At 42.8% G+C, this 107,658-nt stretch overlaps 1 protein-coding gene across 2 annotated transcripts; it reads left to right on the top strand.

Annotated features, from left to right (window-relative positions):
• The first annotated feature begins 3,937 nt into the window (after positions 1 to 3,937).
• Positions 3,938 to 88,556, top strand: nsd3 (nuclear receptor binding SET domain protein 3). 2 transcript variants are annotated; one of them, XM_068023097.1, is made up of 23 exons: positions 3,938 to 4,347; positions 13,742 to 14,466; positions 40,305 to 40,461; positions 44,398 to 44,552; positions 47,331 to 47,786; positions 50,567 to 50,705; positions 51,495 to 51,586; positions 53,591 to 53,684; positions 53,883 to 54,010; positions 57,867 to 57,995; positions 58,561 to 58,687; positions 59,156 to 59,356; positions 60,322 to 60,498; positions 60,700 to 60,852; positions 64,388 to 64,544; positions 72,546 to 72,754; positions 73,311 to 73,423; positions 74,515 to 74,784; positions 75,030 to 75,146; positions 76,457 to 76,598; positions 77,331 to 77,437; positions 79,175 to 79,379; positions 80,544 to 88,556. In XM_068023097.1, the coding sequence occupies exons 2-23, from the start codon at positions 13,786 to 13,788 to the stop codon at positions 80,789 to 80,791; spliced, it is 4,257 nt and encodes a 1,418-aa protein (XP_067879198.1). In that variant the 5' UTR covers positions 3,938 to 4,347; positions 13,742 to 13,785; the 3' UTR covers positions 80,792 to 88,556. The 2 variants fall into 2 exon arrangements, with proteins under 2 accessions (XP_067879198.1, XP_067879197.1); XM_068023096.1 differs by having other exon boundaries at positions 47,331 to 47,867.
• Positions 88,557 to 107,658: the final 19,102 nt, after the last annotated feature.

Raw genomic sequence — 107,658 nt, 5'->3', positions numbered from 1 at the left:
GCTGTTCACAATCTATCTAAATGATTTGGATGTGGGAACAATTGTAATATTTCCAAGTTTGTGGAGGACTCAAAACTAAGTGGGAATGTAAGTTGTGAGGAAGGTGCAAGGAGGCTTCAAGGGGACTTGGACAGGCTAAGTGAATGGGCAAAAACATGGCAGATGGAATAAATGTGAAGTTATCCACTTTGGTAGTAAAGACAGAATATTTCTTAAATGGTGAGAGGTTGGGAAGTGTTGATGTCCAAAGGGACCTGGGTGTCCTTGTTCATGAGTCACTCAAAGATAAAAGGCAACAATCAATTTGGAAGGCAAATGGTATGTTGGCCTTCATTGCAAGGGGATTTGAGTACAGGAGTAAGGTGTATTGTTGCAATTGTATAAAGCCTTGGCGAGACCGCACCTGGAGTATTGTGTAGAGTTTTGGTCTCCTTATTGAAGGAAGGATATACTTGCAATCGAGGGAGTGCAATGGAGGTTTGCCAGACTACTCCCTGGGATGGTGGGATTGTCTTATGAGGCGAGATTGCAGAAACTGGGCCTGTATTCTCTAGAATTTCAAAGAATAAGGGGTGATGGCATTGAAACTTAGAAAATTCTTACAGTGGGTGACAGGGTAGATGCAGATAGGATGTTTCCACTGGCTGGTGAATCTAGAACAGGGGACATGGTCTTAGAATAAGGGGTAGACCATTTTGAGACTGAGATGAGGCGGAATTTTCTCTACCCCAGAGGGTGGTGGAAGCTCAATCATTGAGCATGTTCAAGACAGAAATTGATCGATATCCAGGTAAAGAGATACAGACCCTTAGAAAATAGGCGTCATGTTTAGATGGAGGATCTGGATCAGCGCAGGCTTGGAGGGCCGAAGGGCCTGTTCCTGTGCTGTAATTTTCTTTGTTCTTTGTTCAAATGGCTTCAAGGGATATGGAGATAGTGCAGAAAAGTGGCATTGAGGTAGATGATCAGCCATGATCTCATTGAATGGCGGAGCAGGCTTGATGGACTGAATGGTCTCCCCCTGTTCCTATGTTCCTAGAAAAGGGAATCCCAAAGTCTTCAATCGCCATATAAATAGGAATAGGGTGGGAAAGACCCCTTTCCTATCCTGAGTGGTATGAAACAAGGCTGTGTTCTCGCACCTACACTGTTTGGGATCTTCTTCTCACTGCTACTCTCACATGCGTTGAAGTCTTCAGAAGAAGGAATTTTCCTCCACACAAGATCAGGGGGCAGGTTGTTCAACCTTGCCAGTCTTAGAGCGAAGACCAAAGTACGGAAAGTCTTCGTCAGGGAACTCCTCTTTGCTGATGCTGCATTAACATCTCACACAGAAGACTGTCTGCAGAGACTCATCGACAGGATTGCGGCTGCCTGCAATGAATTTGGCCGAACCATCAGCCTCAAGAAAGCGAACATCATGGGACAGGACGTCAGAAATGCTCCATCCAGCAATATCGGCGACCACACTCTGGAAGTGGTTCAAGAGTTCACCTACCTAGGCTCAACTATCACCAGTAACCTGTCTCTCGATGTAGAAATCAAAAAGGGAAAGGCGTCCGCTGCTCTGTCCAGACTGGCCAAGAGGGTGTGGGAAAATGGCGCACTGACACGGAACACAAAAGTCCGAGTGTTTCAAGCCTGTGTCCTCAGTACCTTGCTCTACAGCAGCGAGGCCTGGACAACGTATGTCAGCCAAGACCGACATCTCAACTCATTCCATCTTCACTGCCTCCGGAGAATCCTTGGCATCAGGCGGCAGGACCATATCTCCAATGCGGAAGTTCTTGAGGCGGCCAACATCCCCAGCATATGCGCCCTACTGAGCCAGCGGCGCTTGACATGGCTTGGCCACGTGAGCCGCATGGAAGATGGCAGGATCCCCAAGGACGCATTGTACAGTGAGCTTGCCACTGGTATCTGACCCACCGGCCGTCCATGTCTCTTCTTTCAAGACGTCTGTAAACGCAGACCACACATTGACCACAAGTCGTGGGAGTCAGTTGTCAGTGATCGCCAGAGCTGGCAGACTAAAGAAAGGCGGGGTTAAAGAGTGGCGAGTCGAAGAGACCTCGCTGTTGGCAGGAAAAAAGACAGAAGCGCAAGGGGAGAGCCAACTGTTACAGCCCCGACAACCAATTTTATCTTCAGCACCTGTTGAAGAGTCTATCACCCTAGAATTGGCCTTTATAGCCACTCCAGGCGCTGCTTCACAAACCACTGACCACCTCTAGGCACTTACCCATTGTCTCTTGACACAAGGAGGCCAAAGAAGAGGGTGGTGCAAGGAGGAGTGTGGCCAATTAGGTACCAAAAATTGCAAATGGTGCACACTTGTTCAAAAAGGGTGTTTCCATAAACCCAGAAACAACAAACCAGTCAGTTTAACTTCGGTGGTGGGGAAACTTCTGGAAATAATAATTAAGGACAAAATTAATAGCCATTGGACAAATGGGGATTAATTAAGGAAAGCCAGCACAGAATTGTCAAGGGAAAAGTGTGTTTAACTAATTTCCTGGAGTTTTTTGAAGAGGTAACAGAGAGGGTTGATGACGGTTGTGGTGCACTGGGACTTCCAAAAGGCATTTGATACAGTGCTACACAACAGACTTGTGAGCAAAATTATAGCTCAGGGAATAAAAGGGACAGTAGCAACATGGATACAAAATTGGCTAAGTGACAGGACACAGGGAATCATGGTTAATGGATGTTTTTTGGACTAGAGGAAGGTTTGTAGTGGATCTCTGTAGGGGTTTGTGTTGGGTTCTTGCTTTTCCTGATATATGTTAATAACCTTGACCTTGGTGTACAGGGCACAATTTCAAAATTTGCGGATGATACAAAACCTGGAAGCATTGTGAATTGTGAGGAGGATAGTATCGAACTTCAGAAGGACACAGAAATGTTGGGCAGACAAATAGTGGATGAAGTTCAATACGGAGAAGTGTGAAGTGATTCATTTTGGTAAGAATAACATGGAGAGAAAATCTAAAATAAAGGGTACATTCGAAAGGAGGTGGAGGAGCAGAGGGTGTATATGTGCATAAATCATTGAAGGTGGCAGGACAAGTCGAGAGCGCAGTTAATACAGCATAGAGGATCCTGGGCTTTATTAATGGGGCATGGAGTACAAGAGCAAGGAGGTTATATTTAAATTTGTATAAAACATTGGCTCGGTCTCAGCTGGAGTAATACGTAAAATTCTGGGAGCCAGTCTTTTAGAAAGATGAGAAGGCATTGGAGAGAGTGTAGAAGAGATTGACGAGAATCTGTCCAGGGATGAGGAATTTCAGTTATGAAGATAGAATGGAGAAGTTAGGACTGTTTTCCTTGAAGAGAAGGTCTCGAGGTGATTTGATGGAGGTATACAAAATCATGAGGGGTCTGGATAGGATAGATAGAGAGAAACTGTTCCCACTTGTGAAAGGATCATGAATGAAAGGGCACAGATTTAAAGTAATTGGCAAAGAAGCAATGGCGACAGGAGGAAAAACATTTTCACAAGGTCTGAAATGCTCTTCCTGACAGTGTGGTGGAGGCAGGTTCAATGGAGCTATTCAGAAGGGAATCAGACTGTTGCCTGCAAAGCGAGAATCGTGCAGGGTTACGAGGAGAAGGAAGGGAAACGGCATTGGGTGAATTGTTTATTCATAGAGCTGTCACACATGCGATGGGCCAAATGGCCTCATTTTGCTCTGTTGCAAGGCCCAGATTCTCTGAGGAGCACTACAAGTCCCGTCATGCTGCGCGGCCAGTGCAGAGCCCGCAAGCCAATGGGAACGCTGGTTTTGGGAGGAGGTGGTGGTGGACTACAGGTCCCGTCGTGCTGCGCGGCCGGTGCAGAGCCCGCCAGCCAATGGGAGCGCTGGTTTTGAGAGGCGGTGGAGGTGGACTGCAAGTCCCGTGATGCTGCGCGGCCTGTGCAGAGCCTGCCAGCCAATGGGAGCGCGGCCATTTGGGCGCTGAGCGCGCGGCCGGGGCCTTTGTGCGGTTGGGGAGGCACAATTGCCAAAAGCAGGCCGGGGAGCGCCAGCCCGAGGCTTCCTCCCTCCATTGCCCACTCTGAGTGCGCACTGTCCATCTTGCCAAAGCCGTCTGACAATGGAACACCAGGCAGCTGGAAAAGCGAGGAGCTGAGGGGTAAAGATCCAACCTCCCCCCCCCGCCCCTTCACCTTCCCCATTAAAGCTGCGAGCGGCCTGGATATCCTCTCCATCACCCACACCCCCCTCCCTCCCTCCCCCACCCCCCTTCCCCGCCTCCCTTCCTCCTCCTGGACTAATTCAGTGTGTGATTCCCCATCAAGCTGAGCCTCTCTTGCCCTGACTATAATGGAACAACCTGCAGGTAGTGTTGACACTTTTCCTCTATTTTTCAGGAGATTTTTTTCCCCCTCAGACTGTCAGCTTTCATTTCATATTTTGATGTAATCATGATCATCTTCGTTGTGGGGGTTGACTTTGATTTTTATTTTCCTTTGCTTCAGGAGGAGGTGTGGGTGGGTAGTGTGTGAGGATGGAGAAGGGGAAAAGGTACAATGCTGGATTTAAAGGGGCATTGGCAGCCATATTGCTGCTGCTACTTGTCTCTCTCCTGCTCAGTGACTGAGGACGCAAAATGAAGTTTTATTTCAAAATCCGAGCATCTGACCTGTCTTTCAGTGTACTTTTATTACTGGCTGTTCAGCAGATTTTCCTGTTCCTTTCCCCTCATTTCTCCTGCCCTCTTCCTCCTCCTCCTCTGTTTCGACATTAAGATTTGAGTCTTGATTAAGTGCACTTTTTGTCGAGTTGGTGAGGGGTGGTGATGGGCACTGGGGGAGGGAGAGGGCTGTCATGCCTAAGACATTATTCAAATAAGTGCTTTTGGCAGGTGATGTTCCTACCTCATTCACTTTTGTTGTTTGTGTTTATCAGCATGGATTTTGAAGATAACAATTAAAATGTTACAGCACGGTTGCCATTTGGGAAAAACAGGTGGTAAGGAGAGGAATGTTTATGATCAGAAATTGCTGATACAGTTCGTGGAGTTAAAAATTATATTTTTGGACTTGTATGTGGCTGAAGACTTTTCCTTTAAAAATCTGTGTATTTTATTTTACAGACTTATTCTTTTTTGATTGATTGCACAGAAAGAGGCCATTTGGCCATTTGTACTTGTGTGGGCTCTTGAAGAGATATATCCCATTCGTCTCACTCCCCTCTGCTTTTTCCATTGCCCTGTAAATGTGTCCTTTCCAAGCATATGTACAATTCCCTTTTGAAAGTTATTATTTAATCTTTTATCTCTCTTTCAGGCAGTTCATTTGTGGTCATAACCCACTGTGTAAAAAACAAACACTCATCTTTTCTCTGGTCAATTTGGCAAGTAGCTTAAATCTGTGTCTTCTGATGACTGACTCTCCTGCCAGTGAAAATACTTTCTCTCTATTTGTTTACTTTATTAAAACCTCTCATAGTTTTGAACAGTTGTATGAAATCTCCCCTACGCATTTGCTGCTCTACGAATAATTTCTCTTGTCACTCCATATAACTGAGTCCCTCATTCCTTTTTAGCATTCTTGTAAATCTCTTCTACATCCACTCCAAGGCATTGACATCCTGTCCAAAGAATAATGTCCAGAATTGGATACAGTACTCCAGCTGAGGCTGGAGAAGTGATTTATAAAGATGTGGTATCACTTCATTGCATTTGTCTTCTATGCCTCTATTTATCAAGCCAAGAATCCTGAATGATTTAACACCTTTCCCAACTTGTCTAGTTACCTTGAAAGATTTGTGTTTGCAAGCCCCCGGGTGTGTCTCTTCCTGCACTCCCATGAACATGGTACCATTCGTTCAGAATGCATCTCCTCATTCTTCCTTCCAAAATGTATCTCTTCACACTTCTGTGCTGTCTTATCTGTAGCTTTCTTGGGTTTGCTGCTATCTTCCTCACTGTTAACTAGAATTCACTTTCATATCATCTGCAAACTTTGAAATTATGCATGAGTTCCTCAAGTCTAGTTCATTGACATATTCACAAAGAACAGTAGTCCTGATACTGACCCCTGGGTATGTCCGCTGTCTTTCCCTACAATGTGAAAATCAACTCCTTTGATTTTCTGCTTTCTGTCACTTAGCCAATTTTGTACCGATGCTGCCATTACAACTATAATCCTGTTTTGCTAACTTTTTTTGCTAATATGTGATACTTTATCAAACACCCTTTTTGAAAGTCCATATACACAACACGAACATTCTATATTACTTCATCAAAGAACAAGATTTGGTTTGTCAGACGCAATTTGTTTTTAACAAATCCATACTAGCTGACACTTATTCATCAATGTTTTTCCAGGTCAGAATTTTTTTCCTAGTTTCTTGTCTCAAAGTTTTCCGCCTCTGTTTGATTTCCTGGCAGGCATTTGCTGTTTTTTTAAAAATGGGTTTAACGTTTGCAACTCCCAGACCTTTTGCACCACTCTCATCCAAGAGAATTGCAAGTTTGTGGCTAGAACATCCGCCATCTTTAATTTCCTCTGCAACCTAGGATGTATCCCATCTGGACATTTCCACTTTGCCACCTTTCAATTCCCTCCCTTTTATCTATTTTTATCCTATCCAATTTCTCTACTACCTCCTCCTTTGCTGTGACATTGGCAACATCCTATTCTGTGAGGACAGTGTAGTACTCATTCAGTATCACAGCCTTGTCCTCTGCCTTTGCAAAAAGATCTCCTTTTTGGTCCCTAATCAGCACCCCACCAGCTCTTTCCTTTCCCAACCACCCTTTCTTTTGACTATCCGTTTACTATTCTATTAACGATATGTAAAAGTTTTTCTGATGAATACTGGGCTCCAAATTCACCCATTAATGTTTTGTGTCTTTGCATTAACAATTTGAGTAATTCACATGAGAATGTCGGGATGTATTTGATGTACAAAGTTCTGTGACTTTAGTGAGCTTGCTATTTATATGAAGAAAATTTCTCAGCTGGAGGATAATTCTGAATGTGAGATATCAAATACATCGCTTGGTGATTTCCCCTTCAGGTGTTGTTTACTCAGATAGAAGCTCAGCGTGTGCCATATTGGCCTAGTTCTCACCAAAACAGTACAACCACTGGCTCTCTGGTGTGCTTTACAAATACTCCTGAGTACGTTGTTATTTAGTACACAAATGACGTCTTGCAAATGTCTTTTGAAGCTGACACTTGTTATCCAGGTTTATGCATGAGCAAGGGCTATTTCAATGAGATGCTGGGGGACTGCTGTAGACCCATACCCCAGCATGAAATGGCTGGCCCATGAGAAAATGTTTAGGGAGGAAATAAAGCCACTTGCAGCGTAGCCCTTAACCAAATACTGCATTGTTTAAAACCCTTAGTCAGCTTACAGTGCTCACTGAAGCTTTGAAAGCCATGCAGTTCAGGACTTTGCATGCAACAAAGTGACAGCGTCCGATTGGATGTGTTCTGAGAAAGTAAAAAGATAGCTTGTTACATAATATGAGATTTTCTGGAGAAGCATTACTGAATGGGATTATTGCAGTATTATTAAACTTCATTCAAGAGTGGATACAAAGTGATAGCTGAAATTGATAGCCTTTTAATTCCCAGTTTGCTCAAAAAGATATTATCCATACCATTTTCACCTCTAATTCAGGCTGTCAGACTATTTGTTTCATGGCAAAGCAATAAATCACAAATGCTCTTTGTCCAAAGAGTTGGAGGGGAAAAATAATTAGTTCATGTTTTTGACAGAGTTTAATTTCTCAGGTAGTCTGCTTATATTAAATATCATAATGCCACTATGAGGAGCGTGATGACTGTTTTCCAGTCCCCAGAAGCAGACTGGCTTTTCTGACAGTGCTGGTGCTATATTTTCAAATGGCTCCGATGACATTTTAGAGGAGGCTCAAGGTTTGCTTTGTTTATTTCAGAAGGGAATTTTTTTTCCTCCTCAGGGGAGGGCTGCAGTCAGGGTTCATTCTCTATCTGATCTACCTTTTTGATATTTAAAAATGGTTTGGCTGAAAAGGGCAGATGATGCAGAGAGAAAGGATGTGGGTACATGGCTCAGAAATCACGCAAGTCCCTGTTCTTGTTCCCTCCCTATGGGGAGGGATGGAGGGAACGTGAGCAGCTGAGTCATTCTGTGCACCAACAAGCTGCTTGGCAGCTTCGTACACATCTGTGAGCAGGTTTCTTTTCAACCCTTTTTGTGGAAGAAAATTGCAGACTAGTCGCGAGGGGAAAGGGAGAAATTTCAACAGCAACATTTTCTATTTTGAGTGGACAAACATTGATGATGAAGCACTTTCTTATTCGATATAAAAGACTGTTCACTATTTGACTTGATGACGTGCAGTGCTTCCAGCCCCTTTTTTTTTTAGTTCTGTTTTGCAGTTATTACCACAAATATGCAAGCATTGCTCACTGAAGCAACCCATCAATTTGCAATATTATATGGTGCTGCAGCTTTTCGCTGTTTGTTGAGATTTTCCATTCCCCCTTTTAACCTCTCCCTGCAGCCCTCAACCCAGTTTTCTCTCTTCCTCTTGAAGCCAAATGCAGAAGCATTTACCTGATGTCTGCACATAAACATTTTTAAAGGACCTGTCGGAATCACCAGAACAAGACCTGACTGATTTAATTTCTTTCACTTTCTACCCCCCATCCACATTGTAACCCCTGAAGTCACTGCTGCCACTTTGGGCAAATTAACTATCTCCATTTAGACCACAGTCTACTTCTGATGATTCCAAATTGTTTCAAAAAGATTGAATCAGCCAATAATTTGAATTGGTTCAAAAAAAAGAATTATTGTATAGTTTGAATAAGGCAACTTTGTATTGAGCAGACTGTTGAGTACAACCCAACCCGTGGACCTTCCTGGTACCTGGGGGCTGACTGGTAGATTAACCCATGAAGTGTGTTTAGATGTTTTTGTTCATTCGAATAAGATCAGTTGGGAATTCTGTACAAATATCACAATAGAAATGCAGTCATGTGGTGGAAATCTCATTCTTCATTTGAAGGTAATTTGCTGTAGGTTGATGCATATCCTTTTCTCTTCTGAAGAGATAAAATAATGGGCACTTTGTGAGTTGAATTAAAATAACTCCAGCAATGCAGTATTTTCCCTGATTGTTCAGAAGTCAATATGATGGGAGCTTTGCATTATTGAGAACTGACTGAAGGAACGACAGCATACTGTGTTATTTCAAACTTATGGAAGAAATATTGGCAGAGTTTAGTTCACTCTGAAATGGCTCCAGTCTGGTTTTTGAATTCTGATTTATAACATGTGTTGTAAATGCATATGGGCCAGTATCCATGGATCTGCAGCACGAGTCAAACCTCAAAACTTGACATTTTTTTATTTTTGCGACAGCATTTCAAAATTCCAAGCTTGAAGTTTGCAAAGGTAATTTTCTTACAAGTCCATGTTCTCAATAACAGCAACTTGTATTTATATAGTGCCTTTAATGTAATAAAATGTCCTAGGGCACTTCACAGGAATGTTCGAAAGCAAAATTTGACGCAGCTAAATTAGGCAATATTAGGGCAGATGACCAAAAGCTTGGTTTTAAGCAATGCCTTTATTGAGAAAAGAGAGACGGCAAGTTTTCGGGAGGAAATTCCAGACTTTGGGATTCATTGATGATCAATTAAGGTGGATAAGGTCGATAAATATTAGTGTTTTTTTTAAATGTATGACTTTGTCAAACATGGATATTGACACTTAATTGTCCTCCTGGATTAGTCAGTTGAATTCCCTTGTAACACATTCGTTGAGTGTAATGAGAGCTCTCCACCCAGAGAATGTTTACCTTTTAATTTCTCACTTACTGATGGATATTCTCTGTATTTTCAAACAAAAAGCAAAAAATTTCTGCAATGTCTCGAATCTAATTTTCAGGTCAAGTGTGCTAGTGAAAAGTGATGGAAGCAGATACATGTCTTGTGAAATAAACAATTAACTTGCCTCCCTTCCATGTCTGGTTTGATATATTTGTGAGGTTCAGCATCTGTACAGCGGTGTTAGAGCCTCTGCTTTTTTCTCTTTGTTTTCTGACATTTGAGTTTTGGTGGTTGTTCCTTTTTGCTGTTTGATTTCGGATCTGCTGTTGCATATGATAAGTATGCTGGTGAAATCACGTCTCTTTTCCTGATACGAGTTACACAGACTGCAGCTAATTTTGTGCTGGCAATTGGATTACTGGCTGCATCTTTGTTATGTAAGTGCTGCCGTAAAGTGTTTTGTTGCCGTGCTGTTTTTAGATGTCATTTTTAAAAATAGAAATGCTTCTAAGTACTCGACTCTTCTTGCATCTTATTCACGCAGATTGTGGAGGAGGACCCTCAGAGGAAGTACGCTGATTTCAACATAGGGTTGTTTATGAACGTTTTGAGCAGGCGTCCACTCCTGACTTTTATTGGCAGGGATTTGCAGGAAATGTTCAACCGTGATTGCACCTAGAATCGCATAAGCTTAAACAGAAAGTACCTTGGATAAATCCTGGGAGCTGTGTTTAATGTTTTGCTTTTCTTTTTGATTATCAGATACATGGGAGTCTGAAGCTGGTAATGGTGCATGTTTTTTTATCTCCACCTTTCCTTTGAATATTATTCACAGATAGTTCTGGGTTGATATCACTTAGAATATTCTTACTCCTTTACTTCCCAGACTCTTTTCCCCCCCCCCCCCAACTCCACTTCACTTCACATAAGCCAAAAACATGAGGCTTATGCTGCATCTGTGGACCTATTGACTTGTCATGTCAGTGACTCGGAAAAAGAACAATCCATTTTAAATCGGGTTCACAAGCCGCTTCCATCTGTCAGTCACAGGGTTCTTTGTGAGGCACTGTTGTTTTTGGAGGTGTTTCTTCTGTGTTTGTTCCTAATGTACATGCGATCATGAGGGTCAGTGTTCCAGTTCCACCAAAGTACAAGTGGTTCAGTAGAATATAAATCAACTTCACTAATGGTTTGCTACTTTCAGGAATATCCTTCTCCAAGATGCTCGGTGAGCACCCAAATAGAGCAATTAAATTTTCATAATATTTCCAAAAACAACTTCTGCAGTGTAACAGTGCGAGCAAACCAGTACAAGCAATCAACTTGATAACTAACTCATTCTCACCAGCCAACGTTGCATGTCTTTAGTCCTTTTGCTGACTTTGTGTGTTTTGGTGTGGAAATGTTTAGCAGTGTTTCTGGCATTTTGGTTTGTATGCATACCCTTAAACTGTAAATGTAGCACACAATGAAAACAATAGCTGTAAAACTTCCATAGTTTTCAGGAGAAAAACAGCCATTGGGCAAAATGCAAACAGAATTTCACTGCAGGAATAATGAAGTGCATTCCCACTTGTTATCCTGAGCAGGTTAGAGGCTGGGTGTATTCTGGCAGTAACTCACCACCTGGAAGCCTCTCCATCAGCAGCATAGCACAGATGGGGCCTCAATTATTCACATTATTCATTAACCACTTAGATGATGGCATAGTAAGTCATATATCCAAATTTGCTGATGATACAAATTAGGTGGCATTGTCGACAGTCTAGGTGATAGCATAAAATTGCAGAGATATTGACAGACTAGGTGAGTGGACAAAACTGTGGCAGATGGATTTCAATGTGGGCAGTGTGAGGTTATCCATTTTGGACCAAAAAAGGATAGAGCAGGGTACTTTCTAAATGGGAAGAGGTTAAGTACAGTGGATGTCCAAAGAGACTTGAGGGTTCAGGTGCATAGATCTTTAAAATGCCAGGAGCAAGTGCAGAAAATAATCAAAAAGGCAAATGGAATGCTAGCCTTTATATCCAGAGGATTGGAGTATAAAGACACAGAGGTTATTTTGCAGCTGTACAAAACCCTGGTTCGACCCCCCTTGGAGTAGAATTTAGAAGGTTAAGGGGCGATCTGATGGAAGTCTTCAAGATATTAACAGGAAAAGACAGGCTAGATAAAGATAAACTATTTCCACTGGTTGGAGATTCTCAAACTAGGGGGCATAGTCTAAAAATTAGGACCAGACCGTTCAGGAGAGATGTTGGGAAGCACTTCTTCACGCAAAGGGTGGTAGAGGTTTGGAACTCGCTCCCACAAAGAGCAGTTGAAGCGAGAACAGTTGTTGATTTTAAATCTGAGATGGATAGATTTTTGTTCAGCAAAGATATTAAGGGATATGGGCCAAAGGCAGGTGTAGGGAGTTAGGCCGCAGATCAGCCATGATCTCTTTGAATGGTGGGACAGGCTCGAGGGGCTGAATGGCCTATTTCTGTTCCTATCTTCCTAGGTTCCTCGATTGCATGATTAAATGTTCGTCACTCCCCTGGATCACTTGTGAACCTGCACACCAAAGTCTCCCTGCTATTCTACATTTAAAATCTGGCCATTTAAGGGGTTTGCTTGTCCTCCCCCCAACTTCAAAGCTATATCTTGAGACTATTTGAATACTGGACATAAAGTTCACACTCTCTGTTGCAGCACCGATGTGCTGTTTTCAAGTAATTTTGTGTGATCCCATGAAAGGCTCAGCTTCACTCTTTGTCTATGCTGTGAGTTCCTGATCTCAGATCCTCTCCTGTTGACAGCAATCTGGTACAAGCCAATTGCTGTGAGGAGACAAATGGCATGGGGTGGTCAAGAGAGCTGTCCCCATGCAGCAACTACTTGTATATTGATATTATTGATGGAGATGTGGACCAGAGCAAACACTTAACTTGAGTTTCCATTGGGTGTTTCTTTTTATTCCCATTGAACTACTTTGGGAGCATTGCAGAGAGTCTTGAGTTCCTCATGAGAGAAGGATCATGTAAGAAATAACAATCTGAGATTTGCAAGAATGATATCATGATGAGGGAATGCAGTTATGATGAAAATGATAATCAATACTCATATTTATTGGAGCAGGGTAAGTTGGGAATGGGCTGAATAGAATGTTGAGGATTTTGCAAGGGTTTGAGAAAATATAGCTGGATGATTACTGTTGGTCAGCAAATCAGAAACAAAAAAACACATAAACTGAGGAGGAGGGTAGAGGGAATCATTTTCAAGGAATTCATACCAGAAGATGCGAGTGAAGCCAAGTCAATCACACGATTTAGAAATGAACACGAGAACCAGAGAAATGCACAAAAGTGTGTGGAAAGAGCCAGGAATGGGAGTAAATGACAACCTGCAAATTTATAGCACCTTTAACATTGGAAAAAGTCCCATGGTGATTAGATTAAATCAAGTATCTCTGTTTGGAGCCAGCAGTGGCATTGGCATGATAAACTTGATGGCTTTCTCCTGTGCCACATTTGTCAATATTTTGACTCTTCTCAACAGTTAACACGTTTTAAAATTTTGACGTCACAGTGGAAAGCAACTTTCACATTTGTATTTTAATGTGTTTCTGGTGATTCACCGAATTGTCAGACCATGTCATGTTAGATTGTGGGGTGGTTGTGGGGTGGTGATGAAGGGCATGGCGTGATTTCCTGATCTTAGCAACATTGTTTTTAATGTTGTTGGAGCTTAATTATTTTTTGAAAGGAATTGACTAACTTATGGTTCTGAAGACTTGGTAAACTTAGTGCAAAATCTTGAGCACTCATGCCCCAACAATTCAAGTGTAGCAGTGTCGTCAGTCAGGATAATCTTGACTAAGTTAACGTGTATTGATGTGCATTTAGCTCAAATTCTGTTGCAAGTTGCTGTGGTGATGAAGAATAACATTTTTTTTTTATCATCGTTCCATAGGCTCAACAGGAGAGAGGGAAAGTTGAGGATGCGGGGGCAACACGATGGATCTCTCCTACACATTCATGCAAGGTATCATGGGAAACACGATTCAACTGCCACAACAACTTATTGATTCAGCCAATATGAGGCAGGTTCCAGACGTTCTGAATGCCAGCACTGGCATGAGGGAAGACAGAGGGCAATCCTATGAGGCTTCCCTCCAGCAAGGGTTTATCTTTCCTGCTTCTGGTGCTGATGCTGTCCCACAAGTCACCAATGGTTACTCCAGCGTTAACATGTTTGAATCACCAAACAAATACCCAGCATACTCCCAGCTCCCGAATGGATCTGCCAATGGTTATGGAACATATAGGAATTTTGGTTCCGCTGACAGTTATCCAGGGGGAAACTACTTAGTGAAACAGCCTGAGATTCAGGAGAAAGCACCCTCTCCACCTGTCCCCGAACCCATCATCCCGAAGAAGACGGGCTCTCCGGAGATTAAGCTGCGCATCACTAAAACATACCATAATGGGAAGGCACTATTTGAGTCCTCACTGTGTGGGGATCTCCTGAACGAACAGCAAGCTCAGGCTGCTGAGTCTACAGTGGCTCGCAAACAAAAAAGGGAGAAAAAGAAAAGACATAAGCATGATTCTGCCAGTGCTGACAGCCAGGAACATAAAACTGTCAAGGTGGAACCTGAAGAATGCAAAATGAATTGTGGAAACCCTGTGCTACAGGTATGGTTTCATATTGGTCAGTTCTTCGAAAAATGTGTAACTTTTTTATTTCTAAAAACCAGTGCTTCATTCAATGAACATTCAAAAGATTCTGTATTCCAACCAAGTCAAGTGTCTTCTTTATTGGCAGTGCTTTTTGTAAGTTGTATTTTTTAATTCTTTTTGTCCATTTGGCCATCTCAGCATCCTTTGACAAAATTGGTCGAACCATCCTCTCCTCTGTTGCCCAGAGTGGCACTGCCTTTATCTGGTTTCTCACGACAGTGTCATTGACAAAGAATCTGTTCTCTTCCCAGCTGTACCTCCCTACGACCATCACCTATCTTGACCCCTCTGCTGCTTCTGTGTTGTCAGACTGCTTGACAGTTATCCAATCTTGGTTGACGTGCAATTGTCCACCAATCGAACATTGGCAAGACCAAAGCCATCGTCACCAATTCCAGACTGTTTGCAACCTCGGTCTCCTATCTGACTTGAAGCCGAGCTTCCAACCCCGTGTCCCATCCCTCACAAAGTCCACCTACTTTTACCTGTCTTTGCTCTTGCCTCAGCTTATCTGCTGCTGAAACTCCCATCCAAGCTTTTGTTCCCACAGTCTTGATTTTTCCAGTGCTCTCTTGGCAGTCTCCCATCTTCCATCCTCCATCAACTCGAGCTCATCCAAAACTCTGTTGCTTGTATTCTACCTGCACTGAGTCTCACTCGCCCATCCATCCCTCTACTCGCTGACATCCAAGGAGTTGACCAAGGTGACTTTGAGTTTAGCATCTGTCTTCAATTCAGATTATTGGCTACTCAAACACTAAAGCATGCTGTATGGAAGAAATTGTGGCGGGATGGTCACATCTTTGTCTGCTGCAAGCCAGCGTGGCATCGGACTAAAGTTGTTCAACTTCACACAGTTACGGTGAAAGTGCATTTTGCTTCCACTGATCTGACAGTGGAGCAAGATTCTCTGCAGGCAGCAGTCTTGCTTCATTTTGCTTTGAGTCAGTCTGAGCTTACACAGCTGATTTATGTTCTAGCTTTGGGGTGGTGTGAATGCATTGTTCAATTCTGTTAATCCTGATCTGGGGTACATGTGCAGAGATGTCTAACAAGATAATTGATGAGACTGTCTTTCAATATTCAGATTAGAGGAAACTGGAAAGAAACAAAGTAGATATTGATGGAACTTGGAATGAAGTCTACACCAGCTTTCATTTCCTGGGTCCTTTTTTCAAATTGTGCTAACTGTGACTAAATTTTGGAATATGTTCTGTTTATTTTAACTTCTATTGCTGTGGCTATATCATCAACTGTAATAAACTATGCTTTTCCTGTGGGGAGTTTTGTTTTGTTGTAGCCCTTAGTTGTGCATGAGAAGAAATGCAAAAACATGTGGAGTGTCAAAGTCTTGCTGCCGAGCCTGTTGTGATGACTTTACGGAGCTTGTGGCAACACATCCCAGAGCAATATGTACTGATGTAAAATGATTACTCGGACAAGTTTTTTTTTCTTTTTGTAAACATCTGTTCTCTTGTAGCTTTTGCTTGTTGGTTGAGGAGGAGCTGGATGTTTTAAATGTATATCTGGCATGGACCGATGTGGAGGAGACCAGTCCAAGTGAAATGTGCAGGCTATTGTTGAAGCTTTGGGAAACTTCATGTGGAGTCCAGTGTAGGATTCTCTGTGACTTCAGTTTGAGGATTGTGGAATCTGACATTGATGCACTGTTAATGGAGCTGGAGGTGTTGTTTGCTAATGTTCCTGTTTTGGGTCAGAGGAGCAGATAATCTATCCATCTCAGAATTTATAATGCTTTAAATGCTTTAAACACTTTGCTTGTAGTCTGGTCCTGGTGTACAGAGTGGCATGTCGGCTATATCCGAAGAGAATATTATTTTGCTGGAGTGCGGTTGGATAAAAGCTTGCTTTTATGGAATGTGATTGGGGAGGGAAACATTTGAAAAATAATGAATAACAAATAGCGAAAACAACCAATGAAAATTGAGGAGGTGGACACTTGACCACTGAACAAAATTGTCACACTCTTTCAATATTCATGATCGAAATGGCAAACAAATTTTTGAAATAAATTTCAAACACTGCCAAATCTTGGGTTGGTGAGGCCACTGTGGCATTTGGCCCAAATCAGAAAACTTGACACACACCAGGAATCATCTGAATTTAGTCTGTATGACTCTTTGCTACACCATGAAGGGCATTTACCTATGAAGTCATCTGGGGAGCACGGATGGAAGTATTTCAAGTCTGTTAATGTGAGGGGCTTTTGGTGCTCTTGTTGGCCACCATCAATCAAAGTCCTTCATTGCTCTCCTAATCCTTCCAAAATCATAACTTCTATTTGCTGTATTGCTTCTTGGAAAGGAACAAACAGCAAAACAGTCACAAAGTAGGACACAGTCACACTCTCAACCATGTCATCAGCAACAGTTGTTGATCCAAAATAATATTGAAATTTGAGAAACTGACCAGATACGAGATGACTCACTGCTTTTTTTGAGTACTATGGGCGTGAACCAATTGAGTGGAATCCAACATAGTTAGGGGATGTAAGACTTCAACAGGGATATTCTGTTTGTAAGTGGGCATGGTGATCCTGTTGAAATAAAACAGGCCTATGTGTGTGTTTGCAGACGATGGTGGAACATGAACTTTGTTGGTACTTTAAAGCGTGCGCTGAAAGCCATGTGCTATGGGTTACTGCTGCTGCTTGTACTATGAAGTATTTTGCACTTTCCGATGTTCAAATAACGACACTGAGTAATGGTTAGGAAATATTCCACTGTGATATTAGGGGAAAAGAGAGGTTTTGGTTGTGGAGAAGTCCACAGTTGAATTATTGTCGGTGACCTGGACAATTGTGCATTCTGTATAAACTATTCTGTATATTTCCCAGGAGCCTGTTGTCAGGGAATCAAAAAACATAGCTGCTCATGTTATTATTCTGTGGTGATAGATGTTGTTCAAAGCTTTAGAAAATGCATGGGATTTTACCTGATAGTTGTAAAATAAAATACTTTTCAGGCTGTTTTGAAGGGAAGTGAAGAAGACTCTGCTACCATTGCTACATTCCTGCAACTTTGCTCTTGCAGCTTTGCTTTTTGTGGTTTTTGATGTCACTGAATTAATGGTTTATAGCTGCTTGACAACCTTTTGCCATCCTGTATTGAGTCACCAAGACTACAGAGGGTGAGGTAATCTCTCTGTAAAAAAAATAATTTAAGTGGGTGACAAAAAAACTTTCTTGGGAACATGTGTGAAGAAATCTTGCATGTTTGATTCCTTCATCGGAGACTTTTTCTCATGCTTAAAAAAAAAAAGACTGTAGACTGGCAAATAGTGGTCAACTCTTGCACTGTCAGGAACAAGTATGATTAGATTAGAGATACAGCACTGAAACAGGCCCTTCGGCCCACCGAGTCTGTGCCGACCATCAACCACCCATTTATACTAATCCTACACTAATCCCATATTCCTACCGAACATCCCCACCTGTCCCTATATTTCCCTACCACCTACCTATACTAGTGACAATTTATAATGGTCAATTTACCTATCACCCTGCAAGTCTTTTGGCTTGTGGGAGGAAACCGGAGCACCCGGAGAAAACCCACGCAGACACAGGGAGAACTTGCAAACTCCACACAGGCAGTACCCAGAATCGAACCCGGGTCCCTGGAGCTGTGAGGCTGCAGTGCTAACCACTGCGCCACTGTGCCGCCCGTATGCTAACAGCACACCTTGCCCCATGGCTAAATTCCTTCAGGACCTTGTTGCTGATTGCAGCCTTGTGAAAATTTCCTAATGATGGACAATGTAGCTTTAAGTTGCCAACTCACATAGTCACAAGTGTTTAGTTTCATGAGACATTCACCCTTGTGCACTCTGTTGGGACACTGCATCCATGTCTGATTCTCAATCTTGCCACCACTGGGATTGACTGAGCAATTCTTGTCGTTTTTTCCTGGGATCATGGGTATAGATGAAGAGAACAAAGGTTAAAGGGGAGAAATTCCAATCTGCTTGAAAAACATCTCATGATTAATGGAAAGCGGAAACATTACAGGGACTGTTAGGATGCTGTTTTGACTGCGCTGGTGCTGATTTTAAAGCTAGGTTTCTGTGGAAGATGTCTGAAAAGTGTGTTGTTTTTACTCCTTGAAGACTTTTTATTTTCCAAGCTTTCTGATTGAATTTTGGATCAAGGTCCTGCCTGTTGAAGCATACACAGACTGCAAGCTCCCAAGTTTTATTCCTGGCCTGTGCTGTATTTGCTGATCTCAGCTGGGACAGCTGTTAAGTAATGGGAATTAACAGTACTATAGCAGGGAGGGAAAAGAATTAATCATGATGTTGAAAGTGTATGTAAATATACTTTGTGTGTAAATAATAAGATTGTTTAGCTAACAGGAAACAAAGTAGGCATAAATGGGTTATTTTCTGGTAGGCAAGATGTAACGAGTGGTGTGTCACAGAGATCAGTGCTGGGGCCTCAACATTTGACAATTTATATAAGTGACTTAGATGAAGGGACCAAAGGTATGGTTGCTAAATTTGCTGATGACACAAAGATAGGTAGGAAAGTAACTTGTGAAGAGGGCGGCACAGTGGCTCAGTAGTTAGCACCGCAGCCTCACGGCTCCAGCGACCCGGGTTCAATACTGGGTACTGCCTGTGCGGAGTTTGCAAGTTCTCACTGTGACCGCGTGGGTTTTCGCCGGGTGCTCCGGTTTCCTCCCACCGCCAAAGACTTGCAGGTGATAGGTAAATTGGCCATTGTAAAATTGCCCCGAGTGTAGGTAGGTGGTAGGGAATATGGGATTACTGCAGGGTTAGGATAAATGGGTGGTTGTTGGTCGGCACAGACTCGGTGGGCCGAAGGGCCTGTTTCAGTGCTGTATCTCTAAATAAATTGTTAAAAAATAATAATGAAGAGGCTACAACGGGATATAGATAGGTTAAGTGAGTGGGCAAAGACCTGGCAAATGGAATATAATGTGTGAGTGTGTGAAATTGTACACTTCGGCAGGAAGAATAAACAAGAAGCATATTATCTAAATGGTGAGAGATTGCAGAGCTCTGAGATGCAGAGGGATCTGGGTGTCTTAGTGCACAATTCGCAAAAGGTTAGTATGCAGGTACAACACGTAATTTGGAAATCTAATGGAATGTTATCGTTTATTGCGAGGGGAATTGAATACACAAGTTGGGAGGTTATGCTTCAGCTATACAGGGCATTGGCAAGACTACATCTGGAGTACTGTGTATAATATTGGTCTCCTTATTTAAGGCATGCATCCGCTGGAATTTCGAAGAGTAACAGGCGACTTGATTGAAACATATTCTGAGGGGTCTTGACAAGGTGGATGTGGAAAGGATGTTTCCCCTTGTGGGAGAATTGTGAACTAAGGGTCACTATTTAAAAATGAGGGGTTGCCTTTTTAAGACAGAGATGAGGAGAAATTATTTCTCTCACTGGGTTGAGAGTCTTTGGAATTCTCTTCCTCAAAAGGCAGTGGGAGCGAGTCTTTAAATATGTTTAAGGCAGAGGTCGCTACATTCTTGATGAAGCAAGGGGGTGGAAGGTTATCGGGGGTGGTGGGAATGTGGTGTAATCAGTTCAGCCATGATCTTATTGAATGGCAGAGCAAGCTCGAGGGGTCAAGTGGCCTACTCTTGCATCTAATTTGTACGTTCGTATATATGTCATGTTTGGATGTGTATGGATATATATCAAAAATACATCAGTTTCAGTTTTTATGTTCTTCATGGTCCAGAAGACTGCTGACACTCACTGTCTGATCTTGCACCAATAGGCCTGAATCAGCGAGTTTCTAAAGAAGCACGGCACATGCATGAGATGTGCGCCGCGGAGCCACAGTAATATTTCATGCGGTGGCTCATTAACATTAAGGGGGCGGAATGCCCACCCCCGATGATGTAGAGGGGATGGCGGCTCCGTCCCTGGCAACGCCGTCTGGTGCCACCACGCCGGCGCCATTTTTGAAGGGCTTCAAGCCCTTCGGCAAGTATCATTTTGGGAATCATTGTTGCATTAAGTGTTCGCTGATCACGTTTAGCAATTTGACGGAGCGTGAAGCTCTACCTAATGTGTACAAGAATACAGTCGAGGCCATTTTTGGACTACAGCAAGGCACCATTTTCCATTTCCCACAACAGCCATCCTTGTAGCTTCTCTGATAAGCAGTTTATTGCCAAATTTGGAGTAAATTTGTACTTTGGGCTCTCGCTGAAGAACTGGATTGTGATTTCCAAACTAATTTTTGAAGTACAACCCTTAAATCCAGCAGAGAAATGAGACTGCAGTTGTATTGGTTTGGAACGCACTCAGACCTGTGTCGGAGAGGTGAAAGGACCATGTCCTGCTTCAGGATGTTACCCAGTTCCTTTTTAAGGTTTTAGTTGGAGGACAGTTACGCAACTGGCAGCAACAAATGGCGTGTTTTTATGTGGTAAAATTGGTGTTTCCTACCAATGTCCTCGTCCATGAAGAAGTTCTGCATCCCTTAACTCATGTTTTTTTGTATTGTCTGAAGAGAAAAAGAAGAGCTAAGGCCAGACCAAGCTAACAGACAAGGGTAACATCAGAAACAAATATAGTTAGAAAACAGAAGTATAAAAGGGCACTTAAAAATCAAGTGAAAGGAAGCAACAAATAAAGACAATATGAAACAGTATCCGAAATCAAACGGAGGAACTTCAGGCAATAATCAATCACGAGGAACCAGATACAGTCGGAATAACTAAAACATGGCTACATAAAGAATAGGACTGCCAACTATAATCAGCCAGGATAGGGAAGGAAGTGGTTGGTGGAGTAGTTGTACTACTTTTAGATAACAATAGCAGTGGAAGAAAGGGGCATAGATGCATTTAATAGGAAGTGAGATCAACGTGAAGGAGAGGAGCATAAGAAGGATATGCTGATGAGGTTACATGAAGAAGAGGGGAGCACTTGTGTGGAGATTTAACATTGGCATGAACCTGTTGGGTGAATGGCCTGTTTGTGCAGTAAACCTTTGTAATTAGGGAAGGCAGTGGCATAGTGGTATTATCACTGGGCGAGTAACCCAGAGTATTTCTCTGGGGACATGGGTTCGAATTCTACCACAGCAGAAGGTGGAATTTGAATTCAATTAATCTGGAATTAAAAGCGAGTCTAATGATGGCCATGAAACCATTGTCAATTGTTGTAAAAATCCATCTGGTTCACTAATGTCTTTTCGGGAAAGAAATCTGCTGTCCTTACCTGGTCTGGCCTACATGTGATTCCAGACCCACAGCAATGTGTTTGACTCTTACATGCCCTCTGAAATGGCCTAGCCAGCCACTCAGTTGTACCGAACCGTTACAAAGTCAATAAAAAGGAATGAAACCAGACGGACCACCCGGCATCGACCGAGGCACCGGAAACGACAACGGCAAGCCCAGCCCTGTCGACACTTCGAAATCCTCCTCACTAACATCTGGGGGCTTGTGCCAAAGTTGGGAGAGTTGTCCCACAGACTAGTCAAGCAACAGCCTGACGTAGTCATACTCACGGAATCATACCTTACAGACAATGTCCCAGACGCTGCCATCACCATCCCCGGGTATCACCTGTCCCACCGGCAGGACAGACCCACCAGAGGTGACAGCACAGTGGTACACAGTAGGGATGGAGTTTCCCGGGGAGTCCTCAACATCGTCTCTGGACCCCATGAAGTCTCATGGCATCAGGTCAAACATGGACAAGGAAACCACCTGCTGATTACCACCTACCGCCCTCCCTCTGCTGATGACTCCGTACTCCTCCATGTTGAACACCACTTGGAGGAAGCACTGAGGGTGACAAGGGCACAAAATGTACTCTGGGCGGGGGACTTCAATGTCTATCACCAAGAGTGGCTCGGTAGCACCATGACCGACCGAGCTGGCATAGTCCTAAAGGACATAGCTGCCAGACTGGGTCTGCGGCAGGTGGTGGGGGAACCAACACGAGGGAAATACATACTTGACCTCGTCCTCACCAATCTGCCTGCTGCAGATGCTTCTGTCCATGACTGTATTGATAGGAGTGACCACTGCACAGTCCTTGTGGAGACGAAGTCCCGCCTTCACATTGAGGATACCATCCATCGTGTTGTGTGGCACTATCACCTTGCTCAATGGGATAGATGTCGAACAGATCTAGCAATGCAAAACTGGGCATCCATGAGGCGCTGTGGGCCATCAGCAGCAGCAGAATTGTACTCAACCACAATCTGTAACCTCATGGCCCGGCACATCCCTCACTCTACCATTAACATCAAGCCAGGAGACCAACCCTGGTTGAATGAAGAGTGCAGGAGGGCATGCCAGGAGCAGCACCAGGCAGACCTCAAAATGAGCTGTCAACCTGGTGAAGCTACAGCACAGGACTACATGCGTGCCAAACTCTGTAAGCAGTATGCTATAGACAGAGCTAAGGGATCCCATAACCAACGGATCAGATTTAAGCTCTGCAGTCCTGCCACATGCAGCCGTGAATGGCGGTGGACAATTAAACAACAAACTGGAGGAGGTGGCTCCACAAATATCCCCATCCTCAATGAAGGGGGAGCCCAGCACATCAGTGCGAAAGGTAAGGCAGAAGCATTTGCAACCATATTCAGCCAAAAGTGCCGAGTTGATGATCCACCTCGGCCTCCTCCTGAAGTCCCAAGCATCACAGATGCCAGACTTCAGCCAATTCGATTCACTCCGCGTGATATCAAGAAACGACTCAAGGCACTGGATGCTGCAAAAGGTATGGGCCCTGACAATATTCCGGCAATAGTACTGAAGAGCTGTGCTCCAGAACTTGCCGCGCCCCTTGCCAAGCTGTTCCACCCAGCGATGTGGAAAATTGCCCAGGTATGTCCTGTGCACAAAAAGCAGGACAAGTCCAACCCGGCCAATTACCACCCCATCAGTCTACTCTCAATCATCAGTAAAGTGACGGAAGGTGTCATCAACAGTGCCATCAGGCGGCACTTACTTAGCAATAACCTGCTCAGTGACGCTCCATTTGGGTTCTGCCAGGTCCACTCAGCTCCTGACCTCATTACAGCCTTGGTTCAAACATGGACAAAAGAGTTGAACTCAAGAGGTGAGAGTGACTGCCCTTGACATCAAGGCAGCATTTGACCGAGTATAGCATCAAGGAGCCCGAGCAAAACTGAGGTCAATGGGAATCGGGGAAAACTCTCCGCTGGCTGGATTCATACCTAGCACAAAGGAAGATGGTTGTGGTTGTTGGAGGTCAATCATCTGAGCTCCAGGACATCACTGCAGGAGTTCCTCAGGGTAGTGTCCTAGGCCCAACCATTTTCAGCTGCTTCATCAATGACCTTCCTTCAATCAGAAGGTCAGAAGTGCGGATGTTCGCTGATGATTGCACAATGTTCAGCACCATTCGTGACTCCTCAGATACTGAAGCAGTCCGTGTAGAAATGCAGCAAGACCTGGACAATATCCAGTCTTGGGCTGATAAGTGGCAAGTAACATTCGTGCCACACAAGTGCCAGGCAATGACCATCTCCAACAAGAGAGAATCTGACCATCTCCCCTTGACATTCAATGGCATTACCATCGCTGAATCCCCCATTATCAACATCCTAGGGGCTACCATTGACAAGAAACTGAACTGGCGTAGCCATATAAATACCGTGGCTACAAGAGATGCTAGGAATCCTGAGACGAGTAACTCATCTCCTAACTCCCCAAAGCCTGTCCACCATCTACAAGACACAAGTCAGGAGTGTGATGGAATACTCTCCACTTGTCTGGATGGGTGCAGCTCCAACAACACTCAAGAAGCTTGACACCATCCAGGACAACGCAGCCCGCTTGGTTGACACCCTATCTACAAACATTCACTCCCTCCACCACCGATGCATAGTGGCAGCAGTGTGTACCATCTACAAGATGCACTGCAGCAACGCACCAAGGCTCCTTAGACAGCACCTTGCAAACCCGCGACCTCTACCAACTAGAAGGGCAAGGGCAGCAGCTGCATGGGAACACCACCACCTGCAAGTTCCCCTCCAAGTCACACACCATCCTGACTTGGAACGTTATCGCTGTTCCTGCACTGTTGCTGGGTCAAAATCCTGGAACTCCCTTCCTCACAGCACTGTGGGTGTACCTACCTCAAATGGACTGCAGCGGTTCAAGAAGGCAGCTCACCGCCACCTTCTCAAGGGCAATTAGGGATGGGCAATAAATGCTGGCCTGGCCAGCGTCGCCCACATCCCATGAATGAATTATTCAACAAAAAATTATTTACATGTAGTCTCCTGGTGCAGTATCAAAGTTCTTTTGTTTTTGTGTGTAAAGTGAAATGCCATGTGAATGTTTCCATTATTTGTAGAGGTGATGGAACAAGTTATTTTTGCCTGTTAGGATCCAACCCCAACTGTTGAGTAAGATGTTCCATACGTGGCCGACACTGGAACTGGCATTTGGAGCCAACCGTAAATCTGAAGGTTTAGATGGTTTTCCTCCATTGCTGTGATGGAAGACCCACAGAGTGTCCAATCAGAAAACAGATGGACAGTCTGATGTTGGCATACAAATACTCAACATTCACAGTCTTTGATAGTTAGTGGCACCTTCTTGTATCTCTGCCAGTTGTTGTGGGGAAGCAAGAACAGCTGTCCCAGGTTTTTGGCCAGTGCACGGTGGCAGGTGGTATCTAGTTACATTTGGACGACTATAATAAATGATTATGTAGCTATAGTGTTTTCCTCAAAGGATTCCTGACTAGCAATATCATTAAGCTCGGTGGAGTTGGTCAGCTGATAGTAATAACTATAAGGCAGCGCAATAACCCGTGAATACCCAGGACCTTTAGCATATCAAGCAAGAGAAAATTGCTTACCCACTCTTTTGACTGGGAAATTCTGCTAAATTACAGGAAAGTTTATGTAAAAGAGCATGGAACAGCAGAACTCCTTTATATTAAAAAAAGGTAAGGAATCAAGCCAAAGTCCATCTGTCAATTGGTCTTTTGCAGCCGCAAGTTAAATAACGATGATTAAATATCCTTTCTAATTCGTGATCTCTTAAAGGATACTTTTATTTATATATATATATATATATATATATATATATATATATATATTAAAGTAACTAGACTAGCACTTCAGAAGCATTGACATGTCCGGCAGAGAGATTTCTGCTTTGTTTTATAAAAGTCTTTTGCATAGCTCTATAAATTGTAGACATTAGTTTGAATAAGGGTTGTTTTAATGTGGCATGCTGGGGAACTATTTCTCACCCATTCTTGGTCGGGCATGTTGTCAGGTCACGGGGAAGATGTTTTTACGACTGCAGTTTTCATTGCTATCGTGCCTTTAACTTAATAAAACATATATATACGTAAGAGATAGGATTAATTAATGACTTCATAGTTCAGGCACCCTAAGGTAGCAATATTCATAATATGATTGAATTTTACGTTTAGTGTGAGGGAGAGAAGAGTGGGTCCAAGACCAGTATTTTAAACTTAAATAAGGACAATTATGAGGGCATGAAAACAGAGCTAGCTAAAGTAAACTGGCAAATTAGGTTAAGGGATAGGTCAATAGAGATGCAGTGGCACACAGTTAAGGGGATATTTCAGAATACATGTTCCGATGAGAAAGCAAAATTCCAAGGCGGGGAACCCGCCATCCATGTTTAACTAAAACAGTTAAAGAGAGGAACAAACTTAAGGAATAAGCATATAATTGCGCAAAGGTGGGTGGCAGGTCAGAATATAAAAAATAGCCAAGATTGACTAAAAGATTGATTAGGAAGGTAAAATTAGAGTACGAGAGAAAGCTGGCGAGAAATATCAAGACAGATAGGAACAGTTTCTATGGAGGTTTAAAAAAAGAGTTAACAAAGTGCGCGTTGGTCCTATAGAAAGCGAGTCTGGGGAATTAATCATGAATAATAATGAGATGGCTGATGAATTGAACAAGTATTTTGCATCGGTCTTCACTATAGAGTATTACAAGTAACATCCCAGCATAATCTGTAAGTCAGGAAGTGGAAGGGAGGGAGGAACTCAAAATTGGTACTGAACAAATTGTTGGAGCTGCGGGCTGACTTCATCCTAGAGTCTTGAAAGAAGTGGCCAGTGAGATAGTTGATGCGTTACTTTTAATTTTCCAAAATTCCCTAGTTTCAGGGAAGGTTCCGCTGGACAGGAAAATAGCAAATGTAACTCGTTTATTCAAAAAGGGAGGGAAACAGTCCAGTTAGCTTAACATCTGTCTTTGGGAAAATGTTCAAAGCTTTTATTAAAGACAGTATCGCAGGGTGCTTCGAAAAATTGGAGATACTGAGGCAGAGTCAACATGGTTCTGTGAAAGGGAAATCATGTTTAACCAAGGGAGTTTTGAGGGAGTTATATGTGCTGTGGATGAAGGGGAACCGATGGATGTATTGGACTTGGATTTCTAGAAGGCATTAGATAAGGTGCCACATCAGAGGTTATTGTAAAAAATAAAAGCTCATGGTGTAGGGGTAACATATTGGCATGGATAGAAGATTGTCCAGCTAACCGGAAACAGAGAGTAGGCATGAATGGGTCATTTCTGGATGGCAAGATGTAACAAGTGGTGTGCCACAGGGATCTGTGCTGGGGCCTCAACTTTTTACCATTTATATAATTGACTTAGATGAAGGGACCAAAGGTATGTTTGCTAAATTTGCTGATGACACAAAGATAGGTAGGAAAGTAAGCTGTGAAGAGGACATAAGGAGGCTACAAAGGGATATCGATAGGTTAAGTGAGTGGGCAAAAATCTGGCAGAGGGAGTATCATGTGGGAAAGTGGGAAATTGTCCACTTTGGCAGGAAAAATATCAAGAAGCGTATTATCTAAATGGTGGGAGATTGCGGAGCTCTGAGATGCAGAGGGATCTGGGTGTCCTAGTGTACGAATCGGAAAAGGTTAGTATGCAGGTACAGCACGTAATTAGGAAAGCTAATAGAATGTTATCGTTTATCACAAGGGTACAAAAGTAAGGAAGTTATGCTTCAGCTCGACAGGGCATTGGTGAGACCACATCTGGAGTACTGTGTACAGTACAGGTCTACTTATTTAAGGAAAGATGTAAATGCGTTGAAGGCAGTGTAGAGAAGGTTTACTAGACTAAGTAATGAGCAGGCTGTCTTATGAGGGAAGTTTGGACAGGCTAGGCTTGTATCAGCTGGAATTTCAAAGAGTAGGAGGGGACTTGATTGAAACATGTCAGATCCTGAAGGGTCTTGACAGGTTGGATGTGGAAAGGATGTTTCCTCTTGTGGGAGAATCTCGAACCAGGGTCACTGCTTAAAAATAAGGGGTCATCCATTAAAGACCGAGATGAGGAGAAATTTTTTCTATCACTGGGTCGTGAGTCTTTGGAATTCTCTTCTTCAAAAGGCTGCAGAAGCAGAGTCTTTGAATATGTTCAAGGCAGAGGTAGATAGATTCTTGAGCAAGGGGGCGAAAGGTTATCGGGGCTAGGTGGTAATGTGGAGAAATCCGTTCAGCCATGAACTTATTGAATGGCACAGCAGGTTCGAGGGACCAAGTGGCCTACTCCTGCTCCTAATTTGTATGTTCATGTCCAGTCATCTGGTAGTACAGAACTTGAGTACTGCTGAAAACAGAGACATTTTGTCGAAGATTATCATCTTGCACTCAGCAGGACAAGTCACAAGAATACCAATGTAATGTAAAGCAACAGATTTGTACTTTGAGAAGCTAAAGCTGGTTGGTTGGCAAGTGGACTCTGGTAGAGGTGTTGCTATGGAGAATGCACCAGTTTACGGTGACTGACAGTTAACTGCCCAGCTTTGTTTGAAATTTAAACCAGGCAGCTTGACTCCATCAAGGCATAGCCATGAAGAAGGAACCAGTGAATGACTCAGTTATTTTGTTCAGATGAAATGGGTGCAATGTGTGTATGTTCTTTGTGTCTGCAAAGAACAGGCCCTGTGTATAGGTATATGTAGTTTCCAGTATGTGCACATGCGCCACACTGCGAGCTTGACTGACAATCTTCAATTGGTTGTCAGTGTAGTTCTTGGCACACTGAGGATTATTTAGCAAATGTTGTCCAATCGCAGAATCACATCTAATGTTGGACACTGTTTTGAGTTTTGCAAGCATGGCTGGGTACGGCCTGTACCTTGCCCATTGCAAACAGCGGAAGGGACATGCTGTTTGATACGATCTGCCAGTCTTTGAGACGTATGGCCTTTTACTTTAGCATCACACTGGCATTGAAATTCATATGCCACATTACTCATTTGTGTGATTGGCAGAGCGCCTTTTTGACTTGGTGGCAGCATCCTGTTAGTGGCCAACACCACACATGCATTGCAGCAGCGTGAAACAGCTAATAAAACATCCCAGGAGTGTTAGCAAACAAAATTTGACAGCAAGTCACATGAGATATTAGGGCAGATGACCAAAAATTTGGTCGAAGAGGTAGGTTTTAAGGAGTGTCTTAAAGGAGGCAGGAGAGGTGGAGAGGGAACTTGAGCTTCGGGCTTTGGCAGCTGAAGGTATGGCTGCCAGTGTGGAATGTTTGAAGTTGGGAATGCTCAGGAGGCCATAATTGTTGGAGCTCAGAGACCTCCTGGGGGAAGGGCAGAGGGAAGTTATAAGGCTGGAGGAGATCACAGAGATGGGAAAGGGTGAGACTATGGAGGGATTTGAAAACAAGAAAGCATTGAGTTTAGACTGCAGTCTCTTGTGTTGTTAGCCCTGTTGTTCAGATCACCTATCTGAGCTTGTATTGTGTATACTGTGAGTAGGATAGAAGATGCGAAATTGATTTTCCTATTCACAGTCATACATGCTGAATGTAAATCCATGTGCTGAAGTGACTATTACTTGTGGAAAGATATAAAATAAGGAATCTTGCATACATTTGTTCAGCTGATTTTGTTAACTTGTGGAGGAGGTGTGGAAACACCTGAGGCTGCGTGTCCTGCTGCTTTCAAAGTTAAAATATGTGCACTTCAAACCCCTCCTTTTTAGATGCGAGGAGGAAAATATAATAGCCTTAAAGTTTAGAGCTGAGATCAGGCAGAGTTGACAAATGTGAATATAGAATCAGAGTCATGTACGGCACAGAATGAGGCCATTTTGCCCATCTCGTCCATGCCGGCTCTGTCGAGCAATCTGGTCAGTCCCATTCCCCCACTCTATCTCTGCAGTTCTGGAAGTTTATTTCCCTCGACTGCTCATCCAATTTCCTTTTTGAAATCATTCGTCATCTCCACTTCCTCCACCCTTGTGGGCAGTGAGTTCCAGGTTATTAACACTTGCTGTGTAGAAAAAGAAACACAAGTTCTTTCCCACATTCCCCCTGCATCCATTGCCCAAAACCTGAAATCTGTGTCCTCTCGTCCTCGTACAGTCAGCTAATGGGAACAACTTTCCTTTGTCTACCCTATCTAAACCTATCATAATCTTGCACTCTATTGATTCTCCCCTCGATCTCCTTTGCTCCAAGGAGAACATCCGAACCTTGTATTAATGGGCATGCTAAAAATAGCCTCACTGCGTTGGGGTTCACAGGTTGAAATTAGACAGGTTTCCATTCCAGATGGTTATCCAATGATCTCTGCTACAAAGTCCAACTTACTACATGGATATTCATTGAGGATAGCATTGGACTCTGCTTGTCTGAGATAACTTCCCTTTCAGTTGGAATATTCTGCTTAAAACCACTGCCCAGACTTAGAGTGATGAATGCTCACTTGGGTGCAATGTCTGAGAGAAGACTGCACCCATGGAAGCGCACTCCAGAACAAGTCGCTATTTTCAGGAGAAGGCGGCAGAAAGGAGCGCAAGTCTAGGACTAGGCCCAACCATCTTCAGCTGCTTCATCAATGACCTTTTTTCTATCATAAGGTCAGAAGTGGGGATGTTCGCTGATGATTGCACAATGTTCAGCACCATTCGCGACTCCTCAGATACTGAAGCAGTCCATGTAGAAATGCAGCAAGACCTGGACAATATCCAGGCTTGGGCTGATAAGTGGCAAGTAACATTCGCGCCACAAAAGTGCCAGGCAATGACCATCTCCAACAAGAGACAATCTCACCATCTCCCCATGACATTCAACGGCATTACCATCGCTGAATCCCCCACTATCAACATCCTAGGGGCTGCCATTGACCAGAAACAGAACTGGAGTAGCCATATAAATACCGTGACTACAAGAGCAGGTCAGAGGCTAGCAATCCTGAGGCGAGTAACTCACCTCCTGTCTCCCCAAAGCCTGTCCACCATCTACAAGGCACAAGTCAGGAGTGTGATGGAATACTCTCCACTTGCCTGGATGGGTGCAGCTCCAACAACACTCAATAAGCTCGACACCATCCAGGACAAAGCAGCCCGCTTGATTGGCACCCCATCTACAAACATTCACTCCCTCCACCACCGACGCACCGTGGCAGCAGTGTGTACCATCTACAAGATGCACTGCAGCAACGCACCAAGGCTCCTTAGACAGCACCTTCCAAACCCGCGACCTCTACCAACAGAAAGGACAAGGGCAGCAAACGCATGGGAACATCACCAGCTGCAAGTTCCCGTCCAAGTCACACACCATCCTGACTTGGAACGTTATCGCCGTTCCTTCACTGTCGCTGAGTCAAAATCCTGGAACTCCCTTCCTAACAGCACTGTGGGTGCACCTGTCCCACATGGACTGCAGCGGTTCAAGAAGGCAGCTCACCACCTTCTCAAGGGCAATAAGGGATGGGCATTAAATGCTGGCCTAGCCAGCGATGTCCATATCCCATGAATGAATTTTTAAAAAAACTTGACTCATCATGTGATTAATATAAATAGGTTGAGCACCAGCAGTAGGCAACTTGACTTGTCGTTATGTTGGTTTGGTTTTGTCCAGTGAAGAAATCTTAACCACCTTGTGACAAAATGTAACGGTGCAGAGATAAGCAGAAAAACACAAATATTATAAATTCATGATGGAAAAGTCCCAGATGCTAGAAATGAGCAGTAGTTTGATTGCTACCTATAGAACAGCTCATGTTTCCAGTATGACCCATCACCATCATCATCAGAACTACTGTCAATTATTATCTCTCTATCGTTCGCAGTTCTGCTGTGGGGTCACATTTAAAACCTTGATCTTTCTCTTGCAGATCCAGATTGATCTGCTGTGGATTTCCAGCATTTTCTATTTTTAGAGGTGCTAAGTTTTTTTTCACTGTAATTTTAGAAATACACTTTGTGCCCTGTTGGACCGCATGCCATCTTATTGATGATTGTACTGTTGGTGATGCTTTTTAACCATATGCTAGGTCACTGCAGTCAAAATCACTGTTTCATGTTCAATTTGTTTCTGGCAGCTGTTGACCAGAATGACTTAGTTTGCTTGTGTGACAAATGTGTTATGAGTTTTCATGCAAGACTGTTGGAAGCTCTAATAAAAGCAAGCTGGAGTTCACGAATAGCTGTTAGGTTCACAAACCAATAAACCACTGTATTCCTCTGCATAAATCAACTCACACTGGGAGTGTGTAATGTAATGCTGCATTTTGTTTCTGTATTGTGTTTTCTTGAAGTTTTTCGGCTGCTGTGATATTACTTTGAGTTATTGCTGTCATGAGTCCAGAATTGTGCTGACTCTGATTTTTGAATCAGCTGTGTGCTATAATCTTTTCAGGACTGAACTTTTGTTGAGCCATTTCTAGTGAGCAGGTTGGCCAGTACTACATGCATATGGAAAAAGATCAACTATCTCTAACGGTGATATTGCAACTGAGCATTATGCACTGTTTCCCACCACCGCCTCATCTTGTTCTCCTACAGTAGCAAAAAAACAGATTTTCAAAAATCAAGGCCAATTTGGGGCAAAATGGGAAATTCCCTCCAATGCTTTTATGTCTTTCAAAGGGGTTCTGAAAATTACAGTGCTCCAAAGTACATATCCCAACATCCCGCCTGACCTTTTCCACACGATACTCACCACAGCAAGGAACTGATGCAGCTCCTTTTTCAACAGTTGCAACAAATTTGTATTCACCACATCAACTTGTTCCAAGTGTCGATAACTCTGCATATGCTGACATCTGGTATTACTACTGTCGTCAACCTGCCATTCACGGTCACTGATCATCTTGATAACTTTCATCACTTATGATTGAAACACAGCCTGGTATACAATGCAGTTTATAAGAGTTGGTCACTCTGTTAGCCAAGTTTTATTCTCACAGTTGTGGTGTCGTCTCTGCTCAGCTCCAGACGCACACTGTAAATTAAAGCAAAATTTCAAACCTTTATTTTCAAATGGCTGTCATAATTCTTAAGACTTTTGTTCTATCTGAATATTTTATACAGTGCTATTCTCAGAAGCACTAATTGTTGAGGAACCAATAAGAAAACGAGAACTTTTCTTTACATTAAGCTTTGTCCATTTCTTCGATATCCTATGCTTCACAACCAATGGATTATTTTTGAACTGAAACCACTTTCATGATGTAGGCAAACATGGGAACCAATTCCTCAACAGTAAGGGCCAATGAACAAAAAAAAAACAGGAAAAACCTGTTGGTCTGTTTTTGGTGGTAGTTGAAGGAAAGATGTTTTTTTTCGATACCCACTCTCATAAGAAATTACTTTAGCATCTGGTTTGAAAAAATAATGCCACAGTCCTTCACAGCATTGAAGTGTTAACTTTGATTATGCGTCCAAGGAATGGAGTTTTATCCCACGCCTTTTGAATGGGAGGCCAGAAGGACTGACATTTGAACCAGGCTGATGGCTCAGTTTTATGCCCTACCAAGCAAGCAAGCTTGCAGTTTTATCGCATCTTTCACAACCTCTGGATGTCCCAAAACACTTAACAGCCAATCAAGTGCTTTTGAAGTGTATTCACTGTTGTAGTGTAGGAAATGTGGTAGCCAGTTTGCCCTCTGCCAGATTCCACCAACAGCAATGTGATAATGAGCTGGTAATCTGTTTTAGTGAAGATGGCTGAGAGCTATAGATTGGCCAAGACACTGGGGAGAAATCTCCTGCTCTTAAGAATAGTGCCTTGGAATCTTGTCCGCCCACTGGGGAGGGCACATGGAGGCTTGGTTCAATGTTGCAATTGAAAGACGTCACCTTTGACAGCACAATACTCATTTGGTACTGTACCTGATTTGTCAGACCAGATTTCGTGCTCAAGTCTCTGGAGTGGCACTTGAATTCACACACGACGAACAGATGAGTTTTAGTCCTCAGCCAAGTGTGGCTCTGCAGGTCAGATTGTGATCCATCGTAAAAAGTCAAGAGAGCTATAGTGCTGGTCCAGCGAGGGCAGGCTTTGTATCTGTTTGCTGTACCCCACAAGTCTGAAGTTTTTTTTTCTTGCAAATTGGACATATATACATTTATGGGACAGCATGCGATAGACAGAACTAAGCGATCCCATAACCAATGGATCAGATCTCAGCTCTGCAGTCCTGCCACATCTAACTGTGAATGGTGGTGGACAATTAAACAACTAACTGGAGGAGGTGGCTCCACAAATATCCCCATCCTCAACGTTGGGGGAGCACAGCACATCAGTGCGAAAGATAAGGCTGAAGCATTTGCAACTATCTTCAGCCAGAAGTGCCGAGTTGATGATCCATCTCTGCCTCCTCCTGAAGTCCCCAGCATCACAGATGCCAGACTTCAGCCAATTCGATTCACTCCGCGTGATATCAAGAAACCACTGAAGGCACTGGTCCTGACAATATTCCGGCAATAGTACTGAAGAGCTGTGCTCCAGAACTTGCCGCGCCCCTAGCCAAGCTGTTTTCGTACAGCTACAACATTGGCATGTACCCAGCAATGTTGAAAATTGCCCAGGTATGTCCTGTACACAAAGCAGGACAAGTCCAACCCGGCCAATTACTGCCCCATTAGCCTACTCTCAATCATCAGTAAAGTGATGGAAGGTGTCATCGACAGTGCCTTCAAGTGGCACTTGTTTAGCAATAACCTGCTCAGTGACGCTCAGTTTGAGTTCTGACGTGGCCACTCAGCTCCTGACCTCAGTATAGCCTTGGTTCAAACATGGACAAAAGAGCTGAACTCGACGTGAGGTGAGAATAACTCGCCTCCTGACTCCCCAAGGCCTGTCAACCATCTACAAGGCACAAGTCAGGAGTGTGATGGAATACTCTCCACTTGTCTGGATGGGTGCAGCTCCAACAACACTCAAGAAGCTCGACACCATCCAGGACCAAGCAACCCGCTTGGTTGACACCCTATCTACAAACATTCACTCCCTCCACCACCAATGCATAGTGGCAGCAGTGTGTACCATCTACAAGATGCACTGCAGCAACGCACCAAGGCTCCTTAGACAGCACCTTCCAAACCCGCGACCTCTACCAACTAGAAGGGCAAGGGCAGCAGATGCATGGGAACACCACCACCTGCAAGTTCCCCTCCAAGTCACATACCATCTTGACTTGGAACTATATCGCCATTCCTTCACTGTCGCTGGGTCAAAATCATGCAACTCCCTTCCTAACAGCACTGTGGGTATACCTCCCCCACATGGACTGCAGCGGTTCAAGAAGGCAGCTCACCACCACCTTCTCGAGGGCAATTAGGGATGGGCAATAAATGCTGGCCTGGTCAGCGATGCCTACATCCCATGAATGAATTTTTTTTTAAATCGAGATGTCTGGTATTGTTCTATAGTTTAAGAAAGATCAATTATGTATGTACACAAGGAGATCACAAATGGAGGCATTGGTTCCATCACTGCCCTGTCAACTCTGATGCTCAAGAACAGGACAGTAATGCTGCCTTTAAGCCTGGCATTCTAAACACTGAAGTAATTTTTTATTTATTTCCGAAAGGATGCACAAATGCAAGAAATTTAGTACTAAGTCTCATTTCACAAAGGACCGGGTAATTTTCATTTATGAGATACTTTGAAGAGTTGAATATTTGTTGTGCTAATTGGGTAATGGCTGCAATGTCCTGTACATGTGCACTCTAATCAAATTATTTACAGTCACAGAGCCATTACAGCACAGTATGAAGCCGTCGGCCCTTTGATTTGATGCTGGCTCGATGTAGAGCAATCCAGTTAGTCCCGTCCCCCCACTCTATTCCCATAGTCTTGCAGTTTGATCTCTGTACAACGTTTTTTTCCATTGCTCCTCTTGCAAGATTCTCACAATCGTAGTGTGTGTGTGAAATCGTCGCCTCGCCACACCATACCACAGCACAAATCGGCTTGGCCTTTACACATTGGGCTACTTGACTTTTCAACAGAGGTCATTTATGTCGTGTTTCCCCTCCACAAACTCACTTTCCTTCAATGTTCTAGAAATAATGCAGACAAAATATCTCTATTGCCTGACGCTGGTGCAATACTGCCATTAGCATTTCCGTGTAGCACCTCGATGCATAACTGTTATGAGTTTCTGCTAAAGTTAGCTTCTATAGAAATAGGGAGGTGCATATACTTTGAATATCACCTTTGAATTCATTTTAATTGTATTTTTGTAACTCAAGTCTTTGGTAAAATGAACTGCTGTGTCATTTTTCTCAAATAAGCTGTGTCATTGTAGATATTCTGGGAGTTGATGATGTGACACAGCTTGTTGATGTGCAGAATAAAAGGAAATCAATGAGAGTGTTAAAATTCACAGCTTGTGTTGGCCTGGGATTGCTCTTCTTGATTTTTGCAGCTAATCACTTGAAATACACCGTTTTGATTCATCACCTGGCTGCTTTTCAAATTCTTTGTCAGGGTACCACACAGCGATCACATTCTCCCTCAGATCTGAATTGATTGTATGTAAAATTCTTGACACAATTTGAGTTTTCTTGCCAAATTGATACTACATAGAATCGCATGTTGAAGTATTCTGTGAAGAGTGAAGTTGAAAGAGGAAGTGGATGTTGCTGAGCAAGCAATTTTTTTTAATATACTTCCAGTATTAACAATTACTGTGCACACTCTTGTCTGTCTGTAGACATGTGCAAGTGAATTTGAGTCTGAAGAACACACATGCTTTGAGTAAGAAATCCATGTTCAGAATTGTTGATTAGAATAATGTCAAGAAGATAATTGAGAAGCATTCTTTCGAGCTTATGATTGTATCTCAGCCTTCAAGTGATTCCCTGAGTCAGCACAAGTAAGAGTTCATTATTTCATGAAATATTGCTGTTCTTTCAATCTGTTAGATTTCAAGAACAGACCAGTTTCCCTTCTAATACTCTGATCGCAGGACCATGTAACCAGGGAGCAATCTGCAGAAAAGACAAAAAAATGCCAGGCATCTAGCAAGGCGTGTGTGTCCATGTCCATATTTCCTTATAGGACACGACTGTGGAGTGACGTTAGGTACAGAGTTGGGAACAACATTTGGATGGTTTTAGGAGCGTTAATACGTAATAACAAAGAGGGCAACTAGCCAAAAGATGGAAATGCGCATGTGCAACCGTATGTTTCCCAAACACAGGAGGCCTTCAAACATTATGGCGACTTTCTACTTCTTGGGAGAACAATGAGAAGCATACAAAGAGGTTTTCATGCTTTTCCACAAAATATGCTTTTCTTCCCCCACCCCCCCCCCCCCCCCCCCATAGCACTCACTGGTGGAAAAAAGGCAAAGTACCGTTTGTCTCAGTACCTTTTACTGGTAAATTGAGTCCCCGCAGATCCAACAAAATAACACCAAGGGACCAGGTGATAGTCAAGAAAGAAATGTTAACTCAAGGAATACCTCCCAGAGGAAAAAGCTTCACCTGGGACAAGCCCATCCCATGCTTGTCTCTTTTACCTATTCCAGTTAGCTTTAGAAATACAAGCATAGCCTTGAGTATGAGCAACATTCAGAGGTAGAGTTCTGCACTCCCTCCATCACCCCCCCCAACAGTAACTGAACACGAATCATCAAAGGTATGATCTCGATAAAGAAGGAAAGCATTTTAATCTATATAAGACAGTTCATAATCTGACTGTCTCAAATTGTTTCACAGCCAATTAAATGACTTCTAACGTACATACAAGATCCCCACAAATAGCAATGAAATGAAAGTCATAACATAGATGTGAACAAGTGCAATCCTACCAAGGAAGAGCAGGAAATGATGAACTTGTAAAGACCTTGTAGGTCTGTTTTCAATACCCACCCCATGCCACCAACCTGTTGTAAAGCCTCAGGACCTTCCCCAATGGGAGACACTGAATCGTTGCAAGCCAAAAGACTTGCAGGTCGATAGGTGAATTTGCCGTTATAAATTGTCACTAGTGTAGGTAGGTGGTAGGGGAATATAGGGACAGGTGAGGATGTGGTAGGAATATGGAATTAGTGTAGGATTCGTATAAATGGGTAGTTAATGGTCGTCACAGACTCGGTGGGCCGAAGGGCCTGTTTCAGTGCTGTATCTCTAAATCTAAAAAATCTAAATCTATGTAGAAGTAAGCTATTGGATACTCAGGTGTGGGAGAAGCAAAACCCGCAGCTAAATTTACCAAGACTGAGTAGGTTTTCTGCTGTCAATAAACCTCTATCTTTAGTTTTTTTGGTGTCTTAACTTATTATGAACAGAAAGAATGCTCATTTCACCGTAATGTGGATTCCAGAAAGAATAGCCATCTTCATTCAGCCTAGTAATCATTTTACGAATAATGATTTCAGGAAACAAGTGACTCGTGCATTCGGCATATAGCTCTAGGTAATAAAATGCTTCACAATTAAGGCCATCTTATGACCAACTTTAAACCAAAAGCCTGGCAGCAGTGAAACCTCTGCAATAGATTGCCATCTTTAATCCGGCCACACTTAACTTGGAATTCTCTAAGGAGCCAGGTTTGGGGCGGGCAGTTGGGGGGGGCGGGGGGGGGGTGTATTTGCTTCCGTTTTCTCTGTTGGAGCCTTCCTCCCACACAGTTCTTGGGTGGCTTTTTGCAGCTGAGAAAGTTGGGCCAGGATATTGATGCTCACTGATGTTTAGAAATTTCTCAAAGCCAAAATTAGCAAGATAGATCCCCATTCAGTAGTATTGAGTATTTAGAACCGTGACCTGCGAAGTTGTGCGTGAGAACATGTACCAGTGAGGCTGCTGAAACTTTGTCCCCTCTTGCCATACTGTTAACCAGTGCTGAGGGGCAGTTCCACTGTGCCAGCAGTAGATGCAGCTGAGAGTGAGACTGCAGGAGGGTGGAGGCCTTACCTGATGAAGAAATTGTGTGTAAAATGTAGGAGGAGTGGAAACGGTACAGTTATGGGTGGTATCAGCCCTTCTTGTGGAAGGTCTTATTTGATCAAATCAAATTCCCATACTCTGCTGCGTCAGTTGAGTGGGGGCAATTCTATAAATGAAAGAATTGAAAGCTCATCTCAGTGATGGTGCCACGAAACTATCATTGCTTGTTGTAAAAACCACCTGCTTCACTAATGTCCTGTCGGGAAGGAGATCTGCCATTCTTAACTGGTGTGGCCTACACGTGACTCTTAACTGCCCTCTGAAATGGCTGAGCAAAACCTCTCAGTTGTCGAGGGCAGTTCAGGATGGGGAACAAATGCTGGCCTTGCTCACATCCCATGAAAGAATGAAAAAAGATATCTACATTGCCAGGAGAGCTGAGTTAAATGAGCGAATTGTGGAATCACCTCTTCTGTTTGGTGATGGGCAACATGTTTCTCGTTACCTTCCAGCAGTCCAGTGACAACTGAGTGATTGTCAGATAGTTGTGCTTCATCAAATTAAAACCCTGTTTTTGGAGCTGCTGAGTAAATGTGACAAGGACTGTGCTTCCAGCATCCTTCAGGATCCTATTGATGTGTAGGTTATAATAATGAGCTGGTTATCAATATTGGCAGAGAGAAATTTGTTGCTATGCAGTGAAAAAAAATGACTATTGTCCTCTGTATCTAGAAATTCTTGTGATTCAATGTGAAAGATCCAATAATGGTAGAAAGATCCTCTGTGATCTGTGCAGCATTCAGAACCCTTGTAATCTTTGCAATGAAAGTAACCTCTCACACACTGGTGCTCTGATTTCAACCGGAACAGCCGAAGATGTTAACTGGCTTCAGTGAGAATGGGTGTCCCAAAATCTGTAAATGGCAGTGAACTGTATGTGGAACCATGAGCTGAACACAAAGCAGCTGAGTATGGTCGTAAACAGTAGTAAACTACAATAAAGAGCCTTCCAGAACCATTATGGGTCGAGCTCCATACTTGGGGATTCATTCCATCAATGGAAGTCAGATAGTTATTTTGGCAAGTTTTCTTCTTGCTCTGTTACTTTTTGTTCCTTTTTGTCATCCTCCTTTTCCCTCCTACTCTTTTGGTTTATACTTGTCTTCTGTTGTGTCCCCTTTATGCTGCCTGCACTTGTGTTCTCCCTTTTTGCGCTCTCGTGCTGTGGCTCTCTTTGCAGTGATCACATCTAGGGGGATATTTTAAAAATAACATGAGATTCCAATTTCTTGCATTGAATTAAGTTTCCTTCCCTGCTGGGCTGTTCTGTTAATGTATGTGGCTCTGATGGAGCCAATTGGATCAGCTTGAGAGCACTTCTGAAACCTGGCACTTCAAATTTATAATGGATGCTAAATGGCTGTATTTGGAACATTGTTCATACATTTTATGTTTGAGTTTTGCAAATCGACCATGAACAGAGTCCACGTAAGGCCTACTACTTTGTTTATTCAAGTCTTTTCGCTTTCTGCCCAAATTGTTGAAAATTCTTTTGGTTAACTACTTGAAGTATTGACTTGTGCCACAGTCATTTGACATGATAATATAAGCATGTTGCCCACCATATGTCTTCCAGGTTCATCGGTTACCAGTTTCTGGAAACCAGACTGTGGTTTCGACTTGTTACCAGATTGGAGACTTGGTCTGGGCAAAGGTTGGTACTTATCCCTGGTGGCCCTGCATGGTGTCCTGCGATCCGTTGCTCCAGATTCATACCAAAATCAACACAAGAGGTAAGACTGTCCCATGTGAATGATTGGCAATCATGACATTTCCCTTGAGAAGCAAGGCTCCTCCTTGAAACTGCCCACTCAGCTGTTCGATATTTTTGCTTGAGTCAGGGACTTGTCCATGTGACCAGTCAGGTCGATGCTCTTGTTGGAATGTCACATTCAGAACTAAAAGCTGTTGCTGTTACTGGGATGAAATGTTCTCTTCTCTTTACATGTTATCCAGTGCACACTGCTCTTGTGTTGTACTTGAAGTGTGTTGGTTGTTGTGAAGTATAAAGCTTTGTTTTAGAGTCAATGTTGTAACTACTGTCACATATTTCTGGTACCAGTTTTGCCTTGACGGTGCAACGATCTTTTTATTTTTAGTGGATGGCAAAGCAAGCGAACAGAAGTTCTCTCGCATTCCATGAAATTCAAGTATTCATGAGAGATTTGGCAGAGGATGGCTATTTGGCTCACATTAGGAAAAGTCTGCAGTTGCCTTTCTCTTCCCAATCCCGACGCCTGACCACATCTAACTGCTTCTTAAATGATTCCACTGTTGTTGCATCCACGATCACTCCTTGGAAGTCCATTCCACACACTGACTCAGTGTGGAGAAACGCCTATCATCTCTCACTGAATTAAACTATCCTGACCTTGTCTGTTGCAGGGTTTAGCCTTGTCCTACTGTTGGACTAATGTCCAGAGGTTTACCTTTTAGATATCATCTTACTTAAAATGTCGGCATTAACAAAGGATTCAAAGTGCTTTCTTCTAATTTGTTCAGTCATTGATTGAGCGAAGAATGTGACTGTGTTTTGTCAGTCATGATGGTCCATGCACTGATTGCTAAATGGGGCAGTAAATACTCAATTTTCCACAGATTTCCTTGGCCCTAAGAAATTGCCAAATATTGGGTAGATTTATTCCCCTCTGCAAGTCACAAATTATAACTCATTCCCAGAATTGCCATGAGCTGGAGGTTTTTACAACATTAACTTATGAAGATGATAGCAGAGGGTATCTGTTGGAATCTGCCTGCCAATTTTAAGTTATTATCCTGTCAGGCTCTTGACTCATAACAGCTTTTTAGATACAAATCTCAAATTCAGCACCAATATTAGAGATGGAGGCAGATTCAATAGTAATTTTCGAAAGGGAATTGTATACATAGAAATGGAAAAAACTGCAGGGCTATGGGGAAAGAACAGGGGATGGGACTAATTGGTTAGCTCTTTCAAAGAGCTAGCATGTGCACAATAGGCCGAATGGCTGCCTTCTGCGGCGTTAAATTCCAAGATGTTAGGCTATAAAATCAAAGATATTTTTCTTTTTATTCCTAAGCTAGGCATTTATCTGAGCACGTGCAGATGTTGCCCATGGATGTTTGCTTTGTTTTAAGAAAGGCATCGCTGTTGCAGTCTGACGCTGGTTGTGTAGAAATACTCCTTTTATATTGATGATTGCATTTATATTTTGATTTAGATCTTTTGTCATTTACAACTAGCCAGGTGGCTTCTTTATGAATACTCACAGCATAATTCTGAATGCTTATTCAAATGAGATTTGGCCAAGTTTCAATTTACTTGAGTACTTCAATTGAATTATTAACATGAAACACATTTTTTTCTGGGCACTCTTCCAATCACAGCATGTAAACAAAAGGGATTTTAAAAAAATATATTCATTCACAGGATGTGGGTGTTGCTGGGAAGGCCGGCATTTAGTGCCCATCCCTAATTGCCCTTGAAGAGAATAGTGAGCTGCCGCCTTGAACTGCTGCAGTCGGTGTAGTCAAGGTGCTCTCACAGTGCTGTTATGCAGGGAGTTCCAAGTTTTTGACCCGGTCATGAAGAAGGGATGATATATTTCCAAGACAGAATAGTGCGTGACTTGGAGATGATGGTGTTCCCATTCGCCTGCTGCCATTGTCCTGGGCAGTAGAGTTTGCAGCTTTGAAAGGTGCAGTCGAAGGAACGTTGCTGAGTTGCTGCAGTGCATCTTGTCACAATAGTGCTCTTGTGGTGGAGGGAGTGAATGTGTAAGGTGGTGGATAGGGTGCCAACCAAGTGGGCTGCTTTACCCTGAATGTTGTCGAGCTTCTTGAGTGTTGTTGGAGCTGCATTCATCCGGACAAGTGGAGAGTATTCCATCACACTCCTGACCTGGGTGTTGTAACTGGTGGACAGGCTTTGGGGAGTCAGGAGGTGAGTCAGAATAATAAAAAAAAAGAATGCAGTTCATTGCGTATGAACTTGCATTAGATGTAAAAATAATTTTGAAAGTGTGTTCAGTAAAATATTTTGAAAAGTCTGTTCAGTGTGCTGATGTCGAAAGTGATAATTGGAGCACTCTTTTTTTAAAAAAAACAGCAATGGCCTGAATTATAGATAGGGAAACTGGCCAGGATTCCTGCTAGAAAATACATGTGTGGACCTCAGGTCAGTGTAGGATCAAGCATTTTGAGACTTCAGAAACGTCAAGGTGATTGACTCCTGTACCCCACCAAGAAGACAAGTTTGTAGGAAGCAAGGGAAAGGAAGAATCTATCATGTGGATTCTGCAAACTTCTTAGCTTGTGCCATTATAATTCTGCTCTATGTAATCATCACTTCAGTGCTTCTTATCACAATAATTCCACAAAATGGTAAATGACAAGATCCTGAAATTGATGAATCTCTTTTGTTTTTAAGTCTTAGATGGTTGGGTTCTGCATGTAATGAGGGATATACCAGTTGGGAAAGTAACCTGTACCCCATCAAACAGTATTTGACAGACCACTGCATGTCTGTGGGCATCTATTCATAACATATACAGTGACCTGTTCCTGCAGTATCTTCAGCAAATGTATGTTCCTCCTTATGTGAGGGGCGGTATGTGTGATCCTCTTGAATGTGTTTGCTGGTTAAGATATTGAGTGCAAAGTGTGTCGATTTTGAGTTGATCTATGTTTATATGCAATATGTTCAATAAATCTGCACCGGCATAGACAGAATAATCTAAATATCTCAAAAATACACTATGAACTGTCACAGATTATTACTAATGTTTGCGACATTTTTAACAAACTCTCTGAAGGAGAGAAAGGTCAAATCACTCATTCTTAAAAACTTGTTATTGAACACAGTACTACACAACTCCAGAGAAGTGCATAACAATAAGGGTTTATTGCATTTTTAACAAAGAAAACAGGGTAACGCAGTAGTTTGACCAGTGCAGTGTGTTGGTACTAGGAATGGCTTTGCACCTCCATATCACCACCCACTGACATTATTATTTCACTTTGTTCCCCAGCAAAGCAAAGCCATTTCTCCAGAGAGGAGAGGGTCAGGTTGTCACCCTGAGCCACTCTGGTGCTTTGCTGTTGTTTGGTTTGTGAAGTTACATCTGCAGTGGCCTGGGAGCAGTTTACCTGGCTCGCGCAAATTGAAGTGAGGTACGAAAATAACAAGTTTTTGGAGGAAAGAAAAAGCTGATGACATCACAAAAAAGCATCCACCCATTCAACTTGAGAATTGTGCTGTTGCAATGCAAGTGCCTGTTACTCGTGCACTTTCAATCACGTGACTGTTTCACCAATTCAACAGAGCATTGAACTGTCAAACTGGAAAAACATGCCAAAATGGGGCAAGTATGATGCTCCAGATGTTGCTGGCAAGTGCAATCAATATTTTGTTGTTCACAGTTTCACAGTTGTGATGGTAAAAGATCTAATTTCAGAGGAGAAAAATGTACATTGGGAAGTTATGTGTCTTTTTAAAAAAATGTCTCAACTTGTTAACATCTGCAAGAATTGGTATTTCCATATCTTCAAAACTATTGTCTTTGTTTTAGCACAGGGATCCTTTACCCTGTGAATCCAAGGTTTAGCGATATATATACCTGTCATAAAGAGCTCTTTGATATTCAAACTCTGTTTGATTGGAAGTTGTAATCTTTGACCTGTTTGTGCAGGTGCTCGCGAATACCACGTGCAGTTCTTTGGAACGGTGCCAGAAAGAGCCTGGATCCATGAGAAGCGAGTGGCGCCCTACAAAGGGCGCTCACAGTACAATGCCTTGGTAGCAGAAACTGCCAAACAGGCCAGCAATGCTGCAGAGAAGCAAAAGGTATCCACGATGAGAAATGATTGATAATTTTCACCCAAAATTGCTGTCCAGGAGGTTTCAACCAAATTCACTTGCAGAGATGTTATCAGAGCAGATTCTTTAGTTTTCTATCAGATTATGTGGATTACTGATTCTTAGAGTTTGTTGAATTTGGTAGATTTACCACAAGGAAAGCATCCTTGTGTATATGCTTGGGCTTTCCTCTTTCTATTTGTCTTGTTTAGTCAATTGTCTGTGCACCTTCCCTGCCCTCCACTAAAGATCTTGCCTCTTGGTACCCTGTACTTAGTTAAAAAGATCTTTTAAAGAGAACTGAGCAGACTGATCTTGTCAAACAAGCGCAGGAATGGGAAGGCTGCTGTCAGTGTTAACTGCTCCAATGTTTGTGTTCGGACAGTCACTTTCTTCAGTCCCTCTGAAGTCTTCTAGTTTGCAATGAGCTTGGTCCTTGGCGATGGTCATTTGAAGCCAATCCGTCTTTGACATATAATGATGCATTTAGTGGATCTCTCGACATAGTTGTGAAACAGAAACTCCATACAGAGACCGAGTCGGAGGTGGCTCTTAATTGCTGGCCTTTGCCGTCTGAAATAACAACACTGACAAAATTGAAAATAGTTGGTGGAATACAAGCTGAGTGTAATTTAAGATTGATGATTTCAATTGTAGAATCAGTACAATGGCTTTGACAAAACTCTTTTTAGTCCAAAGTTTGTGTCCGATTTAAACATTCTTGTCATTTTCTTTGGCCTTTTTGCACTTTGCTTTGTTGCTTCTGTGTCATCTACTCTCAGACTTGTAATTCCTTCTGAAAGCATGTTCTTAGCCTGTTAAATGAACTGGAACTCCCTTGAGGTAGCTGGTTCGTTGCTTGATGGAAAAGGTCCTGGGAGGTGCAATATCGTGTATTCCTGGTTCATGATTGGCTATTTCATGGAGTAAGTGGTGTTTGGGAGCTGCCTACATGTTTAAATGCTAACGTGCCTTTTTCCCTGAGATCTGGCACTCATGGCAGCAGCTGTTAATTCTGCCCTTCAGCTTTCTTGGGAGTTTAAAGGGTGCTCAAGAAAACCTGACCTGACTTTTCTTTTGGGGGAGGCTGCAGGAAATAGCAGACATTTCGGCTAAATGTTTGATGATGAGTGTTACAGTTGGCATATACATAGTGAGAGGTGTTGTGGGGGTGGGGGCTTCCAGTTCACCCTTGCCGATCTGGAAATAAACAGTTGCAGAGATGATGGCTATGACAGCATCTAGAACTAACAGCACACAAAGTTAATAGACTGCTACAAGTAATGCCTCCAGCAGTTTGTATCATATTTGTCTTCAGAGTTGAAGTTTGTTCCAATCACACGTGCAACACACATGTATCACGTAAGTAAAAATTGAGGACCAGTTTTATCTCTGCACTCGGGGTAGAAAGCTGGTCCTCTTCCTAAGGCACAACTGGTACTATCCCCGTTGTTTCCTCCCAGACAGCAGCTCGAATGACAATAGTTTTTCTCCACATATCCATGATTGCTGGCCACATCTGATGAGTGCTCAAGCCCTTGCCCAGGTGGAGCAGGTAGAGGGGAGCTCTTAACCTGAGGTGCCACAGGTGCCAGTTCGCGTTGTAAAACGGCAAGATTTCAGTAAACCCTGTAATCCGAGATGACCCTGCTTTTTTGTCAGAGGTGCCATCTTTCAGATGAGACTTTGAACTGAGGCCTTGTCTGTCCCCTTGCGTGGCTGCATAAGATCCACAGCGCTATTTGAAGAGCAGGAGAGTTCTCCGTGTTCCAGCCAAAATTTATCCCTCACTTAAAATCAGTTGAAAAAAGAAGATAATCTGGTCGTTTATCACATTTCTGTTTGAGAGAGCTTGCTGCGTGCAAATTGCCTGTCGCATTTTGGACATTATAACAGTCACTGTGCTTCAAAAGTACTTCATTGGCTGTCGAGCAATTTGAAGTGCCCTGAGATGTTAAAATGCAATTTCAATGCAAGTCTTCACTTTTCATTTATTGATTGATTTATCCTCTCACTGCTCCTTTTTTCTTTGGTATTTTAATTTAGATTTCCTTGTGCCAATCTTCATGCTAAGAGTAGCTTGTTTGCTTTTATCCCCCAGCCCCCACCCACCCTGTAACGTTCTTATTCCATCTGACTTGCATTTCCTACCCTTGGAGAATCAATCTGTGTCCACTCAGCACCTCTTCCTAATAGTATAGGCAAGATTAAGGAGTTGCTTGGGTGGAGAATTGTACGCAGCAGGGAACCATCTGGTGTAGTTCACTCGAGAGCAGTATACAACAAATATTCAGTTCCAGCAGAAGTTCACCTTGACTCAGTGGTAGTGCACTTTGCTCTTGAGTCAAAGGGTGGTGGATTCAGCACTGAGGGATTCCTGTGCTTTCAGAGGTGCTGCCTTATGGCTGAGACCTCTGTTAGCCCTTCAGCTGGTTTTAGAAGATTCCATGGCACTTGTTCACCAAGAGCTGGAGAATTGTCCCAGTGTCATGGCTGTATAACTCAAAGGGAGAGAATATCTGGTTGTTTATCCCAGTGCAGTGTCTGGGTCTTAGTGGTTACAATTGGCTGTTATGTTTGTCTATGTAAGAGCAGCAATTGCCTTTAAAAGTGTGTCATTGACTGAAACATTCTGAAATGTCTTTGAGATATGAAAGGTGCTGTATAACTGCAAGTAGGGATAAGAACTAATGGTTTTCCAAACCGACAACTTGTTTCTTTTTCTGTTTTTGCAGTTGAAGAACTTTTTTCAATTTTTACTTACAGATTCTGAAGCCCATAGCACAAAGAATTCGCCCTCAGTGGGATGTTGGGATAACTCAAGTTGAAGATGCCTTGAAATTGACTCAGGAGGACAGGATAGCACAGTACACTTTCATTTATGTGGATGAAAAGCCTGATGCATCAGCAGATACAACTCCAACATCGTTAAATCTCGAAGCAAAGAGAAATAGACGACTGGGAACCTTGTCCAATCCTCCACACGACCAGACAGTGGTCAAGCAGGCAGCTCTCCCATCCCCCACTGCCAGTGATGCAGGTCAGCGCACACATGAAAAGCAAGCAAATATCCAAGAGCCTCCCACCAAAATGACTTGGAGAACAGCTGCAGCTAGAAAATCACTGCCGCCTTCCCTTGCAAACCTCAAGGGCAACCAGGCTGAGAAAAGAAATGGTGGCAGCTCTGACTGTGAGGTGTTGCCAGTAAGAAAAAATGATCAGGTACTTGAAATCCAGGAGAAAGATGCCAATGGGAAATTGCCTAATAAATATTTAATTGTTTCGAAGAGGAATATCTCGAGGGTAATTATTAAATGATTTGTTTTAAGGGGGTATAAAAGCAAGATGCCATTTGATTGTTTTCCTCCATGTCCCTTGCTTTACATATTGGCAGACTGTTGATGATTGATGAATCATTGTGTGTGCACATTGGGCCTGTCCAATCACTGTTAGGCTTCATGAAATATCTTTTCAGTGGGTACAGTAGTTAGTTTTTTTGTTTGAATTCCCAATAACAGCCCTCAAGTGATTCTCTGTTTGCAATCCTACGACATCCTATATAAAAAGCTATTGACTGCATGACCTCCCCTCGCCTCAATTCCAAATTTCATTTTCTTTGACGGTTTTCTTGCTTTTGAGAAAAATGTCATTGATGCTGATGGCCGCAATGAGGAAGACAAAAATAAAAATAAATGGAAGCCAGGAATCCCACTTACGATTGCTCTTGTGTGATTACTGTCCTGTGACTCCTGCTGGAAAAGTAAGTGTGCGTGTGTAAACTTTGGCTCAGCTCTGATGCACTTCTGGAATCATCACGTAGCCTGCAATTGCATTTGAAGGACTGGCCACTTAGTGAGATACCAAAATGCAACCAGTTTTTGTTGAGCCATGCCTAGCATTTGCCAAAACCAGCAGAAGGTGGGGGAAAGTGAGGTCGGAGTGCTGTCATCAGATTGAATGAACAGCAGGCTCGAAGGGTCAAATGTCCTACTCCTGCTCCTATTTCTTAGATTCTTAAATTGAGATGAAAAAAAGACGCATGGAAGCATTCCTCGTGCCTTCTCTGTTCCTGAGCCTAGAAATTGATGCCTGCCATCTCGTACTGTTATCTACTTGTTTCAGAAATGCAGGCTGCGGTATTGGGAAACCATTTTCAGTAGTTGAGAAGTGACCCTGGTTAAATTTTTGCATGCTGCAGGCACGCGTCATTTCTTTTAATCTCGCTTTTTTGGGTTTTTCTGCTCATTGAAGTGAAGGGAGTTAGTTCTTGGGAAAGGAACAGCTTTCCATTTCGGGAAGTGTCTGGACCAAGGTAGGCGCAGCAAGGGTTAGATGCACAGTAATCATCCCTCCACAATACCTCAACAATGTGCCTCAATCCAACATCAGTAGCTTCACCAATGGGAGTTTCCCCCATTTCCACACCAGCCATCTTGTGACCTCTGAGTGAAATTGTCAATTGCAGAAAGAACTTAAGAGTGCCCTATCAAAAGGAAATTGGATGGACATTTGAGGGCAATAAACTTGCAGGGCTAAGGGGATTAAGTGGGGGAGTGGGACTGACTGGATTGCTCTGCCGAGAGCTGACACGGACTTGATGGGCCGAATGGCCTCCTTCTGTGCTGTTAGTGACTCTAAGTTTCGAAGATCACATATGCTACAGTCAGTATTGCATAATATACAATAGTGTAAGACAGAACTGCAGTAATTCTCACAGAAAGTACAAATGATAAAAACCTGATCTTGCTGACAAATACTTTATTGGTGACCAAGTGCCAAATGTTGACCGAATCGCTGGGCACAGTATGATGGCATGCGCCACCATATTCTGGAGCTGCTGATTGTGTGTTTGTTAATGTATCTGTTTAGTGTGTATACTTGTGTCATAGATGTGCAGAGTGATGGGATGTGTGCAAAAAAATGCCTTCATACGGTGAATGGAATTTGCAGTGTTCTGCAGAGTGCGCGCATGTCTTTTTTCGTTTACCAATCCACAGAAATTCATAAATATAACTGAGAAACCTTAAAATTCTGCTTTTGCTATTTCAAAATAATGGTTTCCTTTCCCGTTTTCTCTCCTGCTTTCCTCCCAGTTTAAAGCTGCTGTAGCCACGGTGATGTTTTGGGATAATCTGTTTCCTATTTCCCATTTTCTTTGAGCAAAAAAGCTGAGTTTTAAAAATTATTTTGAGATATTTGTAACATGTATTCGACTCACGAGGAAATATTTCAAATAAGAAGACTCACCACTTGGCATTCTTTCAGTCTGAATAATGCCTGCACGTCTTGAGTAAAATCAACCGTCCAGTTAGCTGATTACGGAGCTGCTTTGAAAATGACGGCAGAGAATTGCATCCTGGCTGGAAGAAGATTCAAACTGAATGGGCCATAGCAGATTGGCGAGAGAGAAATAGTTGGGATTTTGGGTGAGGTCGTTTGACTTTTGAGAGAGGCAGGAAGCATGTAAAAATGAAACTTCAAAGAAGGTATAATTGTTCAAACTGAAGCCGGTTAGTTGGATTAAAGGGTTTGTGGTATCCTATGTCTTCCATTCCCAATCCTACTTGACTGAAAACATGCCCTCTGTAGTGTTTTACTGAGCTTTGCCTTTTATTTATACGACGCAGAATGTGGAATATAATTCTCAGTATATTTTTCTTGTTGAACAGAGCTTTTCTATTAACAAAGTACATTCTCCTCTTTGCAATTCATCTCCCCAGGATGTTTTAGCAATTGATGGTTGTCAAATTCGCAAGTGGATCTGATTTCTTTGAAAGGAAGGGGATGTATTTTCGCACTCTCAGCTTACAAGTTAAATTTGCATTTTTGTCACCAAATCATTTTGCAAGATTTGACGGTTTACTTTCTTTCCTCCACATCAAAAAATCATTTTTTTTCTTTCTCTCATGACTTCCCTTTGGGTTTGGGACACCTCAGGAAGGTAAAACTTGCTGGTTGATGACATTGGCCTTGTGTGGGTAATAAACTCATTTTATTCCTAGAAGGGAACGAGCATTAAGGCAGAGGCATCACCAAGAGAAGTTAACAACATTCTGATCACACCATTAAGCCTGCGGAGTGATAAACGAGAAGCGGAGGTTCACTCCTCTGTGCATGGCGAGGCACATCCACTTCCATCAGGTAAACTCTGGTCTTTGTCCTCTTCACTTAAACATCTTGCATTTTCTCCACTCACTATTCCTCTGGAGTGTCGGCAACTACTTTAGTTTGACTCTGGTCTCCGGAATGTCTCTGAAAGTTGACACAGGGCGGTCCATATATGACTTGCTTGTTAAGTTTCTGCTATGTGCGTGCATGTGTACTATGTGTGCTTGTAGTGAAAGTAGGGCATGGAGGCACCCCGGGCATGACCCATGGTGTTGCTGAGTTGACAGGCTTGCTCTACTTGGAAGTGTGAGGATAAACCGATATTGGAACATGAAATGATTCATATTGTTACATCACTAGCTTCCAGCTTTGGCCAAGCAACACTCATTATGGAATGAAGCCAAACTGATAAAATTCCAGTCTGAACTTGGTGAGTGTGTTTGGGGCTGATCCAAGCCAGGCCTTTTCCTGCTCTTTGTGAACCTTTAGTGAGAGCTGTAAAAGAGTTTTGTTCTCTGCTCAATGTTCTGGTTTAATTTAACTGTTGGGCTCAAATAGTTATTTTGGGGGGTGGGGGGGGGGGTGGGTGGTTGGTGAAGAGTGCAATTTGTTGTCAAGCTGGGCGAAGTAGTGAGAAGTTGGAAAGGAGAATCTCTCCAGTTTAAGAGAAGTGGAGCTTTCTTTTGTCTCTGCCATTAAGTGGCCCAAATCCAGCTAATCTCTCTAAGCAATCCAGTCAAAGCCTTTGATATTTTATACTAACGCTCGTGCCAAAGTTTTTTGTTTTCGTTTTGGTTTAAAATTCTCTTTCACGTCCTTCAGAAAGGAAACCGCAAAGAAGATCAGTTAGAAGTCGCTCTGAATCGGAGAAATCTGCCGAAGTTGTGCCGAAAAAGAAAATGCGAAAAGAACAGGTACATTTGGGACCATGGGTTTGTTGTTAGAGTGGAGACAACCTCTGAGCAGTGTATCAGCAAACGCATGGATCAGAAATATCTCATTCAAACTCTTGAACCTGTTCCACCATTCAGTTAGATCATGGCTGATCTGTCTCTCGACTCCATTTACCCTCCTTTGATCCATATCCTTAGTTACAGTTGACTAACAAAAATCTCAATCTCAGTCTTGAAAGCTCCAATTGTTCCAGAATCCACAGCCTTTTAGGAGAGAGAGTTTGAGAATTCCACTATCCTTTGTGTGGAAAATGCGTTTCCTGATTTCACTCCTGAATGACCAAGCTCTAATTTTATATGCTCTTATGCTAGGTTCTCCAACGAGTCAATAGTTTTTCTTCTATTAAATCCCTTCATTATTTTCACATCTGTTATCTAATCACTCAACCGTCGAAACCTAAAGGAGTATAAATTAGTTTTGTGCAAAGTGTACTCCGTTCAACCCTCTAAATCCTGCTATCATTCTGCTGAATCTGTCCTGACAACGTTTTGGTGAATGTTTCCCTTGGTCACTTGAATTCCAAGCCCCTCGGAATAGATATTTCATTTGCCTTCCATAAACCTTTTTGATTACCTTTTGTACCCGTGCACGAGCTTCTAATTTGTGTACATGAACACCAAAATCTCTTTACTCCTCCACTGCTCCTCGTGTCTCGCTATTAAGAAATATTACGATTTGTCATTCTTGGAGTCTAAGTGAATGACCTCTCGCTTCTCTACATTGAAGACCATCTGCTGTATTTTTGCTAACTTAGTTAATCTGTCTGTTCCCTTTGTAACTTTTTGTTCTCAATGACCTGATTTACTGTGCCTCCAAAATTGTACATCCAAGTTTGCACTTAGTAATACTCCTTTCATCCAAGTCACTTCCTTTTTCTGCCTTGACGCCAAATATCTCTTTGTCCTTGCACAACCCCTGGCTCCTCAAAACTGTCACTTCGTTTCCCTTCCTTGTCCCTCAAGAGGCTTTGTTTGCTGTCTAAAGTTAACATCTTTCATTTTAAAGAAGAAATCAAAATGTGGAATGGAAGTCCTTGTCTGCCTTAGTTTGTATTTGTAGATCGATCCCTCTCTCATTAGAATCTCCGTCATAGGCATAGGCCATTAACATGATCCTTTTCTAACAATCAAACATTGGTGAGGTAATTAGTTGTCTTCAGAATTGATCTTTTCTTCAACAAAAATACTCAACTAATCAAGTGAAATTCCTGTGTGTCTCTGTAAAACAATCATTAGCTCCATGGCACGAGAGACCATGAGTGGCTTCAGTTTTGATCTGAGAACTAAAATATGAAGTGAAGCCAGTCGGAAGCTTCACTGCAATAAATTTATCTGGCTAGATTTGGAACTTGTTCTTTTTAAAAATCTCTGTAAAGGAAAGGATACTGAATAGAAAGTGCGAGAGGCTGAAGAAAACATATTCCATTGGTACAACTGATTGAAGAGAATTGATGCACCTTTGAACATTGGGTTCACTGCACATGTGCAGATTGCTCAATGCAAAGTCACCTCTGAGTCACTGTTCGAGGCAGAAAAAATATGTCCAAGTCCAGATTTTTGGGAGAGGCCAGGGAATTCAAGCAAAGACTTGAATGAAGGCACAAATGATAATACTGTGGATCAACTTAACCATCTTATTGTGAAATATATCATTGTTGAATTTATGTTGAGATTGAACCTTATTTTGGACATATTACAGTGAAAGGGAGACATGATGGATGAAAAAAAGTTGCTGAAGAATTTTAATGGTTTTGTGTGAATGCAGTGGTGTGATTATCACTCTGTGAATACCCATACTCTTGCGAAAAATAGCAGGAGTGACAGATATTAGAGGTACTTGTCATGAGTTTTCAGTGATATGTGCTCCTCATGTACCATCTTTATATTCTAGATATTGATTTGTCTGCAGTTCTTTGGATTCACTATCAACTTGTATTTATGACTTACTGACATTCTGATCCATAGATGGAAACTATTCCAACAATGGCAGAAATAATTGGTCCACAAAGAAGCACATCATTACCCCATGCGCATGGAACAGTGAGTTCAGCTCTGCCAGGTAAGGCACCAATAACCACATGTTCTTGCTTCATGATCCTTAATGCTGAATATTCATCTTGTAATTTGGACTGTACCTTCCAAGCATGGATTCCTTTATCACAACTTCCATCTACTTCATTCTACTCTGTACCAAAATGTTGTCGGAAAGGATACAAGCTAAAACAGTGACCTCTGCCCCACTGTATGTTGCCTTTAGGTGCCAGTGAGCTTTCTGATTCCTGCAAGCCACTAAAAAAACGTAGTCGGGCATCTACGGATGTGGAGATGACAAGTCCCAGTTACAGGGAATTGAACGATTCTGATTCCAGAGGATTACTGAGTGAGGTAGGAACATGATGATATCTGGAGGAATAGGAGGGATGGCCAGACAACAGCCAAATTGATGGGTTTGGATGATTTATATATCGCAGGAAGGATATGTGAATACTTTGAGTAATCTATTTGTACCCATGTCTGTAATCTCCTGCAGCCCCACAACCCTCTGAAATAACTGTGCTCCTCTAACTCTGGCCTCCCAAGCAACCCTGATTTTAATTGCTGCACCATCAATGGCTGTGCCATCAGTTGCCAAGGCCCTAAGCTCTGGATTCCCTGTTTAAACCTCTTCATCTCCTCCTTTAAGATTCTGCTTAAAACTTAATCTGACCAAGCTTTTGGTCATCTGCACAAATATTTCCTCACATGCCTCTGTGTCAAATTTTGCTTTCCTCTGTTTCTGTGAAGTGCATTTGGACGTTTAATAACGTCAAAAGCACTAGATATTTAGAAATTGTTGTCGGAACATTTCAGTCATTTGTTTTGAGAGTCATGGTTATCTGGGCAAGATTGAGACACTGGTTGTCACACAATGAACTGTTGTTTCAGATAGTTTATGTACGGAACAATGAAGATTTGAATCTAATCAAGCATTGTGAATGGTAGTCATGCCAGGGTGTTCAGGTCACTTCATAATGAATTTGAATTTTCAATACTTTAAAACGTTTTTAGGAATGACGTTCGGCTTTAAAGTTGCTCCGTGTGAGACTGGAATAAATTCTACTTTTAATAGATCCAGAAAAGGGCCAATAACTGAACAGCCAGTTTTCTCATCAAACCTGGACAGTGAAGTATCCAACATTATTTGTGTTAAAGATACTGCCTGTAATTTGTGGGGTGATTTAATTGGAAATTAGGCCCCCCTCACTCCTTTTTTCTGGTCGAAGCCGCTATTCCATGTCATGGTGATTATTGGCCTCTCAACTCATTTGCAGTTGATCTACAAGGGCATTTACCCGAGAGGATTTATCATTGTGACATATCCTGTGAACATTTATTGATCAACAGTGCATAGTTATTTTCTTAGAATTTATACATCGATTGCTGAGCGGTTAAAGCTGGCATTTGCTTTCATATTAGTTGGGGGTTGATTTCCTAACTGACCACCACAGCTGAAGTACTTCCGTGTTCAGGTTTAGTTGCAAAGAGGCTGTTCAGTTGCTGGCTATTTCCTGGGCCTATTAAGTGTAATTTATTCCAGACCCAAATTAGGACAGACTAGATAAAATGCAGGAAAAAGCAACAACCCCTTTCAAAAGATTTGTGAAAGACGAAAACCATGGATGAAATAACAAGAAATAGGAAAATTGGAATTTGGGAGTCAAACCTTGTTGCTAAATTGAAGTGACTGAGTGTAGCTGTAAACGATTGGAACTCTGTTTTGAAATAAACTTTTTAAGTGTTTTCAATAACAAATTAACCCAAAGTCTTTGTTCCATTGACATTGCTCTTGTCAGGCTGCTGGCTTCATCACCATAGTAAGTGATTAAAGCTAGCTCATGATCGTTTGCAAACCCTGAAAATTACCAAGAATATTTGTTGTTTGAGCATCGACGAGCAAGCCAGATGTAACGATGCTGTGATTTTTTTTCTCTGTTGTGTGTTAATGAAATAAATAAATAAGTACAATTGTAGAAAATAGTTGGCAGTGAGATGCAAGAGAGCCATTCTGCCAAAGGGTCTGAATGGCAATAACTGCGAGTCTGAAACTCATTTGAGTGCTTTCCAGAGGCATCATTTGATGTGCAATTTTAGGCTTAGTGGTTTATAACTGAGTACAGGTCCTGCGTTGTGGGCACAGAAAAAGTCAAGTAATGTAACCAGAAAGGAAATAAGAAGTATGGCATAGATCAGTTCTTTTTCCCCATTGAAAAATGATTAAAAAGTCAGAAAATTGGGAGCTTTTATTGGGCCAAACACTGCTGTTAAAATCAAGGCAGCTATTGTTTGTGCAAATGCTACAGCAATTTCAGTTGAGGGACAGATGCACGAATAAATGTGGAAATTGAGAAGTTGCTGTCGGGGTGTGCTTCTCTGCTGTTAGCATCTCCGTTTTGGCTCTTCATTCGAATGCATTGAGTGGTGTCAATTCCTGTAATTGCTCTGTAGATACGAACAAACTCGCCATAGAAAGGCTACTTACCATTTTAACTACATGATGTGTTAAATACTGTGTTAGCCTTTCCGGCACCGAACATTAACGATTGCAAGTGTGGAGTCTCATTCCTTCAGGTTTTAATTGTCATCACTTTTTGAAAAATTAAATCTCTACACTTTTTTTTTCTTTGTCTCTTTTTTTCTCTCAATCCAATCCTTCCTTCTCTGTCCTCCTTTTTCTGTACCTAAATACACCTTGAATGTACCACTTCAACTGACACCTCCTTGTTCACTTGCACTGGTCATTTCACAATCCTTCAATCTGATTTGGTTAAAGAGATACCTTGCAGCTGTTCACTCAGATCCCAGGTGCACTGTAAAGTGTGCCACACCATTTCCATCTTGCACTTGGATCAAGTGTCATGGGAGATTAAAGGAGCAAGGGCCGTCTAACTAAGGGCCGATGCCAGTTGTTGAATGGTTGTGGGAATTTTGGGCCTTTTTTAAAGTTTTCGAAGCATGGTGTAACCTTCTGCTTCTCCTACTTCTGAAAAGACCATGTTTGGTGCCACTTTGTTGCCCAAGTTTTGTCTGTTTAGGAACAAATTGCTTACAAAAATGGGTTTGACTTCAGGATGCAAATGAGAAGGCAATCAGGACTGAGTTGTCCACAGTATATAAAATACTGTTGATTTCAGCTGCTCAAATGCCCAGCATCCTCCTGCCATGAGAGTCGAAGCCTAAGATTAAGGGTGTAGAACAGACCTGCAAGATTTCACTCACTGAGACTTTTGCTGTTCCATTCTCAGAGCACAGACATCACTTTGTGGACCTCCAGCTACAGTTTTAGCTTTGTAATTTCTATCCCATCAGCTCTTTGGGTGATTCCAGTCAACAGATTGTGGTTAAAAAAAAAAAAATGATGGGATCAGAAAGTGTGGCCCAGTTAAATGCTGAGCAGAGTCCTGTCAGGATGGTGAACCCGTTTTTCAGAAGAATGTCAGCGCTGACTTGCATGTTATTTGGACCATTGCAATTGTGATAGTCAGTTGTGACCCGCAGTGGCAGAATGTTGCTTTTATTGGATCTGATTACAGCTTGTTTTAGCTCAATTTGTAATATTGGCTTTTAAATGCTGCATTGTTGGAGGGAAGATTATTCCGTTCCGACTGTCAAGAGTTAAGGTGGGGAAGGATCGGCAGGTAGATAGATCATGGCAAGTTGGGTGGAGAGAAACAGCACTAGTCCAAAGTTGCACTGCTCAGAATTCTTGCTGAAATCCTTGGTTGCCTCCTTGCTTGGCATTCCTTAACTTTCACTTAATGTACTTCAATTTCTATCTGGTGGTCAAGTGCAAATTGGCTCAGCGCTTAAGCTTTCGGTTTTAGAAACATGAGTAGAATCACCTTGATATTGTTAGAGAATCTGATGCAAACCACGGGATACTGTAATCCTTTTGCACTAAGTATATGTTTTCTTGCTTTCCCTCTTTGCTGTGGTGTGGTGATGTGGACACTGATCGCCCTCCCATAACTGGCTCCAATGGCCATGACTACAAGTTTCGATGAGTGAATGAACCACATAGCGTGGCCCCATCCTCAACCAGTGTAATTCCATTATGGATTGATGGGTAGTGGTTAGGAATGTAAAATCTTACTGATTGATATTCCCCTCCCAAAGTGGCTTTGCACAACTTGGATCCGTTGCGTTCTATTTCCAAGCCTTTTGTTGATCAGGTGAGGCTTTTAACCTCTTGTGTACATTGTAGGTTGGCTTGGAGAAGAGACCGGAGAGCCCAGCAGTTCTTCCAGATGCAGATATTTCAGATGAAACATCAGTGGATTCGTGTTTGTCCAGGCGGGGCAATGGAATATCCAGGAAGGATAATATCTGCCAGGTGAGAGCTGAGCAGAAGATGGATTTGACCACTGATCCATGATTGTGGACTGGTTTATTAAAATTATTAAAAACAATCCGATCGGCAGACAGGGACTAGTCTTTGGTTACATCTGCAGCTTGATTTCAGAATGTCGATTCCAGTCCTAAGTAGAAAAAAAAACTGTTTACTGGCCCACATTCCCATGGCTTTGCCATAGAAACTTGCATGTTCTGTTGCAGATGACTTGTGTGCAACAAATGGGGCACTTAATATTTACTTGGTGCAATAATTGACACTGTGTTCATTCCAATGCTAAGCCGTTAGACTTGTACCCAAATCCTTTACAGCAATGATCATGAAATGACTTTACTTGGAGTCTTGTCATTTTCTGCTGTCATGCACACTGGAACAGTTGAGGAAGCAAGCTGCCTTTTTTTCATCCAGTCAAATACATTATGGCGACTACTTTATTCAATAGAAAATAGGGAACTACAATCTGTAATTATCATAAATTTTATTTGTTGAAGCTATCTCTTCAAGTTACTCATATTAAGGGTTGTTTTGTGCCCATCCTCTGTCTCAGATCTGTGAGAAGCCTGGAGACACTCTGGTGCCCTGTGAAGGTGAATGCTGCAGAGTCTTTCACATAGAGTGTCTCGGACTGGCAGAGCTGCCCAATGGGAAGTTCACCTGTATGGAATGCACCACAGGTAATGGGGAATTTTTTTTTCTTTCTTTAACTTTCTTCCTTCTATAAACCCCTCATCTTAACTGTTGGTTGACTTCACTTTAATCGATGTACATTTTGCTCAGTAACAAGCTGGTTTTGAGGAATGTCAGCTTGATATAAATGTTGTCCTGGTGAGGAATGATCAAATATTGGCTTCATGGTTCAGGAGTTGATGGGAACTTGAGAATATGGGAGCATACCCTGAGTCACTATTACTATATACTAAAACCATCTCACCATGGCTGTTGGCTCCAATTGAAATCAGCATGTTGTTAATCTGATTGCAATTCGAATTTTGTGATGTGGCCATTTAGGAAACTGTCCAATGTTATCACCAGTTTGACTTCCCAATTGCATTAAAACATCAGAAGGTAGTGGCATATTGGAGTTCAAGACAACTGCACTGAGTGTAATATTTCTCGGTTCTGGTACATCTGTCCTCTTACAGGAAACCACACTTGCTTTTCTTGCAAGTTATCTGGGAAAGTTGTAAAAAGGTGCTCAGTTAATTCATGTGGAAGATTTTACCATGAATCCTGTTTGAGGAGTTATTCTTCTGCCATGTTTGAAGGGAAAGGATTCCGTTGCCCTTTGCACTGCTGTTTGGCATGCTTAGCAGACAACCGGGAAACGGCTAAAGCAACTAAAGGTGAGAAGAAAATCAAGTTGATTGTATCTCATAGAAAATTCTTGGAGAAAACCGTCCTGAATAGAACAATTTGAGGATCAAATTGCAAGATTAAGCATTTAAAATCCCATTGAAAGTGGCTTCAGGTCTAAATCTGTGTCGGTAAAGGTTAACCTTCTGATTATTTAACTGCAGAGGTTGTTCATGTTCTTTCCTGTCTGGGGTACCTTGTTTGTTTTTTAGAATTGATCCAACTGATCAATTCTAGCTGCTGCTGTCACAAAACTATCAGGTGACCGTGTCATTGTGACCACTGAAAAGCTATCTCTGAATCTTCTTGTCGGTTTCAGAGCGGCAGCCCTCTGCTGGCAAAAGGCTGCACAGTTTTAACATGATATCATTGTAAAGGGTGAAGGTGACAGTGTGAAGCAAAGCACATGTTAAGCGATGTCGCAGTCTGCTACAGGCTATTTAAGTAGCCTGTTGATTTTTGCCAACCAGAGGGTGTTGGCCATACAGTTCTTTATCTTGAAGTAGACAGTTGTGCTTTGCTGTGTGTTTTGATATTTTCCATCATTTATGTTCTTTTAGATAAGAGCACTAACTATTTCATATTTCTAATGTGCTGCACTTAACATGCATGTAATATCATCAGATACAGTAGTTTGGTGACGCTGTGTTTGTGTAATGTGTTTGCTGAAATAATGTGTCGAGTTGAGGGAATGCTGTTGAGTCGGGGGAAGTAAAAGCAAAAAGCCCCATAAAAAAATAGGGTAATAAGTGTTCCACTTAGTGTCCTTAAAGAACACGATGGGAGGAGATAGATGAAATTGTGCATTGGGTAGTTGATAAATACTGTCATATTTGACAGGTTTGGAATGAGATGATTGTTTATGAATTTTGCATGTTACAGGCTTTTATTTTATTGCTTTAGTTGATCAAGCAATTGAAAAGTCCTTCTTAAAACCAGTTGTGTATAAAACCAGGTCGCATGCTGCGCTGTTTGCGGTGTCCGGTGGCTTATCACACGGGGGAGAGCTGTATCGCAGCTGGCAGCCTCGTCCTTTCAACTCACAGCATCATCTGCAACAACCATTCCAGCTTGAAGGGCAGTCGCGCATCTCTCCAAGTTAATGTAAGCTGGTGCTTTATCTGTGCCAGAGGTAAGGCTATTTTGTTTCTGCCTTGAGTGTAAAATGATGCATTAACTTAAAATACGGCATGTGTAACAAATTTTGAAAGCTTTTTCCCCTCCTTTTTTTTGAAAAAACTTCCAGAATAAATCAATGTTTTTCAGTGTTTTTTTTCGGGGGGAATCATGGGTCTTTTCATTGCACCTCATGTTTTTTATTTGTTTCATGTAGGGGTGATTGAGCAAGACCAATCCGAAACCTTTATCAGTTCTTATACATATAAGTCGCACTACCTCCTGAGCGAGTCAAATCGTTCGGCTGAGTTGTTGAAAAAACCTATGATTCCTCCCTCACCGTCAACTACAGTAAAGAAATGTGGGAAAGGTAATAAAAACTAGTTTATCTCCGGAACCATGTGTGCTTGAATTTTCTTAATCCCATCCCCACCTACCATGCTTTTACCCTCCACCCTGCATCTGCTGAAATCCTGTGTGATCTTGCTATGCAAATGTGTAAATTGATTTAAAAAAAATTTTTTTTGTTTGACCGGATATGCTTAAACAGAATTAAGAGAAAAATAAAGTTAGTCTGGGATTGAAATAGTTACAAGGTGAACTTTTGATCCTTAATCGGGCATATCAGAGCTAACTTGTGCAGTTATTGATGTACATGGCACTGCATCGTTCTGTAATATTGTGCGATTTCTTTTTCCCTGCTGGCCTAAAATTTGGCTTTGATGATTTGATATCTTCCCATTGCTAGATTTAATGTGACTTGAAATTTCAGATGCTTTCCTTGCCTAGTAAAAATGTACAATTGGGAAAATTGTCTGCTTAATCACCATATTCTGGGCATAAAATTGAATTTTGTTGCTTCCAACTTAAGACATTTTCAGAATGAAAGGAGAAAGAAATCACTGCATGATGAAGATTTCGTCATTTGTATGTGGTTCTTTTCGTGCAGTTCACTCCAAATATTATGGACATGAATTTTCTGGACATTGGAATAAATCATACAAAATGCATCTTGTCTGAGTGAAATGCAAAAGCGTGTGTATTTTTCTTTCTCTTTTCTGGACAAACCTTGTGCGTGATTTGTTTCCTCACTAATTTTCTCTGTCCCAGGCTCTTGATTTAGCCCTCTCCCTTAGTCTTCCCCCTTCATGGTTTTTTGGGCTCAGTATTTCACACTCTGACTCTGGATTGTGGTCTCTGACACACTGTAGGTCCTGGTGTATCTCATTCATTCCAACCCTCAATCCTGGTTTCTGCTGTGCTTAGTTTGGCTCTGGCTGCTTACCATGGTCACGGCCAATGATCTCCTGCTTTGACTCCCAGTCTTTTTGGTAGTTTTCCCCCAGAATTTTCTTCTCTTTCTTCTGTGTTCTGCCTGGCTCTGAATTCTGGTCCCTTGGTGTCTGTCCCACTCCTCCCACTCTGTTTCATGATCTTAGTTTGTGTCCCAATGCTCTTCCACTCTGAGGCCCAGTTGCTTGGTGTCTGCTCCAAGACTTTTATCAGGAGATAATTCCCTCTGCTTCGTTCTTCCTGTACTGAGTGCCTTCCAGTTGTGCAGTTCTGGCTAAGTTGCAGATGATGGTTCTGCCCTATCTCTCTGTGGTGCAGTCCCCCAGGAGTCGAGCATCTGTACCTGCTGACTTGTGTTTTAAGATCATCTTTTGGTATCTCAACAGTTTCCCTCGTTCGAGCAGCACATAGCTGCACCACTTAATCCAAAAGATCCCAAGCTCACTATGTGCTGAGTTAGCTGATCTCATGCAGATTGGGTCGGGGAAGGAATTGACCTGGGTTCTCGCTCCTTATCATTCTCCAGTGACCCTTTCTGGAAATTGTGTGGTGTCTGATAAAGGCAGGAATGGGCTTGCTGGTGATGCCCACAATGTGGAATAGCTTGCCAAAGCTGAGAAGAGTCATGTGAGAATAATGGTATTTGAACGCTGCCTTGCCAAAGACAGTCTGTTTGTTGATGGTGAGGAAAAGGAATGTGTCACCTAATCATATACCAGTTACATCATCATGCAATAAAATAATTGCATTTCTACTTGGCCTTTGACATTGAAAAATTTCCAACTATTGCCTAGTTTTGTAAGAACTCCTCTAATTTCTTTTTTCCCCCTCTGGGTGACTTCTCTGACTCCCTGGAGTAAAAACACAAACATCCTACATCACCTGGCCTATCCATCCAGATACACTTGTGTTAAAAAGCACAATTTAAAACCAACAGTGCAGAGTTATTTTCATCAAATGGCAACCAATTGAAAAATCAAAATGACAACTTTTGCTTGAAATTTCAGTGTCCATTTTGTAATTTGCATGGGAAAGATATGTTTTAGGGAGGGAGACTTGTAGTTATTTTGAGCCCTAACCATGCTCAGCATGAACAGGGTGTTATTAGTATGCTACTTTCAAAGGTCAGCAGTGAATCCAAGTTCTTATGCTTCACTTCTGTCCATCCAGCTAACTGGAGAATGCTGCATCCATGCTTTTGTGTGTTATATGGACAAGCTGGTTTGCTGGCAAGTTACAGATTGTGGCCGAATAGAGGAGAATCCTTCTTTGCTTGTTGATGCTCTCTTTAAAAAAAAAAACAAAATGCACTTTTTCATAAAGAATAGCAGATAGAAATTTGAATTGGGCGTTAGCTTTCAAACACAGTATCACATTGGCTGCCTGCTATCTGCCCCTCCTGTTGTTCAGTTCTACTGACCTCAACGGATTGAATGTTAGGTCAGAAAGATAGAAGGCAGCCTAAGCAATGCCACGTTCTGTGCTACAGCCCAAATTAAATTTCCACCCCTTTTCTTGCCAGTTGAGAGTCTTTCCAATGTTAAATGCATGTAACTTAAGGGAGAAGACAAAAGCCAGGGAGATATTTTCTGTTTTTGTTCTCATAAGGTGAGGGAGTTGCCAGCAATGAAACAGTTCTTGAGCATGTTTTATGTTGCCACTGCAATGTTTGTCATTTCATCTTATGCCTCTATTGATCTTCAACTGCTGTCATCTCTACGCACTGTTCCTAAGTGGGTGGGTGGTGCGGTGGTGGTGATGAAATCGCATGCCTTGATCAGTTTCTCTCATAACAAAGCTGCCCTGTGCTTCCACTGAAAGAATGTACATTTCTGCATGATAAGTTGGCTTCATTATTCTCTGGGAACCCACCCTCTGCTGTGGTCTGGTCAACACATGATTGCTCATGCCATTTGCACTGGGCAGATTTGAGTATCCGTCTGCACTGAGATTCACATTAACAACTGTGAACTGGGAAACTTTCCTTTTGAGCTCTGGCAAAAGTATGGTGCCTTCATATTCCTTGCCTCTAAATTCTTCTCCTCTGTGTTCTTCCTGTGATGAGCTGTATGCCTGGGACAAGTTCCATGCAGCTGAGCATTTGTATGGATTTGCTTGCCTGACACACATGAATCCAAAATTTACTGCATTAAGAGGTTTGAGTAGATTTGTGCGAACTGGGACTGGGAGTGCCCACCAGCCCTGGCACCCATTACTATACCTCGGGTTCATGAAGCACCTTCACGACAGTTTTGTGTAACTCCACAAAAAAGAATCCCTTCACATGGGAAACTTTCAGCACTGCAGATGAAAAAAGGTTGAGGTTATACATCACCATTAAATTTTGCAAATAAAGTTCAAGTCAGTCTGTTGTGGCTTGTTTAATTTGAATCTGTGACATTGAAAAAATATTATACTTAGAGTTAAAAATGGGATGCCTCTATGAAGTGAGGGAATCTGTGTCTGCATGATGATGAACTGGCTGAAAAGTGTTTCTTGTGGAGCATTGCTTCAGATGACCTTGCAAATTTCAGTCTGTGCAACTGAAATATGGTGAGCACTAATAAAACCGTTTCTGCAAGTAACTAAGAAAACTTTCCTTGTGTGTCAAGGTGGCCGCCTGTTGTGCTGTGAATCCTGTCCAGCTTCTTTCCATCCTGAATGCCTGACGATTGAAATGCCAGAAGGGAACTGGTATTGCAATGATTGTAAGACTGGCAAGAAATCACGCTACAAGGAAATAGTCTGGGTTAAGCTGGGCATCTACAGGTAAGTCACTTGTTTATTTTCTGATATAGCAAAGAGCTTTAATTATTCCTCTTTTAAAAGGAGACACTGGCATTGAATTAGAAATTATATTTTGCACACTGATAGCAGCAGTTGAGCTGAAATGTGATTATAATTTGTGTCAGTTTGGTTCATTTCCTCTGTTTTTTTTAAGAGTGCAGTTTAGGTAATATCTTTGAGTTGTAGATGGAGAGGGAGTGAGCAGAGGTATTTCCTCGCACTGAGTGTTTTGCAAGAGTCTGAAGTGTTTAAAGTTGACAATTCTAATAGCTCTAAACTCCTTTGAAGAATAAAGTCATAAATAGCAACATAAAACATTAACTGGCAAAAATCATGAGTTTGGATGCATTTTACTGAAGCACCTTTTGTCCTCCACGTTACGTTAACTCCACTAGGCTGAAGTAATTTGATCAACTTGGTTTGCATGACGGAATAAACTTGAAAAATGAATCCTGCAGTCATTAGCATTTCTTAGCCAGTTCATCTGTAAGTCTTGAAAATGTCCCTAAATCCAGTACTAAGATGGAATAGATTGTATCTTTGTTAACTTGGAGCTGAATGTGCTACAACTATTGAGATCTTGAGGAACACAGGAGCAGGAGTAGGTCATTCAGCCCATCGAGCCTGCTCCACCATTCAATATGATCATGGTTGATGATCCACTTCAGTGCATTTTTCCCACGCTATCCTCATATCCCCTTATGTCATTTGTATTGAGAAATCTATCAATCTCTGCTTGAAACATACTCACTGACTGAGCTTCCACAGCCCTCTGGGGTAGAGAATTGCAAAGATTCACAACCTTCTGAGTAAAGAAATTTCTCCTCATCTCTGTCCCAAGTGGCTTCCCCCTTATTTTGAAATTGTGTCCCCTGGTTCTAGACTCCCCAACCAGGGAAACGTCTTAGCTGCATCTACCCTGTCTATCCCTTTCAGTATTTTGTAGGTTTCAATGAGAACACTTCTCATTCTTAGAAACTCTAGAGAACACAGGCCCAGTTTCCCCAATCTCTCATCATAGGACAGTCCCGCCATCCCGGGAACAAGTTTGGTGAACCTTTGCTGCACTCCCTCTATGGCAATAATATCCTCCCTAATGTAAGGGGAGCAGAAGTGCACACAGTAGTCTAGGTGCGGTCTAACCAAGGTTGTATACAAATGAAGCAAGACTTCACTGCTCCTGTACTCAAATTCTCTTGCGATAAAGGCCAACATACCATTAGCCTTCCTAATTGCTTGCTGCACCTGCATGTTAGATTTCAGTGACTTATTGACAAGGACAGCCAGGTCCCTTTGTACATCTACATTTTCTAATCTCTTACCATTGAAGAAATACTCTGCACATCTGTTCCTCCTACCAAAATGGATAACCTCACATTTTTCCACATTATATTCCATCTGCCCACTCACCATGTCTTTGCAAAGCACCTTGAAGCCGCTTTGCATCTTCCTCACAACACACATTCCCACCTAGTTTTGTGTCATCTGCGAACTTTGAAATACTACTTTTGGTCCCCACATCCAAATCATTGATACGTATTTTTAACAGCCAGGCCCATGCGGTACCCCACTAGTCACAGTCTGCCAACGCGAGAATGACCCGTTTATTCCTACATTCTGTTTTCTGCCTGTTAACCAATCCTTAATCCATGTCAGTACATTACCTCCTATCCCATGTGCTTTAATTTTGCTAACCAACCTCCTGTGGGGGACTTTATCAAAGACCTTTTGAAAATCCAAGTCTACCATGTCCACCAATTCCCCTTTATCAATTCTGTTAGTAACATCCTCAAAAAACTCCAACAGGTTCGTCAAACATGATTTCCCATTCATAAATCCATGTTGACTGTACCCTCCTTCCTTGGCCTCCTTGTCTCGAGAGACAATGGGTAAGCGCCGAGAGGTGGTCAGTGGTTTGTGGAGCAGTGCCTGGAATGGCTATAAAGGGCAATTCTAGAGTGACAGACTCTTCCACAGGCGCTGCAGATAAAATTGGTTGTCGTGGCTGTTACACAGTTGGCTCTCTTCTTGCGCTTGTCTTTTTCTTGCCAACTGCTCAGTCTCTTCGACTTGCCACTTTTTAGCCCCGCCTGTATGGATGTCCGCCAGCTCTGGCGATCACTGGCAACTGACTCCCACGACTTGTGGTCAATGTCACAGGACTTCATGTTGCGTTTGCAGACGTCTTTAAAGCAGAGACATGGACGGCTGGTGGGTCTGATACCAGTGGTGAGCTCGCTGCACAATGTGTCCTTGGGGATCCTGACATCTTCCATGCGGTTCACATGGCCAAGCCATGTCAAGCGCTGCTGGCTCAGTAGGGTGTATATGCTGGGGATGTTGGCCGCCTCGAGGACTTCTGCGTTGGAGGTACGGTCCTGCCGCCTGATGCCAAGGATTCCCCGGAGGCAGCGAAGATGGAATGAATTGAGACTTCGCTCTTGGCTGACATATGTTGTCCAGGCCTCGCTGCCGTAGAGCAAGCTACTGAAGACACAGGCTTGATACACTCGGACTTCTGTGTTCCATGTCAATGAGCCATTTTCCCACATCCTCTTGGCCAGTCTGGACATAGCAGTGGAAGCCTTTCCCATGCGCTTGTTGATTTTTGCACCGAGAGACAGGTTACTGGTGATAGTTGAGCCTCAGTAGGTGAACTCTTGAACCACTTCCAGAGCGTGGTCGCCAATATTGATGGATGGAGCATTTCTGACGTCCTGTCCCATGATGTTCGTTTTCTTGAGGCTGATGGTTCGGCCAAATTCATTGCAGGCAGCCGCAATCCTGTCGATGAGTCTCTGCACACACTGTTCAGTGTGAGATGTTAATGCAGCATCGTCAGCAAAGAGGAGTTCTCTGACGAGGACTTTCCGTACCTTGGTCTTCGCTCTTAGATGGGCAAGGTTGATCAACCTGCCATCTTATCTTGTGTGGAGGAAAATTCCTTCTTCTGAAGACTTGAACACATGTGAGAGCAGCAGGGAGAAGATGATCCCAAACAGTGTAGGTGCAAGAACACAGCCCTGTTTCACGCCACTCAGGATAGGAAAGGGGTCTGATGAGGCGCTACTATGCTGAATAGTGCCTTTCGTATTGTCATGGAATGAGGTGATGATACTTGGTAGCGTTGTTGGACATCTGATCTTTTCTAGTAGTCTGAAGAGACCACGTCTGCTGACGAGGTCAAAGGCTTTGGTGAGATCTATGAAAGCAACGTGGAGTAGCATCTGTTGTTCACGACATTTCTCCTGTAGCCGGCGAAGGGAGAACAGCATGTTTTTGGACCTCTCTGCTCGAAAGCTGCACTGTGCCTCAGGGTAGACGCGCTCAGCCAGCTTCTGGAGTCTGTTTAAAACGATGTGAGCGAAGACTTTCCCCAATATGCTGAGCAGGGAAATTCCACAGTAGTTGTAGTCACCGCGGTCACCCTTCTTATAGAGGGTGATGATATTGGCATCGCGCATGACTATGCCCAATCAGATCATTATTATCCAAGTGTCTATTTATCACATCCTTTGCAATAAATTCTAGCATTTTCCCAACAACTGATGTAAGTCGCACAGGTCTGTAATTCCCTGGTTTCTCTCCCCCTCCCTTCTTAAATAGTGGCGTGACATTTGCGACCTTCCAATCTGCAGCAAACGCTCCAGAATCTATAGAATTTTGAAAGATGATAACCAATGCATCCACTTCTCCATATCTATCTCTTTCAACACTATAGGATGTAGAATATCAGGTCCTGGGGACGAATCAAACTTCATCCCCATTCATTTGTCCAATACAATATTCTTACTAATTCTAATTTCCTTCAATTCCTCATTCCCCCTAATCCATTGAATCTCTATTTCTGGGAAACTTCTTGTATCTTCCTCCATGATGACAGACACAAAGTAATATTTAGCTTCTCTGTCATTTCTGTATTCCCCATTATAAATTCTCCTGACTCTGCCTGTAATGGACCCACATTTGTCTTAGCCAAACGTTTCCTTTTTACAGAACTTTAGAAGCTTTTACAGTCTGTTTTGATATTTATTGCTAGCTTACATTCATATTCTATTCTCCATTTCTTTATCAGTTTCTTGGTCCTCCTTTGCTGTGTACTAAAATCCTCCCAATCCTCAGGTTCACTACTATTTCTGGCAACTTTATAGGCCTTTTAATCTTATACAATCCTTAAATTTCTTTGTTAGCCACAGTTGACTTCCTTTATTTTTGGGGGTTTTGTGCCTTGAAGGAATGTATAGTTGCTGTAAACTATGTAATATTTCTTCAAAGACTATCGATTGCCGATGTACTGTCATAACTTTTAATGTATTTTCCCAATCCACCCCTCACACCTTCATAACTTCCTTTGTTCAAATTTAACACCCTGGCTGCAGATTGAACTACCTCACTTTCAAACATCATGTAAAATTCTATCATATTATGGCCACTCATCCCTAAAGGTTCTTTTACAACAAGATTATTAATTATCCCTTTCTCATTACATAATACTAGATCTAAAATTGCCTGTTCTTCAGTTGGTTCCTCAACGTACTGCTCTCGAAAACCATCCCTAACACCAGAAACTCGTCCTCCACAGCATTAGTGTTCATTAGGTTTACCTGGTCTAAATGCAGATTGAAGTCACCCATGCTACATGCTTCTCCTGATAATCTGATTAACGTCATGCCCCACACTACCACTACTGTTTGGTGACCGATAAAGAAGTCCTACCAATGTTTGCTGTCCCTTGCTGTTTCTCAGCTCCACCCAAACGGATTCAACATTTTGTTGTTCCGATCTGAGATCCTCCCTTACTAATGTACTGATCCCATCCCTTATTATCAGCGCAACACCACCTCCTTTTCCTTTTTTTTGTGTGAATGCAGTTTCTGGCATGGCACTGAAGGGGATTGTCCGCTCATCTGAGTATCACCATAATAAATGTTTTCTTTAAAGTTTGTACCAAATGGACTCTCTGTCCACTGACCAAATTTGTACTGTATTCAGAAGGTGGTTTCTCTGCATATCAATGTCAATTTGATGTGGTTCACCTGCAAATATACCAAGAAGCAAAACCAGATCTCTCTCCCTGATGTATAATAACCAAAGCAATTTAACAGCACACCTCTTCTGCATCATCTTTATAAATTAAATTACTTCCCTGTTCCATTGCCTCTAACTACAGTGCAATTCAAGAGTGATGTAGCTGATCTGATAGTACACGGAGTATCAGTAAACAACGAGAGGCCACTTCAAAGGTAGAGCCTCGCATCATTTGTGCTTCACATCAGCTGCAGGACTACTGCACCTGGTACCAAGTGAAAAGTTTGAAAAACTGTTGGTGAAGTGTGTGATAGACTCTTCGCTTATTTGAACGGGGTGTGGATAGACACTGCAAGATAGAACTCTGCACGGGCCTTGGCTTTGCTAGACCAGGGAATGCTTTAGAGCTCGTAGAATTGGTACTCTAAGTCCATGTTGCTGGCTCCCACCATTAATTTATTTTATTTCGAGATACAGCACTGAAACAGGCCCTTCGGCCCACCGAGTCTGTGCCAACCAACAACCACCCATTTATACTGACCCTACAGTAATCCCGTATTCCCTACCACCTACCTACACTAGGGGCAATTTACAATGGCCAATTTACCCATCACCTGCAAGTCTTCGGCAGTGGGAGGAAACCGGAGCACCCGGCGAAAACCCACGCGGTCACAGGGAGAACTTGCAAACTCCGCACAGGCAGTACCCAGAATAGAACCCAGGTCCCTGGAGCTGTGAGGCTGCGGTGCTAACCACTGCGCCACTGCCGCAAAAAAGGAGTAGGCATGTTAAACCAGTACTTGCTGTGTCAACAGAAAATGCTGGAAATATTCAGGTCAAGCAGCATCTGTGGAGGGAGGCAGAGTTAATGCTTCAGGTTAATGACTTTTCATCAATAAAGTGCACATTACAACACCTCTACATTTGGCTAACAGTGTGAACAGCTCATAAAATTGATTTTTGGAAATGCCTCACATTTTATACCTGTTATACTAGCTTGACAAAAGCCTCTGGTTGTAAATACAGTTCTGAAAAGAAAATCCTTCGAATAAGTTTAGTTCAGGAAACAATAAATGTAGTGTTTTTCTTGTACCAAGCTGCCTTTGCATGAAATTTGGCAACTACATTTCATGAGTTACTGAAAGTTGATGAACTTGATAAATAACATGGTGGGAGGTGGCGGGGGGAAATTTCTAATCGGAAAGTCTGATCAAAAAGCAAATCTAGTGGATCTCCTGTTCTGTTGCACAATGTGTGTCAAAGAATATGGGAGGAGTGTTAGAGAATGAAGTAAATGGATAGTGATGAGCAACATTCCTTAACAAAGTGGGAGCTTGGAATGCTTTGCTGTTTGAATTGAAGCAAAAGTATTGTGCCATTTGAATGGAAAATTGGATAATTATATTAGTAGAGAAAGATAGATGTTGATGGAGACAGAAGGAGGTAGAGGGTTGAGTTACTGGTTATGTCAAAGAGCTGTCACAGATACAGTGACTCTCCCTGTGTTATCACCTTCTATGATATAAAAATTTTGATGTATGTTGTAAGAATCAATGAACAACACTCTAGTGGCCGCAACATGTCCCAAAGTGTCAGAGATGTCAAAAAAAAACTGAGCCAAAGAAGGTGATATGAGGCAAATGTCTGAAATTCTGGTCAAAGATTTGGTAATTGAAGGAGGACATAAAGGAAGAGAGGGAGTTGGAAAAGCAGAAGGGTTTAGCAGGGAAGTTGAGAGGGCAGTACCTCAGCACATGAAAAATGTCAATCACTGTTGGGTTCAAGGTGGAAATACCCAAGAGGACAAAGGAGTTATATCTCCTCCATCCTTCACCCATTTCCATTAACTACTGACCTCCCAACTTCCCTTCCTGGCACTTCTGCTTGATGACTGACAGTGTAAATAATTCTGTCTCCTCACTGTCCCCCTCCCTTTCTAAGCTACCATTATTAGCCTCTTTCCGAAAAACTCACCGTCAAACTTCGAATGAAGGTTTCTGATGAACAGTCATTGACCTGAAACATTAACTATGTTCCTCTCTCCACAGATGCTGCTATATCAACTGAGTATTTCGAACATTTTCTGTTTGTATTCCACCTTCAAACTCTCTGTCCTTGCCAACTACCACCCTTAACCAACCTCCCTTACCTTTCCAGAGTCTGTGAATGCCTTTTAAATCCATACCCATCCTATCCTGTAGTACTGTATGGTTTGGCCAAGGGGAGCGAGGCCTGAGAGTTGATGTGGTCAAGCGAGGTCTGGTGATGTATATCTCATACAGTTGTTACCAAATACTTTCAAGTCTGTGTTCCTTAGACTTGAGGAAGTGAATATGGGGACCAGACTAGGGGAGTGCCCGAGATGGGTAATAGGTATGGTTTTGCTCAGGAGACGTTATCTGAGATGGAGGTGAGGTAATGATTGAGTAAATCAGTAGCAACAAAAGATGTGGTAATTGAGGGCCAAAGTGTCAGTTATTAGGAGTTTGAAAGTGCAGGTGTAAGTGGCTTGGAAGAGAGTTGCAGCCAAGAACAGAAGCAGAAGGAAGTGGGATTGGAAATGTATATAGGTCAGAGATGACCTTGGCAATGATGGCCACCATGGGAGTCGAGAGCACAGGAGATGGAAAGGTCAAGAGAAGTGAATCATGATGTTTGGTTTTCTGTGAAGATTTAGTCCATCCGAACAGTGCAACTGACCTCTTGTGTTGCAAAGATTCAAACAGGCTGCCCACTTTTTCCAAGATTCTGATACATAGAATGTTTCCTTTTTGCTGTTTGAGGTCAGTGACAGACAGTTAAGGAAAGACTGCATATTTCTGAAACCACTCCTGTTTGTCAATGCACGTATTGTTGAGATTATTGATAAGTCATTGTGCCATACAGTTGGCCGTGTGTGACGTGGTAATGACCCGTGCTTCTTTGCAGTTGTCCTTACCCTGATGTTTGTTTCAGGTGGTGGCCAGCAGAGGTTTGTAATCCCAAATCTGTGCCACTTAATATTCAAGCAATGAAGCACCATATAGGAGAATTCCCTGTGCGTTTCTTTGGATCGAATGATTACTATTGGGTGCATCAGGGCAGAGTCTTTCCTTACTTAGAAGGAGACAAGGGCAACGTTTCCGATGGGCGAGCTGGTGGTATTAACGAGATTTTCAAAAAAGGTAAAATCTTCGGAATACAAGCAGACATGTCTTTCCCTAATGCTAAATTAATAGCCTGTGGTCTCGAAGAGACAATTTTGTACATTTCTCACTCATTTATTAGCTGCTTTGTATTGCTTCCTTGTTTCAAGCTCTAGGTGCAAGGTAATGAAATATTCCAGCTTGGAGGCATCTCCATAACCATTGGAACCTGTCAGTAGTCAACCTGTCAATTCTAGTGTAGAAAGGGGATCCCTCCCTCAAACATTTTTCATCTCTGTCTAAAGAATGCTCCTGAAATCTTTTTATGTTGAGGAGGAATAGCTGAAGTGCATGATTTTTCAATATTTTACCGGGTTTTTTTTTTACTGAGAATTTGGATGCAGTTACTTTGTAGTTATTGCATTTCTGGGAATTGAACCATTACTGGAGCTAACCAGCTCTGTGCCAGTAGCAACAGTAGAATGTTAGTCAGTCGCTCCGTAGCAACAATCCCTTAAATTCAATGGCGGCTATCATATAGAATGGGGAGGCAAAAGTGGTCCCAAATAAAAATGTTACTTTCTGCCACTCCTAGCACTGGAAGAAGCTGCTAAACGATTCCAAGAGCTCAAGTTACTGAAAGAGAGCAAGGAAGCACTAGAAAATGAACGCAACGAAAGAAAGCCACCGGCATACAAATTCATTAAAGTAAGCCCTGTCAGTAATGAAAAGTGAAATTGACCTACACCTCTTGAGATTGTTTCCATATTTTGCTGAAGAATTTAATTGTTTTTTTCAAAAAAGTAATTTTTATATATCATTTTACACTTGGTTTCCATTTCATAGTGGGCAGCCTCTTTCAGACGTAGAAATCAGACAGGAACTGCCTGTACCACACTGCAGCATTTTTCCTATTAAAATAAAATTACCATTAACCTTGATTTGGCAGCATTTGCTAATAACAGGACCATTGACAAGTTGAACTTGCTCTCTGATCATAAATAGGCATTTCATTCTCATGTCTCTCAGTAGCATGTTGCATTGTTTCTCTATATTTTCTTTATCCCCCTTATGCATTGCGCTGGCTTTCACTTGGAGTGCAGTTCGTCAGAGTGCTGACAGCCCCACGACGATGGAGCATTCTTCACGGGAGCTTAGTCATTGGATTAGAAATGAACGTGTCGAGCATTAGATTGGCATTCCTCCCCCCTCATGGAGACATTCCTGTGTATCTTAAATGGTGATTTGTTCCATTAAAATAATAGATTGGGGAATGTGCAGCCAACATGGAAGTCTTTGGCCACGAACTTTGGCTCTTTAGAACTCAACAGGCCTTCTGGGTACTGTTCGGAAGGAGGGGGTGGCAGGTAGCAATTGCAGCCCATCATGATTCCGACGCAGTCACTTTACAGCTTTTGGCAGTGATCAGGAGCAGGAACACTGGCTACTTAGATTTTCCCTCCCAGATTAACCCTAGAAAGCGCTAAGGGCCGATAGCAGAGATCAGCACAGATGGACAGTCATTACACAGATCTCTTGATTTGCATGGCTCAAGACTCCATTGACTTTTTTTTAATATACATTTCAGTGTCATCTTGATCTTTTTCAGTTTAACATTGGTATGAGTAGAGCAAATCTGCGCTTTTACTTATGTTATAGTTTTTGTCCAACTCAGTGGTACTTCAGCTGTTAGGCAGAAGTGAACTTGTACAAGTTGTTCAAATGCAAGAAATCTTGCTAAAATGAAGTATCTGGATGAATAAAATGCAGCACTTTGACTTGTCTTCTTTCTACGCCAGACCAACAAACCAGTTGGGAAAGTACAGATCCACGTTGCTGATTTGTCAGAAATTCCACGCTGCAACTGTAAGCCCACTGACGAAAACCCTTGCGGACTGGACTCAGAATGTCTGAACCGGATTCTGATGTACGAATGCCATCCCATTGTCTGTCCTGCTGGAGGAAGCTGTCTGAATCAGTACTTCTCCAAGCGACTGTACCCTGAGACAGAACTTGTGAGAACAGAAGCACGTGGCTGGGGCCTCTGTACGAAAGTAGACATTAAAAAGGTGACTTCTCTTTGCGCATTCCTTTCTTTGACTTGCCAAGAATGCTGTGTCATGAGAGTCGTGTGTAGTCCCTAGATAAAATGTTTGCCATCCACATATATGGGTGAATAGAGATGTTTATGGTGCAACGTACTGAACGTTACACAGATGTTCCAGAAAATGCATTGTGCAGGTGGGAGGGAGACTGCTGTTCAAAGCACCTTTTCTATGTTCTCCAAAGACTCATCTGTAATTCTTGCATGCAGGGTCAATTTGTGACTGAGTATGTTGGTGAGTTGATTGATGAAGAAGAATGCAGAAACCGAATAAAACATGCTCACGAAAGCAACGTTACCAATTTCTATTTGTTGACCTTGACCAAGGTAAGGCAGCATTTACTTTAGGCTGTAATAAAAGCAAAATACTGCGCATGCTGGAAATCTGAAATAAAAAGAAGAAATGCTGGAACCACTCAGCAGGTCTGGCAGCGTGGTTCCAGCATTTCTTGTTTTTATTTACTTAAGGCTGCATTTGCCGAAAACGCTACCGCTCGGTGGCGCTGCTGTGGCACATGCACAAATGCAGCATGTGCCACGAAAACGTCACAGTCTGTTTTTCAGTCATGTTCGTTGAGAGATATATATTTGCCAGGACAATGAGGAAAAGCCCCAGCTGTTTTTGGAATTGTGCCCTGGGATCTTTTCTGTCCACCTGAGAGGGCAGATGGGGCCTCGGTTTAACGTCTCATCCAGGAGATGGCAAGTCTGTCAGCAGAGTGCTCCCTCAGGACTGCACTGAAGTGTCAGGCTGGATTATGTGCACCTCTCCTTCAGTCAGCTGGAATGGTATTGGTCAAGAACCCTGGTACAAGTTAGCGATTCACCTATTGGCTTCATGAATAACAATAAGCATAGTAAACACTCATGAGTGGACAAAAACAGTCCAGAACTGCAAAAAATAGCTTGGTAGACTGTAAAGCTGCTTTTGCTTCAGTACCAGGAAGCTGTTTGCACTCACATTTTGACGAAAAGTGTTTTAGCTTTGCTGGCCTTGTGAAGTTCCGGTCTCTGTGGTGGTCCTCCTCTCTTGTGATTCCTTTGTTCAGAGTTCCGTGCCAATGTCTGGATGTCAGCTGATATTACTGAGAAGAGACAAGCGATAGTGTTGATATAAAGCTGGCTCCTCATGATAAAGAAATTGAAGCCTAATTATGGTGTCTGAGCAGACTCTGCTATTTGATAGTAGTTCAGTGTGTTGTAACTCCCTTAATACACAGCAATTCCTAGCATCACCTGGAAATATTTTCAGTAATGGCATTGTATCTATTGGAGGCATCATCATACATCAACTTTATGTCGCACCTTTTCCCTTGGTGTCTATCTTCATGCCATTGTTGGCAAAGAAATTAAGGTCCTGAATTAAACTGTTTTGCGCAAACTCTAAAATGAAGAACAATCTAGACTTATTTTCATTTTGTTCTTCAGATGGCTCCAAGCATTGTATTTTCAGAGTTCAGGGTCAGTTAGCTACTACATAACTCAAATTTAGAAAAAATATTCACTCGTCAACTGGGTACTTCCACCATGATAGGAGTTATTCTGTAAGCTCGAAACAGAAAAGGCTTCAGATATCCAGTAGATTGTCATCAGTCAAGAGTGAAGCCGAAACGAAATGTTCATTGGTGTTTTTCCAGGATCGGATCATTGATGCTGGGCCCAAAGGCAATTACTCTCGCTTCATGAACCATAGTTGCAATCCAAACTGTGAGACGCAGAAATGGACAGTGAATGGTGACACACGCGTTGGACTCTTTGCACTTTGTGACATACGGGCAGGTGAGTGTGTGTGGGGACTTGGGGGAGGAGTCCTTCGGAGAACTGGATAATAGGCAGTTGCTTTGTATAATTGAAATTAGTTCTAAAGTTTATTCGGAAATCCATTGATCATACCTCTTTTATTGCCTTGAATCACAGTGGCTGGAAATGAGTGCATGAACTGCAGTGACAGGAATTCATACCATTCCAAATGATGTCAATTCACTTCCCATTATTGGTCTGCAAGAAATAAGTTGTTTTCAAAAAAAATATATATATACCTTGTGTTGGTTTCCAAGCATATCCATGTCCAGTGATATTACTGCTTTTCAATTAACCAAGTGGTTTTCTAGTTAGATAAAATGATGTGCTAAAACATTGGCAAATATTATGTCGTTCATGTTTCCTAGCTGTGTTATTCCCCGGTGACATTCTGTGATTTTAAACTCTGGCATCATAACAGGTGTTATATAGTACCGTTGCAGGAGCCTGTTGAAAACTGTTTTCACTCTGCAGAGTATTATTTTCCCCTCTGCTTTTGATTGTTACTTAAATACTGTTGCTGTGTCTGTTTCCACAGAATTGTAGAGATGGAGATGTATTTCAGGGCATTGCTACATTTCTGGGTTCAGATTTCATTAGCAATACAAGCTTGTAATTTTTGGTTTCATGTCTTGTGACTTATGTATGGATTGCTGCCCCAGAAGAGTGCTAAATACTTGTTGAAATCATGCCCGCTTGTTTTACCTTCAGGATCTGAACTAACCTTCAATTATAATTTGGATTGTTTGGGGAATGGAAAGACGGTATGTAAGTGTGGAGCTCCCAACTGCAGTGGGTATCTGGGTGTGCGTCCAAAGGTGAGTGCCATGAGGTCTGGTCCAGGCTTCCTTTTGTGAAATTTGTGTTTTATTTCTGGAACCAATCATTGCATTCAGCTCGAAAAGGAAAGTGAGACCATGGGGAAATGTAGTATGTTTAAGCAGGATGCTTTCAAATCCAATCTAGGCTGATGAGAATGAAAGAAGCTGCTTATCACATCTGGAGGGCGTTGCTAAAGGCTTCACAGGCAGTCCATTTCTTGTCAAAATGCAGTCGTGTTATTTAAGCACAACAATTTCTGCACACACAATTAGTGACAAGGAAATATGCCAAGAACTACCAACCTTCAACATCCAAGTCTCAGGAAATTTCCCAACTCTGTTGTTAATTGTTATGTGGTGCATAAATAAATGAGGAGCGGCATCTCTTTTTCGCTGATGTAGACTCTACCTTTGCATCTACACATGAAACTCTCTTTCTGACATGCTACAACATGGAGCTTCCTATTTTTGTATGTGTTTGTGCTTCTTCATGTCAGCAGCTTTTTCTCTGCTATATTTCTGAAAGGAACAGCAGTACAGATAGAGCAAGGGCAGGAAAAGACCACCTGGTTCCCAGTGTAGTCCATTTACACCCATGCCATTTTCTTGCTGCCTTGACCCAAGGCACTTACCAACATTGTTGGATGGTTCCACGAGTGTTGTTTAGCCTCTGGTACGTTGTCCAAGCAGACATTCTCCAGTGTAACTGGCCAGTGGCTATCAGTAGGCTGTTCTACTGTCGGGGCATTACAGCTAACCCTAATTCTCCATGCATCCAACATCCACATGGTGCAGTGGGAATTGCTGGGTTTCTTTCTTTCTCTTTCTGTTCCCCCAACTCCAGGACAACCGAACAGGTATCGATAGGCTCACTAACCAAATGGATGCATTGGATTCTTTCGGCTGTTCAATTCTATTCATTTTTAAGGCTTAGTTGTTGAACAGGAGTGTGTCCAATTTCTGAAAAATTCCTTTCATCTCCGTTTACAGCATATTTTAATGCTGTCTAAAGCATCTGCAGGTTGCTTTTTATGTTAATGTTCGAAGCTGCTGTTTATCCCATGAGCTAAATTTTGCTTTTAAAACTTCGACTGAAGTTGAAATTGCTTGATCTGTGTGTACACTACTGTCATTCAGCTGCCCTGGTTATACTCCATTGTAATGTTAGTTGGTCATTTTTTATTAAATTTCATGCTTCCCCTTCACATCTTGAAGATGTTGATGTGTTACTGGGTTGCAGTTGTGTGTGTGATTGTTACCTCACTTGAGTCCATTCATCATGTACTAAGCCTAGATAGACTCCGCAGACTCTTCGATTGCAGACAGGATCACAGCTGAGCCTAACCTTTGTTCCAACACTTAACACATTCTCCACAAGGGAGTGATATCACAGAATAGCAGTCAGGAGCTTGAGTCATCTCCCAAACCTAGGGACACTGGAAACAAGCGTATCATTTCTAATGCCCCCACCTTGGCCAAGATCATCTAATGTTGACAATTCAGAATCGCTAGGCAACTGATTACTGAAGAGGATGGCAGGCGATGTTGGTGCACAGAAAGATGAAAAATTTAGTTCAGAAAAAAACAGCAACTGTGAACAGAGGTGCAAGTGGAAAAGCAGACATGTTAGTTTGATAAATTTGTGAATCATTGTTTAAAAAAATTTGTTCATTTTCTGAAAAAGGTTGTTAAAATTAAAATGCTGATTTTTTTTTTTCCTCTTTGATTTACCAGACTGCTGCTGCAACAGCAAATGAAGAAAAGGCAAAAAATGCGAAGAAGAAGATCAAGAAGCGTAAAACCAAAATAGATGTCAGAAAAATGCATGAGGACTATTGCTACCGCTGCTGCGATGGAGGCGAGCTGGTGATGTGTGATAAAAAGGATTGCCCCAAAGCATATCACCTTTCATGCCTAAACTTGACCAAACCACCATTTGGTAAGCACCAATTGCACAGTGTACTTAGACTATGCATCTCAGAAATAGATGCTCTACCGATGTCTCATTGTAATGGTTAAGAAAAAAATTACCATGACTCCAAAGCATTATTAACAGTGTAGTTTTAGCTGCATTCATCTTTGATGTTAGTGCATGTTCAAATGTTATGTATTTTCAAGACACAACATAAAGGCCAGTTGCTGTGATTGTTGGCAGTGTTATGTCCCTGACTCTCCTAGTATGACATCCAACTGTGCTTCAAAGGCCTCTTAAGTTTGCAACTCTACTGCCCAATGTGGTGGATTATTCTGAACACTTGTCATCCTTTGCACGAGGAAGTTCCGACCAATATCTATTGTAAATTTATTCTTCTGTAGGTCACATTAATATTTAGTGTGTGATTTAAAGAAAAGGCAGATTACTGCACATGTTCCATTCTGTCATACCAGTTTTACTTGGTACCGCAACAGAACTGTTAATCTCATACTTTCGTGAGATTCATTTCTTCATTCAAGCATCCTCAGAAGCCGCCTCGAATCATATCACAAAACGTACATTCGGAGTTCCGAAGAAGGGTCACTGACCCGAAACGTTAACTCTGCTTCTCTTTCCACAAATGCTGCCAGACCTGCTGAGTGGTTCCAGCATTTCTTGTTTTTATTTCACTTATCTCATTTCAATTTTGTGACAGAATGCTTAATTCAAAATCCTCTCTTTGCGTTCAACACCTGACAAACCTGTAACCACTGGCACCAGTGGCTTAGGACTGAACAGCTTCTCCCCAGGCTCATGAGCCAGGCTTGGAAGGTACAAAAGAAACCCCAGTTGTACTGTTGATTGTTTTTCCGAATGCAAAAGTATCTCACGAGCTCAATCTTTGGTAACAGCATTGTGTGCCATTGCCTGAGTCTGTCTGTGCTTCACTTCAGCTGACAAGGCACATCTGTTTGTGGAGCATGTCTGGAGGGTGGCGGGGATGGATCTGGTGTCCTGGCATTGATGCGTGGAGGGTGGCGGAGATGGGTCTGGTGTCCTGGCATTGATGCGTGGAGGGTGGCGGGGATGAAGCATTTGCTAGAATTATCTGGAGGGCTATAAGTTGGGGAAAGGATGCAATGAATTTTATTGAAGGAAGTGATTGTTTTTTTTTCTTTCAATCCCCAGGGAAATGGGAATGCCCTTGGCATCATTGCGACGAGTGTGGCAAGTCCTCCACCTCCTTCTGCGACTTCTGCCCCAACTCTTACTGCAAGGAGCACCAGAAGGGAGCCTTGACCGCTTCAGTGCTGGATGGCCGTCTCTGCTGTTCAGAGCATGACCCAAACTGCCCGGCCGAATTTGACTCATCATCCTCAGTCAGTCTTCAGAATAATTCGGCGGCTGAGGACACCGGTGAGGAAACCACCGAGTGAATGCTTCCAAATGAAGACTGAATGACTTGCAGTACTTTTCAGGGCAACCTTTAATGTTCTACTAGAAAGGGCTCTGGGGATTGTTAATCATGCAGAGTGGAAAGCTCAGATTCCGAGGGAGTAAGTAAAGATGACCAAAAGATTGTTTTGAATTTTTTTGTTTAAATTTTGGGCACCTTAACGTGACAAACTTAGTAATTGTCCTTTAAGAGTTATTGTCACGACAGGAAACAGTGCTCATTTTTGTCTTTTTCTAAATTGTTCATGCATTGTGATATTTGTGTCCGACTATTAATGTCGGAAGGAAAACTTGCCCTTGACCAGTGAAACCAAAATGTAAGGATAATGCAACGTCTCTCATTTCAGTGATGTTGAAATTAGCATGAATAGTATTGAGAGGATGTTGTTGGGGTGGGGGGTGGGGGGGGTGAGAGGTGGGTGGCGTGTGCCGAGGACTGAAAGGAATGGACAAAAATGGGAATTCCACTGGGTGGTCCAAATGGGAAAAGTGACACCCACTGTCCACCGTTCTCCCTCGCCCCCCACACACCGAGTCTAAGATGGAAAATGGATTGTGTACAGCACTTTGTTAATCTTGAAAATTTTTTGCAGTGGACCAGGATTGGAAAATCGACACCCATGTCAGAAGCAATACTAAATTGCCAGATGAGCAGTTGTTGAGCTTAACATTTGACAGGGCAAGGAAGAGAATATGAATGGGTTTAAATCCCAGCACAGTATGCAGGTATAACGTTTAATAGTAGCTGGTAGTGTAGTGATTTATTTGAGGTTCAGATAAGGCAAACAGCCCCAGCTTTGTCCTTTGTGGCTTCGGATGTCGTCTGATATCCCAAGTATGGAAGACATTTCCCAGGTTTTACTTTGAATTGTTATGAATATTTGCAGTTGTATTTCCTCCACATGTATAAGTGAGCATTTTATTTTGAGTTCTGCCCTTTTTGGAGTTCGTATTTTCTGTTATCAGCACTACCATTCTGGCTACAGTTTGACGACGTGATTTTATTATTTTTATACATTTATATGTAAAAAGCAAAATTATGATAGAAAAAAAATCATGTTTTTTTTAAAAACTGAAACTTAAAGTGTCATCTTTGCTCTTGACAGCGTGTTTTATGAACTAATAAAATGCTCTTACTGAGTGAAAATACTCCTAGAGTCATAGAATCATGAAAAGCACAGAAGGAGGTCATTCGGCCCATCACACCTGCACCGGCTCTGAAAGAGCCATCCGATTTTTTTTTTTCTCCCCCTCTCCTTCATTCCTATTGAAACTGCTTCCACCATCCTTTCAGGCAATGCATTCCTGATCATCATAATTTTGAACATCTCTTCAATCTCACCTTAACCTTCTCTATGAATCTATGATTCTATGATAAACTACTCCTGTATATAATAAGAATTTAAATATGTCTGTATATTTAAAATAACCTTATTCCTATCATGTTCTGATACTAGAACTTCGTTAGAATAAACATGTGACGTTTGTTTTTCAGCGTTATTCACACATTGTACTTAATGGCAAAAAAACCTCCTCTTCCATTACACTCTGTGTTGCAAATTCAGGGTATTCGTTGCAAAAATGTCTCTCGGTAAAACTGCCAAGTTTTCTCAGCTGCTTGGACTGGATTTGATCATCTTTTTCCCCTTTGGCTTTCCCAATTTTGAATCATCTTCCACTGGATCATGACTCTTGCTGAGCAGTGACTACTGGGTACTGCCTACTTTAGGAGGCTCCCTTGCCTGATCACTTGCTGTGTCAGTCATTCTTAAACCAGCAACAACAAGGGACGTTAGACACAGCAACTACCTATTGGCAGAGATGTGTATGGGTTAGTGAAGCTACAGGACAGATTGGCCAATCTTTTACCAATGCATCTTTTGGTTGAGAATATTTGATTTCCACCTCCCTGCTTTGCTTATTTTGTGCCTCCATAAAGCCCATACTGCAGACTTGGGGGCAGGAAAGCATCTGTATCGATGTTAGATAAAATAGCAACTGACAGAAGATAGATGAGAAAGGGGGGGATCTTTCTCTGGTTGCAAACAGGTCTGCGTTTGCAGGTCTTCTGCCTGCAACCCCTCCCTCCACAACCGCCCTTGCCAAAATTGCCTGGAACTGTTACTGTCTCAATTCCAGTTCCCCATTTCCATTCAACCTCTAACTTAAGTATGGCGCTGTCTCCAACTGCAAGTGGGACCTGCCAACTATGAGAAATGTGCATCTGGTCTATTTTGACAGATGGCCAATTACACCCTGTTGAGATTTAGCATTATATGGTGGTCTCTCTCCGTCTCGGTTTTTGAAAAGTTTTCAATGGAAGATTTCCATTCTAAACAATTAGTAAGGAGACTGCGTGCTGGAAGAAAATGTCAGGACCTGGTTATTGAAATGGTCTTCTTTCCAACCCCCACCTGATGGCTTTTGTCCAAAACAGTTTCTGTGCTGCATTCTGTCTGCTGGGCTACGTCAAGTTCTCCCAGTTTTACATTTTGTCTTCCATTACCTGTTTTTTTTTTTAAACAAAGATTTTCACGTGCAACTTTGTTCAATTTGAATGAGATTTTTACTTTAGTTTTGTGTGAGTGCACTTTATCTCTGTCTCTTCCACTGAGTCTGGGGCAATATCCAAGAGAAGAACAGCTGAAAGTCTCTCAGAAGTTTCTTTTAAAATCAAGCCCATGGAAGGAATGTGTGAAAATGTCTAGTTGTCCTCACTGGGTTGTTGCACTAAGTTATTTGTATGGCTGGAGATGGGTACCATGCGTCCTGTCCCACGTCGCCATGTTTCATGATCTACCCATCACCTATGGGCCAGACGTCTTGGTATATTTGCCAAGAGCCTAAGTAATCTGTCACCCAGCTACATCCACAAACGCTGCAGTATATATGTCTTTGCATGCTTTATTCTCTTTCCAATCAATGGAAGGAGAGTTGGCCAAGCACTGGCCAAGTAGTCTGGCATGTGGTGCATTTGGTATCATTGGGAAGCCAGTCAGTGTAAGTCAATTTGGGAAGATTGATCCCAAGGAAAGAAAGTTGCTTCTGGCCATAGTCTGGAGTGGCTTTATCGGCAGCCCACAGTAAATCTGAATGGATGCTTTCAGGTAACAATGGACCTTTGTGTCACCACGGCCCCAGTGACCACTGCCTCGCAGTCCTGAGCAACGGCTCACAGCCTGAAAGTTTGACTGATTCCTGATTTTCCACAGGTGCATCCAAACCTGCTGAGTATTTCCACCTTTTGTTTTTGTTTCATAATTGGACAACTTGACCCATCTCTCGCCACCAACTGGCTCAGAGCACTGAAATAGAAACTTATAACATCTTGTGTGTACCTCTGTGTAGACTTTTCATTTTGTCGTGCAGTTGTAACGTTAAATACACTACATGGTTAATGTGCTCGTGCAATGTGCCACCATTCCCATGCAGGACTTCTGTTTGTCTGCCTGGATGGTGATCTTTTTTCTCCTGCAGTTAGAGCTAGTGTTTTTAAAATAGTGTTATAAATTGGTTAAAATCCATATGCACTCACCCATTTTTAAAAAAAGGGTCTTTCAGTAATTGTGCGTGTCCGTCTGAGCAGCAGTTTTAAAATGACAGTTATGTACAGTCTTTCATGGACAGTGCACAGAATGGTGGGAGGTGTGAGCAATGACTTTAACTTGGCTGGTGGCCGGAACTAAGTCTGAAAAATCAGGTGGGACAAAATGCATCTTCCCCTCCCATCCTACTTCTGGCATGCTCTGCTCAGCAGTCTATTGAAGAAGAAGTGTTAGATGAAATATATTTTTCAGTTTAGAGAAGGGTGTGCTAAAGGTTCCTAACTGAACTTGATTTCCACAAAGAATTACTTGAAAACTGAATTTCAACTCTTTGGCATGGGCAGGTGAGCTGGTGATAGATCTGTTAAGTTGCTCCTTTTCTACCCTGACCCTTTTCTTAAAACTCCAGTGCATAAACTTGAAAGTGTGCTGCCATCTGTGATTAATGTTTGGATTGGAAGACACCTTGTCTTTTTTGCTAACTTTTGACTGTTGTTGACTGGTATGGTTTTATCTGTCAATAGGATGTAAACATGTCCATGCAAAAACTCAAATGCTACTTAGTGTCTCCCAGCCTGTCCGAGTTAGAAAACTGCCAACTTGGAACCCAGCACAGGGGAGGGGAGGGGAGCAATGTTGAAGTTTACTCTTTTATTGTGACTGGCTAGTATCATCAGATGTGCTGCCAAACTCTCTAATGTTTTCAAACTTCTTGTCCTGAATAAAGTAAAATTCATTGAAAAAGACTTGCAAACGATTACAAATGGCTTGGGGAATGTATTTACAGTGAAGGGATGAGGAACATTTCAACAGATGGATAGTATTAACAGTGGGAAGTCCAGGAGTATGCCAGATACTTAGGACAATTGTAAAGAAAAATATTTTTGCAAATGCATTCTTTTGAATCAATAGAAAATCACATTACCTCTTGGGCAAAGCTGAAACAGGAGTGTTTCATGTAAGCATGTTGTCTTCCTCCAAAATAGATGATCAGAAAAGGAAAGCATGCAAGTATGACCCTATCTTAGGATAGCAAGTTTTTCAACTTTATAAATCTCCCTCATTTCTGGCTGATTGCTGGCATTCATTTTTAAATCTACATGTGCTTGCTTGACACTGTTGAATACCTTCTCAACAAAATAGTTTTTGCGAACCAGAGGCCCAAAAAGCAGCCCCTAAACAGGCAGAAAATGTGAATACACCTGTGTGTTCAGCACTTTATGGCCGTTTCAAATAAAATCTCTTTCTGGTCGGATGATTGTGAATCCAGTGGAAGGGTCTGGACCTATTAAAATGGGAAAATTTGAACCTTAATTGCAGTTGAGAAGGATATTCTAAGCCATGTTTCCTTAAGAGTATTGGTCCACATAGTTTTATTATTCGTATCTTACCTGTGTCCTTCCCCATCCTGCTAATTTTGCTTTAGTTGCTTTCCCATTACCTGATGAAAAAGGGGTGTCTTACCATTGTCCTAGATTTATAATGCCGCATAAGTGTTTCAGTGGGGGAGTATTTTGTTAATGAAATGTTCTTATACTGGATAATGGTGCAAATATCTGAAACGTGAACAGGGTTTCAGCTTATAAAGTGTTCCATTCTATAGAGAGAGATGGATGTCTGAAAGTTTCTTCTTTGTTGTGTTGTACCCTGGCTATTTTTTCCTAATCTCTCAACACTCTTTTTGGTTGATGAAGCAGATTTGCTCGAATTAAGAATGAAATTGGCCACAAGGTTTTCATATATAGATAGAATTCATGACCTTTTCTTTTAGTCATCAGATTTTGAACACAATAACTGAAACATTAAATGTGCTAAGTTTTCAAAGCCAAGGATTCAGGTCAAACAGTTATACAACCATTTATCATGAAAACTACCAAGAAAAAGTTGGAAACTTGGGTAAAGTTCAGCAATCTAGTCTTTGTTTGAAATGGGAGCAACTGCACATGTATGGTGTTGCCTTAATTTATTGTATTATTTTGGGATTTTCTTTAAACGCTATGTTAGTGAGTCTTAAACCATGAGACATTGCATGAAAGGGCATTAGTTCTGATCAGGTTGGGATGGAGGAGATGGAATTGAGGGAAACAGAAGGGTGAACTCTCTCATTTGGTCTATTTCTGCAAGGGATTGCACATTGGATGGTGAGGTTCTACAAGATTGGGGTGGTCCACTGGATTGTTCAGGATTGACTGAGCAAGAGTGTTACCAGTTCTCGAAGTAATCAATGGAAATGGTTATCCTGTCTTGGCTTGCTCTTGGCTCGGTACAGTTCTGGAAAACAATGGCATTTATCATGTGTTAACAAGAGAAGAGGATTATGACATTGCCAAAAGGACAGATTGATAATGGGTGCAAGGGGCATCCTTATTACATAGAGGTGTTAGCAGGGCAACAATCTTGGAAAGCAGGCCTGGCTTGTCACTCAGTTTAGATGTCAGGCCAAGAGGGTAAGCTTTGCAGTGGATCTCTGATCTTGATTTTATTGGTGCAGGGAATAAGAACCATGATTTTCTATGATCTTCTGCACTGATCCTGTAGGTCAATTCTTCTTCTATTTTCAAAGCATGATCTAATCATTGAATCACCAAGAAAGTACAAGTGAGTGGTGTTGGTGGGGACTGTGGACCTCGTGCCAGCTTTTAGAACTCAATTTGAACCTTCAGAACTGGGGGGTGGGGTGTGTGGTAATAGACAAAACCCCATAAAATAAAGCACTTTGTGATAAGTATATAGAATTGTTTTAAATTACAGTTCACACTTATGATTTTGTACTTTAGTTTTGTAAGATTGTGACGTTATATTGGAATGTTTTTCTGGTTGGGCAGGCTGGACATCCTGTAGCAGTAGAGGCCTCGGGCAGACAGCTCAGCGGATACTTGCTGGCTCGTTGTAGGGTTCCTTGGAATGTGACATTGCCAGCTGCAGTGTCCATTTCGAGATGGGTTGTTAACCAGGGTACGTTTATCTGTGAGGGCCCTTTCCTGCCTTTACAGTTTTAACATGTTTTGAGAGTAGGGTCTGAACCAGTTCAGAGATGTATCTGAGGGAATTCATCATGGCAGTGGAAATGCTACCCAAGGGCTGCCATAATTGCACTTGGAAAGCATTGCCTTCAGAGTCTGTAGTCAGGCAGCAACTCCGAAGTGACATTGCAGTACAAATAGATCCTCAGTTTTTAATCTGGATTAGTACACCACATCGCCAGGGTTTTTGTGTCTTTTTCGAAAGTATCAGTAAGAAATGTTCAGGAATTATGTTGCACTTAAAGCTTCATTCTTTTGGATGCTGTAAAGTTGTATTTGCGAAAGAAAACACATTAAAATCCAACTCCAAGGGCGTTGATTTGTAAGAATCATCACTGGTACTAAACAGTCGCTCTCCTTTTACCTGGCTTCACACGAAGTGTCGAAGATACTTTTTATTACTTGAAAGTTCTGTATCGTTTCACCGTTTTGTTTTTTTAAATTTTATTTATCGGTAGATAGTGCTGCAGTATATTTTTGTATCGCCATGAAATATTGACATTGCAAGTCAATATAGCTCATTATGAAGTAGTGAAGTGTTTCTTGCAAATACTGTATACAATAGGATCAAGTTGCACAGCAATCGAAAGCAGATTCTTTTCATATTTCCCATTTATTTAAAATATGGCTTTTGTACAGCTTGTTACAACTGAGCAGGTTTTCTCTTTGGAGAAGACCCAGCTGCTTTGCAAATAAAGACAGGATTTGGGGATTCAGAAGGCTGATGGAACACACTAACACTAACTTCCTTTATCAAACCAGTTGGGGTGTATTGTTGCAAAGACGATCTGGTGTTGCTGTTCAGAGTTTGCAGAATGCTGCTCTTAAACCTGTCATTTCCAAATGTAATTGCACAGTGTGTGAAAACTTGCAGCTTTACTGAATGTACGTGGACATTGCCCCTCTCCTCACTAATTGGACTGCTTGTAATCTAGCCTGTGACTGTATTCTATGTGTTTGAATGTAGGATTGTTTAAATTCTTTTTGTATATTAGTCACTGAGATGGCTCTTTTTCTCAAAGAAAATTTTATTTCAGATTACAGTTGCAATTATGCCATGGTTTGCTTCCATCAAAGGTTCATTCTGAAGATTTGTAATGACATTTCATTCACCTGAAAGGTGAAAAAATTCAGACTTGCTTGACGTTGATTTCAATAAACAGTTCTCAGTGTTCAAATGGAGGGTCTGTATTCTATGCTTGTTTAATCGAGGCACAATTTGCAGGCAACCAAAATTAGAATTAGAACATTACTGCGCAGTGCAGGCCCTTCGGCCCTCGATGTTGCGCCGACCTGTGAAACCATCTGACCTACACTATTCCATTTTCATCCATGTGTCTATCCAATGTCCACTTAAATGCCCTTAAAGTTGGCGAATCTACTACTGCTGCAGGCAGGGCGTTCCACGCCCTTACTACTCTCTGAGTAAAGAAACTACCTCTCACATCTGTCCTATATCTATCACCCCTCAACCTGAAGCTATGTCCCCTCGTGTTTGCCATCACCATCCGAGGAAAAAGACTCTCACTATCCACCCTATCTAACCCTCTGATTATCTTATATGTCTCTATTAAGTCACCTCTCCTCCTCCTCCTCTCCAACGAAAACAACCTCAAGTCCCTCAGCCTTTCCTCGTACGACCTTCCCTCCATACCAGGCAACATCCTCGTAAATCTCCTCTGCACCCTTTCCATAGCTTCCACATCCTTCCTACAATGCGGTGACCAGAACTGCACGCAATACTCCAGGTGCGGTCTCACCAGAGTTTTGTACAGCTGCAGCATGACCTCGTGGCTCCGAAACTCGACCCCCCTACTAATAAAAGCTAACACACCATGTGCCTTCTTAACAGCCCTATTAACCTGGTTAGCAACCTTCAGGGATTTATGCACCTGGACACCAAGATCTCTCTGTTCATCTACACTACCAAGAATCTTCCCATTAGCCCAGTACTCTGCATTCCTGTTACTCCTTCCAAAGTGAATCAGCTCACACTTTTCCGCATTAAACTCCATTTGCCATCTCTCAGCCCAGCACTGCAGCCTATCTATGTCCCTCTGTACCCGACAACATCCTTCGGCACTATCCACAACTCCACCGACCTTAGTGTCATCTGCAAATTTACTAACCCACCCTTCTACACCCTCTTCCAGGTCATTTATAAAAATGACAAACAGCAGTGGCCCCAAAACAGATCCTTGCGGTACACCAGTAGTCACTAAACTCCAGGATGAACATTTGCCATCAACCACCACCCTCTGTCTTCTTTCAGCTAGCCAATTTCTGATCCAAAGCTCTAAATCACCTTCAACCCCATACTTCCGTATTTTCTGCAATAGCCTACCGTGGGGAACCTTATCAAACGCCTTACTGAAATCCATATACACCACATCCACTGCTTTACCCTCATCCACCTGTTTGATCACCTTCTCGAAAAACTCAATAAGGTTTGTGAGGCACGACCTACCCGTCACAGAACCGTGCTGACTATCTCTAATGTACTTATTCTTTTCAAGATGATTATAAATCCTGTCTCTTATAACCTTTTCCAACATTTTACCCACAACCGAAGTAAGGCTCACAGGTCTATAATTACCAGGGCTGTCTCTACTCCCCTTCTTGAACAAGGGGACAACATTTGCAATCCTCCAGTCTTCCGGCACTATTCCTGTCGACAATGACGACATAAAGATCAAGGACAAAGGCTCTGCAATCTCCTCCCTAGCTTCCCAGAGAATCCTAGGATAAATCCCATCTGGCCCAGGGGACTTATCTATTTTCACACTTTCCAAAATTGCTAACACCTCCTCCTTGTGAACCTCAATCCCATCTAGCCTCGTAGCCTGAATCTCTGTATTCTCCTCGACAACATTTTCTTTCTCTACTGTAAATACTGACGCAAAATATTCATTTAACACTTCCCCTATCTCCTCTGATTCCACACACAACTTCCCACTACTATCCTTGATTGGCCCTAATCTAACTCTAGTCATTCTTTTATTCCTGATATACCTATAGAAAGCCTTAGGGTTTTCCCTGATCCTATCCACCAATGACTTCCCGTGTCCTCTCCTTGCTCTTCTTAGCTCTCCCTTTAGATCCTTCCTGGCTAGCTTGTAACTCTCAAGCGCCCTAACTGAGCCTTCACGTCTCGTCCTAACATAAGCCTTCCTCTTCCTCTTGACAAGCGCTTCAACTTCTTGAGTAAACCACGGCTCCCTCGCACGACAACTTCCTCCCTGCCTCACAGGTACATACTTATCAAGGACACGCAGTAGCTGCTCCTTGAATAAGCTCCACATTTCGATTGTTCCCATCCCCTGCAGTTTCCTTCCCCATCCTACGCATCCTAAATCTTGCCTAATCGCATCATACTTTCCTTTCCCCCAGTTATAATTCTTGCCCTGCGGTATATACCTGTCCCTGCCCATCGCTAAGGTAAACCTAACCGAATTGTGATCACTGTCACCAAAGTGCTCACCTACATCTAAATCTAACACCTGGCCGGGTTCATTTCCCAGTACCAAATCCAATGTGGCATCGCCCCTGGTTGGCCTGTCTACAGACTGTGTCAGAAAACCCTCCTGCACACACTGGACAAAAACTGACCCATCTAAAGTACTCGATCTATAGTATTTCCAGTCGATATTAGGAAAGTTAAAGTCCCCCATAACAACTACCCTGTTACTCTCACCCCTGTTGAGAATCATCTTCGCTATCCGTTCCTCTACATCTCTGGAACTATTCGGAGGTCTATAAAAGACTCCCAACAGGGTAACCTCAACTCTCCTGTTTCTAACCTCAGCCCATACTACCTCAGTAGACGAGTCCTCAAACGTCCTTTCTGTCGCTGTAATACTCTCCTTGATTAACAATGCCACACACCCCCCCCCCCCCTTTTACCATCTTCTCTGTTCTTACTGAAACATCTAAATCCCGGAATCTGCAACATCCGTTCCTGCCCCTGCTCTACCCATGTCTCTGAAATGGCCACTACATCGAGATCCCAGGTACCAACCCATGCTGCAAGCTCACCCACCTTATTCCGGATGCTCCTGGCATTGAAATAGACACACTTTAAACCAGGTTCTTGCTTGCCAGTGCCCTCTTGCGTCCTTGTAACCATATCCCTGACCTCACTACTCTCAACATCCTGTACACTGGCACTACAATTTAGGTTCCCATTCCCCTGCTGAATTAGTTTAAACCCCCCCGAAGAGCACTAGCAAACCTCCCCCCCAGGATATTGGTACCCCTCTGGTTCAGGTGAAGACCATCCTGTTTGTAGAGGTCCCACCTACCCCAGAAAGAGCCCCAATTATCCAGGAAACCAAAACCCTCCCTCCCGCACCATCCCTGCAGCCACGTGTTCAACTCCTCTCTCTCCCTATTCCTCGCTTCGCTATCACGTGGCACGGGCAACAACCCAGAGATAACAACTCTGTTTGTTCTCGCTCTAAGCTTCCACCCTAGCTCCCTGAATTTCTGTCTTAAATCCCCATCTCTCTTCCCACCTATGTCGTTGGTGCCTATGTGGACCACGACTTGGGGCTGCTCCCCCTCCCCATTAAGGATCCCAAAAACACGATCCGAGACATCACGAACCCTGGCACCTGGGAGGCAACATACCAACCGTGAGTCTCTCTCGTTCCCACAAAACCTCCTATCTGTTCCCCTAACTATGGAGTCCCCAATGACTAATGTTCTGCTCCTCTTCCCCCTTCCCTTCTGAGCAACAGGGACAGACTCTGTGCCAGAGACCTGTACCCCATTGCTTACCCCTGGTAAGTCGTCCCCCGCAGCAGTATCCAAAACGGTATACCTGTTGTTGAGGGAAACGGCCACAGGGGATCCCTGCACTGCCTGCTGGTTCCCTCTCCTTCCCCTGACGGTAACCCATCTACCGACTTCTTTTACCTGAGGTGTGACTACCTCCCCATAACTCCTCTCAATAACCTCCTCTGCCTCCCGAATGATCCGAAGTTCATCCAGCTCCAGTTCCCTAACGCGGTTCTCGAGGAGCTGGAGTTGGGTGCACTTCCCACAGATGCAGTCAGCAGGGACACTCTTGGCGACCCTTCCCTCCCACATTCTGCAGGAGGAACATACAACTGCCTTAACCTCCATTCCCACTATTCCAAATTCCCAACCAATCTACTGAATAACCAAAAAAAACAAAAAGTCAAAACTTGTTAGGTTGGCAATCCAACGGACAGAACTTCCTAAATAAAAAGCTTACCTTATCAACACACCAGAGTCCTTTTTTTTTTGGTTAGAGCAGGAGGGTGGGTGGAAGACACTACACGTGTAGTGTCTCGGGAACAGCCACCACACAAATATATACCTTTTCCCTTACCCAGCAGTCCCCTGGTCCTCCGAAAACAAAAGGGAATTCACTTTTAAACTTCCGCTGAAATTGACTTCACAGCTGTAAGCCCGTTCACGCACCTCCGTTGCTATCCAAGCTGCAGTCACCGAAACTAAAAAACGATTTGCATTTATTTTTTGCTTTTCATGCTTTTTAAAAAATCACTACATGCTTTACAAATAGCATTGAGGCTGAGCCAGGAAGGGAGAGTTGGAGAGATGATTGAAAACTAGATCGATTGTTTAGATTTTGAGGAAGCTGAAGAGTGATCTCCAAACTGAAGGACTGCGATGGCTGATACTCCAACACCAATGGTTGGGTGGAGAGAGAAAGGGGTTAACAGACTGCTGGTTTTGAGAAACCGAGCATTCAGAACAGAATTGTGGGTTGCAGGACATTGCAGAGATGTGGGCGAGAGAAACTGGAGAAATTCTGGGCAAGTATTTTGAATTGAATGTGTCAGATGATGGGGAGCCAATGCAGGTAAGTGAAGAGGTGAATGATGGGCAAGTGAAACAACATGCAGGACAGGATGTGGCGACTGAGCTTTGGACACGGAGTTTCTGGATGGTTGAGGTAAGGAGGCCAATAAGGGAATTATTGGTTTAGAAGGTGGCAGTGGAGAGGACAGACACAAGGATTAAAAATAAGATGAATCTAATTTCAAATGGTTTTCCAAAGCTGGGGTTGGATAGCTTTTGGGACCTTTTGGAGGAGAAGCAACAAGAGAAGAAAAGCTTGCAGAACAATTTCAGGTTCACAGTAAATTGTTTGAACAGGAGAAGAGACCATAACCAGTACACTGATGGGTGAACGAACCTGGTTGATGGTCTGAACAGATCTTCCCTGGGTTCTTTGTGTTAGACTTTCAGCATCCACAAATTTGTTTCCCCCATGGATGTCAGGAATTGTCTTCCCACTGACCAGTCAGGGAAACTGAGGTGCTCAGTCTTACTGAGTGACAGAGAAAATGGGCAGGAAAAGAATACCCAGCTTCTCAATGCTTGCCGCATCTACTGGAGAATGTCACCTGATGCATCTCTCTCTCCATCCACCTCTCTGTTTAGTAACTCAACAATGCGAGTGTGGCAGTGCCATCATTGTAAAGAGTGCAGTAGTTAAAGCAGAGGGCTCACTATCACCTTGTCAGGGCATTGGTGGCACATCCTAGATGTGAACATTGTTGGTCAAAGTTAACATTTGCACACCAATTCTCCTGTAAGCCCTTTATTCCGACGGCAATCAGAGGACACAACACCAACAAGAAGGAGCCAACGAGGATGAGAGTATGTCACAGAATAGTTACAGCGCAGAAGGAGGCCATTCAGCCCATTCTCAGCTTTCTGAATGAGCAATTCACCAAATGCTATTCCCCGGCTTCTCCCTATTACCCTGTACATTCTTCATTTTCAGATAACAGTCTAATTCCCTTTCGCATGTCTGAGTTGAACCTGCTGCATTCCACTCTCGGCCAGTGTATTCCAGACCATAACGACACACGTGAAAAAGTTTTTCCTCCTGTCATTTTTGCTTCTTTTGCCAATTATTTTAAATCTGTGTCCTCTTGTTCTTCATCTTTTCACTGGTGGGCACATATTCTCCCTATCTACTCTCTCCAAACCTCTCATTATTTTGAATACCTCTATCACAAGGAGAACAGACCCAACTTCCCCAATCTATTTTCATAACTGAAGTCCTCATCCCTGGAAGCAGTCTCACGCATCTTTTCTGCACACTCTCCACTGCTTTCACATCTATCTTAAAGTCTGGCTCCCAGAATTAGACACAATTGCCAGCTGAGGCCAAACTGGTGTCTTACACAAGTTCAACATAACCTCCTTGCTCTTTTACTCGACACGCCTGTTAATAAAGCCCAGGATACTGTGTGGTTAATTAACTGCTGTCTCATCCTGTCCTGCCACCTTCAATGACTTAAGCACATCTCCACCCTCTGCTCCTGCACCCCCTTGAGAATTGTACCCTTTATTTTGTGTTCTTCGTACCAAAACAAATCACTTCACATTTCTCTGCATTGACCTTCATCTGCCACATGTCCAACCATTCCACCAACTTGTCTATGTCCTTTTGAAGTTCTACACTATCCTCCTCAGTTCACAATGCCTCCAAGTTTCATATCTTCTGCAAATGTTATAGTTGTGGCCTATCTTACCTTAAATCCAATTGTGGTTCTCTGTCCAACTGCACTGTGGGGCAGAAGTTCATGTGGATAAAAGAACTGTGCGGTTTACCTTCTCTCTCAAGGCCTGAGAGAGTCAGGCCTCATCCTAATGAGGTAATATGTTGAGTATTTTGTTTGTGCTCCTGTGCATACCTTGGGACGTTTTATGATTGTAAAGGCCCTCGATAAACACAAGTTTTGTTGTATGAACCTGAAAGTTGCTGGGAGCTGGCAAATACAGCTGTTGAGATGAATAGCACAGCTGACTTGAAGGTGAAGCTGGATCAACACAGGAGGAAGGAATATGCTGATGGGGTTAAATGAAGTGGGGAGGGAGGAGACAATAACCAGTTTGGCCAAATGGCCTGTTTCTGTTCGCGCTCCATATTGACTCTTTTAAAGCTGGACTAATAACCAGACTTGAACCTGTTTGAATGAAGAATGAAAAGTACAGCTTGCTCTCCTTTCACACTGGAAAAATATGGTGTGGATTTGAAAACTCCTGTGAATGGAGAAATCATGGAGGATGGATTGATTGATTTTTTGGAGCTGCCTGTTGTGTGGAAGCGGTTTCAGAAGACGGAAGGAAGCAGAATTTGTCATTGAACAGAGACAGAAGGGAGAGATGTTCAGTGAGGAGGAGGTTAATGGAGAGAGAGAGAGAGTGAGAGCTCGCCTTCCAAACTGAGAGGCTGCAGAGTAGCTTGAAAGACCAGAGCTGCTCATGTTCATGGCGTCAGGAGCAGAGTTGTCCAGTATGAATTCCAAAGGTTGGTACCTTTTTATTGTTCCAGTTGTGTCAGGTGTAGCGCGGTGGATCTCCGAAGCCAGGTTGGCTGACGCTTTTTAGCATTCTGTGGTGTTGTGACTGGGTTCAAAACCCCGTGGAATTTTGAATGTGAGCACACGAAGGAGCGAGCAGCAAGTGTGTTCACCTTCCAAGCTGTAACGGGTCTGAAGCAGGGGCCATGTATTTTCATGTGAAATTGGGAGACACATGACAGATGCACAATAGGTCCTGCATTTTGCAAGGACCTGGCAAAGACTTGGGTTACTGGAGCCTCAATTACAGTCGAGATGGTGGCCAAATATTTTGAACACACTTTGGTTTCAGTGGATCCTGTTGAATGACAGTCGTCCCTGCAACTGGTGAGCAGCAAAGTGAAAAATCTGTCCAGAATTCTGATTTGGTCACATAGAAGAACAAATTTGGGCTGCAATGGAATGTTTGCATGAAATGACAGAAATGGTAATATTATACAGACTTTCATTGAACACAGATTTACTAACAGGAAAAATCTTGCCCGGAGCATTCGAATCCAGTCCACTGTCAGCTGGGCAAATATAGGTAAACTTTCCATTAATAATTTTAGCACAATTCCAACAGAATCGACCGAACCGGAGCAAAAGCTCAGGGAATGTTAGAACTACGCGAGTCATCCCCTCCAAGACCCCAATTGGGAGATGGAGAGAAGGCTCCTCTTCACGTGCGCTCACTTTTAGGCATGTTTTCAAACTTTTTAACATATCAAATATTGTACTTTCCGAGAAACTACCTCGTCCACACCAATGGGTCTATTAAATGGTTCAGTGTAGTTTTTTTTAAACTCATTTTCAGTGATTTTTGATCAGGTTATTCAAAAGTGGAGGCAAAGACACCCTTAATAACATGCTAGCTTTGTGATGAACCCATTTTCAAGTGAATTAATGCGGCATCAGGTTACCACTCTTCAATACATCAAGGAATTTTTTTAAATGGTAGAAGACAAAAATAATTATTTATGTCCCATTTTGTGTCATAGTCATTGACGGCACAGAAGGAGGCCATTTGGCCCATTGAGTCCGTGCCGGCTCTCCATGGAACTATTCAGTCAGTCCCACTCCCTTGCTCGATCTCCATTGTCCTGCAAGTCTGTTTCTCTCAGCGAGTTCCAGGTCATTACCACCCACTGTGTTAAAAAATGCTTCCTGATACTTCCCTTGCATATTTTTCCCAAAACATTCAATTTGTGTCCCCTAGTGCCTGCATCATCAGTTAATGAGAACAGTTTTTCCATGTCTAACTTATCTAAGTCTGTCATAATCTCGTACACTTCTATTAAATCTCCCCACAATCTCTTTTGTTGTAAGGAGAACAAACCCAGCTTTTCCAACCTAACCTTGGAACTTCCATCCCTGGAACCATTCTGGTAAATCTCCTCTGCACCCTCTCAAGGACCCTCACATCCTTCCCGGCTGAACCAAGGCTCTGCATAACTTCCCGGCTTTTGTACTCAATGCCTCTATTTATGAAGCCCAAGATCCCATATGCCTTATTAACCACTCTGTGAATGTCCTGCCACCATCAAGATTGATGCACATGCACTCCCAGGTCCCTCTGTTCCTGCACACTCTTTAGAACTGTGTCATTAAGTATATATTGCCTTGCCCTATTCCTTATGCCAAAATGTATCAACTCACACTTTTCAGTATTAAATTCCATCTGCCACCTGTCTGCCCATATGTCCTGTTGCAGGCATTTCATATCAACCTCACTGTTTGCCACATCTCCAAGTTTGTTGCCATTTTGAGATTCTGCTCTGTATTCCAAGATCTAAGTCATTTATATATAGCCAAAAAAAAAAACAGTGCTCCCAGCTCTGACCCTTGGGGAACACCACTGTCTACCATCCTCCGTCTAAAAAGTGACCATTTCCTCTGACTCAGTGTTTTGTGTCCTTGAGCCATTTTTTTTATCCAATTAGACACACGCTCCTTTTCCATGAGTGTCACTTTCCTTAACCAGCCCTTTTTATTCCTTTCTGGGATGTGGGCATTGTTGGTTAGGCCTGCATGTATTGCCCATCCTTAATTGCCCTTGAAAAAGTGGTGGTGAGCTGCCTTCTTGAACCGCTGCAGTCCATGTGTAGGTACACCCACAGTGCTGTTAGGAAGGGAGTTTCAGCAACAGTGAAGGAACGGTGATATGTTTCGAAGTCAGGATGGTGTGTGGCTTGGAGGGGAATTTGCACTAAATCTGACTAAAATCTGATAAGTCCCCGTGACCAGATGGCCTGCATCCTAGGTTTCTAAAAGAGATAACTGCAGAGATAGTGGATGCACTGGCTATGATTTTCCAGAATTCCTTAGATTCAGGAATGGTCCCATCACATTGGAAGTTGGCAAATGTTCCACTGCTTTTCAAGAAAGGAGGTAGAGAGTAAACAGGAAACTGCAGGCCAGTTAGCCCTAACATCACTTGGGAAGATGCTGCAAGTTATTAAAGAAGTCTTAACATTGCACTTGGAACATCTCAGTATAATCAGAACAAGTCAGCATATTATTACCCAAGGGAAATCCTGTTTAACACATTCGTTCAAGTTTTTTGAGAATGTAACAAGTTGGATAGATAAAGGGGAACCAGTAGATGTAGTATACGTGGATTTTCCAAAGGCATTTGATAAAGTGCTGGGGTTAATATATTAGCCTGGATAGAGGATTGATTAGCAGACAGGAAACCAAGAGTGGGCATAAATGGGCCATTTTCAAGTTGGCAGGCAGTGAATAGTGGGGTGGCGCAAGGATCAGTGCTGGGGTTTCCGCTGTTTATATATCCAGCTCTATATTAATGACTTGGATGAAGAGAGTAATGTATGTAAGTTTGTTAATGATACAAAGCTCGATGAAAAGGTAAACTGCGGGGAGGAGGTAGAGAGGCTGCAATGAGATATCGACAGGTTAAGTGAGTGGTCAACAAAATGGCAAATAGATTATAATGTAGGGAAGTGTCAAGTTGTTCACTTTGGTCGCAAAAATAGAAACGTAGAATATTTTTTAAAAGATGTGAAACTGGTAAGTGTTGATGTTCAGAGTGACTTGGGGATACTCGTACAAGGAACGCACAAAGTTAACATGCAGGGGCAGCGGGCAATTAGGAAGGCAAATAGCATATTGGCCTTTATTGCAAGAGGATTGGAGTAAATTGGAATAAAGAAATCTTACTATAATTGCACATGGCTTTGTGAGATTGCACCTGAATGCACTGTAGTTTTGGTCTCCACATTTAAGAAAAGATACACTTGCACTGGAGGCAGTTTTCAGTCAGTTCAGTTGATATCAAAAAAACAGGTGAGAGTGAATACAGCAAAGGCTGGGTGCTGACAACATCCTTGCTGAGGTGCTCAAGACTTGTGGTTCAGAACTAGCCGCACTCGAGCCAAGCAGTACAGCTACAACAGTGGTATGTAATTAACAATGTGAGGAAAATTGCCGAGGTATGTCCTGTCCACAAAAGACAGGACAAATCCAATCTGGACAATTATTTTGTCATCAGCCTACTCTCAAACACCAGCCAAGTGATGGAAGTGTGATCAAGTGGCACTTGTTCACCCATGTTTTGTTTGGGTTGTGGGATAAAAGAGCTGACTTCCGGAGGGGAGGTGAGGTGAGAGTGATGGCTCTTGATACCAAGTGAGCATTTGGCCGAGTGTGGCATCAAGGAACCTGAGCAAAATTGAAGTCAATGGAAGTTGGGGAGGGAAACAGTCTCCAATGGTTGGAGTCATAGCTAGCACAAAGGAAGATGATTGTGGTTGTTGGAGGTCAATCATCTCAGGCCCAGGATATGACTGCAGGATTTCCTCTGGGTAGTGTCCTAGGCCCAACCATGTTAAGCTGCTTCATCAATGACCTTCCCTCCATCATCATTGAGATGTTCACTGATGATTGCACAGTCTTTGTTTTCATCTGCAACTACTATTATTGAGAAAGTCTTAATGTACTTAGAAAATCATAGTATCATCAGACAAAGTCAACATGATTTTACGAAATTGTGTCTGACAAATGTTTTGAGTTTTTTTGAGGATATAACCAGTAAGGTCGATTTAAGGGGAACCAGTAGATGTAGTATACTTGGATTTCCAAAAAGCATTCAATAAGTTTCATCTGCAAAATAAGGGCATATGGAGTTGGAGGTAATATATTAGCATGGGTAGAGGATTGGTAATCAGCACAGAGTAGGGATAAACGGGGCATTTCTAAGTTGGCAGGCTGTAATTCGTGGAGTGCTGCAAGGATCGGTGCTGGTGCCTCAGCTATTTACATCTATATGAATGATTTAGAGAAAGAGACAGACAGTAATCGATTGAGATTCAGTGACAATACAAAGCTAGGTGGGAATGTAAGCTGTGAAGAGGACACAAAGAGGCTGCAAAGAGATATAGTTCAGTGAGTGGGCAACCAAGTGGCAGATGAGTATAATGTTGGGAAATGTGAGGGAGTAATAGAAAAGCAGAATATTTTTACGAGGTGTGAAAGTTGTAAATGTTGATGTTCAGAGGGACTTGTGCAAGGAACACAAAGTTAGCATGCAGGTACAGCAAGCAATTTGGAAGGCAAATCGTATGTTGGCCTTTATTGTAAGGGGATTGGAATACGGGAATACAGAGATGTTGCTACAATTGGACAGGGCTTTGGTTCCATCTGGAGTACTGTGTGCTGTTTTGATCTCCATATTTAAGGAAGGATATACTTGCATTGGTGACAGTACAGTGAAGGTTCACGAGATTCCCAGACATGAGAGGGTTGTCCTATTAAATACTGGAAATACTCAGCGGGTCTGGCAGCATTTGTGGAGAGAGAAGCAGAGTTAACGTTTCAGGTCAGTGACCCTTCTTCAGAACTTTCTGATGAAGGGTCTCTGAACCGAAACGTACATTCTGAGAGGTTGTTTCTCCTGGCTGAGGAATCTCGAAGACGGGGGCATGGTCTCAGGATAAGGGACCGATCAATTTGGGCAGAGATGAAGAGAACTTTCTTCACTCAAAGAGTTGTGAATCTTTGGAATTCTCTACCCCAGAGTGTGTGGATGCTCTATCATTGAATATATTTAAGGCGGAGATGGACAGATTTTTGGTGTCTCAGGGAATCAAGTGGAATGGGGAACAGACAGGAAGGTGGAGTTGAAGCCAAAGATCGGCCACGATCAGGTGAAATGGCAGAGCAGGCTAGACGGGCCATGAGTCTACTGCTGCTCCTCCGTTTTATGTTCTTGTGTCTGTGGAGACTTTCATGATGTCAGGATGTCCCAAAGTGCTTTACAGCCAATCAAGTACTTTTTGAAGTGTCGTCACTGTTGTAATGTAGGAAAGGCAGCAGCCAATTTGCATACAGCAATGTGATCATGATTTGTTTTTGTGATGTTGGTTGAGGGATTAATATTGGCAAGGACACTGAGGAGAAGTCGCCAGCTCTTCAGAATAGTGCCATGGGATCTTTTACATCTAACTGAGAGAGCACACTGGGCCTCGGTTTAAGGTCTCATCAAAAGGCGGCACCTCCAGCAGTGCAGCATTTACTTAGTACTGCAGTGGAGTGTCAATCTAGATTTTGTGCTCAAGTCTCTGGAGTGGGACTGTACACACTGAATTCTTCATGCTATACCATGGCATACACTGTGGCAACTCAGACTACGGTTCATTTTTCTGTTTGTATCATTTATATCAGCTGTGGCTCAGTTGGTAGCACTGTCATCTCTGAGTCAGAAGGTTGTGGCTTCAAGTCCCACCCCAGAGACTTGAGTGCAAAAATTAAAACTGATGTTCAAGTGCAGTGCCAATGGCAATGTCAAGTGTGCCATTTTTCAGTTGAGATGTAAAACCAAGGCCCTGTCTGTCCTCTCAGGAGGACAGAAAAGATCATGGGGTGTTATTTCGAAGAAGAGCAGGGGAGCTGTCCCTGGTGTCTTGACCAAAATTTATCTCTCAATCAACATCACAAAAATTGAGATTGTCTGGTTATTGTCACTTGACTGTTGGCTGTGCACACATTGGTTGCTATGTTGCTAACATTACAACAGTAATTAGAGTTCAGAAGTACTTAATTGGCTGTAAAGTGCTTTGGGCCATTCTGAGGTTGTGAAAGGTGCTTTTTAAACGGAAGTCTTTCTTCCATTCTATTTGTTGCACTTCTCCTTCCTCTCCTAAAGGTGCTGACTTCGAATAGAACCCATTGCCCAATTTGACTACTCATCTTACTCCACATTCAGTGAGTGCTGGTTGGCTTTGAGCTGATGCTCGTAGCTGTGTGCTCCCTTTCGCACAGGAAATAAGAAACTTCAGGCAGAAAATGAGGCGTCGACAGTGCGGCATTTTCACTCCCCCATCTCTTTTGAAAGTACATGCTCGGGTATGACTCTCAGGGCAGCAGTGGAGACCATCTAGTCGCTTGCCTGAATTGTCCATTAGCCAGAGAGCCTGTCCCCTTGTTTGAGATTCCCCGACCAGGGGAAGCATCCTCTCAGCATCGACCCTGTCAAGCTCCCTCTGAATCTTAAATGTTTTAATAAGATCACCCCTCATTCTTCTAAACTCCAATGATTATAGATCCAACCTGCTCAACCTTTCCTCGTAACACAACCCCTTCATCCCAGGAATCAGCTTCGTGAAACTTCTCTGAACTGATTCCAATGCAAGTATATCCCTCATTATGTAAGGAGACCAAAACTGTACACATTACTCTAGGTGTGGTTTCTCCAATGCCGTGTACAGTTGTAGCAAGACTTCCTTTCTTTTGTACTCTATTCCCTTGCAATCAAGGCTAACATTACATTTGCCTTTCTAATTAGTTGGTGTACCTGCGTGCTAACTTATTGAGATTCATGTAGAAGGACACCCAGATGCCTCTGTACATTCTGTAGTCTCTCTCAATATAAATAATATGCTGCTTTTCTATTCTTCCTGACAAAGTGGCAACCTGACATACTTCCACTTCCCCCTCCTTTCTTGCCTTTCCTATCTTTCCTGAACACCTTGTATCCAGATATATTGAGTGCCCAGTCCTGTCCTTTTTTGAGCCACAATGTCATGTTCCCATTTGGCTGTCTGCGCCTCACCAATCTTACTTACCACTCTTCATGTGTGGTAGTGTGAAGCTAATTTAGATCTTATTGCATTCCCTCTTCGTCTTGCCCCACTTAATACCTTACTATTTCTTCGGATAGTGCCATCTGCTCCTCCCAGTCCTTCAGGCACCTTGTTTCTCCTTTGTAATGCTACATCTTGGCGCCATTCCCCCTTTCTGAATATGTGTAATTTGTAATACTTTGAAGGCATTGCCAAAAATAAATACAAGGGTTCCAATTTGAACTCCTCCTCGTCTCTGTGGTATTATTTGATGTGAGCAAGGACAGCAGCAGTTGGGTTGTTACAACTGTACTGGGTGAAATCAGGGAGGTTTCTCACTTCTGATAACTGCTAGCCAGTGACTGCTACTGGAATGTTTGAAATATCCTGTTTAGATTGTCAGGGATGGAAAGAATGGCCACTTTCATGAGGTGCCCATGGAACCATACCCCAGGAAGTGCCATTGGTGGGGGTGGGCGAGGTAGAAATTGAAAAGGAAAGTGAAGACCAAGAATGGAAAGAAAAAAGACCGAAGAGAAAATGCATTTCTGGTTATCAGACAAGAGGCAGGATTGGGCTCTGTTAATGATCTGCAGTGGTTGAATCGATTACTGCCGCTCACTGTTTTGACGTACAAATGAAGATTAGTCACTTTAGATATGCATACCATTAGAACCTTCAGAGGGGGCAAGAGGAAAAAATCTTTGGCTGAGCAAAAAGATTGTTTTTTCTGTTTGTGCGAAACAAAAACTCTGAAGCAATAGGGGAAAAAACAAATTCATTCCACTTATATTTTTTTCATATGAAGTCTTTTCGCCATTTTGCTCAAAGATGGAAAGCTGTGATGGACAGAGTTCTATTAAATCCACTCACAGCCCACAGGGCAACATAAATGTTGTTCAGCAATGTGAACATGTACACAAATCCACAGAGAGCGACATTATCTGGAAGACATAAAAACAAGACCATTGCTGAACAGTTCATGAAGATTTTAAAGATAGACATAAATGCAACAGCTAGAACAGACAAAGCAAGGAAAAGATAAAAGCATTGGGAATCAATGAAATGAGTTGCAAAAAGGTCATTATATTCTTGTTCCAATGAACCCATTGTGCAGCACAAGAAACACAAGATCAGGCTTTGCTCCATTCCAAGCCCAGTTTCATGTTGGACAAATTTGGGAAAGCCAGAGGCATAATTGGGTAGTTCTGGAGAGTACAAAGAGAGAGTGAGGGAGAGAAAAAAGGTAAGGTTAAAGGGATAAAAGCAAAAAATGCTGAACACTGAGCAGGTGAGGCAGCACCCCTGGAGAGAAAAAACAGAGTTAACGTTTCAGGTCCATGACCTTTCGTTGGAGCTGGGTTGTGGCATGCAGTGAAGAGAGGACAGAGAAATTAACTTGCAGCCCTTGGAGCAGATATATTGAAGAGACTGTGGTGGTAAGTTGAGAGAGTTCACTTTATGAATGGTTTTGGAAATGTGAAAATTGGTTTTGACATGAAATCACTTGTTCAATGAGGAGTCCAGGAGGGCAGACCAGGAGCAGCACCAGACTTACCTAAAAGTGAAGTGTCATCCTGATGAAGCGACAACACAGGACTACTTGGGTGCCAAAACAGCAGAAGCAGCACTGACAGACAGAGCTAGCGGTCCCACAACCAATGAATCATATCTAAGCTCCGTAGTCCTGCCCTATCAAGTCATGAATGGCAGTGGACAATTAAACAACAAACAGGAGGAGGAGACTCCACAAATTTCCCCTTCCTCAATGATGGGGGAGCTCAGCACATCAGTGGAAAAGGCAAGGCTGAAGAATTTGCATCCATCTCAGTCTCCTCCTAAGATCCCAGCATCACAGATGCTCGTCTTCAGCCAATTTGATTCACTCTGTGTGATGCTGAGAGACGGCACTGGATACTGCAAAGACTCTGGGCCCTGACAACATTCTGGCAATAGTACTGAACATGTGCTCCAGAACTGGTTACGGCCCAAGCCAAGCGGTTCCAGTACAGCTACAACACTGACATCTACCCAGCAATGTGGAAAATTGCCCAGGTATGTCCTGTGCACAAAAAGCAGGACAAATCCAATCCGGCCAATTACTGCCCCATCAGTCTCCTCTCCAGCAAAATGAAGGAAGGTGTTGTCAACCTTGCTATCGAGGTGCTTACTCAGTGATAACCTGCTTACTGATGCTTACTTTGGGTTCTCCCAGGGCCACTCAGTTCCTGATTTCATCACAGCCTTGTTTCAAACATGGACAAAAGAGCTGAAGTCCAGAGGTGAGGTGAGAGTGACTGCTCTTGCCATCAAGGCAGCATTTGACTGAGTATGGGAACAATGAGCCCTTGCAAAAGTGTGATCAATGGGAATCAGGACGAAAACTCTGCTGGTTGGAGTTGTACATTGTGCAAAGGAAGATGGTTGTGATTGTTGCAGGTCAATCATCTGAGCTCCAGGACATCACTCCAGGGGTTCCTCAGGGTAGTGTCCGAGGCCCAACCATCTTCAGCTGCTTCATCAATGACCTTCCGACAATCATAAGGTCAGAAGTGGGGATGTTCGCGGATGATTGCACAACGTTCAGCACCATTCACGACTCCTCAGATACTGAAGCAGTCCGTGTAGAAATGCAGCAAGGCCTGGACAATATCCAGGCTTGGGCTGATAAGTGGCAAGTAACATTCACGCCACACAAGTACCAGGCAATGACCTTTGCAAACAAGAGAATCTCACCACCTCCCCTTGCTGTTCAATGGCATTACAATCACTGAATCCCCCAATATCAACATCCTGGGGGATGCCATTGACCAGTACCTGAACTGCACCAGTCACATAAATGCTGTGGCTACAAGAGCAGTTCAGAGAGTGGAAATAGTGTGTAAGTAACTCATCTCCTGACTTCCCAAAGCCTGTCCACCATCTACAAGTGAGGAGTGTGATGGAATACTTTGCACTTGCCTGGATGGGTGCAACTCCAACAACATTCTGGTTGACAACATCTGGGACAAAGCAGCATGCTGAATTGGCATCCTATCCACAGACGTTCACTTCCTCCACCACCAATGCACAACGGCAGCAGTGTGTACCATCCACAAGATGCCCTGCAGCAACTCCCTCAGGCTCCGTTGACTGCACATTATCCCCTGTCCTCCATAACAAGGGTAGTAGAGGCATGGGAACACCACCACGTCTAAGCCGAACACCATCCTGTATCGCAGTTGTTTGGCTATGTTCTAGCCAGGAACACTCTCCCTTCCAGCAGTGTGGGTGTACCTGCACACCAAAGACTGCGGCGGTTCAAGAAGGCAGCTTTGCACCACCTTCGCAAGGACAATCATGGATGGGCAATATTGATGGCAGAGACAGATATGCACATATCCCATGAATTAATAAAATAAATTGTGAAAATTATTGTTTGAAATACGACGGATAGTGCAAATTTTTATTTTGGCTTCATAGATATGTTTTAAATTTGATATCAATAACAACGGTGTGAGAGTTTGATATTAATTTGAGGGTCGTAGGATTGGACACGCTGAGGACATTATTGTGTATGTAGCACCAATTTAGTTTCGAAATCATTCACAATGGCAACTTCTTTCACTGAAGTCCAAAGTAAATTTGACAGCCTGAATAATAAATTGGGCAACTGCAAAGTCATATTTCAAGTTGGGGAAATGATGTTCGATGAAAACTTGACATTCGGAGACACTCATCCCAGGGCTCCCGCTGTGCTCCAACGTCCCTTCAAGGAGATGCAGAGGTTGAGGACTCGTTTATTGGTTGTCGGGGGGGGGGGGGGGGGGGGGGGTGGTGGTCAGTTAAATAGAAACTCCGCCCAATGAACTTTTGATTGGATTGTACAAGTGTCAATCTTTAGTCGTGCCTTGTCATTGGTCGTTCGAAGTATCAATCATTCCGAGAAGGGGGGCGGGTGGAAGGCGCGTGATGACGGTTGCTGGTGGGGGAATCCGCGCGGCATGTTGACGGTTTATTCCTGCCCCGGTCGAAGAAGATCGTTATGTCTCGCGGCCGGCGGTTGGAGGCGGCGCGCGCCGGAGGGTGGCCGCGGGCGGCGTTTTGATTGGAAGCTGCTTTCCTCAAGGCCCCCATGCCGGCGGGGAAAGGGTGTCACTTGCCGGTGAGTGTGTGGGCGAGGAAGCGGGGAGCAAATGGCCGAGCCTGTGCTGCAGCTCAGCCCCTTCTTTGGGCTGCAGTCCAAGAGGTGGTGATTGCCATGGAAACGGGCTTGTGCAGTGGGATCCTCCCTCCTCCCCGACCTCGCCATTCTGCAGCAGCTCTTTCAAGACCAGCAGCAGATGCCAGTGAGTGTTTGATGTTGCACTGTCAGCTTTAATGTCATTGCCACCTGACCACCATATGCACATCAGTTTTCGAATTCCCGGCCTTTGCTTGAGCTTTTTTATTTGGCGGGGTGGGAGGGGAGGCGGGTGACTTTCATGAAATATCTGTTGCAATCCTATGAACTGGAGAAGATCATCTGGTCTGTGAAGCCTGTGCCACCAGATATGGTGCAGCATCAACCCAGGGCTTCAGCCTCTTCGAGCTAGTCAGGCAATCTCCTGGGAGAGGCAAGCATTCCAGTCGTTTGTCTGCAAACACTGTTCTGATCATGTCAGTGCTGTCACGAAATGTATTTCTAGATTGAGTAGAATGAGCCTGTACTCAATGGATTTTCAAAGAATGAGAAGTGATCTGATTGAATCATACAAGATTGTGAGAGGACTTGATGGGGTAGATACTGACAGCCTGTTTTCCTGGCTTGCCAGAGTCGAAAACTAGGGGCTTTCATGATAAGGGGATGACCATTTCAGTCTGAGCTGAAGAGA

This window comes from Heterodontus francisci, chromosome 47, assembly GCF_036365525.1.
Source record: "Heterodontus francisci isolate sHetFra1 chromosome 47, sHetFra1.hap1, whole genome shotgun sequence".
Lineage (NCBI taxonomy): Eukaryota > Metazoa > Chordata > Chondrichthyes > Heterodontiformes > Heterodontidae > Heterodontus > Heterodontus francisci.
Note: the sequence above shows the minus strand (reverse complement) of the source record. Positions and strands in the feature narration are given on the sequence as shown.

What these genes read in the sequence shown, in the direction of transcription:
- nsd3 (XM_068023096.1), top strand. Translation starts at nt 13,786, where the DNA reads ATGGATCTCTCCTACACATTCATGCAAGGTATCATGGGAAACACGATT. An exon ending in GGCACATCCACTTCCATCAG is followed by an intron (nt 50,706 to 51,494) that starts GTAAACTCTGGT and finishes CACGTCCTTCAG; the next exon opens with AAAGGAAACCGCAAAGAAGA. An exon ending in CGAAAGTAGACATTAAAAAG is followed by an intron (nt 74,785 to 75,029) that starts GTGACTTCTCTT and finishes TCTTGCATGCAG; the next exon opens with GGTCAATTTGTGACTGAGTA.